The 141,862-nt window shown below is 41.1% G+C and overlaps 10 protein-coding genes across 13 annotated transcripts in view; 6 read left to right on the top strand and 4 right to left on the bottom strand.

Annotated features, from left to right (window-relative positions):
• Nucleotides 1–7,196, top strand: part of dyrk3 (dual specificity tyrosine phosphorylation regulated kinase 3) — a 10,422-nt gene extending 3,226 nt beyond the window's left edge. For both annotated transcript variants that reach the window (XM_069156776.1, XM_069156769.1), the window contains exons 3-6: nt 3,172–3,377; nt 3,459–3,762; nt 3,852–4,268; nt 4,364–7,196. In XM_069156776.1, the coding sequence (XP_069012877.1) occupies nt 3,172–3,377; nt 3,459–3,762; nt 3,852–4,268; nt 4,364–5,095 (1,659 nt within the window). In that variant the 3' untranslated portion in view covers nt 5,096–7,196. The remainder of the gene's footprint in view (nt 1–3,171; nt 3,378–3,458; nt 3,763–3,851; nt 4,269–4,363) is intronic.
• A 17,932-nt stretch (nt 7,197–25,128) lies between these two features.
• On the top strand, nt 25,129–49,519 carry mapkapk2a (MAPK activated protein kinase 2a). 2 transcript variants are annotated; one of them, XM_069156747.1, is made up of 11 exons: nt 25,129–25,206; nt 25,712–25,942; nt 38,960–39,099; nt 43,541–43,605; nt 43,759–43,838; nt 43,976–44,102; nt 44,223–44,298; nt 44,385–44,509; nt 46,480–46,565; nt 46,701–46,781; nt 47,668–49,519. In XM_069156747.1, exons 1-11 carry the CDS (start codon nt 25,144–25,146, stop codon nt 47,815–47,817), a joined length of 1,224 nt encoding a protein of 407 aa, XP_069012848.1. In that variant the 5' UTR covers nt 25,129–25,143; the 3' UTR covers nt 47,818–49,519. The 2 variants fall into 2 exon arrangements, with proteins under 2 accessions (XP_069012848.1, XP_069012857.1); XM_069156756.1 differs by having other exon boundaries at nt 25,151–25,217.
• A 5,770-nt stretch (nt 49,520–55,289) lies between these two features.
• On the bottom strand, nt 55,290–57,575 carry il10 (interleukin 10). Its single transcript, XM_069151317.1, has 5 exons — nt 57,119–57,575; nt 56,876–56,935; nt 56,556–56,720; nt 55,731–55,793; nt 55,290–55,605 (listed from the first exon to the last, which is right to left on the bottom strand). The coding sequence occupies exons 1-5, from the start codon at nt 57,281–57,283 to the stop codon at nt 55,495–55,497; spliced, it is 564 nt and encodes a 187-aa protein (XP_069007418.1). The 5' UTR covers nt 57,284–57,575; the 3' UTR covers nt 55,290–55,494.
• Nucleotides 57,576–69,041: 11,466 nt separating this feature from the next.
• il19l (interleukin 19 like) lies at nt 69,042–70,528 on the bottom strand. The gene is made up of 5 exons (XM_069151302.1): nt 70,367–70,528; nt 70,121–70,183; nt 69,809–69,961; nt 69,656–69,718; nt 69,042–69,192 (listed from the first exon to the last, which is right to left on the bottom strand). Exons 1-5 carry the CDS (start codon nt 70,526–70,528, stop codon nt 69,106–69,108), a joined length of 528 nt encoding a protein of 175 aa, XP_069007403.1. The 3' UTR covers nt 69,042–69,105.
• A 2,085-nt stretch (nt 70,529–72,613) lies between these two features.
• On the bottom strand, nt 72,614–79,520 carry prelp (proline/arginine-rich end leucine-rich repeat protein). The gene is made up of 7 exons (XM_069156735.1): nt 79,433–79,520; nt 75,752–76,187; nt 75,477–75,662; nt 75,210–75,367; nt 74,485–74,681; nt 73,490–73,565; nt 72,614–73,356 (listed from the first exon to the last, which is right to left on the bottom strand). Exons 2-7 carry the CDS (start codon nt 76,181–76,183, stop codon nt 73,266–73,268), a joined length of 1,140 nt encoding a protein of 379 aa, XP_069012836.1. The 5' UTR covers nt 76,184–76,187; nt 79,433–79,520; the 3' UTR covers nt 72,614–73,265.
• An 11,871-nt stretch (nt 79,521–91,391) lies between these two features.
• LOC138199304 (lumican) lies at nt 91,392–97,167 on the bottom strand. Of its 2 annotated transcripts, XM_069151287.1 has the most exons (6): nt 96,988–97,167; nt 96,199–96,304; nt 95,360–95,691; nt 94,579–94,903; nt 93,482–93,799; nt 91,392–92,296 (listed from the first exon to the last, which is right to left on the bottom strand). In XM_069151287.1, the coding sequence occupies exons 3-6, from the start codon at nt 95,663–95,665 to the stop codon at nt 92,145–92,147; spliced, it is 1,101 nt and encodes a 366-aa protein (XP_069007388.1). In that variant the 5' UTR covers nt 95,666–95,691; nt 96,199–96,304; nt 96,988–97,167; the 3' UTR covers nt 91,392–92,144. The 2 variants fall into 2 exon arrangements, with proteins under 2 accessions (XP_069007388.1, XP_069007378.1); XM_069151277.1 differs by lacking the exon at nt 96,199–96,304.
• A 7,863-nt stretch (nt 97,168–105,030) lies between these two features.
• Nucleotides 105,031–108,908, top strand: fmoda (fibromodulin a). The gene is made up of 6 exons (XM_069151263.1): nt 105,031–105,080; nt 105,743–106,138; nt 106,924–107,046; nt 107,146–107,286; nt 107,369–107,636; nt 107,965–108,908. Exons 2-6 carry the CDS (start codon nt 105,767–105,769, stop codon nt 108,114–108,116), a joined length of 1,056 nt encoding a protein of 351 aa, XP_069007364.1. The 5' UTR covers nt 105,031–105,080; nt 105,743–105,766; the 3' UTR covers nt 108,117–108,908.
• A 3,029-nt stretch (nt 108,909–111,937) lies between these two features.
• Nucleotides 111,938–118,934, top strand: slc6a14 (solute carrier family 6 member 14). The gene is made up of 15 exons (XM_069152632.1): nt 111,938–112,003; nt 112,339–112,483; nt 112,590–112,721; nt 113,196–113,356; nt 113,638–113,723; nt 113,816–113,948; nt 115,156–115,296; nt 115,405–115,540; nt 115,635–115,727; nt 115,813–115,938; nt 116,021–116,139; nt 116,264–116,363; nt 118,091–118,200; nt 118,456–118,623; nt 118,779–118,934. Exons 1-15 carry the CDS (start codon nt 111,938–111,940, stop codon nt 118,932–118,934), a joined length of 1,872 nt encoding a protein of 623 aa, XP_069008733.1.
• Nucleotides 118,935–121,051: 2,117 nt separating this feature from the next.
• Nucleotides 121,052–127,007, top strand: LOC138200138 (sodium- and chloride-dependent neutral and basic amino acid transporter B(0+)-like). The gene is given in 16 exon segments (XM_069152620.1): nt 121,052–121,056; nt 121,552–121,555; nt 122,224–122,368; nt 122,463–122,494; nt 122,496–122,595; nt 123,142–123,303; nt 123,509–123,623; nt 123,707–123,839; nt 124,061–124,201; nt 124,414–124,549; nt 124,824–124,916; nt 125,006–125,131; nt 125,373–125,491; nt 125,665–125,764; nt 126,137–126,246; nt 126,831–127,007. Coding segments are annotated over 16 exon segments (1,698 nt in total).
• Nucleotides 127,008–131,689: 4,682 nt separating this feature from the next.
• Nucleotides 131,690–141,606, top strand: lrrn2 (leucine rich repeat neuronal 2). The gene is made up of 2 exons (XM_069156721.1): nt 131,690–131,985; nt 138,149–141,606. Exon 2 carries the CDS (start codon nt 138,529–138,531, stop codon nt 140,902–140,904), a length of 2,376 nt encoding a protein of 791 aa, XP_069012822.1. The 5' UTR covers nt 131,690–131,985; nt 138,149–138,528; the 3' UTR covers nt 140,905–141,606.
• The last annotated feature ends 256 nt before the right edge of the window (nt 141,607–141,862 follow it).

Here is a 141,862-nt window from a genome sequence, read left to right as displayed (position 1 = left end):
GACATCCTGTTCCTCAGAGATCCTCCCCGGTCAGTCCTTTTCCTCTTCATCACATTTGTTGCTCTCACTGTACAGAGGACGGGGAGCTTATCTCTCGTCTTATCTCAAGCATTTCAAATTCAGTCCTTTTTTATAGCCTTCGATGAGAATAACGTGATCGTGTTTGTAATATTGACCGACATCCCGGAGGGCTTAAGAGCCGCTCGCTGTGACTGGCACATTTGCCGAACTGAAATAGCCGTTTTGTGTCCTTACTTGAAGTAAATCCAGAGATCCAACAGCAACCTCGTGAAGGGAACTTTGCAGATAAGTGCATTTTACAGGGTGCATATTTACCGCTATGCTGACGTGCCGTGTCGGCTCCACATGCACGATGCACAACTGTTCTCGTCTGCTTGGGATAAAAAAAGGCCTCACAAAAGAGCCAATCACAAATGTTTTCATCTGCAGGGCTGCATTTAGTCATGCATATTTATGAGGGTGCCACTAGCTTTCATTAGTGAGCTGCAGTTCTTTTGTCGACTGACCCATATGTATTTATAAGTTGCTTTTATTTGCGGATCAGAAGATCTATTTCAGATTGTGAACATCACTTTGAGATCTGGTAACAACTTGCGATGAGCATTTTTCTATTTGAACAAATTCTGATCATTAAAAAAAAAAAAAGGATTAATCGATTCATTAAAACATACACGTAATGATTTGCAGCGCTAGTGGAGAACGTCCTCACTCTGTTGGACTCTCTCAACGTTCCCTTTGGCAGAAAATGCACAAACACACACACACAATGATACTCCACGGTCTTCCACACCAGTAGAGGGGAAAAAAGGGCCAGTTTGATATATATTGTAAAGATTTATTGGGCTTGAAAATGTGACCCACAAAACAAACTCGCCAATCAAAATTCTCCCCCCTTCTCCCCTCTCCTCCCCTCCTCCCGGCTCGTGTAATCCTCCATCAGTGGGCTTGAACAGAGGTTAGGCCTAGTTTTCTATTCTAGTCCTGTCCTTCTTCCTTTTGTATTTTTCTGTCACGCTCACAGAGGTATCGTCCTCTGCTCAATGTGACTGACGGGAACTCGCCCCAGTTCACAGTGTTCACTTCTCGCAAAGTTGCCTTTTGCGTTAATAAAGTCATAAACTGATGTCATCCTCGCTCAATGTCAGCGCAGGGGAAGACATGTTACAACGATTTTTTTCCTTTTAAGTTCAGTTCTGCGTCGTGATACAGATTTAACGAGTTGGAGATGATGATGTTCAGATCTACCACGGACCCAAGTTTTGTTGTGAGTGTGTTGCCAATATTTGTGTCCTGTGTGTGTGTGTGTGTGTGTGTGTGTGTGTGTGTGTGTGTGTGTGTGTGTGTGTGTGTGTGTGTGTGTGGCCGCTACATGTGTTGAGCTGTGCAACCCTGTGTGCACTTGGGAGAAGGAGAAAAATATTACTTGGGTGTTTCTCTAACAGCAAAGAGATTAGCTCTTCTCCATCTGTTTCATCGTGCAGATTTGCACTCGGAGGACTCGGTAATACCTGTGAGAGAGGTTCCTTCCTTTCTGGCTCCTTTGGCCACTTTTTCTTTGAAATGTTTGTATTTCTAATATCACCTCCTGCCAGATCAATCAGCAATCTATCCCAGTCGATGCTCCACATGTAGGAAGCTTCGATTTTTACGTCAGGATTTGTGTATATACGTGTGTGTGGAGGGTGGTGGGTGGAGGGTGGAGGGGCTCGATCGATGACAGTCGGTGTGTTTGCAGTGCTGCTATGGGACAACAGCTTCATAGGACCCTGGGTCAGCAGCAGGGCTGTTGTAATGAGTTAAGACTATACGGTTACTGGTATGGAAACCCGTCCTGCATTCCTCCTCTATTTTAGGACTCCAACTTACAACACAAACACACCCTCGGCCGAGTCCTCCTTCAGGAACATGTCAGCAGCTACTTTTAATGTGCCCTTCCTTGTTGTGTTCTCTGTAAGAGCTGACATGGTTTCAGCTGCTTGGCCTTGAAGTTTGAACAAACAGCATAAAAACCAAACCTGCTCTTTAATAAAAGATAAGGAAATATTAAGACTAAAATCTCAGAAGTGTAAAAGTAAAAAAAAAAGCTAACATGCCTCTCCTGTGTCGCTCCGTGTAGGACGGCCGTGCTGAGTTTATGGCAGCATGTCTTAAAAGCCGCACTGCTTCTATAGTTTAGGAGTATAATCTAACTTTAATGACCGTCATTTTCCCTGCGCTCCGTAATCTTGTGGAGGATTCTTTTCCGCTGGTGAAGAGAGAGCGAGAGAAGAGAGGCAGAGACGGACAGTGAGGAGGAATGAATTCCTGGGGTCGCTGAAACGAAGCTGGCAGGAATCTTTCCTTAAACTCCTCCAACCTCACCGGTCCTCCCGAGCAAGAGTCGCTTTTTAAAGGATGCGGGCAGATACGATCGAAAAGAATTACAAAAATGTCCAGTGAATTGTTTCGTCCTTGTATAAATAGTCCCTGTTGTTAAATTTTTTTACTTTTATTTTGTGTTTTTGCACCAAGTTGCAACAGCAGAGTTGTAGGTTTCAGTGGCCAGCTGGACTTTACTACAACAGATTACTGCAGTGCTCAGCCAAAGATTGCGTCTACCTTTTACCTGATCAATAACAGCAAACACACAAACAAGTAAGCGGAGATGTAGGTCACTGCGTGGGTTTTGGTCACGAAGGGTTGCCCAGTCATTCCTCGGCATTTCCCTTGAGACTGGATTTAGATCCAGTCTCTAAATCCAGTTGTGCTGGTTCACCAACTACATGCTGAATATCTGCTGACTGCTCACCGCTCGTGGCTCGAGAGCCGGCTGCTGATATTCAGACTTCTAACGAACACAGTCTGAACCTGTTGGTGTGTAATGGTGATATGAAGTAAATAAAGTAGAAATATCAGGAGGGATCATTTCCCTGGAAAATGTATTGTGAATATCAATAATCTCTTTCTTATTAAATGTGAAATATTTAAAAGATTTAAGCGAAAAGAAGAAATATTTACTTTATTGTTCTGTTCCATGGCATTTTCAATGAGGTCAATTTGAAGGCTTGTGGCCTCTGTTGTTTTTATATTGATTAAAAAAAAGAGAGATCCTTTCCTCAATCGCAAACTTCATGTCTTCTCCGCTCTCTGTGTTTCCTCCTTCTTCTGCAGGTTGTCAGTAACAAGGCTGTGATGAGGGATCAGGTGACTGTGCGAGGTGGCCAGCTGAAGGTCAAGTACCTGTACGAAGACTCCACCAACAACCGAAAGATCAACGCCATCACCACAGCATCCACTCAGAGCAGCGGGCCCACCGGCCAGACGCCCAGTAAACCTGTCCCGGTGTCCAGCCTGGCCAAGGAGCACAGCGTGGACAGGTGAGAGAGATGAACACGTGAAGACACCGAAATAACTGAAAACATCTTGCAAAGTGCGCAAACACTGTACATCTGTCACAGCACTGAGTCCAGTAAGGGCTCCAGCGAATCCTCCGGCCCGCACGGAGCTGGAAATGGAGGGAACAGTGGCAAGCTGTGCGGCCCGCTGACTCCCGACCAGGCTCTGAGACTGTACCGGTCTCAGCTGACCACCCTGGAGCAGACGGAGATCCACTCCTACCCCGACATCTACTTCGTGGGACCCAATGCCAAGAAGAGGCCTGCCATCGCCGGGGGCAACAACAACTGCGGCTACGACGACGAGCAGGGTGGTTACATTCACGTCCCCCACGACCACCTGGCTTACCGCTACGAGTTCCTCAAGGTCAGACACTTTTTGTTGAATTAAAACGGCTATTAAAATAAAAGTATCTGGTCTTTAGCTAACGGCCAAACTCTTTGCTTCCTCTTCAGATCATTGGTAAGGGCAGTTTTGGCCAAGTGGCGAAAGTATATGACCACAAACTGCAGCAACACCTGGCTCTGAAAATGGTGCGCAACGAGAAGCGTTTCCACCGGCAGGCGCAGGAGGAGATCCGCATCCTGGAGCACCTGCGCAAGCAGGACCGCAACGGCACCATGAATGTCGTGCACATGCTCGAAAACTTCACCTTCCGCAACCACATCTGTATGACCTTCGAGCTGCTCAGCATGAACCTGTACGAGCTTATCAAACGCAACAAGTTCCAGGGCTTCAGTCTGCCGCTGGTCAGGAAGTTCGCCCACTCCATCCTGCAGTGCCTGGAGGCCCTGAGCCGGCACAGGATCATCCACTGTGATCTGAAGCCAGAGAACATCCTGCTGAAGCAGCAGGGACGCAGCGGCATCAAGGTAACACGCCTGACACGGACGTCTACTTCCTGCCCGTAGCAGGTCTTCTAAATTTGATGTTCACCCCTTCGTGTTTGTTCTCCTGTCTCTTCCAGGTGATTGACTTTGGCTCCAGCTGTTTTGAACACCAGCGGGTGTACACCTACATCCAGTCTCGGTTCTACCGGGCTCCGGAGGTGATTCTGGGTTCACGTTACGGCCTTCCCATCGACATGTGGAGCTTCGGCTGCATACTGGCCGAGCTGCTGACCGGCTACCCGTTGTTCCCCGGCGAGGACGAGGGCGACCAGCTGGCCTGCGTCATGGAGCTGCTGGGCATGCCTCCGCAGAAGGTGCTGGAGCAGGCCAAGAGAGGAAAGAACTTCATCAACTCCAAGGGCCACCCTCGTTACTGCGGAGCCAACACCCTGCCCACCGGGGCCACCGTGCTGACGGGGGCCCGCTCCCGCCGCGGCAAGATGAGAGGCCCCCCGGGCAGCAAGGAGTGGAGTGCCGCGCTCAAGGGCTGCGAGGACCCCACCTTTACTGACTTCATAAAGAAGTGTTTGGACTGGGACCCCTCATCCCGCCTCACCCCCGGCCAGGCCCTCAGACACCCGTGGCTGTACCGCCGGCTTCCCAAACCCTTACCTGGGACGGAGAAGAGCCCAGCGGCTACTGTGAAACGACTCCCCGAGCACCACAGCACCTCCTTCCCCTCTATCATGGCCAAGGGGGGGCCCGGGTTAGGCACCACGGCTGCCAACAACAAACTGAGGAGCAACATGATGGGAGATTCAGGGGAGGCCTTACCTCTTCGCACGGTCCTACCTAAACTCGTCTCCTAGAGAGAGAGAGAGTCCTCTGATCTCCTCTCTCTCCTCTTTCTCCTCTGCACTCCTCAGGAGGAGTCAGAGTCCAGAAGAAAGCGATATTCAAAACTCGTTTGGTTGTTCTTTATTTGTTTTCTACTGCGAGGTGTCGACACCCCAGTTTCCTGGTTTTTAATATTAGCTGAGCTGAGAGAGAGATGATAAAAGAAACGCTCTTAAAAAAAAAAAAAATTTTATACAGAGGATTTCCTTGAGCGGCTGTGGATTTTCTGTATGCAGCCAGTTGATGAGGTTTGATTTAGACGATGCTTTTTAAGGAGAAGAAGAAGAAAAAAAAAACCTTCCTCGCGTGAGTCGACAAACGAGAAAATGTTTTTAACCTGCGTGTGATCTCACATGAGTGTCGTGCTCTAGCAAACACGCACTCAAGCACGCCTGCACTGTCACTTGCCTAACTTCACACTCTTAAACACTCGTAGGACGCCAGCCTTTCTCTGGGGAAGTGTTGATACGAGTGAAACTTGAAAAAAAAAGGGCTACAGAGATTATCAGGGCGGAGGAAACATTTGTTCAGCTAATGTGATTCAGTAGAAGAAGAAAAAAAACAACAGAATCTAGTATTTGGGCCCCGCAAACACTGACACAGTTACCCTTCACGTATACAACAGAAATGCCTTTAAACAGGTGATACAGGATTGGCTTTACTTAGAAGATCAATAAGTCTTCGCCCTCTTTTTCCCCTGCCTCTGCTGATCCCTGGCGCTTTGCATGTCAGCTCAATATGTGGCGTTAATACGCACACGCTTTAGCACTGTGGTGCTGCTGTAGGAGACATCGAGAGGGCCACGAGAGAACCTATTTACAGCCCCCACGCCCGACCTTCCTCCTGACACATTTTCCCGTACGAGTGACAAAGAAAGGGGTTCAAACTCTGTCACAGGTGTCACCGTCACACTCGGTACTTCACAACTGCTTCGCAAGAGACTAAACTCTGTGAGGCCGGCTCACGTAAACCGACGTATATACAGTAAATCTAAATATATAGAGAGAGAGAAAGATGGAGAGCTGCAAGTCAGTGCACATGCACACCTGTGGGATGAGTTGTTGTTGTTGTTGTTGTTGTTGTTGGAAAGTTAGTGTTTATTTGAATGTCACCTGCCCGAGCGTGTGATCGGCTGCTGCGATTGTTGGCAGCGGTGATCACAACAGAAAGAATGAGCGAAGAGCGATCACGAGAAATACGGACGGCAGTGTGTTTTATTCACGAGCCGAGATCTTCACTTGTGCGAGGGGAGCTGCAGAAGAACGGCCAGTGACGAAGGAGGTGGGTTTTGTTTGTGTCGTTTTTTTTTTTTTTTAATGGTACGGAAGAAAAGGAGTGTTTCTCAGGGAGACATACTCGATACATCCCTTCATCTTCCATTCATCGTGTTCCACTTGCAGTCCCGGCCGTGGACGGCGGAACGTGCACGCCGGCTTCAGTCCGCTGAGAGCGAGAGATTGCTTTTGCGAGTGTGCGCCCACGAAGGGGGTCCGCATGCTCCACAATCTGACCTAGATTCTCTCCCCCGCCTCACCCGCCATCTCTTTTTCCTCGCCCCTTCTTTTTTTTCTTTTCTTTTTTTTTCCCTCCCACTCCGTCTCATGTAGGGCAGGGAACCTCTTAAACACTCACGCGTAACGTGAATTAATGGTGCTGTCCAAAACACACACACACACACACACACACACAGAAAGACGTCAGGTGCATGTTGGTATGGACCACACCGCTCAAAGAGTTCTTTCTCTTGTCCCTCGTTTTCTAAATGAAACTGTCAGAGATTTCTACTCTGTCTCCATTTTCTTTTCTTTTTTTTTCTTTTCTTTTTTTTATAGAAGTGGTTTCTATTGCTTTTCACTCCACAATATCAGAGGATGTAAAAGGCGGCGAGAAGGTCGTATCCTGTCATGTTGTACTAGTGGTGTGAGTTAGTAGGAGGGTGTTTGGTGTTCAGCATGAAATCACAACCTGTTATCAGACTGAGTGACTATGAGAAGAGAAACTGTACAGTAACCAAATGAAGTTGTGATAGTTTCTTTTTCTAAAAAAAACAATAAAAATGACTATTCAGTGAAATGTGCTGCTCTGGGGTGATTTCTGATGTCAAGCGTTTATATTTTATGACTGAGAAAAGTAGACCTACATCACAAAAATGAGTGCGTTTCATCTGTTTAACACTCGATGAAGCGAGCGTCTCTTTTTTTATTTATGTCAAGAGCTCCTAAATCTGACATGCAGTGTCAAGGGAGCCAGGCAGTGAACCCAAAGACTTTTTATGTGACGTTCAGCTCCGTTCTCGGGAGGTTTTGCAGAGACGGCGAGACAACAGATGAAACTTGGCTTCGAATGATCGTGCCTCATTCTGTCGTCTAACCTGAAGCTCCTCTCATCGCTGTTGTTTTTTTTTTTGCTACCCGACACCTGCGGCCCGTGTTATGAAACAAAATGGCCTCCAGGCTGAGCGGTGAATTGGATCTCGGTCGCTGATGCGGTTACAGATTCAGAGACGACTGGGACACGGATGAGTCGGTGGCCTGTGATAATGACACGCCCGTGTTATCACGCACCGCCATGAGTCAAAAAGTAAAGGGCAGACAGTAGGAACACGCGTGTGAAGATGATACACGCCAGACCAGAGGATTTTTTTTCTTTTTTTTTCTTCTAGATGGTGAAACATATGAAACGTAGCTGTGGTTAGACAACACCTGCAGCCAATAAAATGAATTATTGTTTGGTGAACTGATGAGCAATGGTCGGCAGTATTTGGCTGCAGGTCTGTCTACCCTGCTCCGACATGTGAAACGAGCTGGTTGGGTGTGTAGTGATGCCACTTCCTGTCGGTAAGTAAACTCAGGTGCTCAGTTTTTCTGTTGTTGGCGAGAGCTGGACATCTATTCTGATGAAGTTGTCGCAGTTAAGTAAATCTAATTAGCTGGAAAACTGGATCAAAACAACTCTTAACTCCTGATTCACATTTAGGAGGGTTTCCTTTCAAATTAAAACAGCTAAGTGTCTTTTTTTTTTTTTTTTTTTAACCATGATTTTTTTTTTTAAGATATTAATTCATGAGGTGCCAATGCTTTCCTCTCGTCCCAGTGTCGCCCTTCACAGCATGCGCCGTGTCCCGTATCTACATCATCACCACCAGAAGCTATAAAGATAAGGGTGGGAAAACAAAAAAAAAATGATTCAGTCATAATGACGGTAAACTGATTAATGACACTGATGACTCACGGATGTTTACACTCGCAGGCTGGTGCCCGGAGGGAAGAAAAAGTCAGCACACACGTAACAGGAGGAGGAGGAACCGGTCAAGCAACCTCACCTAAAGCGGTAAACAGGTGAGCTGGTGTGCGGTTAGTGGGTGGTTCGGTATCTGGAGGAGAATTGGAACCAGGTGTTTTATGCCAGCTGATCTAGAAAGAATGAAGGACGCTTATAGTGACGTGTGTATCCTTTTAGTTTTGTTTTTAATGTTGATGTGTCACACTTCCACCAGCTGCAAGTCAGCGTTCACTCATTTATTCAAATATGAAGGCAGACTGAACAAACAAGGAAGCAGACATGAGAGCAGAAAGGTGTTTTTCTTTTAAAGAGCTTAATGAAATTCAAATTTTAAAAAAAATTACAATAACATGACATTTTCCTTTTATATTCTAGTTTTAATTGAGCTTTTCTTTTTAAATTGTAATTATTGCATCTTTCTCTCAAATTCGTTGAAAGCAGTCAGTTGTTAGACTTTAAATCTGAAGGGTTCAGTCTTCTCCTTCTATCAATGTAAAAGCAGATTAGATCAATCCCATTAGACATCAACCCAGTCCCCTTCTGACCATATGATCCAAAGCTCCTCGGTCTCCACATCCACTGTGACACACTGATTGATTTCTATTCTGGGAACCGCACACATCAAAGGTTTTCTTCTTCTTCTTCTTCTTCTTCGTTCTCCACTTCCTCCATACGAGACCTGCCAGTGGGTCTGAGCAGACCTTGTGGAGCCCCCAGCAGGACCTGTGGTCCTGAGTGTGGACGACTTTCTGATTACCGTCCAGGTTAAGAAGTCTTGACCTACTTGTTTGGTTCCAAGTGCAAACATGTGTCCTTCTGTCCTCCTAATTCTCTTCCAGATCCCATTATGCAGATACTTGTGATTAGTTCAGTCTTGCTTAATGTGTTTTTCTGCCCTCTGTTTAGCTCATTCAGTAAACAAACTGATGGCTTCTGTCCAGCAGTCACGAAAGTAAACAACAACTGGTTGGGGTATTGGTCCAGCCGTCTGTCTCGTTCTCGTGAACGCCACGATAAGAACGACTTGAGGGAATTTCACGTCACAAATGTTGACTTGGACTCGTCGATGAACCGATTAGATTTCGGTGGTCAGAGGGAAATGCGAAGTTCGTGCCAAGATATATGTTCTAATGTTCTGCAAAAACACTTTGCTGGTCATTATTCAGCGCTTTATCTCGGCAACAGAAGGGAAGATTGTGACCATATTTTCATATTTGGTCAGATACTGAATTGGTGACACTGATCCTGGGTGTCCACCTTGCTGTCAATCAACTGTCTTCAAAGTCTTCACTACATATATCATATGAGAACAGACATGAATGTAAACGTTGATGAAACTTTTGCCCAAAGTTCTGGCTATAAATTTGGTATTTTAGATTTTTTGTGAGTAATCTGGACCGAACCTGCCAAAATGAGAAGTTTAAAAGGTTGGATTCAAGATCTCTTTTATTCATCTAGAGAGCCTCTACTAGTTTGCTGTCACTGTGTAGACTTCTTTTCTATGAGATGAAACCAAAGACAACCACAAAAGAAAAATCTTAAGGACGTGAACCTGAATGATTTATTTTTTTATTATTTTAAATATTTAAGACCTTAAAAGTGTTTGAAAAACTTGAATTGTGTGTGTTTTTCTTGGTTCTCCTTGTAAATTCTCTGTGACAGCAGAGTGACTGAAGGAGAGACTGATGTGCTTTGGTGAACCTGAAGGATTGCCCTCAGGGGGCCAGCAGTGTTTTGTTTTGTTTTTTTCTTTTAAAGCTTTGTTTGTTCACGTATTTGTATGTTATAAAAAAGAAAAAAAACGCGGCCTCTTTTGATGTTGCGGTAAGCGCTGTTGTGATGAACTCGTGTTTGTCTGGACTGAAGCTTTGACTAGAATAGTGACTCACCATAACAGCTCTCCAACGCAGGATCCTCTCTACTTAATTTCTCCAGTTACACAAGCCCTCTTTTTTTCTTTTTAACTTGATGTTGGAATGGACAATGCAATCTCTCTCTCTCTCTCACACACACACACACACACACACACACACACACACACACAGACACAGACACAGTCCCGGGTCACAGAGTGCAGACACACACCAGAGCTATGTGTGTCGTCTGGCTTCGACCCACTGGGACAGCTGAGGTACGAACCAAGCGATGGAAGCAGCAGGAGAATGCCACATTCGTCCCCCCTGTTGCACCAGCACACACACACACACACACACACACACACACACACACACACACACACACACACACACACACATATGTCCCCTCATGCACAAAAGCAGACTGCTGCCCACTGTTCCTTACTCATATTCACACAATGACACACTCACAGCTGAGCTCACACACAGCTGAGCGCATGTCGGTACAGGCTGAACAGATGCAGATCGTTGGGAGAGGTGGGGTAGAGCTCCGAGGACATTAAACCCACCGATCTACATTCCTCGCAGACTGCAGGGTAGCAGCGCTGTGCAAAGGGTGCACACTCTGTGTTTTTCAGCCGAGGCCTCCGTCTCCTACAGTTATCGTATTTGCTGCCAGCATATGCAGCCCCCATATTTAGGTTCTCAGTTTCCTCGTCTTCTTGTTTACGTGACCCGGCTGGGTCAGAGCTAGGACCGGAATAGGAGGATGACTCATCTAGGATGACTGTCTAGGGAAGATGAATCAGCCAGTGTGACAGTTTGTCTATATGTGCGTGTAAATTAGCGTATGGCTGCGTCTTTCTAGTTCTCTTATAGCCTGAAGGTAACAGGTCTGCATGGCAACACACAGAGGGAAGAAGAAGAAGAAGCTCCGAGGACACATCAAAGCAATCGTCTCGCATAAACACGCTGACTCAGAAGGTCTGCGGGTGATATTTCTCACCGTCTCGACTGTATACGCGAAGAGACAGATTGATATACATGTTTTTAGGTTTATTTCTATACTCTTAACAACAAATGCTCAGCATTGGACATATGAAAAGACGTAAGACAGGTAATGTAGTTTCAGAAATAGCGGCCAAAATAAAGGCTGTAAATTTTGATTTTCAAGACAGAAACCTGGATTATCTGGTGCTGTGTATGTGTGTTGTTGATTCATTCAGGCCCTGTTATGAAAGAAAGGTGGATACAGTATGTCCTTATAAGTACAACATTACTGCTCCATCACCAGACCAGCTACTATCTGCACAAGTTTTCATAAATAATACCTCCTCTTTTATAATAGATGTTATTCACCCTCGGCTCCACCACACACACACACACACACACACACACACACACACAGACAGACAGACGCTGCATACACACATCCAGAACTTTAGTATGTTCTGATAAGCATGGAGTGACCCGGGACTGTCTACTTTAAACATGTCATGTTTTCTGGCGAGCCACCAACAGTACTCTGTTGTCACATCCTTGCGGTTGCTGGGTAAATGGGGATATTTATGGTTGGTTTCAGGTTTCCTGGAAAAGACAGGACAACCTTTAGCAGGGAATCTTTGCAGTTTGGGAGACGGTTAACCTGCTGGTGGGAACCTTAGCCCTTTGGTGCTATTCTGTGTTCTGTTTTTCTGTCCTTCTTGAACTCAGATCAGTCCTGACATTTAGAGTACTTCACATGATTTGACCTAGTTTGGGTGCATTTGTAATGGAAAACGCAAAATGACGACTGAAATGACCATCCTCCCTCCAACTTTCTGCCCCCCCACCTCTGTGTGTGTGTGTGTGTGTGTGTGTGTGTGTGTGTGTGCGTGCGTGCGTGCGTGCGTGCGTGCGTGCGTGCGTGCGTGCGTGTGTGTATTTGACACAGGCTCATGTGCTGTGTCTGTGTTTGCATGAGTGAATGTACAAAGTAAACGCAGACACATCGGCCTCTGTCACATGCTTCATCTTGTTATCGCTGAAGCTGCTTTCCCAGTAAAAAAAAAAAAAATCAATGTACTTCAGTGTTATTTAGCAAGAATTCCGTGAAATTGGCATTTTGTGCCGCCGCTCGTCAACAAGAACAAGGATTCACTGTGTTTTAGTCGGACTCACTGTACTTTGAATGCTCTCATAACAGCCGGTGATTTTCTGTCGGCGGGTTCTGGGTAAGTCAATTCAACGCTGATTACTAAATCCAGTTTGAAGAGGACATACCGCATTACTTTGTGACAAGGGACCAAAGCTCCACCGAAATGTTCCCTGAAGGCATTAAACAGCAAGGAAAAAAAGCGAGGTTTGTGGGGCAGGGTGGTGTCCACACTAGATATATGTTTGTATGTTTGTGTGTGGTTATGGGAGGGAGGGGAAGCCCAGTTGGCCTCATTCTCTGCAATGTCCTCTTTCTCATATCCGTGCCTGTCTCCAACAGCTGCTGCATGACTTGTCGTCCTGAGAGTTTCTGAGAGCCAGTTTCCGTCTGTTTCTGACAGGAAACGCCTTCCTGGAGAGAGGAGAGTTTCCCCTCAGACAAAATGATGATCATACTTTGCATTAGTCTCTTTTTTTTCTTTTTTCTGTCTCACACAAACACCCACAAACACACTCGTACTGTTACACTCCATCAGCTGGGCATCAATAATTCAATCATTCAGAGCTGCGTTCATGTTTATGTTTCCCTGATGGCTGAACACAGACACCAGTTCTATATTAGGACCTGAAACATGCTGTTGAGAGGCAAACTAGCTACTTTGTAAAACATCACAAAAACCCTTACAGGCAAAAAAACATTTCCAAAGTGTGAAAACAGCAAGCACATTTTCAGGGCGCTGTGTTTTTTTTGGTCTGTTTCACATTCAGCCCTCCAGTGTTAAAGGAATAGTTAAAGACAGTTATTAAAGACACATGGAAAGAAGGGGTGACAACTAGCCTGGCTCAAATATCTGACCACAAGTGTCTGTAAACCTCACTAATTAACTCAATATTTGTTATTTAATTATTCTATACAAAAGCCAAAGTGTATAAATGACAATTTGCTATTTGATGGGAGGTTGTGCCCAATTGTTTTGGCTGTCACTTGTGACCGATTTACCAATTTTCCACCTGATCTCCATCTGAATTAGAGCTTCCATGTGAAAAACAACAGTTGTTGTTGTTGTGTCTCTGGGAACCCGCTACAAAATCTGTTGATCTTCCAGCACCGTGATTCGACGTGTCCAATCATATAGTTAGAGGCCTAGAAGAACACAAAGCTAACTGAGCTTTGATTTGTCGCCTCTGCGTAGCCGGAGGGCGAGCTCAACATGCAGCTCAGAAACAAAACCTCATTTGCTTCGCTTGTGCTGCAACTAGCTACAGAGAAAATGCCAGCCCACAGCATGTGCAGAGGATATTATGGATTATGATGTTATTGGCTGACTCATTTATTCAGCTGTATTCATTCAAGGCAGATTATACGTTAAAGATGTGCAGCAGCTGACAGAGTTTATGGTCAGCGGGGATCATTCAGAAACTGACCTGCGGAGAGCTAACCGATTCGTGGTGCCTTCTCTCCAATGCCAACAGAAACTGAATCATTCTGCTGCAATGCATTTCAGCATCAGCAGATTTTGTTGAAAGCTGTCACCATCCCCCGAGAGAGCCGTGTGTGTGTGTGTTACTGTGCAGGAAAGTTTTCTCCTCATTTGGACAGAGCTCTGCTGAAGACCTTCTTCAGGATACAGAAAATAAATGGGAAAAGACAACCAGAACCAGCGAGAGGGCGCACCACCAATGGGAGAGTAATTTTGTCACCTAACACTGTTTTGGCCAATAAAGAGGGTGAGGGTGGCGACACACGTCAACGTTGGACAAGCGGTTTTCTCAACACGTGTTGTTTGCATTTACAACAGCTGCTAAGGTTAGAGTAGGCCACACAATCTATACAAGTAGCTTCCTGATGAGTAACCACCTCCTTTCCTGTCTGACTGCTTGTTAAGTTGGTGCAATAAGTGGAGAGACTTTGCAAAGCGAGCCTTACCTGCCTGTGCCATACAGTGCCGCTGAGCCTAATATCCTCCCGTCATTGGTTAAGAAGGATTTGGAGATTGGGCGTCAGAAGCTTGCACCCAAAGGATCCTACTACATGTAGGCACTGCACTCACAGCTACTGGAGCAGGGAGACTCCGAAAAACTCAGCCTTCTCAATTAATGAAGCACGTAACGAGACATTTATAGCTTCAAGTGACATTTACCATCAGTATCAATTGGACATCCACACGAAAAGTGGTAAAACGTTTCTTTAATTGAGTCTCTGCCTGCCCAGAGCCAAGATACAGTCTGTCACATGACCTTCACGTTTTGTTCCCTTTGGACAGGTTAGCTTTTCCCAAAACTCGCTGTTCTTCTGCTGAGCTAAGCTAAGTAGCTCGCAGTGACCTCAACCCACAGTCATTCGCAGGGCGTCAAATGTTGTCGTTTTGTCTCACAGATACGCACAAGGTGTCGGCACCAAAAGCCACGTGATCAAGTTTAGGACAAACTCATAGTTTCGGTTAATTGTGTCGGGGTTGCAATTTGGTTTGGATTTGGTGCCAAAACTACTGTACTTAGTTAGGGCTAGGAAGAAACCATGGTTATTAAAACAGTAACAGTAACTAACCATCTAGTCAGAAGTCCATTTTGACTTTTGCTTTCTCTCTGACTCAAACAATGGTCTTCTGGGTAAAAGTCCTGTGTTTGTTCCATCCAGTCGCCCCAACCTTACGTGGCCTTTGTACCAACACCAAAGGGCACCTTGTGCATACCTCTCTGATGCTAACTGCTTTGACAAAACAACAGTTGCCTGTTTGACACCTCGGGAATGAGGACTAGTAGGTAGCTTCATTTTTAAAAAGCAGTGGCAACAGTCCTCTCACCAAACCTTACTGTAGAGTACATTAAGCGAACAAAAATAAAAGGACTGAATGCTGGTAGTACATTTGCCATGTTCTCTGGGTGCAAAATGCCAGAGTTCAAGAGTTCAGGGCTTAATGTTACTAATCCTGTCAGTTGGTGAAATACACACTGGAAACGTGAGGCAGGCTGTTCAGTATTATGTGCATACGGGTAGACTGCAGGTCCAAAAGGATCTTTATATGTCACATATGTGAAAATGACTTGTGTTCACTTCTTATAGCTAAGCAGGTGCGTGTGTGCTGCATGTCCACGTGGACATACTGAATACGTGTGACAGGAACAGGGCAGTAAGGCAGAGGGCATGACAAGATGGGATATTGACGAGGAGGATTTTGGGAGTGGACTGGAGTGGGAGTCTGCTGGTCTGTGGGTCATACAACCATACAAGGGCAGAGTGGAGGCAAAGGACCATCATACCAGCCCTGCACATACATCCATGTGGGTGTGTGCATCTGTGGTGGTGGTGGTGGTGGAGTGTGTGTGTGTGTGTGTGTGTGTGTGTGTGTGTGTGTGTGTGTGTGTGTGTGTGGAGGGGGGGCAGAGGGGGTGTGCCAGCTGGGCAGCTTAAAAATAGCACAGAGTGGAGGATTGCAGCTGCACGGGACTCTAGAAACCCTTGACCGGCAGTCCAGTAGTAATTCACAGCAGATTTCTCTCAGCTTTGTGATGACCGACGAGACAAAGACAGGACGATGATTAAACTGAGTTTTTCTCTGAGGGGCTGGATCCCAGCTGTCTTTCTTTAATTATGAGACACTAGAGGAAGCAGAGGGAGGGGCCCGTTTGAAGGTTAAAGCGACGCCGTGTGTCAGGCGGGGCCGTGTTACAGGTGTAGGTGTAGTAAGATGAAGAATAAGGAGTGGTCTGTGGTGAAGCCAGCCGAGCAGACATGCAGGGGCAGTGGGGCAGTAGGTTGAGAATGAGAGGTGAAATGTGATGGGGATCAGACTGGCAGGATTAAAGAGTACTAGACTGACCTCTGCTAATGCACAAAGCGCAGTGGAGGGATGAAGCATCGAAGGGAGGCTGCAGGAACAGCTGTTCATTAAAAGAAAAAGCACCGGCTCCGCCTCCAACTACAAACACATCAAACACGCAGGTACATTTGCACACACAAAAACATGGTCCTGTGACGCATATACATGCACGACGTAAACTACAAGACTGATTTCAATTGAGGGATAATCTCATGCACAAAGTGGCTCTTTCACCTCACGTAATCTCAGTTTGGATTAAGATGGATTATTGGATTACAATAGGCCTCTGCAGGGAGGCAGAGAGGCTGGCAGGCGGAGCCAAAAAGTGATAGATTGCTGAAACTTAGAGCCTATGTGGAGAACATGGGACACATCAATTATTATTATGTTTAAAAATGTTATTAATACATTTTGATGTTATTGATAATATGACCCTTCATTTTATTTAATTTCCTATTTTTACAGCATGCCTGTTGACATGTCTGTATGGCTGGTTTGCTCTTTGATTTGTGACTTCTGCTGTGGGAGCTGATATCATTTCCCCCTAAATGTCCTGTTTCTTTGCTCCCCTTGTATCCCCCGGTATCTTTATTGGAGCAGTTTTACAGTTGGAGTTGAGAAGATTGATGTCTCTGCCAGCAACCACCCAGATTACTGCACAAAGACTGGAAACAAAGGAGATAAGATAAGATGGTTTTGTTCCAAGGTAACAAAATCCATCAATCAACACCTCTAAAACGCCAATGTTCAAAAAAAGTATATATTGGTTTAACAACTTTTACAAACCACAAATACAACTTTTTTACTACTACTTTTGTTTGAGTTTTATATTGTTGTTGACCTTTGGTTTGGTATTAGTATCACTGCACGTACAAACCTGAACCCGTGTGGCTTACCTTTAGAGGGACTTGCCTTCGGAGGTCTCGCCCTCCGTGAACCATGTGGCTTACCCTTACAGGCATTTGCTCTCCGTGAGGCTTATTAAGGGGACTCGCCCTCTGTAAACCATGAACCATGTGTGATACCTGAGTGGGGTTCGAACCCGTGTCTTCATGAGGTCGTTTCCAGTCTGGCGTCAGCGTCGTAGACTACTGGACTATCTTCGGGTCTGGAGGATGGGGTGGGGCAGGACAAAGTGTTTCTGCAACATCCGCAGGAGGAGTTTGTTAAAGTACAGCATGTGTGAATCGCCAAAAATGGCGACTAAATTCACCGAGGTTGCTATTAATGGTTCAAATTCCACCTGTTGATGGTGATTCAACTTTTAGTGAAGTTGAAACGTTTGGAGAAATTGAATTTTTTTTTGCATACACTACACATTACAGGAAGATATTTAATATCACTGCAGACCCACTTGAAAACACGTATATCTACTATCCAAAGAATGTCTGCGGCAATTATGGTCGCATTTGAATGAATATTTGTGGACGGTGGAGTTATAGGTTACAGTGAGCTAAAGATTTGTCACAATGCAGACTATCACTGGGGAAGATTGGTGGTGCAGTGGTAAGCGCTGCTGCCTCTCAGTAAGAAGGTTGGGGGTTTGGTACCCCTCTTTGTTATGATTTAAAAAAAAAAAAAAAAAAATCATGCTATAGCATGTCATCCAAATTATGAAAAAAAAAGTCAAACTACAGCAAAAAGTGACCTAAAAGTCATTTTTGGACAACATCCTATAGTATGACTTTTGGGTCACTTTCTGACGACATACAGTATGATTTTTTTTTTTTATCACTTTTTGGAGTATGACCTTTTTCTGAACTGACATGCATGCCTCAAGTGGGGATCGAACCCAGTTACATCTCACTGAGGAAACTGCTCTCACCACTGCACCACTGTGTCATACCACAGCATGTCATCCAAAATATGAAAAAAAAAAAAAGTCTTACTATGTCGTCCAAATTATGGAACAAAATTCATACTATAGCATTAATATGTATTCATGGGATTTTGGGGGATAAAGTTTGTGGTAGTTTGGACAGAAATCCAAGAATCTTTATGCATCCTTTGTTTTTTGTTATTGATTTTTATTTGAGTTTTGTTTTGTATTGTTGTTGACCTTTGGTTTTAGTGTGACTGCATTTACAACGCAAACCCGCAACCTTGAGGCTTACCCTTAATGGGAATCACCCTCCGTGAACCATGTGGCTTACCCTTAGAGGGAATCGCTCTCAGTGAACCGTGTGGCTTAGTCGCTCTGCGTGCACCGTGTGGATTACCTTGAGCGGGGATCGATCCCACGTCCTCATGAGGTCGTTTCCAGCTCTGAAGCGGTGTTCGTAGACTGCGCTGATCCCATCAATATTATTTATTTACTATGCTGAGGCTGTTTTCTTTCTCCTTGACCAGTGGAGCTTTCCCTTCTTGTGCCAGACGTACTGCTGCTCCATGGGTGCAAACAGTTCCAGCTTTCATCACTCCATAAAACAGACTCATAACCTTCAGCTGTATCCAAATGTTTTCTTACATATTCAAGTCAGTTTGAAATTTACAAAACAGCAATATTAGACTAAGTTTCAGTGGCAATATTATAAAAAACTGCAACTTTGAAATATTCTGTTACATATTCTAATCACTCAGTTTATAAATGCAATTAATAAAGACATTAAAATGAAAAAGTCACAATGATCAGAAAATCTCTGCAAAGAGCTGAATAATTTGGTGATGCAACTGTTTGTTGGCCTTTTACTTGGTGTGGGCATTTTTTTCAAATCTGAAGCCAGGATTTTTCTGCTTTCTTTGTGGGTAAAAGAGGAGAGAAAGATGGGTGTTGTCATGGAGAAAATATTAATTTAACTGTCATAGAAAGTTAAATATTATGGACTACATAAGCATAGATATAGTGAGACCTTGGTGTTGATCTTTCAAGGACAAGTAGAGCTGCTCTAAATGTCAGACACAGTTAGAAAAGAAAGTCACATTATCCACTAAAGGCATCTTACAAGTTTAGACCGCGTCACATTGTAGGCCATCAAAGCAGCCCTCGAGCTCAGGCTCATGTGACTAAGTGAGCTCCAGTGCCCAAATAGGCATACACACAACTGTCTATATGACTTAACAAGTGTGAGAGTGCATCTCCTGTCCAGGACTGGGTCGGTGACCCCGGAGTGAATCACGGAGAGAACAAGCAGAACGACATTGGTGTGTCTGCTGAGGAAGCCCAGACTTGTGCCAAAGCACCAATAACTGCAGAACTGAGACTCTCTCTGTACAGGAGAAGTGGAGCATCCTGCAGCCGCACGCCAACGGGTCAGCAGAATCAGATCTGTGTGCAAATGTGAGCGAGAAACAAGAAGGAGGGTGAGTGTGTATGTTTTTGGTTGTTTGTTAGCGGGGCGGAAAATAAATTACGGCATTCTTTACAGCTGAGTAGGGCAAAAGAGGAGTTGGCAACAGAAGTAGGTTAAATCATCATCACCTATCATCAAACAGTCTCTTGTTTATTGGGGGACAAAAGGGGGGACAGGAATGTCCATGTGACTAAAACGTGAGAGCACACATAACTTAGCAAGTCCTTGTCCCACTAACCTTGAAAGAAAGGGCTTATGACTGAATGTTTCTCGTCTATTTAACCCATTTTCACTTCATTTTTCTACGTTTTTTGTTTCATAACGTTACTTCCTCATCCACACCCTTGTTTCTCTTTTACTCACCCGGAGCTTTCTCTCCTGAGCTCCACACAGAGAGCCGGGGTCGGTTTGAAAAGGGGCAGCACATGCGACCGCCGAGGGCCCTCATGCCTCTGCAGGGATCTGTGTGGTTCAGTCTGCGTTCACAGATGAAAGGGGGATTCCAGTGGTGGTCACATGCTCCCTGCAGGGCAATAGAAGAGGCCAACCATACATGGTCCTCCTTTGTGTGTGGATGCATGTGTAGATTTGTATGGCATTGTGCGGTTCGTCTGTCAAAGGCGACCTAAGCACGGTGCATGTACAGGTATATATATGTGTGTGTGTGTGTGTGTGTGTGTGAGAGAGAGAAAAGTGAAAATGGTGTTTGGTTTTTGTCCTTGAGCCTTTTAAGTAGAATGCAGGCAAGTGTGTTCCATGAGAATAATGTGAATGAACCACCATTTTACTTAGATATGTATGGGCTGCATTAATAAATGATGTTCAATTCCCGCAGCACACACATGCATTTACAAACACATGCATGCACACAAACCACCTCCATCTGCTGCAGGCCGTAACACACCTCCACCTCCAGAGGCCTGTGTTGTGTGGAAGAGCTGAGATTGGAAGTGGCTTTGCACACTCTGCATCGCTCCATCACGAGAACGGATCGCCTCGAAGCTGACGATGTCGTGACTCGTCGCCGGGGCTTTTACAACCTTGTGTGTGGGAAGATGGAGAAAGAGGGAGCTTTGTTAGTCCTTTAAGAGCTGCTGTTGTTTCTGAGGAACTGCACATCCATCACCAACGAAATCAGAACAAGGAAAGCACCTCTTTTGCTCCCAGAGAGTTTAATCATGCTTCACTGGGGTAAACCGGTCCAGGAGGAAAAGAACTGCACAAATAGACTTACAAGTAAACAAGGCAACAGAGAGACTGACTGATGGATAAAGTTTCTTGTTGTTTCTCCACATTTTGTTTTAAGGGTGCAGATCAAGAGTAAAGAAATGCATGCATTGGTTGAAGGATGCAGATACAGCCAGGTGAAAAGAGATCATTATGTAAATATAGGTTCTTGGAGGTCTGCAGCAATTGGAGAGAGAGAATAGAGCAAGAGTGAGCGAGAGATCAGAAGAGGGCTTCATGAGGTGTGTGTGTGTGTGTGTGTGTGTGTGTGTGTGTGTGTGTGTGTGTGTGTGTGTGTGTGTGTGTGTGTGTGTGTGTGTGTGTGTGTGCGCGCATCAGCGGGGTGAGCAGGTTCAACAGGTCCCATGTTGGCTGGGAGGCCCGCGAGTGTTCAGGTGCTAGAATCCTATATCAGAGCCAGTGCTGACCATGGGTCTATATCAAGAGCCGGCTAGGGTTTCAGCCCGGGGCTGAGGATTATTCCGAGAAAGACGAGTTCTGGCCAGCCTGAAATAACTGATCCAAACTTGCTCTGACTTCTGCGCACTAATGAAGAACAGAGGGCAGCAGAGGGAAATGCGAGCGGAGATGCACCTCCTGCCCCTGAGATTTCCTTCCAGTCAGGAAGTTAAAAGAAGCGCTGTGAAACAGTGGAGAGCGTCTGGGGAGCATTCTGGGAAAAAAGGAAAATGTCAGCGGGCCAATTTGTGCTGCTCTGTGCTCAGGCCATGCATTCCTGATCCTTGTATGCTTAGTTGGTGTGATCTAAGCCCTCTGGTCTCTGGGATAATGAATGATGCAGAGAGTAATGATCGAGGCCTGTAATATACACTGTAATGAACAGGTTGTCCCAAGTGCCTCCAGGGAGAAGCTATAAGTACACTAGGTGCTATGCAACGGAACCGTAACTCTGTGGCTTGTGTTAATTCATCAGCACAAAGCTGCCAAAAGCGCACTCCACAGTTTCAAGTTTCCGACCGCTCTTATACTCTATGTGTGTGTGTGTGTGTGTGTGTGTGTGTGTGTGTGTGTGTGTGTGTGTGTGTGTGTGTATGTGAGATTTATATGTGTAAGTATGTGATGTGCTTCTCTTACATTATTGGATAATAACAGGGAAATGTATCCGAATGGAAACCAGGCAAAAGGACAGTGTCTCTCCACCTGCAGAATGTTCTATAGGTTGGGAATTTAAAGAGCTTATGTAATATCTTTATTGCTCATTATTTGAATAAATAAATGCTTTAAATCAAGGAATTTACTATCCTTAATCTCACTAGTAGTTATCCTTATGTAAATAATTGAAAAGTTTGGGATCAGTTGATGGATTAAAAGTGTACCATATTGATTTTTGAAGATTGTGTAACTTAAGCGTACGACATGTTATCAGATCATGTCAAGCTATGTGCACATTATGAACCGTTTTGGCCCACATTAGTTCTGCAGTGCAAAGACACACTGTAACTGAGATATCTTAGTATATATCATTTGTTGTTCTCAGCCACATACAGTGTTTCATTGATATGTTTAATTACCCCTCTCACCCTCTGGCATCTTACGTACAGTGCAACTCATCAAGCTGCTGCTGAAGTGAAGTCTATGGGAAACTATTCTTGACAGTCCACTCAGCAATCATATGTCAGATCTTTGAAGTTCAAAGTTATGAAAGGTGCACCCCACCCATCTTACACATCGGTTTACTTGTACATGCAAACGCTTTTCAGTTCATAAAAAGAGTTGTGTAATGACTTCTGCTGTTTGGAGGAGCTTCATAAACTGTAAAGTTTCTGTTCAACACTGATGGCATCTTTTTATTTGACTGGAAAAAAAAGTCCCTGGTCTCATTAGCCAGAAAAGGTTAGCTAGTAGTAGTCACCTGAATGTCGGCTGAGATAAATTATAAGTAGTTTAATTAGATGATATGGCATATTTGCTGTGTAATTTATTTATGTTATATTTAAATTATAAAAACTAACAACTGAAACATTTTCTGTCAATAAATGTGATCTTGACCTGAGGACACATGTATTATCTCCATGGCACTGTGACTGTGTTGTTGTTGTTGTCTTTTAAAAGTACACCATTTAAGGTTTTGAATAATATTCCACAATTTTAAATGAACCTAAAAAAAAATAAATCTTAGAATCATGTATTAAAGAGATTTCAGCAATATTCTTTCTTATTTGGTGTCATTTTAAAAACATTTTATGAATGATGAAAGTCATGTCGTGGCTCCTCCGTATTCTGCATGGCACGAGACCAGTGTGTGTCAGAGCAACACAGGTTGGCCCATTACAATAGCATGAAAAATATTGTTTCTGTTTATACTGCAAATTCTGCAAACATATCTGTTTTTTATTTTATGGAACTTTTTTTAAAATCTGAATCCCTCTGAGAATGTGACATGGGACGATGTGATCGAGAACAACTGTGCAAACAAACACGGCTCGGCTGAGTGCGCTGCTTAGCAGACAAGAAAAGAAGCCAAAGCATATATTGCTGGGAAATGAAGTTCCAGACATTTTTCACATTGTTTTCAGATCTGACTGGGTAGAGGCTGACATACACAAGTGTGTTATTATCCTGCATACTGAGGCGTTGCAATGGTGGAGGCCTCGTTTGATCAACAGACGTCCTTCAGGCTTCAAATCACCGGCACCATTTTTATTAAGACTGAGGGGTTTGAAGTGTATTAAAAAAAAAAAAAATAAAAAAAAAAGGACAATTCAGTTTCAGCTCAGTGTTAAACTCATACGAATGTTCAACAATGCTGTCCTACCTTTTTGAAAAGCAAATTATTTTGAACAACATTTTAATTGTGTGACTCACTCTATTGTCCTGTGCGACAAAAACTATTCCGAGATTTATTCATGCACGTTTAAAAGACTTCCATTTGAAATAAAATATTGTATAAAGAAACGTTTGTTCAATAACAATTGAGGCTCTTCTGCCATCTAGTGATAAAAGGTGGTGCTGCATTTGAGTTCCAGTTTCACAGCCGTTGACTCAAAACAATGTTCATAATTGGTGGATATTAAAGTTGGAGAAAAAGACAAGCAAAAACACAAATAAAACAGCCTAAGATTACTGTGACTCTTGTGACCTCAGAGAACTGTGTTTCAGCTGATTTCCCTTAAAGACATTTGATTTTTGTGTTTTCCACTGTTCTTCCTATACTACTAAGCTAGCACACATAACTCACATGCAATGCTGATATTCAAATAAGTCTTTATTTTGTTTCTGTATTTTAGTTGTTATTTAGTTACAATTTCATTTCCGTGTTTACTTATATTCAGATTAATGATGAGGCTAATGTTAGAAGTCTATACTGACACTTTTAAAGTCAACAAATAGAAATACAAAGAATGCAGTGTGTTACACATAATTTTATCTGCAGGAGCATAATACTTTTTTTTTTTTTTTTTTTTTTAACCCTTTGCATACAGCCATATATATATTTATGTTTGGAGGTAAAATGTAAACATATTTTTGTTTTCATTTGTTTTTCTGATCTTTTATTTAAACAGGTAGCGTCATTGAAATCGGGATCTCTTTTTTAAGAGAGATCCTCAAACAAACAATAAAAATATACAGTTTAAGCAGACGTACAAATAATTCACAGTCTGACATACATTATGTTTTTATAAACCACATATCTTTAAAAAGTCAAGAAGCTCAGAGAAACAATGCAATTTCCAAGTGGGTTTAACATAGTTGTTTGGCTGTAAAAGTTGGAGAATTTTCTCAACCCATAGATGGAGATCTAAATCTTTCAGCTTAAAAAGAAAATTTAAATTAAAAAAAATCACCAAATTTGATAAACAACACTTTTACTTCACAGAAAGGGTATGAAAACCACCTGTACCTTTAAAAGTAACAAGTTACTAAAGTTGTCAGAAGAATGTAGTAAAGTAAAAAGTACAATATTTGCCTCTGAGATTTAATGGGGAAGAAGTATAAAGCTGCATAAAATGGAAATGCTCAAGTACAAATACTTAAGTACAGTACTTGGTAAATGTACTCAGTTACATTGCAGCACTGATTTTTTTTTTTTTTTTTTTTTTTTTTTTTTTAAGAACAGCAGACTGAAAAACACAAAAGCTCTGACCTTGAGGTGACCCACAGGACTTCGGTCTGAGATTAGATGGTCTATTTGTGTCCCTCTCTGTTACTATCAAGACACAGGACGAGGGTCTCGTCCTCCACAGGCTGAAATGAAACTAAGGCCAACGAATAAACACCAGGATGTAAACATTTTAAATATAAATGTTGGTTCCTTTTTACGGCTGCCTGGCGGTATTTACGTGTTCACATCCTAAATGCCTGAATCAGTCCGAGGCTGATGGTCGTTACGTAAACCCGGACGTTTCCTGTGTCGCACTTCTGCTTTAAGGCTGAAAAAACCCCGGCGATGACGTCAGTGCGACCCGCTCCCTCCCGCTGTGTCTGTCCGTTGGAAAGTGAAGTGTGTTTGGTGCGCCGCTGGTATCCGAGTTTTTGTTTTTACTCTGTTTGTCTCGTCTTTCGTTGTGTTTTTGTCGTGTTTTTAACTTCACTCGCGAGCTTTTACGTTAGCAGTTGAACAACAACAAAAAAAACCCAAGCAACCCAAACCCGGCGCAGTAGCCGACTTGGAGGATGTTTTAGAAAAGTTCCCGAAGCGCTCTTTGAGGAACCGGTGGACGGCGGACACCGCCGGAGATGGATAAGCTAACTGATAGCTGGGTTGTTAGCCGAGAGTCGCATACCATAGAATAGGCTCGAGCTAGCATGCTAACAACGAGCTAGTTTAGCATTTAATCGGCTAACCGAGTGACTTTGTTAACCTGTACCGTCCGACCTGCCGCCTGCTGCTCCGCGGGCCGGGTCGCAGTTTTGTCCGAGGCCAGCTAACTCAGAGAGACTCCGTGTTTGTGAAAGAAAGAAAAGGGAAACGTCAGAACAGTACTGAGAGGTGGCTGTTGTTCGTCTCGTCCCAGACTGTGAGCATGCTGTCCAACGCACAGAACCAACCACTATTCCCCAACTCGGCGGGGCAGCAGAACCTCGCGGGCCAGTTCCCCTCCTTCCACGCCAGACCCACCTTACAGATCAAGAAGAACGCCATAACGGACGAGTACAAGGTGACGAGCCAGGTGTTGGGGCTCGGCATCAATGGCAAGGTCCTCGAGCTCTTCCAGAAGAAGACGGGGGACAAGTACGCGCTGAAGGTAGGCTACACATGAACGCCTGACACCTGGAAGGAAATGGGGCAAGTGGTGCTAAATTCAGCGGGTGAGCTGGACCTCTGGACCTCTGGACCTCTGGACCTCTGGCAGGGTCGAGGTCAGGATCAGGATTTTTAAATAAGACTTCATCTACGATGTCCAGCTGTGGGAATCTGCAGCTGAATAGGCAGTCTACACTTCCTTAATTCAGGCTACATTTCCTTTTGAGGCTCACACATATTAATAAACAAAGCTGATGTGATTAATCGATAAGCCCGAGCATTTTGATAATGATTAATCGCTTTAGTTAATTTCAGCAAATATGCCACAAATTCTTAAATGTCAATGTTTTGTTCTACATGATATTCAGTTGAATATATTTCAATATATTCCCAAACAAAACAGATGTACTTTATTCCCAAACAAAATCATTTTCTCACATTTCTAACCGCTTTTTTTTTTTTTAAATGTGTATTTATATTGTCTTGTGTTGGCGACAGTCTGTCTCCCTCGATTTTTGTAATCAGTGGATCTCATTTCTAACCCTAGAAAAAAAAAATAACCATAAGTTATATATAACAGGGTTATCAGTGATTAAAACACCTCTTAAAAAAAAAGAAGATGTTTCTCATATTTTTGGTTGAGACAAAAACACTGACACTTGGTAATACTTATGTGCAAACCATGACTTAATTGACTAAAGGTACCCGACCCTCTCACCTGTGATGTGCTGCTTGTTGTCTCAGCTGCTGTGCATTGTTGTGAACAGAGCATTTTGCGGGACAAGTATTTTGCAATATTGTCACTGTTTCTCAGTTGGCCAAAGGTTTTTTTTTCATCTGGGAAATGTATTTTAATTGTTTTAGATATGATTCATCGAGCACTCAGACAAATATTGGTTGATGGTTTCAGCTCTGGATTTAAATTTATCCCCTGTAACCTGGAAAATAGAAAAACCTCAAGGCAGGCTGTAAAGGGACACTACTGTATCAGGAACTACTTCTAGAGAGCACTTTCTGTGTTGGGTCAATGATTGATCATGGACAAATGTCACAACAGCTATCCACACAGGTGACTTCAACATGACCCAGTGAAGTCATATATTATTTGTCTTTATAGAAGGGATTGCAATGAGAAGTTTGTTCAAATAGCTATAAATTACTTTGAAATCTTTCCCAAGGGAATCACAGTCTGGGAAAATCCTGGGTGGTGACTGAAGCAAAAGATTCTGTGGAAATATCCAGGTCACAGCTTTCTGTGTGTGTGTGTGTGTGTGTGTGTGTGTGTGTGTGTGTGTGTGTGTGTATATATATATATATGTGTGTGTGTGTGCGCGCGTATTAAACATAGAGTGAATTGACGCATGCTTTTACTCTTGCCTGCTTGGTGTTGCATGCCAGACAACCCGATGTTTGTTTGCTGGTAAACCATGTTTTACTAGTATAAACATAGAAAGTCATGGTACACCGTGTATGAAATTGTCATTGTGACAGCTCGTGATATTCTATGCAATTTGTTTGACGATATTAATGCTAAAAACCTATAAGTTGTGGTGTAACATGATTTTACAATCAGATAGACGTGGAATTTGCAGATAAGGGCCCGGACTAAAATTTGACACTGGTGACACTGCTTTGTTTTTTGGTGGCGTAACATAATAGGACACAAAATTCACCACAAATTATTGTAGATCATTGAGCAAAAGGCAGATCATAACATCGCAAAGCAATTCATTAGGAACCTGTACATCAACCAACTCAAGCTGTTGGCCAATCAGCTAATCATGTTGCAACAACACATCAATTCATGTAGATAAAGGTCAGAATTTTAATTGCTGAGTTTGTGAAGAGCTCATATTATTTGATAGCATCTTAAGTGATGTGATAAGCAGTATGAAGTGTTGTAAAGTCTTGCGTGTTGTGCTGAAAGTTTTGTTGAGGCTGTTGCAAGCTTTGTGTTGCCATTACCAGCTCCTTTAGCCTGGGGTACCAGACCCAAAGACACTATAAATGCATGCCCCCTCCAGTATAGGGAGTTGGTTCCAGTTGTTGTCTTCTGCTGGGTGTAAACCTCATGTAAATTTTTAAAACTATTTAAGCAGCCTTTAACAAATAAGCAAAGGACTCTATATCTACCACCACTGCAACTTAATTTAAGAAAAATGCTTAATTTCAAGGTCATCGCATTTAGCCACTCCCACTAGTTGCTGATTGGTTCGTGATTCGGACTGGCAGAGCTCACAGACTAATCACAGCAAAAGAAATAAACGTGAAACTGTGAGCAATAGTCTGGTAACACCAGGCTATTGCAACAACATATTTTGCACAATTTATACAGAGAATCTAGTTATTCTCTTAATCCGGCGAAATACATGTTTTTCATCGCTGCCATCTTTGTGTGACCGTGGGTACAGACATTTTAGATGTTTAAAGTAAGACTCGCTGGTACGTTTCATCACAGCCCACGTTACAGTCACACCAATGTGACCTTTAAAAAGAAATGAGTCACAATTTGAATAAAAGTGGCTGCAAAATGTAACCAAACAGTTGCAGTTAAAGTGTACACAAAGACCAAAAGACAGTCTAGTCGCTGATTATTGTAGGCTCCTCACAAAAATGTAATGATGCAACGTTTTGACCTTCCAAGTCTTCATCAGGCATGGAATTTATTTAACTGATATCCAATGTGGGAGAGCATGAAAGAGAAATGAAAAAGATAACACGGAGAAAGAGAAGAAAAGATGTGTCCAGCTGTAGGTGATGGAGAGAGCGTGAGTAAGCATATGCAAAGGGCAGCTCCAATCTAACATGTACGAAAACATCTGAAATTTTCTAGTTAAGCCGTGCCAGGGGTCTGTAGATAAATCTGTGTAACATTGTTTTGTCTCACTGATTGAGAGAAATTGGTGTTGATGTGTGGAAAGAAGAATATTCCTCATGTCAATCGAGCTTTTTTAAATTTTTTCTCAGGAATGTGGCAGCTTGTTTTGGCAAAGTCTAAAACTTATTTAGGAATATTTTCCAGATTTAAATGTTGACAGGGACTTTTTTTGTGTTTTAAAAAAAACAACAAACCCAAAACTGTTATAAAACTCTCTCATCCAGTTTCCTTGCTGCGTGTATGTTTTGTCACATCGCTTCATACGGTTGGCATGGCGTGTGTGTGTGTGTGTGTGTGTGTGTGTGTGTGTGTGTGTGTGCGTGCGTGTGCCTGTCACTCCTGCTCAACATCCTGATCATGCTGATACTGTCAGCAGAGTTATCAGGTATAGCTAAAAAAAACAAAAAAAACCCACAAATATAGTGTGTACACGTGCGCGCACACACACACACACACACACACACACACACACACACTGCTGTATGTTGACTGCTGAGGTGATGCGATTGTGATCACCGCATTCGCACAAACCAGCTAACGATAACCTCTGAGAACTTTGTGTGGAGCATTGCTACAACAGCTGTCGCAATTTAACAGTAGTAGTAACATGTGATGACAACATATTATTTCTATTAAGGCAACAAATACAACTCGCCCAGGTTAGAGATCTGTCTGTCTGTCTGTCTGTGAGCTGCTCAGATGAGTTTCAGGTGACTCTTCCATTGCGTCCAAATGCTAAATGTTTTATCTTCATCTATAGCTTGTTGCTAATCTTCGACTTGAACACACAAAGTTTCCGTACACAAATCAGTGTTTATTTTCCACAAGTCGCAGCAGACCTGTTGCTGCACTTGCTGCTGCCGTTCTGCATGTTGTTTGATTGCAGAATATTTCCACTACCTGCAGCATTTATGTTAACCTTCTGTATCATAGAAAAGAAGCAGTGTCATGTTCTCACAATCTGAGTATCCACCAAGTCTCTGAACAATATGTCTGCTAACTGCCTATATGTAGAAATACACGCATACACAATTTAAAAAAAACAACCTAATTGATGTTATTGTAAAAGGCTCCTAAACTGTATATGTCCATCACAACCCCTCCAATTGTTGCATTTTGTAGCATCCATGTAAGATGATAGCTTCACTGTTAGCGTCTCATGCTGTCTTAAGACCTACTGTACCAAAAAGATTGATGTCTTTTCTGAATGAACTGATGTCCTTGCTGTTCCCTTCAATGACGTCAGCTGAGTCACCCGTGTCTCACCTATTGTATTTATTAGGTTCACATTAGACGTCAGGAACAGAAATCTGCTGACGCGGCCCAAGGTGACATCACCTTGTGAAACATCTTGAATGAGGGTTTTTTTTTTGCTAACAGTGCAGCTGAATAATTTGATTATGTGCTGGTGTTTGTTGGAGAGAGACTGTGGGGAAGTGGAGCGATATTAAAGTCCTTAAGATTAATATTTTACGACCTTGTAATGTATTATGCTTAACATATCCTGTCAAACAGAATCAATAGCTTTTACTTTGTGGCTTATGTCAGAGACGGAAACAAAGCTATACTTCCTTCTGTGTTGATTGATCTGCCTTTTAAGTCGTCCTGCCACGGGCACACTCTCAAACGGTGTGAAGCAATGTAGGTGTCGTCTTACAGTGACTTCATTCATGAGGAAGGCAGGTTGGAGCAATCGGCTTAAGGCCACATTCTCACTGAAAATAGCTCTGCGTTTAAAAAAAACAAAACGACGGTTGACATTTTGTGTGGGTCTGTTGTCATATAAGAGGGTAAAAACAAATTCCTTTGTAATGATTAGTTCACCAGATGCCAAAACAATACACTGCAAAATGTTACAACTTGGGAATTTATAATTCTATATGAATCTTTTTTTTTGTCTGGGCGTATTGTAATAACAGGTGTTTAATTTCCTGCGTATTCATCTTGCATTCAATTGCAACAAACTGATGGCACATAACGCTTCATTACGCTACAGCAAAAAGTAGGAGTGTGTGTTGTCAACTTTGTTTTGACTGACAGCACTGCATTTGTTTTGTGAAAACCCCCTGGCGGCATTTCTTTTTTATTGAAACACTTGTTGCTCTGAACATTGTTGAAAGCGCTGTAGTCCAATGGTGCTTCATGTGTTGCGCGTCAACATCTGCATGGACAGGATGCGCCGCGCAAAACAAAATGATGAATACGTTCCTTTTTGACCTTGTAATAAAGGCGTTGTGGGCCGTAGCGATTGGGATATTTCTCGACTACTAGTCCATGAGAAATGGCCATTATTGGGTATTTATTTCACGCATGGGCCTGCGTTTCATTATGTGTGCGTCTAATATGTATTACTGTTTCCAGATTTCCCTCCTGAGAAAGTAAATATAACTCATAAGAAGACCATTTACCATAAAGATTACTTTCTAAATACAATGGCTGCTGGGATTCAGGTCTCAGTTTCAAGTCCTGCATCACCTGCAGTGAGCGTCGTTTTTAGGAGTTCTACTCTAATTTGAGTCTGAATTGTATAAACATCTGTTGTTCAGCTTTTATTTTGATTTGTATGTTTCCGTTGGGCTTTGAAATAAATTCATTTGGATTTTATTAGCCAAATTTCAGTTACATCAGTTGAGGAACTTTTTATTTTTGTTTATAACACATGGAAGATATCTGGTAACTGCAAAAAGATGACAATAACTGGTTTACTATATCTGAAGACTTTCAATAGATGAAAAGGTTTCAGTGATGTGGGCTCACAAGCCCACACAAATGATACCAACAAAGAGTTTGAAAAACAAACTATAGTATCTGTTGATAGTAGAGGTGCACCACCGACTCCTGAGGTTTTGCTTCATCTGGAAAGTAGCTCAGTGAAGTGTTCATCATTCAGGTGATGTAATAAAAAAAAACACTGAATGACTAAATACTTGGTCACATTTTGTAAACGGTTCAGTTGTGCTTCCTGAAATTTGGAAAGATATCTAAGTCACTATAGTGAAGTAAACACACCTGCCAGTGGCCAGCCAAGAAAAGAGGAACTGGAACCATTGCACAGTTTAAATTAATGGGTGGTTTTTTTTGGTTTATTTGTAGGGTGTGGCTTTCTAAAATATCCTTTCAGACCGTACAACAACAAAAATGGTGCAATGAAAGTTTTCTTTAATTTTTTTGTGACAACTAACATAGACGCGACGTAAATCCTTCTGAATTCACACTCGTTCTGTGCCGTGTCTGAGCAAATGTTCACCCTGACACAGAGGAGGAACTCGGTCTGTGCTTCAGTCACGAGCTGGAGAGAAAAAAGGAAGGAAAAGGAGGGAGGGAGAGGAAGGAAGAGGTTCTCCGTTTGCCCTCTTTCACTTTTATTTTTACTCACTCTAAATGTACCCTTATGAGTGTGGCAGCCTTTTTATTGTTGGATAATCATGTATTTATTCCACTATTTCTCTGATTACCTGCTTGAGCAACAGTGATATCTCCCCGCTGTCAGCCACATTTTTTTTTTTTTTACTCATCATCAGTAGTTTGTTATGGAAAATTAATTTTTGTCTTGGCAATGTCCGTTTGTGGCTTCGTGTCTTCTTGAGTTACTGGTCATCTCAGCGGCACTTGTGGTTACACTCTTACAAGAAATGCTGAGTCAGAGAATGTTTTCCCTCAATATTTTATTGCATTGTTCCTTTAAATTACAAGCATTTTGCCATCAGATGTACTATCCATTTATGATGGGAGTGATATTTTTTTTAGCTCGCCATGGGATAAAAATTGTTTTCACTCTTTTCTGATGTTTTACAGACAAAATTATAAATATGAAAGAATTGACCGGCTCCTTACTGAAAAAAATTGAATATTTAAGTTTACAATTTGAATCTGATACTGCAGATTGAACCACCATTTTGGATGTTTGAGATTGTAAATCAGGTGACAGTCCCTTTAGACGACAGTTTCCATTCATGAAAGTCTGGACTGAGACACACAAATTGACTGACGAGGTGTTGAAGAACAGCGTGTGTTTGTGTGTGTACTTATTACTTGGCCTTTAGCTACAGCGATACAGAACATATATGAGGGGCTGAGAATAAGCTGTTATTACTGATTAATGAGAGACATATCGTCTGTCGTCTGTTGTAAGGTTTCAGCGCTGATGGCGAGCAGTCTGGCTAAAGCTCAGTGATTAGTGGGAGCTCGTTTACAACCTGAGCTATTTAAATCAATGTTGCTCGTAAACATTATGGCAAAGCTGTGACAGATCACTTTGGGGGGGAAAATACCGTCTTATTCCATTAAGATGCTGCGAAAATATTTGTTTGATATTCGTCACAAACAAAGAGATTAACTGGAGCAAAAGCTCCTCTGGTGAACGGTTATCTCACTGTCGTAAGCTCCTTTGACATTATACGGTTTACCCTCTTGCATTTGATATCGTCTGTGATTGGAGGCAGTTGCCACACACACACACACACACACACACACACACACACACACACACACACACACACACACACACACACACACACACACACACACACACACACACACACACACACACACACACACACACACACACACACACACACACACACACACACGTCTTTCTCTGTTGCATCTAATTCTGGTGAGGGAAGTGCGTTTGGAAGGATGTGGTCTTATGGTTTCGATAGATGGACCATGCGAGAGCTCACAAACTCTAAATGTGACACCGAGTGATTTCCAAGCCGATGCAGCACTCTGTCATACTGAAATAGCTCCTGTTTATAAATGTCTACCAGTCTTTACTTGATGAGCTTTTTACTTTTAATGCATAAATTTATGTATGTATTCTCTCCCAGCCTGATGCTACTTTCTGCTCTGGTCTTGTGATTATTTCCCAGCAAGGAAGTAATGTGGTTAAATAGTGCTGACTGCTGTTAACGACAAAGGGAAGTGAATGAATTTCTCTCTTCCAGAGTTCATTCATCAAACATGTGATGTGTGAATGTTAGACAAAAGGACTTCATAGAGGCTCCAATCTGAAGCCCCATTTGGTGATGGATGGAAGTATAAACAAGTGTTCAATTTGTCAACATTTCTACTTAAGAACGCAAAAGTGAATTTAATAAATGTAATTAGTTTTAACACTGATGTGTATAACTCCAACTTGGTTGTACAGACAATGGATATTTTTATTAATTACAGTAAGAGAGTAGAGAACAATTATTTGATGATACTTTAAAGTGGACTACATTTACATTTTGAATTCTGGGTGTGTAAATTCATCTACTTCATTATGCACACAAAAATGAAATGATTAAGGACACATTTGAAAGCATTTGATTACCTTTGGCCTGTTTGTGTATACACAGCAAAGCCACAAGTATCTGTTGCATCAGGCCCAGAAGGGGATTCACACCATGATTCATAAAGAGCCTAAAGGGAGGCGCTAACGAGGCCAGCTCAAAGGCAGGGTCGGAGATAATGTCAAAATAATGCCAAATGCCCTGTTGTCTCTATTTCTCTTGTATTGCACTACTTTGTTAATTAGCACTTTGTTGTTCCTCTTAAAAGAGGCTTCTCTGTCTCCTCCTCTCTGTTTCCATGAAGGCTTTCCAATCTGTCAGGAAGTGAGACATCTGCTTGTGTCTTATACAGATATAGTCCTCTCTCAATTCCTCCTCTTTGCCAGGCGCTCCTTTTTCTTTTTTATGAATGTGTATTGTATATTAGGATGCTGTTGTCTGTCTCGAGAGGTTTGTTGTCATCATTACCGACAGAACGGTGCTTTATTGCGACTGGAGAGGTCATTTAATGTGAGGATATATATTTTTCCCGGGTTTTGACCTTGTATTAGTGCCACAGTTGATGGCTTGAGTGTTTTTCCACTGTATTGTTTGGGCTCTGCTGATTATACAGATGTTAGTTTAATTTTGCTTGGAACTTAAATGTATTGGTACGTGTTCATTAGCTCAGACTACGACTGACCACCGAAGTCACATGAACTCCAGTTCTTTGTTATTTCCCTCCCCTACGAGCCCGTTTCCCTCTTGACTTTGTAAATTTGTGAAGTAGAATAATTCAGGAAGCAAAAAAAAAAAACACACAAATATTTCTTTCAAGTTGAAACAATGTCCACTCGCGTGTCCTAATTCGGGTGAATTTGGGTCACTTCAAATTCGGTGGTAAAAATACATTTGTTTTTGCACCAACTGTAAACATTGTGTTCTTTTGTTGTCACACAAAACTGTGCTAGTAAAGAGGCTTGATTGACAGACACAGTTTCCACGGCAGCTCAGGCCAGTCTGACATTAAATTGTCAGTAATCAAACTCGTCACAAATTCATCAGTCATAATACAGAAGTATTACTCGTATGCTTTGACACATATGCATACACACAATATGATTAATTTAAGGTACACACATGTTTTGGTTCTGTGAGGCTCAGCAGATGTCTCTAATCATATCATGTCCTAACGACACACAAACATGTTTGCTGCTGAATTGAGGGGAAAATGAAAGTCCAACGCTCACAGACGGACACCTCCTCTGGTAGGTTGTTGTCTATCCTTTCATGTGGTGTCAAGAGGCTTTTCTGATTGACCTAAGCTTCACCTGCCACGCCTCTGTAATCTCCATCCTCCACTGAATTTCACTTCCCCGTCACCCTCAGTGTGATATTTTTTCCGCTTTCCCCATGGTCAACTCTGAGCTTTTCCTTGGCTCACAGGTGGCAGGTGGAGGATGGGTGCTTCGTCAGCTTAACCCCGTCCCACCTCCCACTGTCCTGCCCAGGGCTCACAAGCTTTTGTGTTGGCTAGAGGAAGTGTATTGTGTGCCCATCTGCCTCCCTCACATCCCTCCTTCTCCACCAGCTTCACTGTTTAGCCTCAAAGGGCCAGCAGCAGATTGGAGGGGGGGAGGGAGTGTTGTTATGCTGTCACACAAACACCAGCAGAGAGGTGACAGGGGTGGGTTCTCTTGTGCATATACGCATGCATTATAAGGACAGTGTGAACTTTGTTTGTGGAGGGAAGTCTGCTGCCTTTAATTTGTTTTTGCCCATTTATGCATGCACACATCATCATTTTACTTCCCGTGACAGTTGGATATCAGTGTGTCAAAATTTATATCTAAATTTCTCAAACTGCCCTCTGCATAACTGAGCAAATCCCACATTTGTACAGTTATTACAGTTATATTAGTCAGCCATGTACATTTAGAGAATATTGCAGTTAGTGCAAATAGCGTGATATTTATTGTGTTGATTTTTGGGCTTAAATTTATAATACAATTCAAAGAATCCTAGTAAAAAGACATTTGAACATTTGGTTTCGAAGTACATTACACAAAAAGTAGAAATGTATAACATTGGTTTTTTTTATAATTTATTTTGAAAACTAAACATTCAGTAGTGGCTCATACAGTTAATTTTATAGTAGCAGTTAAGGCAGTTATACAGGTGGTTAAGTAGCTACAGAATAAACAGTCCTTCAAGCCAAGGGCTGTATAAAGATAATTAACAAAAATTATGGCAAAAAGCAAGCAGTGTGATTTTTATCTTAAGAATTGCACAACGTATTGCTGCTTTCCTCCACTTTTTGTCAACATTGAGCTCACAGCCATCTTCGGAGAAATAATTGCTTTTGGAGTGGATGGTTGTTTGTCAGTGGTCATTTAAAACACTATACACAATTCATTAAAAAAAAAAAAAAAAATTGCATCCCAGTCATAACTGCTAAATAACAACTGGTGCACGGCCAAAAGGTTTTTCAATGGAACTCATGCTCTCGAATTTCTATTCAGGGAGTGTGAATACATCGACATAAATAGCCTTTTTGGCGAGGAATTGTTTGTATCACAGCATGTGCTGACGCAAAGAAGTCTTATACCAAACCAGTCTGTACCAAACGGATTGGGGCGACTGCACATACTGTTACATCTCTATTTGTTACATCCACACACACACACACACACACACACACACACACACACACACACACACACACACACACACACACACACACACACTTTTCCATCACTTAACTGAACTGATCACCTTTTGAAGCTGGTCTTCATATTTTCAATAGTGAGAAAAGCTGTGTTCAAGACAAATAGTGGCTAAGTTGAGGATTTCCAATATGAAACATTTTCCTTTGTTTTCACATAGATAATAACATTTTGGCACGCTTTTTGACATCTTCAGTTTTGATCTATAGTGTAAGGAATTGTATGAAAAACAACATCTTTCAATTAGTAGGTGTGTCTAAACATTTGTCAAAAGACAGTATTAAAGATAATGTATAACATAAATGTCACCACAGTATGCTATCACTGAGAGTAAAACAAACAATGTGATGTTGTCTCATGTTTCTGATGTTTTGTTTTTTCTGTCTGTCCACCTTTGATTCTTCTCTGATAGTTCCTTTCCTTTTTCTGTGAATTTCCTTCTTTCTTCCTTTCTTTGGCTGTTTTCTTCAAAATGACCCAAATTAGAAGTGACATTTTTATGTTCCATATGCTGCTTTCTATTACAAAAATCTTGGTGGGTTCACGAGGTCACATGGCAGAAGGTGGATATAGTTTCATCTTCACGTTTCGGTGTTACTAACAGACACGTTGTTAGAATACCAAGTCAGAAAAATAAAACCAAGTAAGACGCATAGATTTTTTTTGTGTAACCTGGTTTCTCTGAGTGACTGGGTTTCTTAAGGGCACGTAAACGTGCTGACAATTTTGTGCGGCAGACCAAACAGCCGCCTGGATACTCGTTGCCCGCTGGAACGAAGCCCACTGTTGTGCCGAGACCGTGGGCAGCGTTGGAATGTAATACACAACAAAACGGACAGACGATGGCTCATTGTCAAAGCTTCAGGGCTGAAGTCTTTCCACTGACTGACAAGGATATTTTAAGGTTTTACTTTTTGCATTATGTGTGGCATAATTAAATCTTGAAACAAACACGACTGCTTATTATCTTAACATTCAGTCTCAACTTAGCGTTTTATATTTCTATCATCTGCGCAACAAGTAAGAAGAAAATACGTCTGTAGTTTAAAACCTTTTCAAATCTACCATGAATCACTTTTTAAAATTGTTTTTTTATGTGAAATCAAAATAATTTATTGTTTAATCATTTTTGGTTGGATTTTTGTTTTTAGGGAAAAGAAAACTGTTTTGTGGCCATTGATTATTGCTGGATAAATAACACCTTAAAATAAATTTAGTCTCTATTATTAAGACAATTTCAGGCACATTACAAAGAATTTGTTTGAATATAAATTATATTTTGTTGTTTCTCAATTCATATACATTTTCATTATGGCCTTTCATTTTAAGGTGTAACTGTGTAGTCAAGACTTATTCCTGTTTGGCAGACTTAAAAATGATTCTCTTATACTCTTGTATTGCTCTTTGAGACGGGCAGCAGCTCATGGTTCAGAAGTTCAGGCCTATATTTGACCAAGCAACTGTTTTTACTACTAAGGGAGTCAGCTAGTTTCCTGTGACTATCGTAATGGCATTTGGTGTTATTTAAAACTGCCAAGGTCATATAATACATAACGTGTCCATAGTAAGTTCTTCTGCTGACTAAAAGCAGTTTTAAAAATTTATTGAGGGATTTACTGACTGGTTTTACTTATTTTGCTTTTCCTGCATGAACATTACTGGGTGTCTGAGTTTTATAAGGGGATTTCTAAAATGTTCAGTTGAAATAAAAGATCAAGTTTATTACATGGGTTTCTCACAACAAACAATCAGAACACAACAAAGAGTTGGGATGTGGCAAAGAAGATGTAAGATAAACGATTCATTTTAAATGACATGTGCTGTGGTGCACCGACCTGGTGTCAAACGCAGAGGGCGCTACAGTCACACAAGACTGAACTGGGAAAAACTCGCATCTTTCAACATTCTGCCATCTGATGGCAGCGTTGCTCTTCTGTCGTTATTGTTTGCTGTTGTTGTGAATCAGTGTGTCATCCTGTGTTGTGTAATTGGTTCACTGTAGTCTTGTACAAAACACCGGTCGAGGACACCCCTGGGGATCCCACCATGAAACGGATGATTACCTGAGCTCCAGTTCTTCCCTATTGCCAATTAATTCCTTATTATTATTATTATTATTATTATTATTGATTTGACTTACCCTTCCCGTCTCTGCCCAGATTCTGCAGGACTGCTCCAAGGCTCGCAGGGAAGTGGATCTCCATTGGAGGGCGTCACCTTGTTCTAACATTGTCCGCATCGTTGATGTTTATGAGAACCTCTATCAGGGCAGGAAATGTCTGCTGATTGTCATGGAGTGGTGAGTACACGAATACAAACACGCACGCACATACACTCCAAACTAAAATCTATTCATATGTAGCTGGGGGGGGGGGGGGATGACTATAAATATATACAGCTCAAAAACTTTGCCGAAACATTGTTGGGGATCATGAGAGACAGTGAAGGCAGATATGTTTGTGTCAGCTCAAGTCAAAGCAAACAAGTCGGTTTCAGTTTTCTCGGATTGTGAGAAAGTCTGAAGCCTAACGACGGGAGAAAATCCAAAATGTTTGTAATATCTTTTCCGTCTTTAAGATATCTATTTGTTGTACATGTAAGATATGCTGCATTTGTCTCTGAAGCTTGATTATATGCTTATTATAGGGTCATAGGTCATTTGTAAAACAGGTTTTGGCTGGATATGGACTCCATACTTTATATTTTCCCTGCAGCGTCGTCAGCTGCTTTGGCTGCATGTTTAGGGATTGTTCTGAATGATTTTGCTGAACGATGAAATGTCATCCGGTGGGTTTCAATGCTTTTATCTGAATGTGAGCATACAAACTCGACATGCTCCTGTATACCTCTGCATCCATCCTGTTGCATTTATCTGTAGGAAAATGATCAATACGTTCCAGTGTCCATAAAAAGCACAACAATTGACCAGGACACAGTCCCGCTGTTAGCAAGTGACTTGCATGCAAAAGTGAGGATTTTGTAGAGATGACGTAAAGTCATTTCAATTTAATCAAGCAGGGGTTGATGGATTCCATCCCAGTTTTGGTGATTTGCTGGTGAAGAGATGCCCTGATGTGAAAATAGATTTTGATTATCGCCCAATTTAAATGATATTTCTATTATTATATTCTTGATATGCAAGAGGATCTTGACATATTTCTCTACAGACACAGTAAAGGGGTACAATGCTTCACATCTTGTTGCTCAGGTCTGATAGTGATACGCTACCACAGTTACAACGGCTTGTTTACACCATTTCACTCCGAAAGTGTGCCGACCTGCCAGAACTACGGCCAGTTTTGTACTTTTAAATATCACATTCAGTACAGTTTACATGCATTCATTGGCATATTCTAATTTCAGTCTCTAGTTGTCTGGAAGGCAGGTATCAGAAAGCCTTAAATACTCTCAGCAAAAGTGAAGTGCTGAGTATTTCGTCATTTCCTTTGTTCTAAGCACATTTCAGCCAGGTAACTTATTGTAAATCGTGCATGACCTCAGAAGAAAATGACCCATTTCTTCTAAATGAGTTTAGCATATTTTCTTCTTCTTTCTCTTTCTGCCTTTGAGCATTTTAAACCACTAACTTCCATCCACCTGTCACACGTGCCCTCATTAGGCTTGTGGTTACCTTTGTAGTGAGGCGGTCATGGACCCATCTGCCTACACAATCACATGCAGACACTGATGAGTAATTTCCTTGAGAAATTGAGCTCGGCATGAAATGCTGATTTCTTTTTTTCTTAAGTTTTTCTTCTGGTGAAACTAAAACATTTCTTCGTATATCACACTAGGATAGATAAAGCATTCACATCTCACTCTTCTACCTGCCATGAGTCACTGACTCAGTCTCATGACCTATATTCTGCTGTGAAATGTGTCCCATGTTGTGTGGAAGGGTCACTATGTCAGGTCACCGTCATAGTTACGGGAATTCAGTGCCGATCTGGTCTGTCTAATATATAACTTGATTAATTGATTTGTATTTTCTCAGTCTTGGATACAGAAGCAGATGTGGAGCACTGGGTACAAATATATTTGTTGTGATGAGCCTCGAGTCCAGTAGAGGATTAACTCCTTGGTTTGAACATTATGGCATTGTGGTAACATTACTTTGAATTTCAGATGTGCAAACCACAGTTAATGTCTTATGTTGTGCTGGGGGAAAAAAAGCATGGATGTTTGCTAAATGTTTTCATATCTCTATCTTATCATCTAACGAGGTTTCTCCACACTGTGCACTAGAAGTGAAAGAAAACTTGCAAGGGAGTTACAATTTTCTGCTGTGATGGTGCAAGATGTCAGCTCTCATTACGCCCGTCTTCATCAAAGCCATCAAGTATCTCCTCTGCTGAGAAATCACACTTCTCGACATTTTCTGAAATGCAGTGGAAAAGGGCAGGGCTGGGAGACCTCAAGCTTATTTCCCACTTTGATCACATGAGAAAAGACCAGCATTACATGTTTCTCTTTTGCTGCGGGAGGGTTTCAGCATTATTTATGCATCAAAATATGCTCAATCAAACTCCTGCCCCGTTTCTCAGAATGCAAAATGTGAATGCGGATGATTGATTTAGAGAAGTGTGCTGTGGTTTATCAGGGCTGTCCCACGGCTCAGTCTGCCTGTCCTGCTCTACCGTTAACACATCCATATGCATGAAGATTCGGCCTGTGCTGCCGTGCACCTTTCAACACGCATGTACAAAATTGCCACTGATGATTGGAACCTGAAACTCGCACAGTCATACTGAGCAAAATGATTAAATGAAACTTATCATCATGCAAGTGAAGCTCCAGATTGTCATACTCAATTGACTTCTTGATGAAAAACCATTATTTTAGCATTTGATAGTATTTGCTCACACCGGTTACTTTTTCTCTGAGTCTTATTCTTTGATGTGCTGGCACCACCTCTGTAACTTACTGTGTGGTTGGTTTTGTTTTATGGTCATGGTGTTATAAACATTAGCCATCCTGGTCCCAGTAGTAATTTATGAAATCTAACTAATATATACATGTAGTTGCATTTAACATTTTGCTCATACAGCCGGCTATTTTAAAAACATATTAACAATGCAACTTGTGTAGTTTCTTTTGGTCAGTTAAAACAAACCAAGCATGAAAGCTTTGCAGGACCATGGTGCATGTTTAAGACCGGGACTACTGGGACGGCTGCCATAGGAGGCCCAGGTCACCGCTTTTAAAAAATAAGTCACGCTTTTTATGTGGTTTTGGTTATACAAGCTCCAACATGTTGTTAATTCAAGTCCTTTGACTAGCTGACTATTTCGATACTTAATCTGAAATGGCTTTACCAAGTATTTTCCTCATCGTATCAATGCCACCTGATGCCATTTGGTTTTAACAGTCTTACACCGGTCGAGTACAAACATACTTTTTTGTTTTGTTTTTAAATTAACTGTTTAAAGTGAGTAACGTATAAGATGTTAGGACTGTTTTTCACCAAAGTAACTGAGGAAGAGGAGGAAATCAGACTCTGGTTAAACGGCTGTACAGCGCTGGAAATTGTTTTTCCATTTCCTCCTGTACTTTCAAAGAATTGTTGCTCCCTCTAAAACACACAATGAGCATTAAATGTCAAATTCTTCAAGTTTCATCACACATTTAAGTTTTGGCGGTGTTGAATAAATTGTCAGTTTTTTTTTTTTTTTTTTTAATCATTTAACCATAGAAACTGTTCATATTTTTCTAATGTGAAATAAAGAAGATGTGATGCGTTTTTGCCTCTGCTGAAACGATGAAATGCTGAACACTGACATCTTCAAGAATCTGCTCTTCTAAGAAGAATTTACACACCTCAACATTTTCAGAAACGGAGAGGAAGAGGATGTTGACATATTTCAGGCTTATCTTTTATGTTTGACCTCAGACTTGTGGGAAACGCATGTACAGTAGAGGGATTGCCTCACAGCTGAGGGTTTCTCACATTACAATTCTATTTCTGTTCAATGTATCGAGCTATTGTCCTTTTCTCATTGTAGTATTAATTAGACTACAGGTGTGTATTGAACTACAACAGTGTACTTTTTAATGCTTTTCATAGTCCCTAACTGGACCAGATCGATTAACAGTAAAAAACATAGTCACGATTTTGTCATTAATGGCCTTTAGTAACCAACAAAATTACTTTTATTAGGTTACTTTAATTTTTGTTTGTTTTCTTTTTAGTAATATTTACTCTGACTTAGTTACTATCCGTTTAAATGCAATAGGTTAATGTCATTTCTATTAGCTTTGTGTTTCAGTATACATCCACTCAGTCTATGTCAGTCAATTACAGAATTAAAAAAGCATTATCAAGTTGAAGATTTTTGAAATTACTTTTTCAGCATTTGTCAGCTTAATAGTTTTAAATCCCCTACAGATGGTCGACCTTGTGTCTGACACACACGTGTTACTATGCAAAAGGTGGGAACCAGTTTTTCTATTGGTTTCACACAGAAGTGACTTGTGTTGGTGAACCAACAGACCACCTCTACCCAGCAGAGGAAGGGAGAAAAAGCTGGTTCACATCCTATCTGCTTTGAAACCGCTGGCAGGGTCGACTACTATTTGCTGGAGCTCTTCGCTGTTGATTTAAGTTCACGACTCAGAAATAATGCTGCTGAGGTCCGTTTCCCCTCTGGTAAATATTAATCAATGCAGAGAAAGACAGTAGGTGAAATGTGTATGAACAAACGGAAGTCAGCTCTTACTATTTTTTTCTTTTTCTGTTCCAGCATGGATGGCGGTGAGCTTTTTAGTCGAATCCAGGACAGAGGAGACCAGGCCTTCACAGAGAGAGGTAACAAGTTGACAGCTGCTAAATATAAAGGTCACTTTTAAGGTTTAAAACACACTGTCATCGTCACATTTTGTGCTCCCAGCATTGGATTGACATGTAAACCCTTTTCAATCCAACACTTTGTTAAACGAGCTTGTCGTTTCTCAACTTCAGAGGCGTCTGACATAATGAAAAACATCGGCGAGGCTATACAATTTTTACATGCAATCAACATTGCCCACCGAGACGTCAAGGTTTGTGTCATAAACTATAAATAATAATGTTTTATTCTTTCTGGAGAAATTAAAGCACTCTAAAATTAGTTTTTAAAGGATAGCTAACTTCATAATCTTCATTTTCTTTTTGCTGGATTTCTGAATACCCGCTGCAGCCAGAGAATTTACTGTATTCCACCAAGAGGCCCAACGCCCTGCTCAAACTCACAGACTTCGGCTTTGCCAAGGAAACCACCTCGCACAACTCTTTAGCTACTCCCTGCTACACACCCTACTATGTTGGTAAGAATCTGTCATGCTCTCTCCACTTCTGATTATTAATAAACAGTTAAAATGACACGTCACATTCGTTTCACCCTCTCTTCCTTCGTTTTTCCTTCACTCCTCCCTCACTGTCTGCAGCTCCAGAGGTTCTGGGCCCAGAGAAATATGACAAGTCATGTGACATGTGGTCATTGGGTGTCATTATGTATATCCTGTAAGTCAGACCTATCATAACATCTCTGATCCCTCCATCATGTGTCATTCTTTATTTAATGCGATATCATTTTAAACCTTCATCAGGTTGTGTGGGTATCCTCCATTTTACTCTAACCACGGTCTGGCCATCTCTCCTGGGATGAAGAGGAGGATCAGGATGGGCCAGTATGAGTTTCCAAACCCTGAATGGTCTGATGTATCGGAGGAAGGTGAGACTATAAATCTAAAGAACCACAATGTAAAGTGGGAACACATTTATTGAGATGCATCACAGCTGAAGGAAATGAGTTCAAATGTGGTTAACTGTTGAGAGTTTACCGTCTTCCAAAAACTTTGATAAGCAAATTATGTGATCTACTTTTTTTGTTAGTTGACGTGTCACAATTCATATTTCGAAGGTTCGAAATAACATTTCATGACAGTATTATTGTTTCATAAACTCGTGCAGGCTCGCTTTATAAAACCTAAACATGACAAACTGGTGTGTCTTCACCTTCTGATCAAGAAATTGAAACTGTCACTCACATTCATTTCAATCGAAAGCGATGTCCTATTTTCTGACTGATATGCTGGTTTTAAAGAGAAAAAAAAAAGCTGCTACCTCAGCTAATTCTTTCTAACAGGGTGATAAACTCAGTGCAGTCTCAAATCTTCAATACTTTTCTTTCCCAGTTGACAAAACTTAATGTCGAAAATATTTGTTCTTGTACAAGGATGAACTGTATGACCTTTGGCTGTTTTCAAGATTATTTCACTACTTTCACTTTGAAGTTCCTGGTGCCATGCTATATCTTGTCTTTTTCAGATTTGCCATCATTTAATATGAAAATACTTGCAGATTGTTTTATATTAGTCTTTCTATCAAAGAAAATGATTTAATCTGGTGAAATTGTTGTTGTATCTCACTATAAAATGCTGTCAGCAGAGATATCGTTTTATGATTGTGTTGGGAAGATTGTCTCGAATTTGGCAATCACAGAACAACGATGGTGACTTTGCAATTTAAAAAACATGTTTGCTTAGTTCCTAATGGAAATAATAGCATTGTTTTATTCCCTGAAATCTTGCACGTCTTTTGATCGCAACTTCTGAATCATTGCTATGAAAAATAAATGCACTGTTTATCTTTTAAAAGATAAATTTGATGGGCTTTCATGCCTTTATTTAACAGTAGTGGAGATTGTAAATGAGGGTGAAGAGATCTGGGGAATGACATCCAATGACAGCCTGGCAGGCTGGGACTCAAACCAGGGACTCTGCTTAGGACAGGCTGTATTTTCTGATATGATATATGTACTAATAACTTTGATATTAGTTTGTCCTGCAGTGAGGTAATGTCATCCCTCTGCTAGAGGCCATGCAGGAACGTGCTAATTTCAAAACTATAAAGGTTGACAAGGCTTTGTTGCACAGAAAAGTTAGTAAAAACTAGTTTCATCAGAATGGAAATGTTGATTATTTAAGTGCTGATTATTTTGATGTCTCGTACTTCATGGAGGGATGAGGACTTTTTTGCCTGATAAGCAAGGATTGGATAATCAGTGAAGAAACTTCATTTTGACTTTGTCATGCTATTATGTGACTATCATCATTATAAAGGTCTGGTTTTGATCTTGTGTTCAATATCTTTGCAATGAGGAGTTCATGAGTCATTTAAAGAAAAAGAGGATGGACACATTGTTACTCTGATTATGTCTGATGTGTTTTCAGAAGTACTTGTTGGAAAGGTCAAGTGTTTTTTCTCTTGGTATGCGCTGCACCTCGCTGTGAGGAACGTTTCCTGAACCATTAAATCAGGGAAAAGATGTGAAATTGGGATGAACTGTGTCTGTCAGGCTCCGAGGGAGCAATCAATTCTAACATTATAACATAAGGACATAAGGCAGTTTATTGTCATTGTAAGAGCATAACGAAATTAAGTTGGCAACTTGTACTTATAAAAGTGCAATAACAGTATTTTTTGTGACCATCATGCAGGATTAAAGGTTTCTACCTGTGATGGTTAATCTGTCCGTCTGTAATATTTATGCACGGTGTTGTTAGTTTCTGTCTTTTTTCAATTTCAGTGTTAAATTTTCCTCCTTGAGCCTGAATATCATCGTATGATTGAAGATGTCTGAAAAGTAGTTCTACTAGATGAACATTTATTTTTCTTCTAAATGATGTATCGTGTTTACAGCTAAACAACTGATTAGGACCCTCCTAAAGACTGAGCCCACCCAAAGGATGACCATTACAGAGTTCATGAATCATCCATGGATCAATGTAAGTACATACTCGACGAAAAGCCGCATGTGTTTTTGTTTTTTTTAATTTCGTACCTTTTGTCATATTTGTTTTCCGGTCAACATCACGACAGTGAAGTCAGATTTCGATGTGTTTCTTTGTGTCCTCCTGAAGCAATCGATGGAGGTTCCTCAGACTCCACTTCACACCAGCCGAGTTCTGAAGGAGGAGAAGGACGCGTGGGAGGATGTCAAGGTTAGACAGCTGGTCCTGTTTGTGCTGCAGAAAAATGACCTCATCTGCATGTGATTTTAAAAAGTTTGCACCTTTCAACCATCATGACCTCAGTTTCTGTTGTTTGATGAGAATATAGCCACTTAGATAAGGGAGAAAACACATTGGCTGTCTTATTTGCATCTTAGACCTCATGCAAGTTAACTTCTTTACTCTGTGTATTTGTTACACAAAGTGATCTCGGTAGATGTTTTGAATCTGTGTATCATTCCTTCTTTTCAAAATGAAATATGTCCAAAATCAGAAAATGGAAAACTAATTGTTCTTTTATTATTTATTTACGAATGAGAAATGCAAAAATCGCAACAGGCCGAACTTAAATTGCATATTTAATTTGTTGGATTTGTGTGACCAGGAATTTATTGCCTTTTTTGGTGTGTGGTACTTTTCAGCTTGCAGCAAATACTCTGGAGCGATGGCGCTACCTCATTCAACCAAATTAATGAGCTTGAACATAAGTGTGTTTTTTGTGTCGAATGATCAAACTTTTGTGGGAAAATGACACGTTAAAGGATTCAGTTGTGTAAACAAATATAAACCTGTACAAGAAACAAAGTATAATGTTGCCATGGATACAGTGAGTTGGACAGTAGGCAGCAACATAAGCTCCGTTTTATATTTGTTTACATTCTGGAAAATGAAGTATGCTAAATTAAGCTATTGATAGCTTTTTTTTTATGCAATTATGCAAAAAGAAACGTCCCAAATTTGGTTTAAACTGTAAAGCAGTGACGGTTGGGATTCTTTCTCACTAAAAAGCAACGTACTCTCTCGGTTTACCACAAACCATTAGACTTTCGGTCGGTTAAACAAGCAGCCTAATGACCTTCTTCTCTTCAATTCTCAGGAGGAAATGACCAGTGCCTTGGCAACAATGAGGGTTGACTATGAGCAAATCAAAATCAAGACCATTGAGGACTCAACCAATCCACTGTTAACGAAAAGGAGGAAGAAAGCCACCAATGCCGTGGCAGAGCCAAACTGCACTGCCCACTGAAAGATGCACGCACGCATGCACATACAGACACAGGTTGTGAAAAGGAAGCAATAATTTGTCGACACATAAGTCACATCGCATGGATTTTCTCAGTGTTTTATTTTTCATGGCAAATTCTAATGTTTTGTAAGAGTGTTTGTTTTTATTACTCTACCATTTTAACAAACTCATCACTCTGTTCCGGCAGACGGGATGTTGATCTGTGTTTTTACACCAGTGAAGAGATTATAAATTCTAGAAAAGGGGAGCAGAGGGAATCGCTGAGATCTCTCTCCTCTTCTTTCCCAAATATCAGGTTGTGTACTCAAAGGGGCTCGAGTGTCGGAATGGGACATGAAGCCTTAGCGTTAGCAGTAGTTCTTTCCCATCCCGCAGCCCTACTCTTGCTCCGGCCCCAAACCTGTGAATGTTAAATCAAAAGGCTAAATCCCCCCCCCCAAAAAAAAAACGAAACAAAAAAAAAACAAGGGAAGGTTTCTTTTTACGTACATGCAAAGTAAGCAGATGTATTTTTGAACTGACAAGTGGAATGTAAGGACACTGTCCCTGACTGTCGGAATTAGCTGGAAATAGTCGCTAATTTCTGTGACTCGGACTTGAGAGTGTCAGTCGGGTTCAGTTCGTCTTTGTGAATGTTGAGCAGAGGCCTATGCACTCACACGAGGGCCGTGTGCCGTTCTGACAGAGCACCTCACTCGTGGCCCCTCTCTCCTACCTTGACGTGCGCTTGTTTTTTCAGGTACACGGTTTTAAGGCAGAGAAAGACGCCACTTTTAAGAACAGAAACTGGCCCATCTTTCCTCTGCATGTAGCTCACAGGAGAGTTGGAGGCAACTGATACTGTATTTTTTCATGGATTTTATGAACGTTCTAGCATAGGCCTTACTGAGTATTGCTCTATCAGCAAATGGCTTTTAACCCCCTACCTACCTTTTGGTTCAAGCTTTTACCAATGTTCTGCTTGACAATTTAAAACATTGCCAGATTATATTTCAGGTTGATGCTATGCAGATGTGTTTGTCAGCTTGAAGTACTGCTTGAACCTTTTTTTTTTTTTTTTTTTTTCCGTTTGTGATTTCTGTTTGCAAACGTGTCGGAGAGATATCGAGCAACGGTAAGGAGTATATGTGTTTGTTTATGTAAACAGTAGCATCCCCTGCGGAGTACGCACAGCAGAGCGGTCTTTTAGAGTTCCTGTTTGTTGCACCAGGTCGACTGTCAGGAGTTTGACTTATTTGGAGCAATCCTAGTGTCCTCTGCACTTCCTGGAGGTCTGTTAAGACGTAGAAAGTACTTATGAGCTCTTCCTCATCTCGGAGCACAGTCTCACACGCCACCAGCAAGCTGTCATCACATTCGGAGAGGGTGTAACGGTTTGATCCTCCTTCGTGTTCTGTTAAAGACGCTTCCCAACTCACTCGGCATTATGGGAAATGATTTATTATATTTTTTTAGTTTGGTACACTTCACTTTGTAAATCCCCATTACCTGTTGACTCGCACCTAGAAATCTCTCACGGTAAAAAGATGTTCATTCAATGTTTTCGTTCTTTTCTTTTTCTTTTTTTTTTTGGTCCTCCACAAGATTTCGTAGTGGAAGTACCGAGGTGTCTGTCTTAATTCCTGTCATCGAGTCGGTTCAGCTCCACTTGCCGTACTTTTGTCTGCTTCAGCTTTGGATTAAAAAACACATAAAACGCGTACTTGTTCTTTTATATTCTTTTCTCTCTACGAAATATCTCTTGAAAGAAATTAAGTGTTCCAGACACAACATGCTTTACAAGAATATTTAAAAGGAACAAAGTTATGTCCCTCAACAGGGAGATTTATATGGCTGTCAAACATGTTGTATTTCTATATAATAGTTATTTTTTTAACGTCACATTTGGAGGAGAAATATGATTTTGATTGTTGTGTATTGCCTGTCAGTCAAGTTGTCCACTAATTGAACAAATCCCTACAAAACGGTTTGGTAAAGTAACTGAGAAACGGTGTTTTCCCCCATGTTTCCCGCATTTCAAGAATTGTTCAAATCTATCACGTCTCCGCTCGTGACTCAAGTTGTTGGGTCGGTTTGGGATTTGTGGCTTTGACACAAGAGCGCACAGACTCAACTCGTGACAAACTTTTATCATCCTGACTATCATGAGTGACTCCGGGAATATACGCATTTGCGTAGCAAGACGGCACGGCGGCATTGAGTCAACACAGACATTTGCCAACACTGGGGTGTTGAGAGCAATTTCCCACCAGTGCACATTGTATTTCTCTTCAGGTGCAAGGCAACCGGCGGTTCTGAGCTTCCAGCTCTGAGTGTGATGAAACCCACAGTCATCTCTGTCAGCCATGTGTCTGCCAGGTAAGTAAGAAAGGGGGGTGGATTGGGCTTCAGGGGAGTTCCTCACGATAGGAGTCCTGTGGGCGCTTAAACCCCTTAGTATACATGCAAAAACCCTCAGGACGCACACACACACACACACACACACACACACACACCACAGTCTGCTTTTCTGAAAGGTTTGAGGGCTCTGTTTTATTCCTGCCGCGACAGGTGGGGGGACCAAGCTTCAGGTATAAAACTCAGAGGCCTAATGGACGTAGAATTTTTCGAGGCACATGCTGTTTGTTTTCTGTTGTAACTTCTTAACAGTTAACATCATTGGAGGATTTTTATTATCAAAGAAATGTTAATTATAAAAAAAAATTCTTAAACCTGAAACACAAGTGTTCAATCAGTTTTTCTCATGTGGAAACTGTCAGCAGGTTGGGCCCTGATATGTCACAGTGTGCACCCTGTTAGATGTGTGAGAAGAAATCTGGAGGATGGAGACTTCTTAGCTGAGGTGAAGACACACGGCTCACAGTTCTTTGAAGTGGCGTGCCATCCTGACTCTCACAAACACATCCTCTCAAGACTGCGGCGTCAGCTGACCCAGCCCAGACGAGGTAGCGATACAGAGATGCTACACATTACATCAGCAAGAAGCCCGCAGCTCAGAGTTCACGGCTTCTCATACCTCTAATGGAAAACCTTTTGCTTGTAACATCGGTTTTATGCCCTTTCACATGTGCTGGAAATTCAACTGGTTGTTACTGTCAAGTACAGCTCTCTGGGCGCATGTTGCGGTTTGCGTGGTTGCTTTTGATTTTTTTTGTTTGTTTATGTTTTGGCTGATCATTTTTAATGAATGCCTCTTGTAGGAACACAGTTTCACACTTTCAAGAAAAGTTGCAGGGGGAAATGTAGACATACATATAGCACTGTGCCAGTTTTGGGCACAATAATAATATGAATTTAAAGGGAAGATACGACTCCTTCTGGTCATTTAATACCGTCACACACTGCATGAATACCCATATGTAAAAACCCAAAATAGATCACTTGTATGATCAGTGCCACATTGTAACAGTAAGAGGCTTTTTGTTTCAGCCACTTTAGTCAAATGTGCTTGTTTAAAAATGCAACTTAATATGGTCTTTTCTACATGTCTGTTTTCAGGAAGTACCCAGCATTCCACTTGTTGCACAATAATGTAGTTGCCTTATATTGAGCAGTTATATTGTTGGTATTGAGAAGTTCAACAGAGCTTTTTCCAGTGAAAGACGCATGAACGGCGTGAGTATCTGTGGAAAGCATAAGTTGGCTTGTGTATCATGGCAGTGTAGACTGATGCAGAGTTTGTTACTTTGCATCAGCATATTTGGATATCTTTAGCACCATCATATTAGATGTCTAACCACGTTTGCCATCTTTTCTTCTTGTGGCTGTTTTTGATGGCTCGCATGGCGCTGAACTATTTCCAAATAGCCACTTCTAAATCATATGTGGCCAAAACTGTTCAAATGCATTGCATCCGGAAAGTATTCACAGCGCTTCACTTTTTCCACATTTTGTTGTTACAGCCTTATTCCAAAATGGATTAAATTCATTTTTTTCCTCAAAATTCTACACACAATACCCCACAATGATAATGTGAAAAAAGTTATTTTGAAATTTTTGCAAATCTATTAAAAATTTAAAAAAAAAAACGAACAAGTCACATGTACATAAGTATTCACAGCCTTTGCCATGACACTCAAAATTGAGCTCAGGTGCATCCTGTTTCCACTGATCATCCTTGAGATGTTTCTACAACTTGATTGGAGTCCACAAGCTCTGTTGTACTTCCCAATACCAACAATATAACTGCTCAAATATAAGGCAACTACATTATTGTGCAACAAGTTGATTGGACATGATTTGGAAAGGCACACATCGTCTATATAAGGTCCCACAGTTGACAGTGCATGTCAGAGCACAAACCAAGCCATGAAGTCCAAGGAATTGTCTATAGACCTCCGAGACAGGATTGTATGGAGGCACAGATCTGGGGAAGGTTAGAGAAAAATTTCTGCAGCATTGAAGGTCCCAATGAGCACAGTGGCCTCCATCATCTGTAAATGGAAGAAGTTTGGAACCACCAGGACTCTTCCTAGAGTCGGCCGCCCGGCCAAACTGAGCGAACGGGGGAGAAGGGCCTTAGTCAGGGAGGTGACCAAAGAACCCGATGGTCACTCTGACAGAGCTCCAACGTTGCTCTGTGAAGAGAGGAAAACCTTCCAGAAGGACAACCATCTCTGCAGCACTCCACCAAGCAGGCCTGTATGGTAGAGTGGCCAGACGGAAGACACTCCTCAGTAAAAGGCACATGACAGCCTACCTGGAGTTTACCAAAAGGCACCTGAAGGACTCTCAGACCATGAGAAACTAAATTCTCTGGTCTGATGAAACAAAGATTGAACTCTTTGGCCTGAATGCCAAGTGTCATGTCTGGAGGAAACCAGGCAGCGCTCATCACCTGGCTAATACCATCTCTACGGTGAAGCATGGTGGTGGCAGCATCATGCTGTGGGGATGTTTTTCAGCAGCAGGAACTGGGAGACTAGTCAGGATGGAGGGAAAGATGAATGCAGCAATGTACAGAGACATCCTTGATGAAAACCTCTGGACCTCAGACTGGGGCGAAGGTTAATCTTCCAACAGGACAACGACCCGAAGCACACAGCCAAGATAACAAAGGAATGGCCAACTCTGTGAATGTCTTTGAGAGGCCCAGCCAGAGCCCAGACTTGAACCTGATTGAACATCTCTGGAGAGATCTGAAAATGGCTGTGCACCAACACTCCCCATCCAACCTGATGGAGCTTGAGAGGTCCTGCAAAAAAGAATGGGAGAAACTGCCCAAAAATAGGTGCCAAGCTTGTAGCATCATACTCAAAAAGACTTGAGGCTGTAATTTCTGCCAAAGGTGCTTCAACAAAGTATTGAGCAAAGGCTGTGAATACTTATGTGCGTGTTATATATTCATTAGAGTTGCAAACATTCTAAACAAAAACTTTTTTCACTTTGTCATTATGGGGTATTGTGTGTAGAATTTTGAGGATTTTTTTTTATTTTTTATTTAATCCATTTTGGAATAAGGCTGTAATATAACAAACTGTGTAAAAAGTGAAGCGCTGTGAATACTTTCCGGATTCACTATAGGTCACCACGATATCAACACAAGCACAACCCCATTTCAAGAAATAGTGGGAAGCTGTGTAAAATATAAATGAAAACAGTATGTGGTTATTTGCTAATCATCTAAACCCATATTTACTAAAAAAAATAGAACAAAAACAACATATTAAATGTTGACCTTTTATTGTTATTTGGAAAATGTATGCTCATTTTGAATCTTTTTTATTTATGGTATTTTCTTTTCATGATACAATTACCTACATTTGTGTATGCAGCAATGAACTTTGTTCACAGATGGTTTTCGGAAGTGTTTCTGAGCCCACGCAACGATTTTCTCTACAGAATTGTGTCTATGTTTATTGCAGTGCTACCTGAGGGACTGAAGATCTTGGCCACCCGTTATTGGTTGAACATTATTCTTAGATTTTTGTACTATTTGCCACCGCAGTCTTTCAGAGTGGTGAACCAGCTCCCCATCTTCACTGATGCGTCACGCAGCGTACAAACTATTTTGGAAACGAGGTTGCAAAAAGAAACCACTTTTAAATATTGTCATGTTCACTCTTTCGTAGAATTAGCACAGTTTACTTTTTCAGTGTTTTTTTCAGTGTTTCCTCGGGACTTTCTGTCAGAAAGAAGTAAGAGATTCCTGTGGCCAATCTTCTCCTGTTTGATGGTTGAGTCTAAACTCTACGAAACACTTTGTTAAATCAAGACAAGTCAAAAAGCTTGTTTGTTTTTTTAAATGAGAAAGTAGCTGTCCAATTTACTCAAATTTCCATCTGCCAAAGAGTGAAACATTTAAATTGTCCATCTAAAGCCAAACTTGAATTTGTACTTTTTACTTTGGAGGAAATCCTATCTTCATTGCTGCTTATTGTTTGACCTTTATGGTGATCTGTTTTTGATGAATGCATCTTCCCAACAGTGAAAGATATTGTTTTTTGTTTATATCATTGTGCCTCACATTTTATTAGTGGATGTGGTTATTTTGTAACTCTTGTATAACAGTAATTCTCATGATGTTTTTCTCACCCGGTCCTGAAACCATTGTTGTGTGAACAAAAGTATACACTCATAACAGCCAGACAAGCTGATAATCATTTCACAGACAAGCCATTCAAAACGTAAACACCAGCTTTGGTGCTTTTGGTCTGAATCAACACTTGTATTGAACACAACGCTGATAAACACGATTCATCCGTAAGGAAACTGCTATTCACACTGTTCAAATAAAAGAATAGAAGAAAAATAGTTATGCTCCATTAGACAAATGATTATGAACGATATCTTTTTATTAAGGTTACTGTCATTGCTGGAATGATACTATTCAAATCATCCCACGCTGATTAAGCAAATGACTGATGAACTGTCTTGGAGTAGTTTCAGTGCAAAGTCCTGAGTCAAGTCAGGAATCAGCTGAGTCAGGGCGTTACACGCACTTTTGCTGTCAGTGATGCACACGTACGCACATTCAAATGCTACTACACGATGCACGACCCATTTTTTTTTTTTTTTTTTTTTTTGTGATTTCAATGCAGTTGAGTTGCTTAAATTATCCTGTGTGTTAGTTCTGTTCTTCATATCTGTCTGTGTGTGACTAAGTGAGATTGATTTTGCAGGCTTGTGTGAGTGTGCGTATGCCATGAGGGTGAGGCTGGCTGGTTAACAGTTACGGTAAGTTAAGATACAGCAGGGTTGCTGCTGGTAAGTGATGTATATGGGTTTGAGGTTAGTGCAACAGCCTGTTGAATTTACACTGTTTCCCCACACACACTGCAGGGCTGCAGCATGTAACGTACTCAGTCCTCTATGTTTACCCATAAAGGCACATGATAGCAGCTATCTCATCATGTGAAAGAAAGGGTAAAGGCAAATTAGTTACCAACAAGTTATTTATTCACATTTAAAGATACAAAACCAGTCATAATAAATACAAAAATATGACATATTATATTAGAAAAAATAAATATCACAGCTTCATAGGTGATAGTTTTGATACCTTCATATGTAGGACACAATATGGTCTTCAACAATAACTTGTCCTCAGGACAAAAAAGTAAACCCTTGTCTCAGTACAACAAAATAATAATAATGGATGGAGTGAATATCAGACAATCTTTTTTTTTTTTTTGCAGAGATGAACAAGTTCATATTTCGATGATTGTCTTCAAGTCCTCAAACACGGCTCACTGGGTTTCTCTGGCGTTTAGAAGCCAGATATGTCTCAATGTAGTTAAACAGCAGATCCAGCTCTCCCATGGCCTTATAAAGACCTTTACTCTCCATCTGCAGACAAACACATGGTGCACTCGTTTAATCATCTGTCCAAGTACAAGCATGCACAAAAACATTTGACAAATAGAATAACATGTATTTTTTTGTATTATTAATTATGTTACATTGTTGCTCACCTGTATGTAAGTAGAGTTTAGGTTTTGGATGTCAAACGGTTTCTGGCAGGAGAAGTATTTTTTCTGTAAAAAGAGCAGTAGAAAGAGGAGGTTAACACGGGGTTTCTGTGGCTTTTGTTTCACTCCTCTCCTGAATTCATCCTCCCAGACAGCTTCTTCCACAACCGAGTCAGTACAGTGCTTCTTTTTAACAGGCATAAGGCCTTTAATCGAAAGAGAAGAAGGGTTTCTTCTTAAATCAGAAACTGCATGAAGACAGGGGACTCCTTCTCTTCCCTTTTTTTTTTGTTTTGTTGCAAGAACTGGTTGATGCAGTTATGCTGCACTTCAGGAATCATTGACTAATGCAGTATCATGACCTGAGCAGCCACTGATCTCTTCCTCTTTCTGTCCAGGCAAAAAGTTGGCTGATGTCAAAAAGAGATGGAAATATTTGGACAGTTTTTATAGTATTTCGAACCCAGACGGTGGTTTCCCTGGTTTGATTGTGACAATATTGACTCACAAATAATTACATAAAGATTTAACATTTTATTTTATTTGAATCTTATGACCCTAAAATCGCCCTGGCGGCCAAATGTAACCTTTCACCTCATGATTACTTTTTAGTTTTTAAACTATACTCAGTGCCACTGTGTTACAAGCCTACACGAGCATTATACTATGAGACATTTTTAATTGCGGTTCTTTCTTAGTAGTCTGTCAAACCATATCTGTGTGATGTTTTGCAGCTGATGCGCCATCTGATCTCACAGCAGCGCGCCGTCGATCCATATTTACATCTTTAGTTTCCATGCAAGATTAGCACGTGCCACAGGTACTCACACATTTGGTGACATCACTCTTGAGCTCGTCGAAAATCTGTTTTATAGACTCCATGTGAGGTTGTAAGTTCCTGGTGTGCGCGGTCACTCCGGCCAGGGCTGTCGGCAGCACCGTGGTCAGATAAAAGTCCAAGATGCTGTCCATGGTGTGGCAGGCAAACGGGCTCTGAGGTGGGGGAGCAGAAGCACAACTTTGTTTTTAGACGGCGTTTGATTCTTAACCGGTGTGCATAATGCGCGACTTGTTGGTACGATCCCCGTGCTTTCTAATTCAATTTAAGAAGCGCTGCATATATATTTGTTTGAATCGGAGAAACTTACCCTGAAAGAGTCCTCGACGCTCTGATCTAGCAGCGCCATGTCCAAGTCGTCATTCGCTTCCTGCAGAAACCAGAAAAACAAAACGTGTTCAGTGAGACGGCGGCTGCACCCGCCGACGCAGCAGACGGTGGTGAGAAGATAGCATCACTTGGAGACTCTCCCTACATACTGTAGCTGCAAGGGCCAAATGATGCTGCTTGAACTTTAAGTCAGAGCACTTGCAGAGAAAAAGCATCTACTCACATAGAAGTCTCTGATCTGTAAATAGTCCTCTCTGAGCTTCTTGAGCCGGACAGGGAAGCTCTCCACGAAACGGCAACACCTGTTGTTGCACATCGGACTGGAGCAGGCAGTGGTGAGGAGAGATGCCAGAACCAAGGCGGACAGGAGGAGAGACTGAGGAGTCATGCTGCTGCTGGACAGTAGAGTAGAGTAGAGTAGAGCAGGCCCTGAGGAGTGGAGATGCTGCTGGCTCACTGGACGCACAGTCGACGAGGTTCTCCGACTTCTGAGAGGAGAAATATTCTCTATAGGATATTTCTGGAGAGCTCAGAAGAGACATAGTAGGGCTTGTTACGCATCTTAATTTATAGGCAAAATTGAGGGCGGAGACTTGACTGGAAGAGAGAACATGCTTAAGACATGCTGTGGAAATTCTTTTCTTTCTCTTGAATCATGTAGCGGATACTTTTGGTCTACTCATCTAATGACAGGCTAGATGTCAAGACTTTCAAGGGAAAAAAACACCTGACTTAGGAAATTTGATATGACCTAATTTTCTGTTATCAATATTTCATTCCATATTTTATGTTTTAATATTTATTATAATGCTATTCCATAACACAGATAATGATAACAACAAAAACAGCAATTTAATATTATGATTATTATTATGAAAAAATGTCCCCTCGGAGATTAATAAAGTATATACCTACCTACCTACCTACCTGATTACTGCTATTAGTTATTTTAATCACTGTTACTAAGGTGGTATTAATGACTACACATATCATTCCTACTCAGTCTTTAACTTGCACAGATATGTAACTTAGAACTGATGATTAAAAGAAAAAAGTAAGTGTAATGCCATTAAATTCAGTAATTTACATTCTATTATTCAATGCATTATTCACAGTAGCAAAGGAAACCATGCCACTGAGATGGAAATGGCATTAAGTTGTGGTTTGTGATGACGCTGTGGAGTCTCTCAGACATGCGTAATATTACTGACGAGCAAAAATGGGTAACACAGTCCAATCTTTTTGCTATGAGTCGTTCAGCGGTGTCGGGGTGTATTTTCTTAAGATTCCATTATTCTTCCTCTGCAGGTTGTTGAGATGTACATATCTGCACGAACACAAAACAGGGTTTGTAAAAGGAATAGAGAAGTGGTTTGGTACTCTCTGGTGGCAGCGTGAGGGGTATTTTCCATGCAGTACTTTTTTCTTGTATGGAATGTCCAATCACTTGTCGTATGTCTGACTTTTCGCCTCAGACTTTGGCCCATTTATGTTAGGCAACATTGGTATTTTATTGAAAATCATTCCTCAGCTTCACATTCCCTGACTGAACAAACTCCTGGATCATTTCTGAAGGTCATGTACCTGAGGAAGCGTGTGTCATACTGAAGGAAACGCTGTGTTTTTTCACTTAATTAATAAACAGAAAGGCCCCACAGTGAGTACACCCCAGCGTGGACAAGTGTGCAAAAAGAGACTGCACCTATTTGAAAAACACATCAAACAAACAAAATATGCAACACTTTTGAAATAAAATGGCATATTCAATTCGAAAATGTGAAACAGTCTCTCGATGGTGTTTATTGTCGCTGATGGTAGCCTTGAACGACAACCTTTCACATTAAAACAGCTACCTGTTGGTTAACCTGCCAGAGGAACATTAGTTACGTACTTTTAGTTAACTACGAGGTAACTAACTGATCAGCAACTCGTGAGTCGCACGTTAATAACAAAATTAGGACGTCACGTTTTTGAAGCTCGGTTGTGATTTTTCTGAACGTCGCCATCTGGGCAGTGCCTGACTCAGTCAGACTCCCGGTTCATCCAAAAATTTGGTGGTGCGTGGGTGAAACTAAAGCGGACCCATTGAGGCCGAAATTGAATGGCAGTTCACCAACTTGTGACCCCGCCCCTAATCATGCATTCATTTAAGCCTTTATACAAATTAAACGGGTGAGTTAATTTAATATTCGCCCCTGTAAAGTTGTCATGAACGGGGCAATTAGCTATCGCAACCAAAACTGTGCTACCGTGCTTGTTTCTGCTGTAAAGTTATTCATTTTAATACGGTTGGTCTACAGGGATTGACTTGCTTTCGGAAGCCAGCTTCAAGTGGCCGTTTGAGGAACTGCAGTTTTGAGCACCTCTGTGTTGGCTTTACTTTTCAGCCCTGCAGTTTGCTGGTTTGTTTTTTTTTTAGTGCAGGGGAATCAAGATAAAGTGGAGCTGCAAAATTTCAATTACAAAACGAATTAAGTCACTAATAAAGCCACATCGAACTCAAATTTACTGATTGGTGTTAGCTTATAGTTTGAACAGTGTTATGTGGTTACTTTCAAATTGTGTTCCTGCATCACAGACAGTACAGTTTCCAGTTTGTTACAAATATAAATACATAATCAGGTTAATTATGACAGCTGTCATGGACAACAAAATTGTGTACACACTGAAGGCAAAGAGTAATGTTGACAGTTTAGGATCATGAGAAGAAAAAAGTCAAAAAGATTAAATTACCTCCCACAGAATTTTTTAAACTCTAAAATCCAATGATTCAGAGAAGGCTTGGGAGAAGGTGATGTAGTCAGAGGAGACCAAAATCCAGCTCTTTGGCATCAACTGGACTCGCCGTGTTTGGAGGAAGAGAAATGCTGACTATAACCCCAAGAACACCGTCCCCACCGTCCAGCATGGAGGTGGAGACATTATGCTTTGGGGGTGTTTCTCTGCTGAGGGGACAGGATGACTTCACCGCATCGAGGGGAGGATGGACGGGGCACGTACCGTGAAATCTTGGGCGACAACCTTCTTCCCTCAGCCAGGACACTGAAGATGGGTCGTGGATGGGTCTTCCATCACTATAATGACCCAAAACATACGGCCGAGGCAACAAAGGAGCGGCTCAAGAAGAAGCACATTAAGGTCATGGAGTGACCTCGCCAGTTTCCAGACCTTAATCCCATAGAACATCTGTGGAGGGAGCTGAAGCTTTGAGTTGCCAAGCAACAGCCTCAAACCTGAAGGATTTGGAGAGGATCTCCAAAGAGGAGTGGACCAAAATCCCTCCTGAGATGTGTTCAAACCTGGAGACCAACTACAAGAAACGTCTGACCTCTGTGCTCACCAACAATGGTTTCTCCACCAAGTACTGAGTCATGTTTTGCTATGGGATCAAATACTTATTTCACAGAATCAAATGCAAATCACTTTATAACTTTTATATGATGTGATTTTCTGGATTTTTTTTTTTTTTTAATATATTCTGTCTCCGTTACATTACATTACATGTAGCTGACACTTTTATCCAAAGCGACTTACAATAAGTGTATTTCAACCATGAGGGTACAAAACCCAGAACAACAGGAATCAAGTAAATACAATTTCTTCAAGAAAGCCAAACTACAAAGTGCTATGAGTAAGTGTCATTTTAAGTGCTACTAAAGTTCTACTGTTCAAGGTGAAGTCTGAAGAGGTGTGTTTTTAGTTCGCGGCGGAAGATGTACAGAGTTTCTGCTGTCCTGATGTCGGTGGGGAGCTCATTCCACCATTTAGGAGCCAGGACAGCAAACAGTCGTGATTTTGTAGAGTGTTTAGCTCGCAGCGAGGGAGCGACAAGCCGATTGGTAGAAGCAGAGCGGAGGGAGCGGGCTGGGATGTAAGGTTTGACCATGTCCTGGATGTAGACTGGACCCGACCTGTTCGCAGCGGGCGTACTTGCGGGCAGCTACTGGTAACTAGTGAAGGGAGCGGAGGAGGAGGAGGAGCGGAGCAGTGTGAGTGAATTTCGGGAGGTTAGAGACCAGTCGAGCTGCGGTATTCTGGATGAGCTGTAGAGGTCGGATGGCGCTAACAGGTAGACCTGCCAGGAGGGAGTTACAGTTGTCCAGACGTGAGATGACCAGAGTCTGGACCAGAACCTGGACCAGAACCTGCGCCGCCTTCTGAGTGAGAAGAGGACGTATTCTCCTGATGTTGTGCAGCATGTATCTACAGGAACGTGTCGTTGCAGTGATGTTGGCGGTAAGAGAGAGTTGACTGTCGAGTGTCACGCCGAGGTTCCTAGCAGTCAGGGTCGGGGATAACACAGAGTTGTCGAAGGTAGTAGTCAGGTCGAGGGTGGGAGAGTCTTTCCCTGGAAGGAAGAGCAGTTCGGTCTTGTCGAGGTTGATTTTCAGGTGGTGTGAGGACATCCACTGAGAGATGTCAGTCAGACAGGCAGAGATTCGTGCTGCTACCTGTGTTTCAGATCGGGGAAAAGAGAGGATGAGTTGGGTGTCATCAGCATAGCTGTGGTAGGAAGATAGCTCGTTTGAGAGTTTTGGAAAGAAAGGGAAGAAGAGAGACGGGTCTGTAGTTGTTTACTTCAGCTGGGTTGAGGGTGGGTTTCTTCAGGAGAGGGTTCACTCTTGCCTCCTTCAGCGAGTTCGGGAAGCAGCCAGTTGACAGAGAAGTGTTGATGAGATGGGTGAGAAAAGGAAGAAGGTCAGGAGCAATAGACTGGAGAATGTGAGATGGGATGGGGTCAAGGGGGTAGGTGGTTGGGTGGGCAGAGGTTACCAAGGTGAGAACTTGATTGGGAGACGGGGGTGAAAGAGGAAAGCGAAGGGGATGAAGATGAAGATGATGGAAATGTAGTTATAGATGCTGGGTTTGAAAATGAGGAGCATATGTCATCTATCTTTTAGTAAAGTAGTTGACAAAGTGGCTTGGTAGAAGGATGGAGGGGGGATGGAGGCCAAAGAGGTTGGAGAAGATAGAGAATAGCTTTTGGGGGTTGGAAGATGAGGATTGAATTCTGGTTAGGTAGAAGGAGCTTTTGGCTGCAGAGAAAGAGGAGAGGAGAGATTGATAGGTGAGCAGGTCGTCAGGGTGGTTAGATTTTCTCCATTTCCTTTCTGCCGCTCTCATAGTGGCTCTCTGGGAGCACCGAGTCAGACAACCACAGAGCTGGGGAGGACTTGCGGGCCTGTCGTAATGTAAGAGGACAGAGAGAATCAAGAGAGGAAGACAGAGTAGAAAGGACAGTGTCTGTGGCTGAGTTAGGATGCATGAGTGAGAAAGAGTCAGTTGAAGGGAGGGCAGATAAAACAGAGGAGGTCAGAGAGGAGGGAGAGGGGGAGGGAGGGAGCGAATGTTGCGACGGACAAGTACAGAGTCTGTTGATGTGGGAGGGTTGTTGGTTTGAGAGAGTGGGAGAGACATGAATTGGAGTTACAGTGAAGTTAGATGTGGAGCAGTTTCTGGTGAAATATAGTCCAGATGGTTACCAGCTTTGTGAGTAGGAGAGGAAGGACTGAGTGAGAGAGCAAAGGAAGACAGTAAGAGCAAAAGGTCAGATGACTTCTCAGTCTGGATGTTAAAGTCACCCAGAAGAACAAGTGGAGGGCCATTTTCTGGGAAATTTGACAGGAGGACATCTAATTTGTCCAAGAAATCTCCCAAAGGACCTGGAGGACGGTAGAGAACAACAATGTTTAATTGTACCGGATGAGTAACTGTCACAGCATGAAACTCAAAAGACAGTGAGGTAGGAAGTGGACGTGGGTACAGAGAAAAACTCCATTTGGGGGAGATGAGTAAACCTGTACCACCACCCCTACCAGTGGGTCTGGGTGTGTGGCTGAAGGAGAAGGCAGAGGAGAGAAGGTGGATGTGTTGTCCGGTGTGATCCAGGTCTCAGTGAGAGCAAGGAAGTCAAGCGATTGCTGGATAGCAAAGCCGGAGATGAAGTCTGTCTTGCGGGTAGCTGACTGGCAGTTCCAGAGTCCTCCTGTGACGAGGTGTTGGGTATGAGTGGAACGGGTGGGATAGATAACAGAGGAAAGGTTACGGTATTGGTGTGAACGAGTGTGAGGCCTATAGTATCTACGAGTAGATATACGCACAGGTATGGAAAGTGCACACATACTCACTCAGATGGCAGTAGTTCTACTCAGCCTCCCCCTGTGGCTCCAACGAAAGACTCCTCTGTCTTTATCCTCCGAGTCGCTTCAACTGACACTTCAAACACTTCCTGGGTTTATAACAGGGTTGACTACAGCTGGTCAGACCACACCCCCTGCTCGTTAGACCTCCCGTCACCGGGTGTTACAAATGGGTGGCAGTCGAAACTCACCACTGATTACTAAACAAAGAAAAAAAGAAAACAAAGAAAACTTTCACACAGTCCCTAGATGTTGTCCCTACTTCTCTTGGAGAGAGTCTTTTTACCTTAAACTGGTGGAAAGTCAAATACAACTTAGGCCTTTGTAGAATTGGAAATAAAAGACCAGCAGTTTAACTCTAAACTTGTTCTCAAAGACTCACAGTTACTCGAGTGAAAACAAGAACCTAATCACAAACATTTCCAGCTACCAAAAAACAGACAAGCTTTAGCATTCAAGATAGCATAAAACAGCAGTTGCAATAGTAAACTTTAGCAGAGAAGCGTATTTAAATATTATACTTTGCAAGTGATCCGGCTGTATGTTGTCCTCCAAAAGTCAAAAATGCACACAGTTAAAATAAACCTCCATTACAATTATAGACCGTTCATTTCTTTGTCAGTGGGCAAACTTACAAAATCGGCAAGGGATGAAATAATTATTTCCTTCACTATGTTTCCATTACATAACTAACTTGATGTCGTTCTCAACTCAACAGAAGCTACCAGGAAAAGTGCTGTGTGATGAAACCGACGTCACACGCGATAAATGAGGTCTTTAGACAGCTGTTCACAGAACTGGGGTGACATCGAAGTCTGATTATGACTTCATGAGTTAAAAGTCTCAAGTATGACCAATCCTGTCCGTTATGAGGCGTTTGCTTGAAAAAATGTGATCCCTGGTTTCAGAACCGTCTCAAAAAAAGAAAACCACATGACGGTTTGATATAGCTGCATTTCTTAATTTAAATTTGGCTTTTTCATTTCAACACCAACGACTAAGAAGAGAGCATTGGCACAGAAATTAACGAGTTTCATTGAATTGCTCCACAACTTTACAAAATGTAGGATTCTGTGAATAATTATTTTATTCTATTTTTAGGCTTTATTTTCTGATAAAACAGCATTACTGGGAAACATTTTCATGTCTAACCCTGAGACTTAGAAAACATGTTTGTCAAATAGAAACTTCAAATCAGCCCGTTGGAGTTCATTGTAAATGTAGAAGTGATGAAGAAGTGATAATTTTCACAGTTTCCTTCTGCTGGCTCCTTGAAACAGAAGCTGAATCAGTCAAATCTTATCTCCCATGTGTTTCTCTGCTGTCGCTCTCTGCTGCTGTTTGTCTCTTTGTTCTTCATGGTCTTAACCCTTCACCTCTTCTACTCAGTTTCTAATGTTGTCAGCCAGTTTCAGCTCATTAGCTGCAAACAGACTGCTGATGTCACACAGATGATTCAGTCCGCCTGTTGGGAGCATGAATCTCAACTGAACACTGTTTTGCATTCATTTGCTGTTTGCATTGATCGTTTTGATTGTGAATCCTGGTGCTTTGCAGACCTGATGGAGAACACGGTGTGCTGTTGTTGTGCCTTTACATTTCCTTGATCGTGTGCGTCACATTTTGTGTGTTTGTGCAGATTTTATGTCTGCAGAGTGAGTTTGCAGCTATCACCTTTAGGGGAAATCTACCGGTCGTTGCAAACCGACTCACCACATTCCTCTTTCACTTTCACACCGGCTGTCCGTCTCTGTGTGTGTGTGTGTGTGTGTGTGTGTGTGTGTGTTTTTGTGAGTGTAGCATTGAATACTTGCACTTGTTTTATTGTTTTCCACAATAAGGCTTCAAATAAAAAAGGAAACTGTGGGAAATTTCATGTGCCGTGCATTGCAACATGGTGACTGACAAAGCTGACTGGTGTGGTAACACCTTGCATTACAGCTGATCGGACAGCTGGGCGGAAGCTCACTTTCAGGATTGTACAGAACGGAAAAACAACATCCGTGGAGTTTCACATGTGAATGACCCCCAGAGACCTCTCCGGACTTCCAATTAGTTCTCATTTAGATTTCCTCTCACTTCACATCATAAAGGTGAACGAGAGCTGTCCTCTGATTGGTGAAATTGCCCACCTCGCCCTCGAAATCTACACTAACACATCTGATGGAGATCTTTCAACGTAATTATGGTGGAAGAAGTTAAATTTAAGATGTGAGATGCAAATGTGACCTCTAATACTTCCTCAGGAACCTTATCGTTTATGCACTGCTGAGCAAGCGGCTTTATCAGAATGTATTGCTGTAACCTGAAACTGAACCAGCCCTGTTCTTCTGTTGAGCAAGCATCCATTGAATGGAGATGACACTTAGAAATTCCCTCTGCACACAATGTTCAATTGACCTGCACATCATCGGTGACACAAGAATAAAGTTTTCTGATTTTATTTGTGATTAATACGCTCCAATATGATGCTATTAATCGGATATTTCGTCCTCCACTTTTTCATATTTAGTGCATTTGGGTGTAAGTACGTAAGCACAAGCATGTATATGGACGTTTGCATACGCGCCTCAGATGGTGTTAACCGCATTTATGTAAGCACTGCTCATTGTGACAGCTCATACTTTCCCGTGCTTTTTAAACAATGCTGAATTAGTGAAAGTAAAAAATAACTCAGTTTCTTAATGTAATTTAACTGATGACTCACAGTTTCATCGATTTAAAAAAGAAAAGAAAAAAGTATTATTAATCATTAATTTGGTTCTTGCTTTGCGTTGTCTGATGTCTATGTGGAAATAAAATGTGCAGATACAGCAGAGTGTAAAAGTCCGAAACCTCCAGTGAAGATACCTTCATTTTGCATTTGTTTCAAATTTAAAAAGAAAGAAAGAAAGAAATTATATTAACTTAACAATTTAAGTGAAAAGCTGAGTCAGAAAAATGTACGAGTTTGAGAATGTATTCAGTATTTTAATTGAACTAAAATGTCTTTACGCATTAAAACTTTCCAGTGAAATAAATATGACGCAGGTAAACGGACTAATTTAACCCTGTGAATCTGCAACACGGCTGGAACACCTCACACTCTCTGAACACAAAGGAGGAAGGAAGTACAGTAAAGGTTATATTGAAAGTGAAAAACTGTTTTACTTCAAGAAATAATTTGGTTTTAATGTTTGCCATTTTGTTCGTCAAACCTCAACAACATTCTGTTTGATTTTTTTTTTTTTAAACAACAACATATACATTGTGATAGTACGTGGACATTCATTACAGTGCTGCATGTTGGGAGGTTTGCTTGAATTCCGAGCCCATTACATGATTAATTGATAATAACATGCACATTTATTTATATCATTGCAGGATTAACGTGTTGGGGAGCCCCAGGAATATTTCGACGTGTATCCCGAAGCCATGTTGTCCTCTGAGCCCCTCATAGTCTGGTGTTTTGGGTTAGTTGCACATTTTGCCCTCTCTGTAAGCCTCGATATTTGTCTCCTCCTGCTAAGACCAAAAAAATGTTGGCCGGAGAACTGGATGAGTGTTGCAGCAGGAAGAGGTGTATCTGCTGAACTCCCTCTCAATGAATTGTTGGAGATTCAAGAAGCAGCTGAGACGCACAAAAAAGTCAGACAACAACAGCTCTTACACATTACTATCTGTTAGCACAGCCTCCTTAAGTCCAGGGAAGTAATCAAAACTCAAACAGTGATGATAGAAAGCAGATCATTTAAAGTTTCACTGATAGCTGTCATGTAACAAACACAAAAAACGACTTCCTGCCAGAGTGCACCCACTTCATTGTGTCATAAACGGCAAACATGGCACTTTATTTCCATTGATTATCTATCAGATTAATGCTTCCTGTAATGTAGAGTGGAAGGATCATTGGTAGGTGGGAACATGCCGTGTTGTAAGCAAGAAGTTAGATTTAAGCTCCAAATTGTTCTGTCATTATTCCGTAAGTATAAAAAGGGGACATTACCACCTCCAACTTTTATATATGACGTTAAGAGAACCACACATTTTAAAAGGCTGGTTCCGTCTCCTTCCTCATACTGCCACATGCTGCAGCAGTTTAACAATCTTTGACCTCATGATTGTGCATCCGTCTCTGAACACTTCCCCTTTTCTGCCTGAAAGTGGACAATATTTTGATTCATTGTTGGATGTCGTCCAAACCATGAATGTCGATTTTTGTGACGCTTTGCCTTGTGTGTATCACGCTGTTTGAACTTGGTATCAAATGATCACATGTATTGTATGTACAGAAACCAAGCGACACAAGTGTTTTATAAGCAACATTGGACATGTGGTCGTTTGTTACTTAGCGCTCTAATAGTCCAACAGGTCCAACTTTAACCTTAAATAATAGTTCAGAAATAACTTGGAAATGATCCTGAGTTTCTAAACTGGTGTATCCAGTGCGTTTTTCGCTCAGTATGTCACTTTTTCATTTTACATTTTTTAATTTAAATTTTTTTTTTTTTTTATTATATCTTCACTTCATACTCGTAACTGTTTTTGATAACTCATTAAATGGCTCATATATCAAATTACACTCCATCCCATAAACAGATCACTGCTGATTGAGTGTCAACCTGCAGCTATTCATGAATCCCGCATCCCATTTTAGGATGAACTGGGTTAACAATACACGTAAATATTACCTGAAAAGAAGTCTGTAGTCTGTAGAAAAGTCCTCCTGAAGTTTCTTGAGTCTGTCATGGAGGCCCTCTGGACAATGCAGCTGTCGTAGTTACAATCCAAAAACAGATGACAGAAGCAGCACAGAGAGGAGCAGAGACCGAGGAGTCGTGCTGGACGGAAGATTTCTGACTGGAGAAATATTCTCAGTATGATCTTGATGAAGAGCTCAGAGGGAGACAAGTGCGTATGTGAAGGCTCGTGTTATGGGATTTAATTTATAGCCAATCTGGGAAGAGAAACGGTTAAACATACCACCACACTCTGTGGTTTTTTGTTTCTCCAATAAGATGGCACCAGAGGAAAGACTTCTGTTTTTTTGTTTCTATTGTTCCATTAGTGAGTAGTAGTGGATGCCTGCTGTATGCGTGAAACCCTCCCAATTAATGTCAAACAACATTTGGTGGTCTAATCTAAGCTAAGATAGATTTTGAGTCACTTTTACATCACAAGTTAACAAGAAGTTGGCAGTACCAGTAGCAATACGTAGAAGTTACATTTTTTTGTGTTTTCTACTTTAAATACTTGTTATATTATCCACTTTGTCAGATCTTCATCTTAAAATCTGTTTAATAAATGTAGTGAAGTGGAAAGTGTAATAATTTCCTTCTGAAATGTAGAGGAAATATAAAGTAAAGTACAAGTTCATCAAATTTGTACCTAAGATGCTTCCCCCCCCCCCCCCCACACACACACACAGTAGGACTATACCAAGTTTTTAATTGTAAATTAAGATATCTACTGTACAAGCTGGTCAACAGCAGGATTTGAACCTCTATTGATTTTATGATATATTAATCTCATCAGTCTCAGTAAGATTTTTATGTGAACCAACTTTAGAGATTTGGCCATAACTTTGTATCATCTGAACATGAATAAATGGCTCAATATTCCTGCTGAATCCGTCACATCGACATCTTTATGTCTGTTAATTATTGCCTGGACTGATGAGGAGCAGCAGAGTAGGCTATGGTGAGCTATGGGATACACTCTGAATACTTCATTGATCACCACTAGATGGTAGTATGAAGCGGACATCACCGAAATAACCCTCAAAGTTACAATGTGCAACATTTTCTTTATTGATGTTGAAATTAAAGCATTGCAATTTCTGCTTTACAGTAGAAGCACACAAACCAAACTGGAACAGCTCTCTATTTCAGATGAATATAGATACCTCTACAATATGTTGTGCTAATTATAAATATTGAATAAAAAACTCTGACCACATTTTAGTGGATACAAAAACATATGAAGTTAATTCAAGTACAAATAGAGAAATGCAAAATGGGCCACAATGTGAAATTGATACATTCCCAATCTTCAGGTGAAAACTGGGTCTCGAGGGGCGCTGGAGTTCGGTTCATGTTTTCTGTCCGACTCCCTCCAGCCACTCCAGCACAGTGTCCAGTTCTCCCACGGCCTTCTGGGATGCCTGGTTTATCTGCAGCTGCTCAGCAGGAAGAGAAACAAATTGAGAAAACACCAAGAGAAAAGTGGAAAAGTAGATTTAGTAGGAAGCATAAATATATGAAAATAACACAATTTGCTAGGAGTAGTTTTATAATTCTGCCCTCTGCCCATTGTCAAAAAGTTAATTCATATTATGTTCTTTGTGTGTGTGTGTGTGTGTGTGTGTGTGTGTGTGTGTGTGTGTGTGTGTGAGAATCCATGTTCGATGAAAACAGATCAATTCTGTTTATTTACACTGTTGCATTTTGGGAGAGAGAGGTTTGTAATTCAAAAAAATCTTGAGAGAGTTGGATGTTTTGGTTTTTGCAAGTCACTAATAATTTAACAAAAAAAGTGACTTGAATAGATCCTGGAGCCTCCTCCTCAGCACCCTCTGCTGTCCGTCATAAGAGACATGAAAACATGTTGAACATATGTACTGCGAGTATTGTGTCGTCTACCTTGTTAAACTCAGCATGCACGGAGTCAATCTGTCTCTGGGTTTCTTCTCCACAGAGGCAGTGCTGCACAGAGGAGAGCGCACACATCAGTACAAGTCATGGCCGTGTTTAAATAAAGCACGTTTCATTGTGATATTGTTGAAATAAACATACACATTTATGTATGTCTCTTCTTATGCTGACGAAAGCGTTGGCCAGAGCGCTGGAGCAGCGCTGCTGCTGCGGCTCAGAGGAGGCGTGGTTACTGAAAACTCTCTCGACGTAGAAACGCAGCAGGAGACGCATGAAGCAGCACCTCTGACCCTCCTGATGGAGACACGCGAAGGTCAGATGATGTCACCTTTCACACACTCATACTGATGCTCAGATACTGCAGATATGCTCTCGACATGTATTTGGATTAGGGCAGACAAATATGGAAATTGTGATGCAAAAGTGATGATAGGAAGCACAAAAATGCCTCACCTGAACTTTTTTCATCAGTGATTTATCCAGAAGTTTCACTCCGATCTCACCGTCTGCTGACACCTGGCGTTTAAATAAAACAGTTCGAATCACTTTCTGACAGTTTCAATCCGCTTAAAGGGCTCTTCAGCGGTATTTGTTGTGAACACTTCCTGTTATTTCCTGTGTAATTGTGTGAAGTAAAGCACTTTTGTCTGTGTTTATTTAGAGTCGGAGGTTTTGAAAGTATGTCTGTATTAAACTCACCGCATCTGATCGCATGCCAGAGTAATATTTGCGCAGTTCGTGTGTGTGAACGTTGACGGAGCAGCTGTCCAGATGCAGCGTTCGGCTCTCTACTGCTTCCCTCAGGCAGCTGAGCAGGAGGAGCAGGCACACAGAGCAGCTGAGCAGCATCCTCATCACCATGGTTACCTGGTGGAAAAGCAGACAGGCTTATTTTGTTTGTCGAAATCTCCTTAAAAAAACGAGAATCTTTCGTCATGTAGATTATAACTACCAATATGTTTAATATGTATTATGTTATTGAATAGATTCTTGATCAATTGAGGAATTGTCTGTGAAGTTGTGAAATAGTGCAAAAATGTTAATACAAATTTCTGACAATATCCAAACTATACACAAGCAGCAACTCATTAAATTATTTGGCATTTTCGTGTTGATAAACTAATATTTCATCACTAGTAAAGTGACATTAAATCATTTATAAAATCATCCTGAACACATTTAAAAACATGAAACATACTTAAAAAAAAAAAACAATTCTCCATTTAAACATGTTCTCTAATCTTTTCTCATCTCGTTTCAGAATCAAAGATAACATTAAGTTGAATCCATTCAACAGGCAAGCAGATGGCCAAAGCAGCGTTCAGGTACCATCACCATCACCCGGAGCAACACCTGTGTCTCGACTCACCTGTGTGTGTGTTAGTCGGAGGACGAGTCCTGGAAACGATGTGCCTCTGTGTCTCCATGCTGTCTCTCTTATAGTGGCGTGATGGGGATTTTTCCAGATATTGAACAGGTTACACATACACATACACATGTATGTACCTGCACTGCACACTAATGGGTTTACAGGAGGAGGAAGTGTGTCACAATTAAAGGAACTTTTTGGCTGAACGCATTACTTGTTTGGAAGAAAAGGAAAAGGAATGATGGAAGATTTCCTCCTCTCTGATGTGTAGTGTGATTATAGTAGAGAGACACAGTGACGTGTAGTTATATAATCAGTCATTCATCAGCTTTAAGTGTCATCATTCCTGCTGCAGCTACATGTTCCTCATTGATAAGTACTCACTGAATCATCAGCTTTATGAACCGTGTGATATTTTAGGGCAAAAGAGGTTTTCTTTTTTTTCAATTTCTATCTGTTCACACAGGTTGTATAACTGTTTGTATATCGGCTATATTCTGAAAATCAACTCTCTTCCTTTCTGAGACATTACCCAGTTCTTGCTTTTTCTCCTTCCAGAAGTGCCATCACTGACACTGACTTTGCTACTGTCAGACAAGCACTGATCGGAAATACCTACCAGACCTGCTCACCTGCTTGTCTGGCCAGGGAATAACTTTTGATTGACGGCTGAAAATTCAGGGCAGTAGGAAAGTTCAGCAGAAACGGGAATAACCTGCATTCATGGAATAATAGTCAACCAGTGGCAATAGGTAGCAAAATAACTGTAAATAGGGGAAGTGCAAAATTTCCGCATTTCCCTCCAGGAAGTACATGTTAGAATCTGTCGAGAGCACTTAACAGCTCAGGAATGCTTAATGCTCAATGCTCATTGTGTTGTGCTTGTTAACCACTAGAGGGCATCGGGAAGCTTTTTGAACATGGTGGAAACCTTTTATGATCCAACTCAAGAGTCTGATTCTGTGGATGTTTATGGTCATAAATTACAGCTACTTTAATGTTTACATGTTTGTGGCCAAGTTGCATTTTTCTGACTCTCAAAATGTCTGAACAAAAAAGAAGCAGAAAATTCCTCCAAAATGGTAGTGAATATAATAACAGAAACACCAACACAGTAGAACAATCCTGCTGCCAGTTCGGTAAAGCTGGTGTCTCCTTACCTTTTCATTTTATGAGAAACATCGCTGATAAATTTTTGTTAATATTGTTCAGAGTTGTTTCAACTTTGTGGAGATTTCTTGGGCCCGTGTAGTAAATATTTGTTTATGTGTAATTACCTTTATGCTTGTTAATGTCTTTTTCCTGCTCCCGTCATGTCATAATTGTGCAGCCCTAGATTTTGTTTTGTTCTTTAGTCGATTTTTAGATAGAGACCACAGTCTCTATTTGTGAGAATACATTTGAACACAAAGCAGATAATAGTCGTGAACGAAGCCAGATACTCACCATCTAAAATATATCAGTATGAGTCGCAGCAAATCTAAAAACAAATTTTACTAAACGGTTTTCACTGCAGGTGGAGGGGTGATGAGAAATAAAATGCCAAAAGAAATATCGAAATTAATTATGCATAAAAAAATGATCAAGAAAACATTTTATTTTCCATTATTTGTACAAAGCTTCTTTATACAGAAGAATACTATACAGAGGATTTAAAATAGAAAGAATAAAATGTCATTTTTACATGGAGCACCTTGAAAATCGCAGGCACATTTGGGACCGTTCCAACTACATGGTAGTTATGTTTTTAAAATCCACTTCAGGTTTGTCCTTTGTCCTCTCCACTCGAATCGCATCTTCTAGCAAACATAACTACCCTCTGTATCTGTAGCATGTCTGTCAATGTACCTGTATTTTCAGACTTTCCTCAAACTATAGTTTTTTTTTCTTTTTATAAACAGAAAATGACTGATAATCTCCTACAAAAACATAACCTAGATATTGACACATCCACTTTTGGATTTTCTGGAATCTGGCAACAATGAAACATATCATTAAACTTAAAAACTTGACTTATCAAAGCTTTACAGGTTTTTGGAGTTCCTCAGCTCCACAGCGTGTTCGGCTGGATAAACCTCAGGCTTCACTGAGCATGTGTCGTCTTGAATTCACTCAGTGACGCTGCATTTGTGCATATGTGTGCATGTGTGTGCGTGTGTGTGTGTGTGTGTGTGTGTGTGTGGTTTGTGTGTGTGCGTGCATGCCCCCGGGCCTTTAGGCGTGCTTCTCCTAAATGACAATTGAGTGAAGGTGTCTGAAGCACATGATGACATCCAGAGGGACGGGAGGACTCAGGTGATTTCCATCCAAGCGCAGGTACCTGAGGCAACACAACAGGTACTTAAATTATATTATAATGACTTTTCAAAACTCTCTGTTTCCTAACATCATTTTTTGGTTCCTGTTTACTTCCTGTTACTGTACCAGTTCTACCGAGACGTACTGTGACGTACCTTAGCCTGGGCACCAGGCTGTGATCACTCGGGTCGACCTGCAGACTGTACGGGCAGATCTGGGTGCCGTTGATGCCTGTTAGTAAAAACACAGTCATGAACATCTAAAACTCAAGTGTTCACACAAGGATACAATCAAAAATGTCTACAATTTTAGAGGTAAATATTTTACCTAAATTAGTGCAAATGATTGAATCCTAGTAATTAAGTTAGCCCTTTTTAAAACAGAGTCAATATTCATTTAAAGGCCTGTGATATGGAACTTTTGAAATTGGGGGAAAAAACATAAATGACATAAATCAGGTAAGCCAACAAACAGGGTTCAAAACAGGGATAAAACAAATAGAGTAAATTATTACAGAGAAGATAACCAGGAATAATGGCTAAAAGGCAATTATTATGGAAACATCTCATATTTCTTAATTTAAAGGTCCTATCATGTCAATGAGAAGATATTTTTGTGACTTAAAGTCATCAAAACCCTCTCTATTTAGTTTAATATGTCTTCTCTTCTGCTTTTCTCTGGAGGTCTGACATAAATCGTCTGTTTTGTGTCTGTGTCTTTTAGGCCGATTGATATCAATGTCGTTCTCTTCTGATTGACTGTATTTTTCCTAAGTGACATGGACCCCGGCCAACCACAGTTTTTCTTTAGTCTTGTAACTTGCTACCTTTGTAACTGAATGACCGTATTGAGTTTTTTCCCCACATAAAAGTCTGGACATTGAGCCATGCAGGGGGTGGACATATGAAACCGATTAAACCAGACTGCAGTTAGACCTACTTGGACTTATGGAAACACTCGAACATTATGAGTTCACTTCACTACAAGAAAATTTTGCTGATGTGATGAGTCACAAAAATATATCTCTGAAGGCTTATGATCGAGAATTTATGATTTGCATGAAGCCGGAAAAGCTCATAATACCTAATAAATTAGATGTTTCCAAAAGCACAATGCAGACCACCTGATGAGGTAAAAATGAATTACTGACTTTCAATGCTGTTGTGGTTGAGATGCAGGTGCTCCAGGTGGCCGTTGAAGAGGGGAACTGAGGACAGCTGGTTGTGGGCCAGCTGAAGGTCCAGCAGGGTGGACACGTTGAACACAGCCTTGGGAACTCCTTTATCACTCAGCTGGTTGTGGTTCAGCCTGACAAACGCCAGGTGATTGAAGCCTTCGAAGTAGTCTCTGAACGGCACGAGAAGAACGATGGTAGAAGTTCATATCCAACCAGTGTCATGGATAATGCGAGCAGTGTGAGTTTGCTCATGTTCATCAACTGTGACACCAATCTTGTATCACGGCTACACGTGAAATAGACACGCTGGTCCACAACAACAAAACGTGAAATAGCCACGCTTTGGCCTGTCTGGATGTGACGGTTTTCCTGTAGTGGACGAAAATGAAACCTGCTGCATGCGTAGAGTCATGTGATTTACAGGAACATTTTTGTAATAGCTAAAACACGTGGTTGGGGTTCAGAAAAAAAAGGAAAAAAATGTTCTTTGTTGCCTCTGTTGCGGGACCTTGGTGACATGATCCCACATCACATGACATTTACCTGCATGTAAGTTTCACATTGTCAAAATGTGTAACTGACACCCTTACATAGGCCAAAGCGTGGCTATCTCACGTTTTGCTGTAGTGGATTGGCGTGTCTATTTCACGCTTTGCGGTGATAATGGGTTGCTGGCAAAGTGTGCGCTGTATACTTGCTTTGGGATGTCGTCTATGCGGTTCCTGTCTAGGAAAAGCTGAATGAGGGTACTCGGCACGCCAGCAGGCATCTTCCTCAGGGTGTTGTGAGCCAGGTTGAGCTGCATGAGGCTCTTCAGGTCCTTAAAGATGTTCTTCCCCAGGTCACTGTCACTCAGCTGATAGAAAAGACATGACACACTCTTATTTTCTCCAGAAATGTTTGAGATTGTTGATGCTGCTTGCGCCTGAGTAGCACAGTGTAGTAGGTGTAGTAGTGAGGTTCACCTGGTTGTGGTACAGGTCCAGCAGAGTCAGGTTCCCCATCTTGCTGAGGGCACCAGAAGGGATCTTAGAAATACGATTCCTACCAAGACGGAGCTGTTCGAGACTCGCTGGGAGGCCTGAAGGGACTTCATTGAGCTGGTTTCGCTGTATGTAGAGATACAGCAGTGCCGGGATCTTCTCAAACACCTGCACGAGAGATGGATGCAGAACAACTACAATAAAATGTTTCTGTGGTGTTTTTAAATCATGAATATCGACAGAGGAAACTCTCTGACCTGTTTGTCTATCCGGTGAATGCGGTTGTTCGCCAGGTTGACCCAGCGGACCTCAGTGGCATTGAGGAACGGCTCCGCTGTCACCTCTGAGATGTAGTTGTTCTGCAGGTACAGGTAGTGAGTCCTGGGTGGGATGACAGGGATCACGCGGATGTTCCGGTTCTCACAGTTGAGAGCGTTGGGATAGCTCGGGGAGCAGAAACACTCTCGGGGGCAGTCGGGGTAGCTGGAGGGCGGGCCCATGATGGGCGGGGGGAAGTCTGTCGGCTCCAGGGGCTCTGGCTGCGCCGGTACAGCGGGCTTGCGGGGCGGGGGCTTCCTGGTGGTGGCCGGGCGCCTGGTGGGCTTCTTTGGCCGAAGTCTCTGGGTGAACACTGCCCCCATGAGGAGGAACAGAGCCAATGCTGAGAAGAGTCCCACACCAGCCTTCATTGTGCTTCAACAGTGAATGAAAAGGAAGATTTTGATTTTTAATTAACATTAAATGCTACAAAGCTCCGTGTAGTCCAAGACAATCAATCATATCATCTTTGATTTTACTGACATTTTTAGACAGCAGATGTTTTTGTTTGCCTCTGGACTGTTTCTATTTTGAGAGGATCATGGGAATATTTCCAGCACAAGTCAAAATCCCTTTTTTTTTTTTTTTTTTTTCAACCTGTGTTGAGAGACAGTTTTCAGGTTTGATATTTTATTTTAGCCTTAAATCTATGAAACATTTTGCAATGTATGACTCCAGTGTCACGTTGAGCTGAAAATAATTGCAGTGTAAACTAAATAAGCTCTCATAATCTTTCCAGTGAGTTTTTATCTTCAAAATTTGTTTTGACAAAATCAGAAAATACTAGCATTCTTTTCCAGTTTAAACAAATGGAAATTGTAGTTTGGTAATAGAAGCAGAATAGGAGGGATAGTCTGAGGAGCAGTCACGTTTTTCTTGGTGAGATTAAATTCAAGAGGAGAGGGGGCAGATACCAATACAGGAAATTAGCTCTTATGAAGGAGAGGAAAGGAAAGGTTGAGGAATAAAGGCTCTATTGTCAGCACTGGTCCAGAGGGAGAAAACTGCAGGTCTGGAAGGTTAAAGCACTTTGACCCAGCAGAGGCCCAATGGAAACTGCACCAAATCCCAAAGAAACTCTGATGGATTGCATATGTATTTTTGTTTTTGTTTTTATGTTTTGAGTTTGCACGCTTTTTTCAACAGGAATGTGTTTTTGTGTTATTTCAGGTCGTTAAAGTTTGTCTGAAATCTTTCCAGAGTTGCAGAGTTTAGAGAATTTCTACTTTGCACATTATTTTATTTTAGCACATTGATAGTCTACAGACTCACCTGAGACACACCCGGTTACTCCGACCAGGAGAGCAGAGGGGAGGTGATTTTAGGTGTGTACTGCAACTGATGACTGATGAAACGTAACCACAGATGTGAGTGTTTTAACTTGGCCTCCCTGTGTGTACAGTGCAAGGACCTCCGTGCCCTCGGAGACACACATGATGCAGCTGTTTGACTTCCTATCTCAAGCTTTTAGCCTTCAGCTGAGATGAATTCTCTTTTTAAAGTGGAAAGATCCTTTTTGGCCGTGCTTTAGTTTGAGGTGTGTGTGCATTTCATCCAGCTGTGCATGATTGTGCCTCGTCAGTGATGACCTGCTGTAAATATTTACCACACAGCTTTCAGAATACACAATCCTTCGGCACTGTTAATTTCTGATCGCTTCGCTTCAGTTCGGAAAGCCTCTGACCGGTTTGATAAACATTCGTTATAAATCATGAGGCAGGAATGAAGCTCGGTGCCAGAGTCTGTCATACCTGAAAAAAACAATTTGAACTTTTCTCTGACAGTGTTCCTTGGCACTGCCCTCCCTTTTCTCTCTTTTGAGCCTCATTCAACACCACAACCAGCCCTCCTTATCCTTGTTCCTCTGTGGTCATGACTAGAAGTCTGGCAAACAATTAAAGACTCACTGTTATAGATGGCTGACTCATTGGTTTGATATTTGTGACCTCAAAAAGTAAATCTGGTGAATATCAGCATGAGAAAATCACTTATGAAAACAGGTCACGGATCCAAGAAACCATTTTATCTGAATGGAATCAGATTACAAATGAATTCAATTATCCTCAATTAAAAGTGTTTAATCACAATTTGACTTTAAAACAGAAGATGCATTTTGAAATTTAATTGGATCCTCATTTTGTCCTCATGAAACCACGTGATAAGACTAAAGGGATTATGTTCTTAACTTCTGTTTATCAGGCCAACAATACAATTTGAACCAATGATGCCATCTGAAATTAAGATTAGCCAAAACTAAAATTCAACATATTGTGACTTTTTTGTTATTAAAGATGTCTTCTTTGTGGTTTTTTTTTACATCAAAAATCAAGATATGACTTAGTCACAGAGCAACTAATGATATTTAGCTATTAAAATATAATTTAGATGTAATACATTTTAGACCTATTCAAGTACTGGTGGGCCTGCTGGTTTAAAGTTAGTGATTATTATTATTATTATTAGAGCTGTATGTACACTACTGGACTACCTTGTTTCAGTTTCATGAGACTCTTTGTTGTCACAGAGTCCTTAAAGATGAGCTCTTTCCAGTCCTTTGTGTGGTGTTGTGATGTTTTGGCAGCGCAGACGCTGTCATTCCTTTAACCAAAAGTCATCACCAGTGTTTCGTAAAACGACTTTAAAAGCCTTGAATGAGATCACGACATGCGCAACAGGATTCACTCATCTGAATCGGATATCTGACGGTTGGATCACAGATTGCATCTACTGTAAATCAGTGGTGACTTCATATAGATGAACAGGAAAGAAGTTACAAAACAAAAATAAATTATTAGTGGATAAATCAAAAAACAACAACCATGAATTAAGAGTAGAAGAACTGGAAGTCTGCTCTGTTTTGCAGATTCCAGGCAGTCTGTACTCCTGACTGTCTCACTGGACTCTCTGTAATCTTTGCTTCTTTTTATTGATCATCAGCCAACTCAGCTGAGTTCAGTTGTTGTTTTTTCTTTTTACATTCTTCACAAACCACAAATTCATCCAGTTTACAAAAAGTGCACCAGCACAGCATCTGCAGATACACGAAAAAAAACGTTCATCCCTGATATGTTTTTAATACGTTTCTAGAAGAGATATTTATATCTCTGTTTTATTTTGCCACCCGTGAATGAACAGCATCCATCTGACTTCAATGCAAAATACGTCAAATTAATCCAAGCAGAGAATCTGTCCATGTACCACCTTGAAGCTCCATCTGATTGAAGCAGCCAAAGCATTTGTTTAAATCAAAACCGAAGCTCCACCGTCACATAGTTTCTCTTTATTGTGGTGGGAGCTCTCCTCACTGGCTGATAGACAAATCTGAAATCAAGGTGAGCAGAAAAAAAGCAGAGTAGCGTCCCGATGTGTGGCGGGTCCCCAGAGGACAGAGTACCACTTTGTCTGGCAAAGCATTTCTATAGAAACACATCAGGCATGGCTCAGCTCAGCTCTGCCTGTGCCAGGATCCCCCCTCAGTCCTCCAACACTTCCCTCACTCTGCCTCCCGCTGCATCTCTGCTGGACTCACAAACACTCTCCTGCCTGCATTCTTATCTTATTCATCATATCTCATCAAAAACAGACCCTCTGGAAACAAATAAACAAAGAGTGTCTCTTACCTGCCTCTGGTACCTGCCCTCTTTTGTCAAGTCACAAGTTTTGTGTCTTTTCTTCTCTCTGCCCTCTCCCACTCTTTTCCTACCCCTCCCTCTCTTCCTCTCTCTCTCTCTCCCTAACCCTCCCCTCCCTCCCTCCCTCCCTCTCTCCTCTTCCTCTCTCCCTCTCCTCTGGTGGACAAGGCTGCCTGTTGGGTTTGTTCCCTGGCTGCTTTCCCTCCGAAGGTTACGGTGGTTCGTTCTCCCCCTTTGCTCGGCTCGGGTCCAGAGAGATTTAATCTTAATCCCTGCTGGAAGACCACGGGCTCTTTCATGTGTCTGAACTGGTTAGTTTGTTATTATTTTGTTTTTGCCTCACCATACGATGAGATTGTTTATCTCAGAAAAGACTGAAAAAACAGAAACAAAGGGTACAAAAGCATGTTTGGATATTTGTGCACAAACATGTGTTTCTATATGAGAAGTGTTTGAGAGCTGCTGTGAGCGCTCTACCTCTGTTAAGGAAAGCTCGACTAAAACTGCATCTCTTCTCTGTCTCCCACCCACTCCGCCATTGTTTAGATGACTGCACACAGATCCCGTCATGTGCTTTTCATTAGCAGCATCTCTCCACTAACTCCATGGCATCTTTTCTGAGTCAGTTTGATGTCCAAGAAGATTTTATTTTTTCCTCCCTCTAAGTAAACTGAAGAAGTTTGATCACTGAGGTCCAGTTGAGGCGTGGGGTGTTGTGGTGGGCCTTTCAGGAAGTGGGGCTGGGTAGCACTGTGATTAACAGAGAGAGAGAGAGAGAGAGAGAGAGAGAGTGTGTGTGTGTGTGTGTGTGTGTGTGTGTGTGTGTGTGTGTGTGTGTGTGTGTGTGTGTGTGTGTGTGTGTGTGTGTGTGCGCGCTTATATGTCACTGGGGGTTAGGGGGTGGACATGTGTTTGCTGCCCTGCATTCCTGCTGCGTGAGCTGCAGCCCAACGATAATGAGGCGAACATATGTGGGGATCCGTCTCTAACACACATGTACACACACATGTCTCCGTCTCCATGCACTTTCCTCACTTTCCCACTGCACTCCTGTCTCCAGCTCAGTCATCAGGTTTGGGATACGGAGCTCAGCTGGCCCAAACATCTGGACCAGACTGAACCATCGCACACACACACAGAAAGAAAGAAAGAAAGAAAGAAAGAAAGAAAGAAAGAGGAGTGTATGTAATCCTCACTTTTTGGGTGGGTGCTTTTCTCTCCGAGCTTCTCTACTACCATTTTAAAACGGGTGCAAGAAAGTTATTTAATGACTCAGACTCTTCTGATCAACTGCAGAAGCCTCCTGTGTACATGTTTTTCTGTGCCGCCTTCAGGGGTGATATCATTGGAAATAATTGGTCATTAGCAGCAATGCTTCATGAGTTTTTTGAAATATCATCAGAAATGAATTTAAAATGGTGTGCTAACAGTTTAAATTGAACAACCTGGAAATTAAAATGAGTCTATCCTCTGAATGAGGTGGTCTGCCACAAATTGTAAGAATCCTGCTACTGTTTGGCTCTGAGCGGACTGGTCTGTGGCAGCAGTGCTCTTATACAGAGGTGGTAACTATTAAAGGGAGCCCACACATCAGGGAGGCCATGCTGACAATAAAGTTTGTGCCAGTGTCATATTACAGACTGACAAACAATCATCACTTTTACTTTTACGTTTAAATTATTATGAGGACTTACAACTGCAATACTGGTAATGCACTTCACCTTCCAGCAGTCCAACATGTGGTGGAAACACAACATAAGAGAATTAGCCAAACTGATAAACAGAGTTAAGTCACCAAAGCTGGTTTCTTCTTTGAGGACTACGTCAGAGAAGATCATATTTCCTTCACCTCACTGCGTGGATGGAGGAAAAGTAGGCAGCTGAAACTAGTAACAGAGTTAAACTGCAGAGGCTTTTAGTTTGGTTTAGAGTTGTAACTTAGTTTACAACAGTCTAATATGATAAAATACAATTATATATAATAATAAAATAACAGAGATTCAAAAAATGGATGACTAGCCGAAAATGTCCAGAAAGTGCAAATGTAAGGAGCCTGGATGGATTACCATCTTCAATCCATCCATTTCTTATTGCACTCTAAAACCAGAGATATAAAGTGACTGTTACTAAGATTGAACTTGGACAGAAATGAGGAAGAAACAGTTTGTCAGTCCAACACACACAGACTAAATAGAAAACATAGATATTTAAAACCTTATCTAACATTTTCCTGAGCTACCCGAGTGTTATGTAAGACATGAAAGACACAGTGTTCAACTTCTGTCATGACAGTGAGCCCTTGAATTTGGCTGCTGTACTTGCATTGACGTTTGTCTAAAAATGCAACTAATGCTTTACCTCTTTATAGAGTTTTTATTAATATGAACAGCTCATCCATGATCACCTGTTCTGTCAGATGTCCAGTAACCTGTGTTGAGAAGATGTAACGTGGTGCCTCTCATGCCTATCATTTCATAATCTGCCCTAGCTAAAGTATGCAGTTTTATATTGGTATAATACTTATCAGAGCTTCAGCAGCAAACATTTGGGGATGAAACTGTGTGGTTTGGTTTTGCATGTGGAAACTGAGTCACATGGTCTGTGGAATGTAACTGCCTGGCCTGCAGTGTTCAAATACACGCAGAGTTTGTACAGAGATGGTCGGATGTTCGCGCTGTCTTTTCTTTAAGGCTGAATTCAACCTGTTGATTCAAGAAGACAGATATTTATAGGGCCCAAAACCTGCTTTTACTGCAGGAAATCTTTAAGCAGCGGCCCTCGTCGGTGCTTTTACATACCGCAGCAGCTGTTTTCCAGGCAGATGGAGAGAGCGAGGCAGGCTCAGGCTCTGGCCCAAAATGACTTAGTGTGAATAATAATTTGAGAACATTCCAAGAACGGCCTGTTCTGTCATCCACGGCGTCATTTTGGATGATTGAAATGTTTGGTTTAAAAGAGTCCTACATAAGCTGCAGTCAGAAGTGTTCCCAGAAGAATTACAGCCGGAGGAATATTAATATTCACCCAAACTTTTACAGACAAGTCACTGCAGCAACGGGATCATACCGCATGCAGTAAACAGTGTGAATACATATCTAAGTTCTGCAGACCGCACCCACTTTTTCCAAAATCTAGAGCTGTGGACACCCACTCTGGCTAATGTTTGGAGTTTTTCATGAAGCCAAGTTGTTACAGTATTCTCATTGTGTTTGTCCTTGAAAGTTTTCATACCAATACAAACTTATTATCACAAACATCCTTTTATGATTACGCAAACTGCATTACGATTGAATTAATCGTGAAAAACTCTGTTATTCATTTGAAACAATGCAGTATTTGCAGGACTATGACAGACAGATTTGGTGTGTAAACACTGATGAAATGTGAATACAAACTCTGACAGGCTTCCCCCTGTGCTTGTTTTTTCTGCCGAAGATAAAAAACAACAACTGAGGTATGCTTCTGTTTTCATGCTTTTACTGCAACCAACAACATCCTGCACCAACAACCCTCCTCAGTGTCTGATTGTGTTCGTCAGAGGAGACAGATAGCTGGAGGAGCTTTTGTTTATCTATGAAGTAAGATTAAAAATATTAATGTTGTTGTAATATTGGTAAAAAAATCATATCTTTATGTGTTTTTTTGCAGGGTGACTGGATCCAAAGGGCAGCTGGAGAGACTGTACACTGTTAAGCAAGTGAAAGAAGCCACTTGCACAGAGGACACTTCCAGATCAAAGCTCAGCCATCACAAAGGAAATCAAGCATTGTTCAGGCCAGACAGGCTTCAGTTTATACAATTTACACCCAGTCTAATGAGCTTCAGTCATGCAGAGACTTCTTGGAATACGTTAGTCAATATTTTATCACTAACACAACCTCTCAATGATTTTTGAGCTTCACTGCGCAGAATGAAATGTGTTTCGATTTTGACACAATACCATAGAAATGATTCTGCTGAAGGTGGAAAGTTTCTCTGAGTTCACCTCAAATCTGATTTTAAGGCAGTGATCTGCAAGCAGGACTTGTGACATCACAACTAGTTTAGAAGCCAATATCAATTTCTTCAAATGTGGAATTGAAGGTTTGTATTGCACATTTCATGAGAAATGGACATTCAGCTACACCAAAGGCATTCAATGGTTAATTTACAGAATACAAAAATATTTGCATATTAATAGATTTTGTTTTAAAGGGGAGGAGGCCTACATGTCATTATTTGTAATCATATTTATAAGTGCAACAAAGAAGCAATTTTGTTATTCAAACTATTTTGATACATCTTTGTACGAGCCGAGAAGTAATCTTTAATTTTTATTATTTTCTTTGGACGTGACAGAAGTTTAATCCACAGCTTACTGTGATCAGATGACTGTGTATTGTTGATGAAAGATGTTGTTTATACAGTCATGTCCTGTTTTAACTCCACAAACTACACGGGCTTCACATGCCACTCAGTAAAAACAACCAATACTTTTTCAATTGTCATCTGGCATCTTGATCAGTTTGTTTTTTCTTATTCCTCCTTCCACAGTTTATTTTTGGAATTGAATTAGTGCCTTGTAAATAATTACAGAAGTTTTAGAGAGAGTATACTGTTTTATTAAGGAAATCCCAATAATTGTTACATAAATTATTATAATAGTTAGGAAATTTTTTATTTTTTTATTTTTTTTTAGCAAGTATAACATTATATGCGTGTGGTAAATCTCGTGAGAGTGTGTCAGAGGTCAGGGGTCGGGGGTCACATTGGGAGGTGGTGAATTTGGTTAATGTGGCTACCCAGCATGCTTAAGTGGAACATAGATGAAAATTAGAGACGTATTTCAGAGGCGATGTCAGCGTGAACACCTGCAAACCTCTGCTAGGAGGATGAGGATACCAGCGCAACGAGAAACACTACAATAGGATCAGCTGGCCTTGACCTTCAGCTGTAGGGAGTCTTGTGCTGCCGTCCTCTGCTCTGTATCTGATATTCACCCAGTGATGGAGAAGGCGCCATAAAGACCTTCAGGAGAGAGAGAGAGCAGGACATTGCAGACGCTTTTGCCATGACCCACAACAGCAGACGATTTGTCCTGCTCTGACAGATGTGACATCCATCAGTGAGCAGACTCATATTAAATTCATGCCTGATTTGTTGATCTTATATGGATCTCCTTCATGATGTTTGGAATTGAAGTCCCTTTAGTTTGTGTTGCTGAGCTAAGCTTCTCATATTGATTGACACATGCAGTTTACATTGACAACGATGGCAGATGTACTTCTTACGTCTTTGGTAAGTTTTGAAACATTAAGCCCTCGATATCAGACAGAGGTATAAGCAGATTTCCTTTTCTGACTATTGGTCGATTTTATCAGCTGAAACCAGCAAGCTAATTAAACTGATGTTAGCATACCATCAGTTAAATGTTTCCAGCTGACTTGTTTTGAAGCAAGAACCCTACAAAAGACACTCCTGATAGTATCCAGCACTAGATTTCACACTGACAGCACAATGCACACTGCCTCAACATGCTGAGAAGTTTGACAAACCTGCCATGCCTTTACCTGAACTCAGATTCTCCTTGTGCTTCAGGAGGGGCATCACTTCACTCCTTATCTTGCATCAGCATGAATTTCATTGTTTTCACTGCATCTTGATGTGGAGGAAGGACAGAAGGTGTTTGCACAGATGGATTCTTTTAGATAGAAAGGAAATAAAAGCTAACGCCGCCTATGTGCTGTTATGGACTGATACTGATGTGGTGAAGCCGTCTGTGTGTGTGTGTCCACATTGTGTTGGTTAAGCTATATATGTTTCACATATGAGGCTTCGTCAGTGATGGTTAAATAAGGAATGTATAATACAGATTCCATAAGAGGTCAAAATTTTCTCTCGCACACAACGCACATAGTTCACGCATATAACGTTCAACCTGGACGCCAAAATTCATATCTCACACCTTTAACTACTCTGACACAGTTACCTCCTTTAACTACTCTGACACAGTTACCTCCACTTCACCTGTCTGCTGCCCTGATGTTTTGTCTGGAAGAAAATAAAAGGGTTGCTTGGGTAAATAAAACAGGAAAACCACAAGTCACGTCTGATTTTTAATGCATTGTCAGCTACATAAACACAGTCCTGGGAAAAGCTCACAGTGGTGCACAGTACAGGGACTGTGGGAAAACCTCAGGAAGTCAAGTTGTAAACAGAACTTTTCGGTATTATCAAACTCTGCTGACGCAAGACGAATTAAAAATAAGCTCAACCATTGATGTCCGATATCAATCTTACTGAAAAAACTATGATGAAGACAAATTTAGCAAAATTCTGACTTATTTCTTTGGCTGAAGCTACAGTCTCAACAACAGAAAATCTTGAGAAGATTAGTCTATATTTGATATTTCTTCCCATATTTCTGAGGCTCATAACCGTAAGCAATCATTGCCATTTTTGAAGTTGTGATCAAATCAAATTCTGCAATAAGTCAAGAAATGAGGATTTGTTACTGTGCTTCATGTTGAGGCCTCCATAAACTAGAAGAAGCTTTCCTTAGACTTCAAAAGAAAGGAAAGACAGGACAATCAGGATCTGTGTGTGTGTTTTTATAAGTGTATATCTAATGAGGGTTTTGGAGGTCTGAGTCCTGCTTGTAAACAGGCCTGTAAATGTAACTCACTGCTTCCTCTGTCATGTAGCCAAAACCACACGAGCCATACAAGTCTGCATTGGATTTAGAGATCATTTCTTTGCCTTGTAACAACATAGCTGGGAGGTCCAAGCACCATATATTATTCATCTGTTAGACAATCCGTTGGATTTGTTTGAGGCTTCACTGCTTAACAGGACTGACTTCGTGGCACAGTCAGAGCAGTGACACAGTTTATCCAGTACGATGTCTGGTAACTACTGGAGCACTTGATCTGCCAGCCAAACCTGAAGTCAATAATGAGATCAGTACAGCGACAGAAAACACAAGTAGCAGAGGAACCTAAAATCCCACAATGTTCCCTGTGCTGCCACAGGCACACGGGCGGCACAGTGGTGCAGTGGTTAGCATTGTCGCCTCACAGCAAAAAGGTTCCGGGTTCAAATCTGGTCCTGGGCCTTTCAGTGCGGAGTTTGCATGTTCTCCCTGTGCTTGCGTGGGTTCTCTCCGGGTGCTCCGGCTTCCTCCCAACATCCAAAAACACGCACCTCAGGTTAATTGGTGGTTCTAGAAGTTGCCCTTAGGTGTGAATGAGAGTGTGAATGGTCTTTGTTTCCGTCAGTCTCTCTGTGGCCCTGGGAGGGAGGCTGGAGCTCAGTCAGTAGACTGGGTTGCACACTAATCAGAAGGTTGGTGGCTCAGTCCCCAACTCCCCCTGCCCACATGCCCAAGCGTCCTTGAGCAAGACACCGAACCCTAAATTGATCCCGATGGTGTACCATCGGTATGTTGTAAGTCGCTTTAGATAAAAGCATCAGCTAAATGAAATGTAATGCTGCCAATATTCTACCTTAAAGGTGAATGTTTAAGAGAGAGCTGCTATAATTTGGTAATGAGCTGGCTAATTTACTGTAGAGCTCCAGTAACAGTTTAGGGTTTCCCGCTAGCCCGGGTTGGCCTGCTTTAGCTCGGCTCTGCTCTGCTCTGCTGCTGGTAACTGTGATGTACTTATAAAACTGTAGCCTCACAGTAGGAGATTGCCAACCTGTGCCGGTCTCCTCTCCTGGCACTGACTATGTCGGCACCCTTTGTAAGAATTTGCTTCTTCTTTTTTTTATTTCAGACTTCCTAATAATATTTGCTTTTCTTGTGAAATCGCCTTCAGTTTCCAAGAATTCAAATTTTCAAATTTCGGCATTCACTAAATGTGATATCGTTACTGCTGCCTCCTGGTGCGCTTTGGTGTCGTTTCAACTTGTTGTTCACCTCTCACACTTCGTAACCAGGGGCACCTTGCACGGCTGGCGCATATGGAGAACGGATGAGCGGGAGGCAGGAGTGTGTGAGCAGGACCATCTCTACAGGTGTCTTTACAATCCGTCATTGTCGGGGCGTATACTTCCCAGATGGAGCCCAATTTATAAAGTGAGATTGCTGCATCAGTTGGAGAAGACATGAGGCAGAAAACTGTTGGAAAACCTCTGTGGCTGCTTTGTGGCCCAGAGACGGGCACAAAGTGTTGTGTTTATGTTTGATTGACGTTCATTACATCATCTTATTGCTACTGTAGCAGTGTAAAATTGACTTTTCTCAGCAGTGACACTCAGTGTTGCTGAGAAGACTAAATGTTGAGGTTGCATGTTCAGTGACCAACACTACAAGAATAACACCTTCATGCTGGCGTTTCATTGCTACCCACTCATAATGCTGGAAATAGATTTATTGATAGGTTCAAAGCCCAGCTGCAACATTAAAGTGATTTTTGTCCAGTAACTCTAACAAAACTACTGATAGCCTGCATTAATTGATTTTTTTTTTTTTTTTTTTTTTTTTTTTGGCTACTTGGGGGCAACATAAAAAATATTATAAAACATTGAAACATTATCTCAAAAAGCTTGAACACATACCAGTTGCCCATTTAAACCTCCAGCAGACATGAAGCTACATTGTCATGAATTTTAAATTATGGTTTCTGCACCTTTTGACTGAATCCCAATTTTCACTCTCTTTTATCAACTCACCAAGGAAAAATCTGGACTTTAGATGATTATTGCTTCATTTGCTCCACAGCGGCCAAACATGTTCAACGATTGAGGTGATAATAAATTAAAACAATAAAGTTTCTCACCATAAAATCTAAACAATGAGCTGAAAGATGCTAAAATGCATCATAGAACTGTTGGGACCTGCAGAGCCAGTTCTCTCCTGATCCCGGACCTCCGAGGCTCTGCCCACATGAACATGTTTTTCAGCAGTTTAAATTCTGATTTCCTAGAAAGAAATGGAGGACAAATCAAGAAGCAACCGAGAGTCTTCTGGAAATATTAACAGTGGTAAAAAAACGATTATTGACGGGTGAATGAAAGTAATGAAATTCAGATTCGTTCCAATGTGTTTTTGCTGGTTGGAGCTGTTTATATCTTTTACCTGAGACGATAGTTTCAAACAGATGGAAAGTGTCTGTAGGCGAAGGGATGTGATATGTGAGGAGCCCTGAGCTCGGCAGCTCCTCATGTTGCTGTTATGACACCGCAGGGAGCTTCATGGCAGATTGTTTTGACTGGTGGTTTCCAGTGAAGTAAAGGGGAGAGGAATGGTCCGAGCTTTAATGACTCCACCAGTCAGACTTTTACTCTGTTTTTAAAAGGCTGTGATGACAATCCCCCTGACTATGAAAAAACTCAAATGTATTATCAATTACAACATTAACTTATGTCTGTCTTACACTGTAACGGAAAATAACTCATAACATCCAAGTTCGAAACCCCAAAATCTAATAAACGATGCTGTATGTTGCTGCTTTTTTGACAAAAACATAAACATTATTTCCCCCTTCATTTAGATCCTCTCATCTGAGTAAATCAGCGAGTCTGGTAGCAGTGATGGAAAAGAACAATAACTTCATCAATAGCTTGCAGTTAATGCGATAAATAAAGCACCTTCAGTCAGCGGTTTGTGCCAGGAAGCCTTTCATGCGTCATCTGGCTCCACAGAGCCTCCAACCTGCAGTGGAAACGCCAGCCAGCTGGCAATCCTTAAAGATGTACATCAGCATCTTCTCACTTGGCTTGGAGACACTAGTGAGCGTTCCTTAATGCAAATGATGCACCAAAAATTCAAATATGGTTACCCTTAAGATGCTGGGTATAAATCTGTGCTTCATTTTGGGTAATCGTGCTTCGTGGTTCTTAAAATGAGGAATGCAGTCGAGGTCTGGTTTAATAGTGACGGGTTTACAGGCCAAATAGTCTGCAGAGAACAAAACAGATGGATAGATACTTTATCGATCCCAAAGGAACTAAAGACATCTAGTAGCTCATTATAACACAATTAAGTGCACGCAATAAAAATTAAGCAACATACACACACGCAATAAAAATGAGCATGCACGAAGTTAATTGCACTCTATGCTTTACAGTGCAAACATGACAATAAATAAAGTGACTTGAAGTGCACAATAAGCAGAACTAAAACCTATCTGCCTTTGGAAGTGGCTGTGTTGTTTTCCGGCTGTCGTTGGAGAAGATGCTTGTTATTGAACCAGATGTGACGCAGCGTGTCAGCAGCATCCAAAAAGCATCTTCTATTTCAGACAGAAGTTGGTGTCAAACTGTGTCAAGTTGCACCACGCAGATCGGTCAGGCAGGAAGTCAGACGGAGGAATCCAGTCAATTTCAATTGTGCAGACTTCTGATCATCCCACTACATCAACGTCTACTCCTCTGGTGTTTCCAGTAGGACAAGAAACGTGTTGTCCTCCTGCTACAAGTAATTTATACAGGCTCTGTTTGTTATTAAATAATAATGAAGAGGGATTGTGTTTATAACCTCTCAGCAGCAACATGGAACCAGTGAACGTTTTCCTCCAGCTTGTGTCCTCGCACCATGACATCATACATCCCCGAGTCCGCCGGCTGGTCGTCACGGGAACAAACTTACACACACTTTCATGGTTAACGCTCGGGAAAGTGGTAAAAGTGGGTCCAGACAGAGCACCAGTCTGATCCGACCATCAAACACACTCACTGCATTCGTAAGACATGGTGTCACCTGGAAAATATGGCAGTGGATTCAGTAATGCCAAAGAGAGAGAGAGACACACACACGCACATGCACACATGCACACGCACACGCACACGTACTTTGAAAACAGTATTTATTGATGTTTAGTGTCCAAGTGTTGTGTATTTCACCAACAGTAAAACAGATTTCAGGAAAACATATCTTTGGATTCTTTAAAGGTTTGGAAGTTAATAAGTTATGAAATCTCTAGTTTGTTATTTTGAACAGATAATTAGAGGCATGTTGTGATTCACATCCTTTGGTGTTAAAAGGATCACAAGATGATTAACAAGAACAAATTAATATAAGGTTATGCAAAACAAGGAGGGGCAGACGGAGGGTTGACTGCGTCATCATTTTTTTTGTTAACAAATGAGGAGTTTTATCAAAACCATCATATTTCAGGTTTCCAAAGGGAGTCAGATAGGATGTTGGTTTTTTTCACTTTTTTTTTTTTTTTTACACTTTTCATTTGCTGAACTGAACTTGCTCACTCTTATCTCATAATTGAAACTTTGCTATCTCAAAAGTGAATGATTTCTAACTTATAATGATGGGAAAACAAAAGTAATTGAAATTCGAAGAGTGCTACATCATTATTATTATTAGGAGATACTGTCATTATGAGAAAAGCAACATAAGATTATAAGATTCTTCATTTGAGTAGCATGACTCTACCTTCTTTTTACTGATAGTTCCTTCATCCTTTCTGGTTGATGAAGTAAACGGTATTATTGTCAGTATGTCAGATTGTCAGGCTTTTTATAATGCACTGGGGTTTTGTAGATAAAAGTAAACTCTGAGGCTCTCGCAGTTATAAATGCATCTCTCAGCTCCAAATCAATCATGATTAGATGCAGAGTAAATGAGGATATATGGGTGTCTTATTAATGAGATGCTGAAGTCACACTTCTACTTTTGCCATCTGTCTATCTTTAAAAACACATTTCTAAATCAAGCTCCCCCACGAGTCTGAGACTGGCTGAAAACGTAGACAAATAATTCATGTTTGCTACTATTTTTTATGTCCGTCAGCAGTTTGTATTTCTTTGACACTGAGATCCGAATCTCTCTGCAGTGTAAGAGCATCACCAGCAGCTCTTCTCTGAAATAATAAACTGATATATCATGACACGACGCAGGCTCAAGAAACAGAGTGTAGAAATGTTACACACTACTGGAAGCCAATGCCTAAGGTACTAATCATTTAATGCAACAATAAAGGCCAAATATCGAGATATCAATAAACAATACGTTACTAAAGTCTCCTCCACTTACTTATATTTATCTCATAATATTTAACACGTTAAATTGTACAAAGTGGGTTCTTTTTACAGTTTTTCTGTTGCTGTTCTAACCAGATTTTATTTTTAGGATCACAGACTTCAGTTTAAAGTAAACATTTTAATAAAAAGGTTTACATAATTTTCATTTTCCACCTGGCTCCACGTGAGGACTGGTGTGGCTGTTTAACTATGTCCAGCTAATGAGTCACTCTCTCATGGGGAAGCTACTGAAGTCTCCTGTTCCTACATGCCTCTATTTGCCCTTAAACAGCTCATTTGAATCAGAGCACATGATTCAGTAAAGTCAGACATGAGAGGGTTTGTCACTGTTCCTATTCAGTAACAACAAACAGATGTAAAACCCTGAACTTGGAAAAATGAAAAGCCTATTGGACTGCACTGATGGTAGAAGAAAAGTTTGGATCACAACTTTTTGCATCTCTATAAAATAGCCCTGGTGTAGTGTTAAGTTCAAGCTGTTGGCATCTTTTGAAGATCAGTTTTCCTGTGAGCACCTTTGTATGTGTATGAAGACCTAACGAATCAGTCTTCTTCTGTGGTTTCAAGCCTTAAAGCGGAGTTATATAAGTTCACAAATGATGAGCTAGATAACAAAACAAAAGACCTAAGTTGTGTCGTTTTGTTTTATTTTTTTTGTAGCACCAGATGATGTTGATCAAGTCACATGCTGTACTTCGGTATTTGACCGAGGTTGGAATCAAATGTAAATACTTTGGATCACTCGCAGGCAGTAGACCCAATCAGGTGGCAGCTGATGGTAGGACATTTTGTTTCCATCCAATCGTAGGACCTTAATCCTGGAGTAGGACAGAGGTCCCACCTGTCTGCACAAACTGGTCACGTTGAACTCTGTGGGGAGAAAACAGGATTTAAAAAAAAAAGTGTTTTAAAGCATACACAGATATTTATTTCGTGAAGCCGTCTGATTGTTGCTGCCTTGTTATGTCAGATGATAAACCACTCTGAGGAGTTTTGATTTCACATCCTGTACCTTGTGTTCACCACATGTGAATGATTAAGATGAAAAATTTAATTTACATTGAGATTTATCAAATCAAAGCAGCTGTGTAGTCTGCAGATGTCCCTCTTCTGCACTTTATTTTCCATTCGATGTCCTTCAGGTGCTGTGGGGAAAACTGAGGAAATAACGACACCCTTTTTCTGCTTCCCCTCAGTCATCTCAAAAGCTTCTCTGAGCCCAGACTGTAGCTTTTGGCAGACGTGGACCTGCGGTAGCTGTCAGGGCTGCTAGCTAGACGATGAGGTGTGTGTTGTTGTGGAAGTGTTTTGCTGTCTGTCTGTCTGTCTCATTAGTACACAGCCCCGTTAGATGGAGAAACAAGACCGCACTGTCACGCTGCCAAAGCTGCACACCGGGTCACTGCTGCTGGACAGTCGTGTGAGTCACAGTTTGGCTGCTGGGAACGAGGCTGCCGCTGCACGATGATATAAGTTAAAGGGTTGGGGTGCAGACAGAGAGACAGGAAAGGGGAGACTGAAGATGGGAACAGTGTGTGCTTCTGGCTCATCTGGCACTCTTACCTCTGAATCCATCACAGATGTTCTCATACCACTCGCCTCGCTTTTTCGCCATCCCACTTTCCTTGCATCCAACCAACCAATATTCCCTCTCCTATTCTCTCCTCCACCCTCCTCTCACTTTTTCTCTTTCCATGTCTCTCTCCCCTGCCTCTCATTCTCTCTTGTCCTCCATCTGTGATTTGCAGGACCAACCCGAGTCCCTCCCACGTCCTTATACAGCGATGTGGGCCGGGTCCAGAGAGGCTGGGACTGTAAAAGTTTCCCGTTACATTTTCCACATTTCTTCTTCTCCATCACAGCAGGGTTTGACTTCCACAGGTGTTCAGCCACATTAAAAAAAAAACGCTCTGGTAAAACGCATGTGTGGGAAATTAGCACTTCACAGCCATGACATCAGTAACACATAAATTCACAATGAGAAAGCTGTCATTTGTGTGTGTGCGCATGCACTTGTTTTTTTTGTTTTTTTTTCTCCGTGATTATACACCTCACCTTGTATTTCGTTGGCCTCCAGGTAGAGGTGGAGCAGGGTGGTGGGGACGGTGGGAATGCTGGTGAGTTTGTTATAAGAGAGATCCAGCTCCACCAAGCTGGAGGAGTTAAAGACCTGCGGTTGAATGCCGAAGTTCTTCAGGCCACAGCGGCTGAGACGAAGATACTTGAGGTTGAGAAATCCCTCAAAGCTGTCCTCATCGAGCCCAGAGAAAGAGTTGTTGGACAGATAGAGCTGCTGGAGCGAGGGAGGTAAATGCCTGGGCACTGCTGGAAACAAATTTCCACTGAGGTCCAACAGGTTCAGACTGACCAAACCTGTAAGAAGACAGAGAGACATTCACTCGAATAGAATGAGTGGAAACATTTTCATTTTTAATTGTCGGTATGTTGTCGTAGTCCCAGTGTTTTATTGCAGTGATGCAGCAACTTTAACAGGGCAAACAGGAGCGGATCAAAATGAGGCTTCGAGGTTGACGCTGAATACATCTTAAAAGACCATTCCATGTTTTTTTATTGGCTCTCTTGTATGACCGACGCTTTAGAGATGATTGGATCCAAAAAATGCAAATAAGTTTCAACCAAATCAAAATAACTGTAATAATTTTTTTCAAAATTTTTTTTTTTTTATCTCACTTGAAGATATGAAGGTAGCGGACTATCTTTGAGGCGCGCTCTGGTAGCACTCCACCCATAATTACAGTGCAATAATTGGAAATTTTGAAGTCAGTCCTATTGATGAGTTTAGTGAAATACTCATTCTGACTTATACTTTTAGTGGAAACCTCACTGCACTACAGGCCTGTCAATCAAACAGACATCCCCCAAAAAAACGAATTAAGAAGGAGTGACCTTTACGTAAAAAAATGATTGACTTTGTATTTCATGAGAGAAGTTGAATGGGAGTTTAAGGATCCGGAGCTGTTTTGGAGCCAACCTCTAGTGGCACTCGGTGGTATTGCAGCACTTCTGCCTCTGCCTCATTTTAAAGACCCAGACGCTACATCCACTTTTAAAAACAGTCTATGATTCCATCCCAAGTGCTCAAAGTCAATTCTGCCTGCAGAAAGAAAAATAAAAACGTCACTTCACCCTACCTTTGAGGTCTCCCTCTGTGAGGGTCTGCAGTTTGTTTCCCTGCAGCAGCAGCAGTGTCAGGTTACGCAGGTTCTGGAAAGCTCCTGGGCGGATGCTGCTGATTTGATTGTGGGCCAGTCGCAGCTGTTTGAGTCCAGCAGGTAGATCGCTGGGCACCGAACTAAGGTGGTTGTGATTAGCAAAAAAGTAGCGCAGCTGGGTCTGGTTCTGCAGCGAGGCCCGCTCCAGCTCGTCACTCTGGAGCAGGTTGTTGTCCAGGATGAGCCAACGTAGACCGGTAACGTTGGCAAGGACAGAGGAAGACAGGGATGAGATGTTGTTACCCTGGCAACAACAGAAAACAAGGCTTCGTTCATTTTTCTTTAACATTGAAAAAAATATCCAGTTTACACAGTTAAATGGTCTGTACTTGTATAGCGCTTTATCACCTTTCAGTCTCAAAGCACTTTAACATGTTTTTTCCATTCATGAGACAGATCACCATGCAGGGTGCTGCCATCAGGAGCACATTCACACACTGATGGTACTCCATCGGGAGCAACTTAGGGTTCAGTGTCTTGCTCAAGGACACTTAGGCATGTGGACAGGAGGAGCTGGGGATTGAACCACCAACCTTCTGATTAGTGTGGAACCCACTCTACCGTCTGAGCCACAGCCTCCCTAGTTTAGTGCTACTGTGAGAAATGTACCATGTGAACAGGAAATTAAAACGCACCGTGGGTTAGTGGCACAACTGTACAGAAAACACACGCTCAGGGCCCGTGTCAGTGTTTTTCCTACCTGTAGAAACAGGTACTGAGTTCTGTTCAGGAGCTGGTCAGGGACGTGCTCCAGACCTCTGTGGTCACAGTAGAGCGCCGTGGGCCACTGGATAGGACAATCGCACTGTTGAGGGCAGGCCGTGGGGTTGTTAGCTCGAAACCAGACCGGGTCCATCCGTCCCTGCAGACTCAGCACACTGGGCTCCCCCAGCAGGCGGTTAATCCACAGAGGAATGCCTCCGTAGTCCGTGTCGGCTCCAACGGTGGCCGAGGCAGAATTAAAACCGCACAGGAGCACCAGCATGCCACAGAACAGGAGAGCCATGGAGACGGCTGGAGAGATCCGTAACCCTGCAAAGCAAACATTGAGACGAATTGGAGCCGCACAGTTCTGACAATACAAGCCCTTTTATCCGTCATGATAATTATAAATTTGTGAAAGTTGTATAGTGTCTTCTGTGGCTCTTCAGGAGCTTGGTGGAGTCTTTGAGATATCACAGGGTTGACTTGGCTTTAGCACTGGAGCTATACATTTGTACTTGAACCCTGGATTCATAAAGTTTGGAGTCTACATTGACCAGGAGGTGAGTGGAACCAAACATGTTATGGAGCTGCATCATAGAAGGTGTTTTGGAGCACGACCTGTACAACCTCTACAGCATCAGTTTTAGCCCTGCTAGCTGCATATCGGTCCGCCCTTTTGATCCATACGGACTCTCAACAACTATGGATTGAAATGAAATGTTGTACAGATACTCCACTGACAATGACCCCTGCTGGCTTCGGTCATGCCAAGACTTTACACTTAATATCACAAGCAGGTCAAGTTTTTCTGTGGTAAAATATCTTGAAATCTACCTGATAGTTTGCCATGAAATCCAGTGCAGAATTCCTCAGTCTTTGGTGATGCCTTAACAGCACAAAGTTTTCCAATACTTTGTCGTTTTAACAAATACCTGCAAAACTAATGACATTTCCATCAGTTTAATTTGTACCTGGTAATCACTGCTAAGTAGCACACGTTAAAATGCTAACATCCCACATTACAATGGGGATTGTGGTAAACATCACCTGCTAGACAGCATGTAACTTCAAGCACTGCAGTTTTTATGTACACTTGTCTTGTTTAATCTGTGTTTCGCAAATTCCCAATTCTACTGTAAATTTATGGAGTACCTCCTCAAGAAGAAACTTTGGGAACTATTGAACGAATGAATGTAAAAACTTTTAATAAGATTTAATCTCTTTTCCAGGAATTAATAAATTAAAATGAAATGAGTGGAGACTATTTGGCACTTTTAAATATTTTCAAACTTATGAATATAAGAGACATGCACATATAAATATGGGAACACCCACAAGGCTGACATGTATAACAGTAAATTCACAAACAAACTCCAAGTTACAGCATAACAAATCATTTGTAAGAGAGGTTTACATCATCAGGAAGTTTGAGTGATCAGCATCTTTTGCAACGCTGCATTTTGCCTTCCTCACTCACAGTAGTCTCACTGTTCAGCACATGCTCAGAACGATGCCAAGAGATTACGCTAATTAAACAAGCACACTTTGCAGTTTTGATCAGTTCCAGTTTTTGCAGAGAGGAGCTGAAGGAAGGCAAGAAACAAACAGTGAACTGACGCTTACCTGTTTTTTCAGGAGCAGGAAAACAGAGACAAGTTGTCTTAAATTCCCAATGAAACCCTCGGGAGCTGCATGGAAATGTATGTCAAGGTGTCCACGTGTGTGTGTGTGTGTGTGTGTGTGTGTGTGTGTGTGTGTGTGTGTGTGTGTGTGTGTGTGTGTGTGTGTGTGTGTTTAAGCTGCTGTAATGTTTGCCTACTGTCTGATACATTCCTCTTTCTTTAAACGCAGCCCACATCCCAGACCCCAGACCTCCTCCATAATCTTCCCGCACTCATTTCTTCCTTTCCTCTTCTCTCAGCCTCTGGAAACAGTAGAACTCACAACATTTGGTGGAAACATGTTTGCTTGCATTGTGGAGAGAGATTCACAAAATATGCGCAAAAAAAGACTGAGAAGCACTGGTGAAGTAGGAAAGAAGAAATCAGGGACAACTGGTTTGAATTCACGTGGAGCTTTCAATGAATATGATACATTTTTTGATTAGCATTAAAGTTTGTCTTCTTCTGTGTGTGTGTGTGTGTGTGTGTGTGTGTGTGGCACTGGATCTACAGTATGCGTTGTGCCTGGAGGCATTGAAAGCCACAAAGTACCTGGGGAGCCAAAGAGACCATTCTGTGTGTATGTGTGTCAGTCTGGGTGAGTGTGAGTGTGTGTGTGTGTTTAGGAAATTCTTGTAAGCATCAGAGGAGTGGAAAACGATTCCAGATTTCTCTCTTCCCAAAAGCTAGAGGAGCGCTGTGAGAAAAGAGGCAAAGTGGAGAACAAGAGAGGGAAATGGGGAACATGTATTTCCTGATTAGAGCTCCCTCTATGTGAACCACACAGAATCACACCTATCATTTCTAAATTACACTTATTTTTTTTAGATCTTTTCTTCACCATAAACCACGACAAGACCTCGTGCTTTACTGTGAAAGCCACTTCCACCCTTTCTGCATATGGTAGATATTATTATTATCTCATTATTGTTATCTCACATGTAGTAAATATAACATGTGATATATAACACTACACATATATATATATATATATAAAACACTACAATTTTATTGTTTTTATGATTTAACTGTAGTATACATTTCCTTCTTTTAATTCCTTTACACTGAATATGTGATGGCAAAGACTCCAACTGAGACACACGAGGTAACAATCCAAATATACATCTCAGTGCTTACAAGCACTGTATCAGTTCAATTGTATGATGCGATTTTAATAACAAAGAAAAGCTAGTGTAACTTAAAGAGTATGGTCTTAATAAAAATATGTTCAATAACTTAAAAACCTTTTATGTGATCACATGTAAGCAATGTTAAAATATTTCAAACAGCTGTTTACAGTTGGATCAGTATGAACAGGAAGATCCTTCACACTAAACATCGACATCTATTCTGATGTAACTTCTGAGAAACCGTAATATGTCGCTGTACAAAGATCAATCATCCAGTTTGATATGATTTCTTGTTTGATAAGTTTGTTAATGAGTCAGCACCTTTTGAAAAGGATTACATTTATCAGAAGGCTGCCGTCCCTGCCAGCTCTCAACCTGTTTGGTGAGCAGATCCTCAAACTGCTTGTAAGAATCTGTTGTGCCGCCAGAAGTTACCTTTTCCTCCAAACTCATTTCACCTGACGAGTTTTAAAGTTCTCCACCTTGGAAACAGAAGGTGACAAAACAATCTCACCTCAAAGTGCACACAAGTAGCTGCTCTGAACCTTTCAATGATATCACACAATCTTCTTGGTTGAATATGTGTTTGAAGCATTCGGGTTTTAGAGTTTGTAGCTTCTTTGCAGCAACATTTATATTTAAATCATTGTCTGCAGTGATGATACAACTTTGTGTTTTATCAGAATCAGCTTTATTGGCCAAGCAGGTGAACACATCAGGTTTCCCTCAAAGTATTCACGACATATATCACATGAGTCTGGACAGACATGGATGTAAACTACAAATTTAAATGGTGAGAGGAGGCTAATAACTGTGAGTTGGTCATTTCTAATCCTGCATTGCCTTTTTTTTCTTTCTTGTTGGACTTTTTTCTCTTTTTGCTTAAAGTTGCAGATTTTCACATTTGAATTTGTTTTTATTTCGATCTGATAAATTAGAATTTAATAGTCAGCTTGGTTTTGATTTCTACCAGCTCCTGAGTGAAATTTCTATTTGCTAAATGGACTGTTCGCTGACTTCATTTGTCTGCTGTTTGTTGCTGGGCAGATAGTGCACAGCAGGGGTGTCAAACATACGGCCCGCGGGCCGGATCCGGCCCACCAGGGGGTCCAGCTCAGCCCGCCAGGGGGTCCAGCTCGGCCCACCGGATGACTTTGCTAAGTGTGAAAATTACAGAAAGACATAAATTGCATTTCTATGAGAATATGGAGGTTCATGAGTATAAACATTTTGTAATTTTTTTTAAATCGATCCAGTAATTGCTTCAAAAACAGTGTAAATGCGACGTCTGCTCCGGAGGCAGAAGCGCTCGCTGCTCACTTTGTGACGCGTTTCACGTCAAACACGTCACAAAGCGAGGGGATCTGCAGAGGAGAGCCCAGGCAGATAAACAGTGGGCTGATGTCTGAGTTTTTGGTCTTTATGTTTCTAGTTTATTGTAGAAATACCTTAAAATAGGGTTTATCATCCAAAAACCTTCACCAATGATTTAAACATGGAGAAATATTGTCGTTATGCATGCGTTATTATGCTATGATTTTACTGGTCTAGCCCACTTGAGATTAAAGTGGGCAGTATGTGGCCCCTTAACTAAAATGAGTTTGACACCCCTGGTGTACAGGGATCTCCTAAACGTCAGCAGATCCCCCTAAATCCTACACGCTGGTCCTTTAGCTATTGTGTTCCTAAACCGCAACTGATCAGACGTTGAAGCGAGATTGTTACTCAAAGTTAATTGTCCAAACTTACAGATACCCAGATTAACATTGTTTAACATTGATTGTTTAACGTGTTTCTTTTGGAGTTGGTTTTCCACAGCATCGGTTCAGCTTGAGTTATTCTGCTTTTTCTTCCATATCCTCTTATGAAATCCTCCACCATCCTCTGCTTAAATCCACCTCTCATGATCCCCTGTCACTAACACTAGAGGGCTCTATTTCCTCACTAATCAACAGCACACAGGCCCAGTGACAGTTGGGATGCAATAATACCCAACAAATGATGTTTTTATTTTTAATACACTGAAAAAATGATCATTGCAAAGACTGAAGTAGAAAAATTGAGAGGAGAAACCTTCCTTTTTTTTTTTTTTTTTTCTTTTTTTTTTATCAATATACGACATATTTTTGTCAGCATCCCCAGCACCATGCTGGGATGTTACAGTTGCCTTAATCTCAGTCCACTGGGTCACAGTCAGTGTCGGTTTGAGACCTCCCTTTCGGTGTGGTACATGACATTTAAAAGGGGTCAAATCATACAGATGATCATAAGACTGTGCCAAGACAATGCCAAAATTCAGATCAGACCCATAATCAAAACATACTTGCATAAAAAGCTGTTGCTTTTATCCATATGAGAAAAAGATGTGAAGCTTGAAGTGGTGTAATCTTGACCATCTGTGAGTGATTTATATGTGTGTGTGTGTGTGTGTGTGTGTGTGTGTGTGTGTGTGTGTGTGTGTGTGTGTGTGTGTGTGTGTGTGTGTGTGTGTGTGTGTGTGTGTGTGTGTGTGTGTGTGTGTGTGTGTGTGCGCGTGTATGTGTGCGTCTCTGCATACATCTGCTTTCTATCGCATGGTTTTGCTGTCCCTGTGCCCCAGGGTGCCACGGTTCAAGTTACCTCGAGGAGCCACATTTTCCCAGGACCACTAAGAACCCCATTCCTACAATTTCATTTGTTTAATTCCTCTGCATTTTTATGTGAGCATCTTCTTTGACAGTTGACGTTTTATTTATTCAATTTATCGTAGGACAGGTCAGAATTTGATATAGTTTGTGTGGCATAGAGTGAGCAGGCTGCTCAGGCATCCTTCAAAAGGACCGTTGAGGTAGTTGCAGTGTGTGTGTGTCTGTGTCACACTCACCAGTGTGCAATAAATCAGTAGAGGAAAAAGTCGACCATAGTTTACCATTAGTCTTTGGCAAAGGTTGCGTTGAAAGTTGGGGCAAGGTATGACAAGGCATCATGAACTTGTGATAATGTCCAACAAAGTGTGTCAGATTTAATTTGTTGTTTCTGTGATTTATTTTGTTGTCGTGTAGCAACAAGAGGAAAACATCTAACCTAACTCACAAGCAGAAACACAGTATGTTTTTACAACAAGTTTATGGGGCCATATGAATCTGCATGGCAGCCAGATGAGAGAACATCTGTTTGCCATACATAGATAATAAAACAGTTTAGTTAATCTCAAGCACGTCGCTGTCTTCCAAACAAGGTAGAGCTCTTCCACCTGATTTCATGCTGGTAATAAAAACATAACATGAGGCTGTATGCTCTGTATAGTTTGTGATCTCTCTGTTGTTGTTTCTGCAGGTCTTTTTTTTGTCATTTTCTGCAGGTGAGTGATTAAAGAGGTGATTCTCAGGATGACATTTTTCGATGACATTCCTGTGAAGATTTCACAGCCGCAGCTGAAAGGGTTAGGTCGTCTGGTCTCGTGATCCATGCCCAGCGCTGCTCACAACCCAGACAGGAGATGGAGCGGGAAGGACGTGAGTGGGGGTTGGATGTGTTTGCAGATACACAAAGTCCACTTTGGACCTTTACTTTGAAGTTCTAAAATCAGTTTCTCTCACTCTAAATAGTAACTGCTGTTACCTGTTTCTCACTCTTTAACATTGATTTCACTATGTTTGTTTACGTAGATAAGATAGTTTATCTACTTGACCATCTCATATAAATAGATCTTTGATGTCATATTGGAAAATAATTTAACCTACTTAAGGCTCGTAAAGGGTCAGAGTTCACCCCGATTCAGTTCACAGGAAACGCTGATCTATGAGAGAGAAATAAAGCTGTACTGAGAAATACATCCTAAAATTGCATTTAAATAATGAATATGGCTGCTGTGTTGATTCACAAGTCTGGGCTGAGCACTGACAGATCTTACCTGCTGCATATGGTGTCCACAGATGCCTGCAGACACACAAAAATAAAAAAGTCCAACCCACAGTCTCCAGGCTCAGCTGCAATTCAATGTGGACATCTGCTTGTTCTTTTCTTCTACTTTTTGGTCTATAAATCTGTTCGCTGTCAGACGTCGGAAACAATGTCTACAGTAAGAAACAACCAACTTAAATAACACATGTAAGGCACAAAGCCAGTTTACGCAGCGGACTCACTCAGGTTTTAACTTCAGAGATACTTCAGTGATGCCAAGTGTTGACAGGGCGGCTCTTTGATCACTGACCAAGACTATGCAGCAGTTGGATAAGTGCTCTAAAACAATGTCAATGACTTGAAGGAATGTGTCGGTCTTTGTGGGAATATGGTTTGTTGTAAATACTTGCCAAGAGTTGGAAGAAAAGATTATAACACTTAGATTATCTTCATGAAATATAAAGCTACAGCCAGAAGACAGTTAGCCTAGCTTAGCTTAGCTTAGCGTAAACAGTACATTTCAGGGAGTCACTGAGCTCTGATATTTATTTTTAAATTTAACTTAGTAAATTGCAATGTGTGTTTTTGCACTTTGGGTTTTATTAATCAAAACAATTTAATATATCACGTTGCTCTCTGTCTGCTCTTTAAAGTTACTTTTGTAATCATTTTCAAGAAATGTGACGATATTGTAATTTTCTTTTAGCCAAAAGTGTCATGATCTGGCTTTTATTTATTTTTTCTTCCTTAATATACATTTTATTTATGCTGCCTTTTCTAATAGAATGAATACTTGCATAAATCTTTGCATCAAAAAGACAGCTTTCACTTCCACAATGGTCCATAGATTTATACTTGCCATAAATTGAGGGCAACGGCTCTGTCATCAGGGTTTTATTCATATGTACTGATGCTGCACATTCCTCGAGTTGCTCTGATTTAAATGGGTTTGCATGAGCAGACAAGCTGTACTTCTTTCATATTATTCCTACAAGTCAAAAGGAGAAATGGCTTTTGAACCTCTTCTCTTACTTTTGGTACGAAAACAGTCAGGTGAGGGTCTACAAGCCACAGCTCTTCCCTTTGCTACAGTTTTTTTTTTTTTTATCACAGGTATGAGTTGATGCAGACGTGAGACATACACAACATGCTGACAATGACAATCAACTGAATGTGGATCTCTGGCCAGTGGGTTTGCACACAAATTAGCAAAGCCAAATACTTTTTTGTAGTTTTTGTTTAACCATCAGAGCATGTTTTTATCGCAAAGATGTGTTTTATATTTAATTTTCACATTCACAGCATTTTAATTCCGTACAAGTAAAGGCCAGATACTTCATCACACCATGTTTATTTAGCAAACAATCACACATCTCATCTCTTCCTTTGTTACATTACAGGAGGATGTCACAAGAGAACAAAATATAGACAAGGAGGACAGGACATAAAAACTAATAAAATAGTTCTTGAGAAATGAAAGATATTAATAAGTAGAAAACACTGGTTTAAAAGAAGCTCGAGTTGGAGAGAGGATGCAAAGGCAGGAAGAGGCCCATATTAAGACCAGACAGACAACATGAGAAGACTGTCGCACATGTTTTCATTTAACCCTTTACAAGATTTAAGTTTGTTGGAGACGGACGGAGAGAGTTAAATGCTCCCCTACTACAAAACTTTGTCTCTGGCTAAGAAGGCTGAAGGGCATCTGAATACTATACCAGGTTATGTTATCCATTATTAGATTTTCTATACAAATAGATTTTATTTTGTGACTCAGGTATCAGTAAAATAGTTATTTGTTCCTACATGCAAAAGCAAACCAGGCAAATGATTGGGGCGTCCAAATATTATTTAGGAAAAGGGACCCAGATGGCCACTCGTACCGGCACATGTTGCAATGACAACTTCACACTACCTTAAACCTCCCACTCTACAGTAGACAGCCGCTGGCCCAAAAAACCCGGAATGGGGCCCCTTTCAGCTACCATATTATGAGGTAGCTGAAAGGGGCCCCTCTCCAGAGTACAAATCACGTGCAAAGAAATCCAGCTGTTTTAAAATGAGAGTGTGTTACAGAGCTTTAATAAGTAAAATAAAGGAGATGTTACATAATTACATGTTGCTGTTCCTTTGTCGTTCAAACACTCACTTGTGTGTGTGTGTGCATAATGTTTATTATTATTTTCTTATAAATGATTATGATGTTTGATAAAGCACAATTTACCAAAAGCATCATTTGACTGAATGCATTTGTATGTGAAGGGCCTTGTTGGGCTTCTTTTCCTCACTACCCACAAGTAGGTCCTACGTATAGGTACAAAAGAATGACTTTATTATGTTATCATTTTTTTTCCACCTCAGATCACAATAGAAACGCCCCACAACTGTGTGCTGACAAAGATATACATTTTCTACTTCAGTATAATTTGTACGAGCACCTGCAGCACTGCACAAACATGCCAATAAAAAAACAAAAAATTTCAGTAGAATAGCCCCAACTTCTCTTTTTTCAAAATCATACAATAAAGAAGAAAACATTGGCCTTTTTGATGTTGTATTTTCTCCTACAAACAGCAATGAAGTTTGGGGCCAAATCTGACACCACTGTCTTTTTGTCAGGTGCCTTAATAACAACTGTGGGTGTTGCATTGTTTAAAAAAAAAAAAGTATCCAGAGAGCCAAAGAACTGGACATCAAAGGTGCAAAGGTGTATTTGTTGTGAGGAAAGAGTCGGGTTCGGTGCTAGACACACATGGGAACAATCCCTCACAGCCACTGCATCTCACATCAGTCATACTGGTGGAAAAAAAGAGGCTCCAGAGTGGGGTGTTCCTGGAAACACAATGGGGTGCAGGCGATTGGACGAGGGGGTGAAGTAATCAAAAGCGCAGCAACAGAACGAGGGGTGGAGAGGGGGTTGGCAGAACTGAACGGAGGGCAGGGAGGGGGAAAATTTTTTTACAAACTGTTTGTCTGAGTCACTCCAGTTGTGAGCGCACACTGATACAGAGGGGGGACAAGGAGGGCCAGTCTCTCTCGTCAGGTAGGTGTGTTTGTGTGTACATGCATGCATGAGAACAAATGTCTGTGTTTCTATCAAGCCTAATAGAAGATGATTGAAAGACATGATGAGAGTCAGAGGTTTTTTTTTTTTTTTTTTTGAAGATGTAAAAGTAATTTTTTTTAAAGATTTCCTGGCACCAGTGGGAACCATTTACAAAACTGGTATTCAGGCCAGATTTTCTGACCCCCACGGATTAAGACCCCTAAGAATGTGCCGTCCAGCAGGCAGTTACATTTCCAAAACAAAGTCAGTATCTGCACTGCACCTTGGACTGTTCGTTTAACCTCAACAGGAAAACGGTGAAGTTGGATTTCGAAAGATATTCTTGAATATTAGCAGATTCTTTCTAAAGTTCCAAGAGAAGTTGTGCTCTTTGCAGAATTTCTTTTTTTGACCATTTGGTGGCTTAATCAACATTTTATCAAATCATTTTTGGCAAATAATTGACCTCTACATCAATGGATGCAAAACATAAACTTATTTTTTTAGAGTAAAAAGCACAGCTTTTACCATTAGTTTAATCTGAGTGATAGCTGTTTCAAAATGCTTTGAAATATCTGTCATTATAATTTTGTTGATTTGTGAATGACTTTTTTTCGTCTAACTTCCAACACTGTGTCTCTGTGTTCTCCTTGTGTTAGATTGCAGGGAAGATTTGTGTGACGATGATGATGCGTCTGGTGATTGTCCTTCTCTCCTCTGCCCTGCTTCCACTCTGTCTCTCTCATCCTCCGGACCCCTTGGCCTGGCTGTATGGCCAGCAGAGCCAAAGATACGCTTTTGCCTCCCTGCAGGCGGGCAGTGCAGGAGGGGAGTGTCCCGATGAGTGCGACTGCCCGCCCTCCTTCCCTGTTGCCATGTACTGCGATGGGCGGGGCCTGACTGCCATGCCAACCGTTCCCTCCCGAGTCAAGTACTTGTACCTCCAAAACAATGCCATCACAGATGTGCCTGACGCAGCTCTGGTCAATGCAACCAATTTGGTGTGGCTCATGATGCATCACAACCAGCTGACATCAGAGGCCATTGGCAAGAAGGTAAACCTACATCTGGTCACAGGACTCAGTGAGCTCAGATGCAGTGATGCTGGTCTCTAAATGGCTCTCAGATTGCTGGCAGGTGTCTAACTTGTTGTGTCATATTAGTTTTATTGCTGCATTCGTTGGTGAAAAAAGGTGATTTTTACACATTTGGAAAAACCTTTCTCAATCTGTAAATCCAGCTGTCAATACTTTGCTTTTTTTCATCTACTGCAGCTCATATCTGCAGAGAAAATCACTTTTCTTCTGTTCTACTTTGAGAAAAGAAAATAAGAAACCATTATCGGGAAATCAATATTTAATATTTCTTGTTTTCTTTAGCCTCAGTTTTCTATCTACATATAATCAGCTCCCTTCATTTTTAAATGTGTCTTAACAGTGATGACATCATAAGCAGAGCAGACAATCCCGCTGAGTCACACAGCAGCTTACTTTGCCAGAGCCACAGACTTTGTTGTCCACAGTGATTAAGCCTGCCTCTTATCTAATTAACAAGCACCTTGAGGACCACTGTTAATAACCAATGTGGCAAATGTACAAGTTATCTCAGTTTGTCTCTGTTTTCCTGCTGCAGCTCAACCTGCCATCTGCTGTCAATCAAAGACAGACACTGGCTGAGAGGAAAAGTATTTCCCAAAAGCACATGCCCTAATTTTAATAATAAATAAAGTATCCGTAAAAAATAACTGCACAAATAAATAATTCAATGTCATTGTATAGTTGGATTTCATCCTTTGGTTTTACTGTTATGCACAAGTGGGTTTTCCACATTGGTTTTTTAGGTATTTCTGAAGTTGGAGGGGCTGCAGCGTTTATATCTGCAACACAACAATTTGACCAGCATTCCTTCAGACCTCCCTCGCTCCCTGCGAGACCTGAGAATCAACCACAACAGCATTGCAAAGGTAATGTTTCCCACAGTTTAATATTCAGCATAGCCCCTCTGTGTTGTCTCTGTTTTGGCCGCACGTTGGGACTTCAAAATTATCACCACTGTTGCCTAGGTAACACCTGTAGATCTGGAGGGAATGGACAACCTCACCATCCTGTATCTCCATGATAATGCTATCACAGACTTGGGCACATCACTGAAGGCTCTGAAATCTCTCACGCTGCTGGACATCAGTGGCAACAAGCTGACAAAGGTAATTGTGTTTCTGTGTGTATGCAAACAGCAGGTGATCTCGAAGGGAAAATGTTGTATATTTTATTAATGAACTGTCCCAGTTCCCAGAAAGTCTGCCTGAACAACTGCACCAGCTCTACCTGGAGTCCAACTCCATTGACTCTCTGCCGGACGGCTTCCTGGGCCGCTTCAGTCAGCTGCAGTATGTCAGAATGGCTCACAACCAGCTCACAGACAAGGGCATCCCCCCGAACACGTTCAATGTGACTGGGCTGGTGGAACTGGACCTGAGCTTCAACAAACTGGAGAGAATCCCGATAGTCAGCACCACACTGCAGCATCTTTACCTGCAAGCCAATCAGATCAAAGGTAAGCAGCCTACAAAAGTGATTTTCATTTGTGCACAAAATTCACTTAAAAAGTGTTATTAAAGTCATGAAAAAGACCATTTGGTGCCAAAGTTAGAACAGTTTTAGTTATTTCCCATGAGATCATTCTGTTTTTGTATGCACATGAAGATTTAGCAACATTTGAAACCTAAACAACTACTGTGGACCTGTTTGCTGGATTTAAGCAAGAATACTGAAGGATTTTCTGCAGAAGTGTCATTTTCCTCACTGATGTGTGGTTCAGGTGCTACTGTACATGTATAGATAAATAAATTCATGACCGCGTCTCCTCTGACTTCCGGCGGCAGAGTTCACTATGGGCAGTTTCTGCAGCGTTGTGGATGTCTCAAATTTCTCCAAACTGCGGACGCTGAGGCTGGACGGGAACGAGATCAATCATGGGGACATCCCTCCAGAGTCGGCCCTTTGCCTTCGCCAGGCTTCCAGCATCGAGGTATAACTGTGTGCACAACACAGTTCGTGGCATCCACGGTGTGAAATTTTTGTGACACGTGCGTAAACCAAATCACAGCTTGTGGGATGATATAATTTGATATTGGCTGCAGGTGGCAACAGTTCCCAATATAACACCCACTATTTACACTGTAGTGAGAGCAAAGAGTTTCATATGTGAAGAGGCTTCACCAGATGTTTCTTATTAAAAAAAAATAGTCTCTTTTGCAAATTAGATTCTTAACCTCAGTTAGATTTATCAGGTAAATCAAATTAGCTTTTATCCACAAAAACAACAACAATATATAAGCTCAATAAGATGTATGAGCCACATGTGACGTTCCTTTGACCCTGATCTTCCTTATATTGGGCTGTAAGGATCAATGACCTTTATATTCAATGTTTTTTATTGTTATTATTTTATTTCATGTTTTCTCTCTGTCATCCTCCATGCCTTTCATTGCTTTGTCTGATGAAGTCATGACAAACATTTTGCAACATGTATAGTGAATTGTATGATTTCTAAATAAAATCTGTCGTAAACACTATAACACCTTATTATAATTTCTACTGCAGTTATTTACATTATTTTATCTTGAAAAGCTGTTACTGCTTGATTCTGTTTAATATCCTCTTTTTGCACAGTGAAATCCATTTTACTTAGAGCCCTTTAAAATATCCATGTACCATGTGAAAAATATATCCATCCTGTACTGTAGTGAATCAAACACACGGAGGACTTGTTTGAATTATGATTTTGGAGTTACTGTAGGCATTGCATGGATTGTTTTTGTTTATGAGCCCATTCCAGAATAAATAAAGGTTGGAATTGTTAAAATATAGAGTGTGACGAATTCTACTTTTGAAGAAATGCACTTAACGGATACAATAAATGTGCTTCCTTTTGAATTAAAGCTCAAGGTCATACTATCTCTTATTGTTAGATTCTTATGAATACACTTGTTATCTCACAGGTTAATGGGAAACGAAGAATTTTATTATTCATGCTTTTAAAATACATTCTAGCATGATTCTTTAAAGTATGTGCCTAATGGAGAGGATGAAGTAGTCTTTCACTTCACTTCATTCATGCAATGAACCTGAGGTGCACAGAGAGTTCAGATCCACCGAGAGAGGCAACAGAGGGTCAACACTTTATAAATGATGTCGTGTTTGTACAGTAAACCGAGGGAGGAAAGCTTTCTGTCAACATACTGGACTCCTTTAAAACTCAGTATATGGCTGGAAAACCTTTCTTTTTCTTCTTTTCTTCCTCCGTCATCCTTCATCTTCCCCCAAACCACCATGTATCATCTGTAAGAAGCAGCCAAATGCCCATTATTTTTTGACTGAGATGATTGCGTAATACTACAAGAATCTTCAGGCTGACTGGCTTTACTGGACAGCAACTTACAGTTCCTGCATCATTTGTTCTCCTTTTTTTTTTTTAGCTCTTTCTGAATGTTTTTTTTTTTTTCAGAAGAATTCACTTTGTATGTCATAGCAATGCACCTCTTTCAACTCTGTGCATACAATGCTGTAAACCAAAGTATTCTGGGATGGATTTGTGCGTGTGTCTGACTCTGACCATGTGGATGGTGATGCACTGTTGCATCAGGGCCAAACTCTCTGTGTCAGCTAGCCAGCGGTGGGATGGTCAGAGGACGCAATATATTGTTTTAGACTCTTTGGTCATTACAGATTATCTATACGATGTGTTCTCAGGGGTTATATTAGGGTCAAATGTCACAGACAACATGAAGTAGAGGCCATTGCTCACAGGTCTGGGTCACTGCTAGGAGATGATAACACTTTTTATTCTCTGCCTGAAACTAACAAGCTCAGAAATCAATAAAAGCAGTAATGATGTATACATTTTGACAGTGAGAATATATGACTCACTTCCTCTTCCTTTACTTTATCCTCATTGTGAAATCCATCACAGTTTTGAGCAGCAAAAATTATTTCAGGGGATTTTGGGGGACACATTATTACTTTATTATATTGAAAAAGTTAAGACATGGGATGTTGCGGTTCAGATACTTTAATAATGCAAAGAGGAAATTGCATTGTTAAAGAGGCTAGAAATCAGTCAAGAAATGAGGTCATGTGCAGCTCAACAGTAAAAATTATGTTTATAAGCCTGTAAAAAGAGATTTTTTTTAATTTTTTTTTTTTTATCACATATAGAAATGACTCCTCTGCCCAAGCAGTAAAATGTTTTCTTCTGGAAAACATCCATCCAGCACCCAAACAAGTCAGGCATTAACCTGGTGTCATCTTTGAAGTCCTATTGACCAATAAAACCTGTGTAAAAAGAGTCTTCCAGTGCAGAACTGCAGCTAAACTGTGTCAGCACAGAGGAGTATTGGGAGTGTTACTCCACTATTATTGATATCCATCTCCAACATAGCGGAGATTTATGCATGATAACGAATACAAAATGATTACACACTATTATATTTCACACAAAGGAAGTGGCACTAGAAATCTCATCTATTAACATATCTAACATTAGCATGTGAAGACGAACCGGTGACACTCTACGATAAGGGTACATGAATTATCATGACTTCATGCATGACTTAAGCAATAAGCATTACTTCTAGGAAGTAACATGAGTTCATAGTCTTTCATTCATGATCTCATGCATTAACAACACATTAATTTTAGCATTAGTTACTCATGAGTTCATCACGTTTGTGGCGCCTGAAGTCAGGTAGTGAAAATTTGATCTTCACTATCCAATGTGGGTAAAACTGCTAGAATGTGCTCGAACATTTAATGTGAGAACAAATATTTTTCAATTATTATGATGTCTGAGTTATTATGTTCATGTCTCATTCATATTAATCTGCATATAGATTAACAGAGCCACAAATTGGCCAATCACAGTACATAATGATGACTTCAGATGTGCTCTGTGCTGCAGGGTTTGGTTGAGTGGTCCAAATTTGTTTGAAAATAATTCATCATGATCATACTTAATAAATCACAATTATTGATTATGTACTCAATGTTTTAATGAATGTGTTGTTAGACTTATTTAACTTCCTGGTGATTTCATGAGGTATTAATATATGAGATATATACAGTATAAGCTTATAAGAATATTTTTAGTTCAACGTGAGTTTTGGGATGTGTTTCAATGGCTGTCGTAATATTTTGGAATAAACCTAAACCAGTCATCTGACAGGGTTGTGGTCACATCAGTACGCTGCAATTACATGTGACACAGACGCATGCATGTTAGCAGTGTGGTCATTAGGTTGAGATGTCATTGACCAAAATGAGCTTTGTCCACAGTAGTGGCAGTGGCTTTGGGGAGTGGTGGTGAAGACAAGGCCACCTGACTCTCACACACACACACACACACACACACACACACACACACACACACACACACACACACACACACACACACACTACTATCACACATTACTGCACTGCAAAACATGATATTACTCTTGCAAGAAACTAAAGGGAGGAATTCCTGTATCCGTGTAGGTTTATTTTAGCTACTTGATTTTGTGCAGTGGACATACTTGTATGGGGAATTAATAATCCTGATATTGCAAAGCAACCTTAAACAGCACACACTTTGGTTACTCAGTAATTTAACACCCTTCACTAACATGCACTATGTTCTAGTTTAAAACGAGTTATCATAGAAATAGACAACCACCTCAGGGGGAGGGTGCAGGCAGGTGATTGGTTGGAAAACATCCCTCACCTGTCATGGAGGGGAGAGGGGCGGGGGCTTTAAAACAAGCATAAAGGACTGATTTGAGTCTTTCATGTAGACCTTTAACAAGAAGCTGAAAAGACATGAGGAAATACGTCTGGGACCATTTCAGGGATATCATTTCCAGAAATCCTTCTGTGGTCAAACAGGTAGGACAGACCAGACTTACTTAAGAACACAAAAAAAAACTTTCTTGGCTTTACCTTTAATTGAAGAAATTCAAAAATGTTCTGCAAGTTAATTATGATGGAGCCAGTGTCACTTTAGCCTCCTCAGGGAATGAACTGATGGCTCTGCTTCTCTGTGCTGACAACACCAAGAGTGGAAATAATTAAAACATTTCTCTGCCATTGTTGTAAAACAGACTGTTATCACGAACTTGTTGTTTTTTTCCAAAACGTCCTGTTACATCAAATGATTGGTGACACATTTCAAAACAGATTAAAACTTTTTTTTTTTTTTTTTTTTACTTATCAATGAATAGGACCCACATGTGGACAATGGGGATGAGAACCCTGAGCGTGGGAACTGGGCCAGCAAGAGGGAGTACATCCTGTCTATGGTTGGCTATGCTGTTGGACTGGGAAATATCTGGAGATTTCCATATTTGGCCTACAAGAATGGAGGGGGTCTGACATTATTTGCCATCTAATCCAGTTTGGGGCTTCTATTAGGTGACACTGTTAGTATCATGATAATTATTTGATGCATATTTCCAAATCCATCACTTTGCAGGTGCCTTTCTCATTCCTTATTTTACGATGCTGGTATTGGCGGGAATCCCTCTGTTCTTTATGGAGAGTGCCCTCGGTCAGTTCTGCAGCCAAGGTCCAGTCAACGCGTGGAGAGCGGTGCCTCTGCTACAGGGTAACAACCACCATTCAAGTTCTGTGACACGTCATCTGGTTGCATTCAAAGACCAACAGTTAGAGATGACTGATTTAATGAGGCTCGTGGTTAATGGTCAACTGTGTAACCAAAAATTAACCCTAACCTACTTTCTTTCTTACTTTACTGCTAGTGTATAAGGTACCAATGCAACTGTACTTATCATAAAGCATCGGTTTTAATTTCCGCAGTAAAGACGGCTGTGGGATGAGCTTAGACTTTAATGGTACGGAGTTAATGCACACTAGAATCAGGAGACAAAAACAATGAAGTCAGACCTCAGGGGACCTTTTGCAGGGCTGCAGCTCGAGACACAGGAAACCTTTTTCTTGACAAGGGGACTTTTAGTTTTTAGGCACCTACAAGCGAACTGATACAACTCACTTAAACAGAGTAAACTAAATTTTACTGAGGTTTCTCATTAGATTTTCTTTTCAACTCTTTCTACCTCAGGTGTTGGTGTTGCTATGGTGATGGTGACTCTAATAGTCTCCATTTACTATAACGTGATCATCGCCTACAGCCTGTACTACATGTTTGCCTCCATGCAGTCTCCTCTGCCGTGGTCCAGTTGCTTCAGCTGGGCTGACACCAACTGCAGCAGCATGCCTATAGGTGCTCGCTTTATTCCTTGTTATTTAAGAGTTGTTTGTTAAATGAGCTGTTTGATGGCAGCTTCATTGCTATTCTCACCAGATTGGATGACATAATTAGATATAAATCAAAGATGAGAAAGTACATTTGAAAGTTTTGATTCACTCACTGTTTGGTCGTTCTGGAAGTGGCACCCATTTTGGAACAAATCTAGAACAGTTGTGTTCTATAAGGCTTGTAGAGTGATTTACTGCCCCTCTGTCTTTGTCCAGTGTATTGTAATGTAAGTGGTGTTTTGATGGCCAACTGGACTCAGGGAAACAACACTTGCTCTTCAAACAACACGATCAAGGTTGCAGTGCAGAGCCCGAGTGAACAGTACTGGGAGTAAGAATCACACACTCATGCAAACAAGCACAAATACATATACTTGTCGCACTGCTCTGGCTGTACAGATTGATGTTTCTCCTCCTTCTCAGTCGTGTGGCTCTGCAGAGATCCGGTGGTCTCGATGAAACAGGACCAGTAGTTTGGCACTTGGCCCTCTGTCTGCTGCTGAGCTCTACGATTGTTGCTGCGGCGCTCATCAGAGGCATCAAGTCATCAGGAAAAGTAAGTCAGCATCCACCTCACATCAGGTCCTTGTTACAGTTTGTCCTACATAATGGATAATGCGTGTAATAGGTCAAGTTAAAAACACAGAGTTTAGAATATATCTGTCACTTAGACAGTAACAAGACAGTTTACAAGACAGTAAAGGAAGTTCACTGTTTACCGTGTCAAAGTAACAGACAGACATTTTGGGGAAATTGACTTTCTTTTAATGAGATAGATGAGTGTTGGAGCAGCTTTATGTGGGGCTGCATGCTGGACGATTTCTCGACCGAGACCATTTACTAAATTAAATTAACTTTTAAACACATTAATAGCACATTATGTGTTTTTACTCTGGTTTAAGATATAGGGTATTAAGATGGATAATTTTACTTTGACCTGAGACATGTTTAGGAGATTTTTCCTTGTGTGCTCGTCTGTGTGAACTTTTCTTTGTGTGCTCACCTACATAAGCTTTTCTTGATATATACTTATCTATATCTCTATAATCCAGTTTGATTGAATATTAATCTTTGAATGTTCGTTTTGATTTTGTGGGTTGTGTATGTCAAGTCACAGGTCAGTCACAAGGTCAGCGTGATGTCAGTGGGTCACTCAAACATGCCAAGACCTTTTGTGCCACTACATAGGAAAACAGCAGTTGATGAGCAGAAGCATGTATTTTCAATTATAGTGAATAGGGTTCATGCATGGGATTTATGACAAACGTGTGTTAGGTTAATAGGACTCATGATAGCAGAGTAACTTCCCGGGGAACTCAACAATAAGAATAAAGACAGTGCCTAACAATTTCACTTCAGTTGCTGTCATGAGATCACCTGGTTTGTTGAGACCCTTGATTTTCAATAAACACCATCGCATCAGACTCCGAAGACTCTGTTTGATTATGACGACTGCAAGTGGTGTGAAGGGACCCGGCCAGTTAGGCCCCGGTGAAGAATTTCTGTTTCCCCTTTTTCACAGTCTTTAACTAAAGACTAAACCAACCAGATGCTTCCTTCAGCTTTATATTAATACAATGTGCAGTTTACTTTAGTCTTTTCATCTGACTCTTGGAAAGAAAGTGCATACACATAAAAGCACAACGTATACGTTTTTGTCATGAGGTAAAACTAGCTTCAAACTGGAAATCTGTGTGATAAACAGAGAGAGGAAATCCTTGCATTCGTATTGTTTGATAGGTTTTACTATTTTGTCTCTCTAGGTTGTGTATTTCACAGCTACATTTCCATATGTGGTGATTTTGATCCTGCTGATTAGAGGTGTGACACTAGAGGGAGCTAAAGACGGGATCGAGTTCTACATCGGTTCCCAGTCCAACTTAACTAAACTGACTGAAGCACAGGTAGGCACCTGTCAATCCATGTTTAAGTACAACACATTACACTCACAAGACTATTATTCTAAAAAACAATAACTCCATTTTGATCCAAATCATTACTGTGTGTTTTAGGTGTGGAAAGATGCTGCAACTCAGACCTTCTACTCTCTCTCTATTGGCTGGGGCGGACTCATGACTCTTGCTTCCTATAACAGCTTTAACAACAATGTTTTCAAGGACTCATTTGTTGTAACACTTACTAATGCTGGTAGGAGCCTGGCTAACAACTCTGTTCACTGAAAGATGAAAAATAATGTCAATATTTATCTCAATGAATCTACTGTTTTTATATCTTCCTACAGGGACCAGTGTGTTTGCAGGCTTTGCCATATTTTCAATCTTGGGTCATATGGCTCACGTCTATAAAATACCTGTTGAAGAGGTGGTGAAGGAAGGTCAGACAGACAAACCATGGGAATTGGAAGAAATGTGGCAGCCTAGCAAGTGGTTCTGATGTTTTTTTGTTTTGTCTTTTTGAAGGATTTGGCCTCGCTTTCATCGCATATCCAGATGCTCTCTCTAAGCTTCCCATCTCCCCGCTGTGGTCCATTTTGTTCTTCTTCATGCTTCTGATGGTCGGTCTGGACTCTCAGTTTGCAGGAATAGGTGAGCCCTTAAACTTCCACTGAATGTTGCAGATGTTAGCTGTTAGTTTGTAGCATCCTGAAATCTCTCTTCTTGTCATTAGAGGTGCTCACCACCTGCCTGCTGGATGCCTTCCCGAAAATCTTCAAATCCAAACGTGCCTTATTGACAATAGCAATAAGTTGCATCCTCTACCTCCTCGGTCTGCCATGTGTCACAAGGGTGAGTCGGCCTCTCTGCAACTTTGTGTTACTGTCGTCTGAGATAGATCTATTTAACTTCTGTGTGTGTGTGTGTGTGTGTGTGTGTGTGTGTGTGTGTGTGTGTGTGTGTGTGTGTGTCATAGGCAGGAATATACTGGGTGACTCTCATGGACCAGTTTGTTGCCAGCTGGGTGCTGCTAGTTTTGGCTCTCTTGGAGGTCGCTGCCGTCGCCTACATTTACGGTAAATATGATAACTGGATATACCGTGCATCCGGAAAGTATTCACAGCGCTTCACTTTTTCCACATTTTGTTATATTACAGCCTTATTCCAAAATGGATTAAATTCATTTTTCCCTCAAAATTCTACACATAATACCCCATAATCACAACGTGAAATAAAAAATGTTGAAATTTTTGCAAATCTATTAAAAATCAAAAACAAAAAAATCACATGTACATAAGTATTCACAGCCTTTGCCATTACACTCAACATTGAGCTCAGGTGCATCCTGTTTCCACTGATCATCCTTGAGATGTTTCTACAACTTGATTGGAGTCCACCTGTGGTAAATTCAGTTGATTGGACATGATTTGGAAAGACACACACCGTCTATATAAGGTCCCACAGTTGACAGTGCATGTCAGAGCACAAATCAAGCCATGAAGTCCAAGGAATTGTCTGTAGACCTCCGAGACAGGATTGTATGGAGGCACAGATCTGGGGAAGGTTAGAGAAAAATTTCTGCAGCATTGAAGGTTCCAATGAGCACAGTGGCCTCCATCATCCGTAAATGGAAGAAGTTTGGAACCACCAGGACTCTTCCTAGAGTCGGCCGCCCGGCCAAACTGAGCGAACGGGGGAGAAGGGCCTTAGTCAGGGAGGTGACCAAGAACCCGATGGTCACTCTGACAGAGCTCCAACGTTGCTCTGTGAAGAGAGGAGAACCTTCCAGAAGGACAACCATCTCTGCAGCACTCCACCAAGCAGGCCTGTATGGTAGAGTGCCCAGACGGAAGCCACTCTTCAGTAAAAGGCACATGACAGCCTACCTGGAGTTTACCAAAAGGCACCTGAAGGACTCTCAGACCATGAGAAACTAAATTCTCTGGTCTGATGAAACAAAGATTGAACTCTTTGCCCTGAATGCCAAGCGTCATGTTTGGAGGAAACCAGGCACCGCTCATCACCTGGCCAATACCATCTCTATGGTGAAGCATGGTGGTGGCAGCATCATGCTGTGGGGATGTTTTTCAGCGGCAGGAACTGGGAGACTAGTCAGGATGGAGGGAAAGATGAATGCAGCAATGTACAGAGACATCCTTGATGAAAACCTTCTCCAGAGCGCTCTGGACCTCAGACTGGGGCGAAGGTTCATCTTCCAACAGGACAACGACCCGAAGCACACAGCCAAGATAACAAAGGAATGGCTTCAGGACAACTCTGTGAATGTCTTTGAGAGGCCCAGGCAGAGCCCAGACTTGAACCTGATTGAACATCTCTGGAGAGATCTGAAAATGGCTGTGCACCAACACTCCCCATCCAACCTGATGGAGCTTGAGAGGTCCTGCAAAGAAGAATGGGAGAAACTGCCCAAAAATAGGTGCCAAGCTTGTAGCATCATACTCAAAAAGACTTGAGGCTGTAATTTCTGCCAAAGGTGCTTCAACAAAGTATTGAGCAAAGGCTGTGAATACTTATGTGCGTGTTATATTTTCGTTCTTTATTTTTAATAGATTTGCAAAAATTTTAAACAAACTATTTTCACTTTGTCATTATGGGATATTGTGTGTAGAATTTTGAGGGGAAAAATGAATTTAATCCATTTTGGAATAAGGCTGTGACATAACAAAATGTGTAAAAAGTGAAGCGCTGTGAATACTTTCCGGATGCACTGTATATGCTTTCAAAATTTTGAGACAATTTTTAAAAGACACCAACATGTGTATGTTCTTCTAACACTTCACAGGAGGAAACCGTTTCATTAAAGATATTGAGATGATGCTGGGAAATAAGTCGTCGGCTTTCTGGTTGTGGTGGAGAGCGTGTTGGTTCTTTTTCAGCCCCTGCATCATAGCAGTGAGTCCAACATCACAGTGTTTCTGTTTCTTTATCTTTATTTTTGTGGAAATACAATCTGCATGCACAAAACCTCATACAAAAAATACTGTGGATGTAAATGCGTATGTGCTCAGTACCATTACGAGAGTTGAATCAATAATTCTTAATTCCATCAAAAGGCACATCAATTCATGGAAAACTGTCGTGCTCCTTGTATATTGTATCTCTTTGTCTGCAGACATTGAATTTGTAGTTGATGTTACTGTTTTCTAGTTGATCTTGGGCTGGTCTCTGGTGACCTTCGTTCCCCCTACCTATGGAAAAGTCCCATACCCAGACTGGGGTATAGCTCTGGGCTGGTGCATGGTTGCCTTCATCCTCATCTGGATCCCAGTTGTTGCTGTTTATAACATGATAAAAGCAAAAGGAAACCCCTGGAAGGTGCGTGCGTCTGTGGTGGATCAAAACACTCTTCTTGTTTTTTTGCATTCCAGTGATGTGCAGCTTGGATTTTTTTTTTTTTTTTTCTACTTCAAGAAGGGATTTCCATGAAAAAGGAAATCGTCACTTAAATTCTTGCTGTTCACTCTCTGCAGCGTCTGAAGTCGCTGTGCTCTCCAGCTGAAGAGTGGCATCCCTACTTGGACGTACATCGAGGTGAGCGCTACTCAGAGGAATGCTGCCACCGAAGGAAGAACCATAAAAAAAAAACAGAAGTTGACATGGATGTGATCTGGAGCACAAGTTTCTAATGTTACTTTCTATGTGTCTACCTATTGTTGTGTTTTCTTTTGTCAAACTCTGTAATCTATGAATACCTTGTTCTAAAAGCATTTTTTTTTTACCTCAAGGGGGCAGAGTGTCCCAAATATATATATATATTTAAGCAGATTACACCTGTTGAAATTGATTATTCCAGCAGAAAGATTAACATGAGCATCCCATGCAGTCTTCCTCCTATCATGTGCCAATCCAAAATTCGGTAATTGCATTTCCTGCAAGTCCTTCAATCCATATAGGTTTTTTCTTTCAAAACGATCCACAGAAGTTTTTTCTGAAATTAGCGCCCCGAATAGATTTAGGGACTAAAAAACACTTTGTTAGTGTCAGGGAAAGATAATGGTTTCAGTTTAAATGATCACTTAAGCTGATTTTTTTTCTTTAAAGTTACTACTTATTTAAAGTTATGCACCCTGCAGCCAATTCACCTCCTTCTGACAAAGACAATCGCACATTATATAGACGTCATCTGACCTGCGTAACTTCTCCGGGACACCAGCTTGGCTGGGGCTTCTTACACCCTTTAGAGGTCGCTCAGCTGTCAAATGTAGCTGTGGGTCATAATAAGGTTCTTGCACAAAAGATCTAGTGGATTGTATTTTGGAGGAGGACAGTTTCTGTGTTTTAGTTTTTGATCAGTCCATCAAAAAAGTGTCAGCGACTAGTCATGTCTGTCTTCATCACCTTCACATGTGTCCTGTTCTGTGAGGTTTTGTGTAATGTCACCCGTTTACAGAAAAAGAGAGGGAGCTGTTAAGGTTTTGACCAGACAGACAAATAAACCAAACAATGAGTAAAACGAGCCTGATAGCTACTAGTAATATTTAATATATGTATCAAAAACATTGCTTGCTGGGACATTAAGATCACCTTTTATCCACTCTACCATCATTCATCCAAAATTATATTTGTTTTGTTTCTGTTTCAGTAATTAAGCTTTTCTTTCAATGTCAAGTAAAGCAAAGGTTTCTATATATTCTCATGCAATAAATAACTTATTTTGTACATCTCTTATATGTGATCAAATTGTTTACTTGACTGACAAGAAAGTTTGAAAGTATGAAACTCCACTGTTTGGGGGAGAGTCTGAAATTCATTGTGATCCAGAAAATGTGTCTCTTTTATTGACACATAAGTATAAGATAAGGTTTTTATTTAATTGACCTGCTGGTAGTATTTTTCCTGGGCTCCTCCATTTATATTCTTTCACCACCAAAGACCACGAAAGTAATTAGTCTGTATTAGGTGTATGTTTGTGAATTACTGTAACGTCTCCCTCCTCATGATGCCAGCGAAACTAAACAAAACCTATAACCTTCAACCTCCGCGGCATCAACTTTGTTCACTGCTGCAGAGGGAGGGGCGTCAGTTCCAGCAGAAGCGGTAAAACCAGATAAACTGTTGGTTTCCGGGTGTGTGTGTGTGTGTGTGTGTGTGTGTGTGTGTGTGTACATGTGTATGTTTACCATTGTGACATATTTACAAAAGTTTGTGTGAACAACAAAATAGAATTTGATTAAGCTGTGGGGCTCGTTTTAGCTGTCAAAAAAAAAAGACTGTGTGTGTGTGTGTGTGTGTGTGTGTGTGTGTGTGTGTGTGTGTGTGTGTGTGTGTGTGTGTGTGTGTGTGTGTGTGTGTGTGTGTGTGACCATAATAAGAGCTATGGTATTGTAATGAGCTGTTGATAAATGCTCTGTGCTGTGGTTTAACAGTTACCTCTCGGTGTCACCGGTTGTGTGGAGCGTCGCGGTCGTCACACATCATCACACTGTTCATTACAGCTGCTTCACTTAATTCTTTCAGCGCTTCAGTGGGTGTCTGACGTTAGTGAGCAAACCGAGGTCTGTTCATGTCTCTTTGCTTTTAACCAGATGTGCTTAGAGCATATTATAAGATACTGCAGTGTAGAAGACAGGACAACCAGCATACAATCAGACACCACGAGGACTTCACGGGCTGCAGCACAGGTGTGTGATGAGTGATGCACCGGTGGGACACTGCTTGTTATGAAATGAGAATGCAGAAGGTTTCGTTGTATTGTATGTTTTTGTGGTGTATCTTCTCAATCCTTCTTTAACCACAACTTATCATGAGGTAAAAATAGAGGATGTCCTGAAACTGTTGACCATATTTTAAAGTTTGTTAGTAGCCACAGTCACTCATACCAAAGCTCTTTGTTTGGTACCTGTGAGCACATTTGTTGCTTTGTACAGTTTATTTTAATAGTTTATTGATTTATTATTGATTGATTATTCTTGATATTCCTAAGCTTTTGGGCTACAAAGATGTGTCTATTATTTTTCTAGTTTATCACTGTGGTAATGCACAAAACACACCAAATTTAATGTAGCTTTGTGTTATTTGATATCATTTCATGAACTTTTTTTTAATAATTCAAGGCTGGTCTTTTTTTTTAACCATATGGTCGGCTCAGCTACAGGCAGAACACCTGTCTCTGAAAGTATTCACTGACAGAAAACCAGCTGTGAGTTCGGACAGTCTTTTCCAACAACAGACCATCAGAAGCCGATGAAACAAAATGTGAAAAAATGACTTAAATATCTCCAAGGATCCTCCTGTCCGTGCTAGTCAGGTAGGAATACTGACATCTTTTAGTGAAAATAAATGTTATTTTTACCATTTTCCTTCATACAAGTGATATAAAAGTTTTTTTTTTAATTTCTTTCCACAACAAATCATTAAATTTACAACAAATATAGAAACAACAACAAAAGTAAACAAAGTGAAAAATATCTAAAATACAGTTGACTTTATGGACTTCTTTTTAAAGTGTTTGTAGCCTGCCACCAACATTAATATAAAAAAAATGTGGAGCCTTTAGAAACCTCAGAAAGTCCAACGTGTCTTCATTCTTTGGTATTTGAAAAAATGTCATCTTAATGTTCGGAGACATTTTTTGCCTTTAAGGAGTAAATTCACCTGTCAAATGTTTGCTGAATACACTGAGCTTCATCGCCCTCTCTGTATGTAACACAAAGTCTGACATTAGTGACGGGAGCTGAAAGTTAGCTATCATTTAAAGGATTAAATGGCTGAACCCACCATGAATTCCCCTGCAGTCACACAGAGCTGTGAGTGCCAGCTGTGCAGATGATACACCATGTGTGTGTCTTCATGCTGTTTTTTGGTGGATGTTTATTAGTGAAATCAACTGTTCCGTAAATCTGTAAATGGTGGATTAGACTTAAAAACAGTGATAACATATTGCACTTACAAGTTTAAAAACTCTGTTTTCACCAGGACTTTCATGTGGATGATGGTGATGAGAATCCTGACCATGGAAATTGGACAAATAAAACAGAATACATCCTCTCTATGATCGGCTATGCTGTCGGTCTGGGAAACATCTGGAGATTTCCATATGTAGCCTATAAGAATGGAGGGGGTAATTATTCAGCATTGGTGTTCAGAAATCAACTTTTGATGACACTGTTGTCTTATGATTATCATAAATATATACTTTTTTTCCCCGTGAGCAGGTGCCTTTCTCATTCCTTATTTCTTGATGTTGTTTTTTTTGTGGAATGCCCCTTTTCTTCTTGGAAAGTGCCATCGGTCAGTTCTGCAGCCAAGGCCCCGTGAACATGTGGAGAGCAGTGCCAACACTGCAGGGTAAGCCTGAGAGCATTCATTCTCCAGTCCCCCATAATAAATACAAATATGTTCAATGTGGCTGAAGGTTTCTCAGAACTTTTTATGTTGTGTTATTATTGCTGTAAAAAAAAAAGGTGTTAATTAATGATACGAGAAAATATTCATTCGATGGACTAATTGGTTATTTATTTTTTTGCTTCAGCTCTAAGTGTAAGAATGTACAGCATCATTACAGTCAATGATTTCATATAGTTGACTGTCAAATCAAGATTTTAACTTTTACTAAACGATCGGTGACATAAGTGAAGGAATTATTTGAAGTTATTCACATTAGGCATTGAACTAAAGTTTGAAAGATAAAGTATTATTTTTATAGTAGTTAATGAAAACAATTGAGACTCTTTCCATTTGCCCAGCTGGGAATAAAGTGAAGAGAATTGTATGTGGTTTGAGGACTCAGTTGGGCTTCTGTATTTAGAAAATATAAACTATTATATTTATTCAAACATTTTATATTGCGATGGAATTTATGATAAGTGAAATATTACCTTTTATCTTCTCCAGGTGTTGGCTTGTCAATGGTCATGGTGAGCTCACTGGTGTCAGTTTATTATAACGTCATCATCGCCTACAGCCTGTACTACATGTTCGCCTCCATGCAGTCTCCTCTGCCGTGGTCCAGCTGCTTCAGCTGGGCTGACAGTAAATGCAGCAGCACGCCAAAAGGTACTTTTCCGCTCCATCACTTTTATTTGTGAAGATGTGATACTCAAATTGCCTTTAAATATTAATTAAACTCAACTGAAGTGAATCTAAAGAACATAATTTGGAAATCTGGTCAAATTTGACTGATTGTGCAAAGTAGTCAGCATCAGAAACCAACATGATGTAACCCCACCACACCATTCACTGCCCCTCTCTCCTTGTCCAGTGTATTGTAATGTAAGTGGTGTTCTGGTGGCCAACTGGACTCAGGGAAACAACACTTGCTCTTCAACCAACAAGATCACGGTTCCAATGCAGAGCCCGAGTGAACAGTACTGGGAGTAAGAATCACACACTCATGCAAACAAGTATAAAATGTCATAGTGCTTTGGCTGTACAGATTGATGTTTCTCCTCCTTCTCGGTCGTGTGGCTCTGCAGAGATCCGGTGGTCTCGATGAAACAGGACCAGTAGTTTGGCACTTGGCCCTCTGTCTGCTGCTGAGCTCCATGCTTGTTGCTGCAGCGCTCCTCAGAGGCATCAAGTCATCAGGAAAAGTAAGTCAGTCAGCATCCATCTCACATCAGGTCCTTATTCCAAGTTCGTCATTTCAGTGAATGAAAACAAAAAATTGGTGCTTCTGGTGTTTCCTTATTTTGTGTACGAATTGAAGGTGGTACACCTACTGCACTAAGTGATAAATCTGCATCTGTTTTAAATGTTGGCATGTGCATTGCTCTGAAGTTTAGTCAACAAATGTATGACCTTTGTATTGCAGGTTGTGTATTTTACAGCTACATTTCCTTATGTGGTGATTCTGATCCTGCTGATCAGAGGTGTGACACTGGAAGGAGCTAAAGACGGGATCGATTTCTACATCGGTTCTCAATCCAATTTGACGAAGCTAACTGAAGGACAGGTAGGAACTCAACTATTTCGCATTACAACAATATGGCGGTGGCAAAAAAAACTTCACCAAATAGCATTTAATTGTAATATCTGCCTAATATCTATAATATATACTTTACCGCGCTAGTTTTTAGCTACTCTCGTGACTAAAACCTTTAAATGAGGTCTGTAAAATATATTTTCTCCTATCTCACTCTTTTAAAACATGTTGGTTTGTTTTAGGTCTGGAGGGATGCAGCTACTCGAACCTTTTTTTCCTTGTCCATTGCTTGGGGTGGAGTCCCGACTCTTGCGTCCTACAGCAACTTCCACAACAACATGTTCCTGGACTCAGTTATAGTAACCCTCATTAACGATGGTACGAGAGCAAATTTTCAGTTAAACAATTATTTCTTATGAAAAGTCTTTATTTTTGCATAAGGCTTAATTCAATAAATCAAAGCCACTATGTGCAAATTTTGCTAAATATGCCGTAGACAACTGTCAAATGGTGGAATTGCCATCCTTTTATATAGAGAGTCTTGTTAGATTTGCATTGCTTTATCCTGGCTACATAAAAATCTCTGATATGTGTGAAATAGACAACTGTGTCTCTAAATTGATTAGTCAATGTGAATATTTCCATCTCCTAGGCACAAGTGTGTTTGCAGGCTTTGCAATCTTTTCAATTTTGGGACATATGGCCCTCATCTATGGAAAGCCTGTTGGAAAAGTGATGAAGGAAGGTCGGAAACTTTTTTATATATGTATATACTGTATATAAAAAAGCTTCTTTATGTTTTCTGCTTCTAAATTTGACCCATTCTCTGTGCAGGTTTTGGCCTGGCATTTATTGCGTATCCAGAGGCTTTGGCCAAGCTTCCCATCTCTCCGCTGGGGTCAATTTTGTTCTTTTTCATGCTTTTGAGCGTTGGTCTGGACTCTCAGTTTGCAGCAATAGGTTAGATCAGAAGCTGACATTGAATGTTGCCTTTGCCTCCTGTTCTCTTTAATGCTTTTAATAGTTGGCTTGTCCTCAAGAAACTGTCATTTACCAGTGGCTGTGTTGTCTTACCTTGCTAATCGGTATTAATGTATCTCCAACTATATTCCAAAGAATGCACTTGATCACTGTTAAAGCAATAAGTCAGATTATCAGTCACAGTTGGCTCATTTAATCTCATCTCTCTTCTTCTCATTAGAGGTGATCACCACCTGCCTGTTGGATGCTTTCCCTAAAATCTTCAAATCCAAACGTGCCATCTTGACCATAGTGATATGCATCACAGTCTTTCTTTTGGGTCTTCCATGTGTGACAAGGGTACAGTAGGTCTGCTGAAAGTGACGAAAATACTGCTGTCTATTAATATCCTGCTTACCTGTAGTGTGTGTGTGTGTGTGTGTGTGTGTGTGTGTGTGTGTGTGTGTGTGTGTGTGTGTGTGTGTGTGTGTGTGTGTGTGTGTGTGTGTGTGTGTATTTTATGTCTAAGATAGGCAGGAGTATACTGGGTAACTCTAATAGACCAGTTTGTTGCCAGCTGGGTGATGCTAGTTTTGGCTCTGATGGAGATCATTGGCTTCTGCTACATATTTGGTAAATATAAATGCTAGCCATAAGGTGGCACCTAACATTCGATATACCAAACTTTGCAAGCTATCTCATTGGTTTGGCTCGATTGACTGCGTGTTTATGTATGTGTGTAAATATCATGGTCATTGTCAACAATGTTTCTAAAGCCTTGGCTATTTAGTACCCAGGCAAATCACAGACCATTATCAAACATAAGAAATCAATAAACCACACATTAATTTACCTTTTATCACTTTTTATCAGTTTTACAAAAATTGTGTTGCTGACACCTTGGCTTGCAGTTGAGTGATGGCTTCACTGATAAAGGCATTAGCATAAGAAATATGACTGCTGTCTGTTGCCTCAAGTTATACAAGTTCTTCTGATGCATTACAGGTGCAAACCGCTTTATTAAAGACATTGAGATGATGATTGGAAAAAAGACCTCCTGCTTCTGGCTGTGGTGGAGAGTTTGTTGGTTCGTCCTCACCCCCTCCATCATAGTGGTGAATACAATCCCATGTTTTAAATGTTGTTGCAGAAATGCCACCCGAGACACCTACTTTGTTTTAACATTTAACTCACATTGCTTTTTATAGGCTTTAACCTGTGGGATTTAATTATTTTGTAGAATGTAACAAAGATAAAACAGGGAACTACAGTTTAGAAAAAGTATGTAACATTCAGAGCTGCAGTAAATTGGCCAACCGATGACATAATCCCCTCCTAATGAGACAGAAGTGTAATTTAATTTGCTTCATTAAGACAACATTGTGTTTTGCTGTAACCAAAAATGAAGGGACAGATTGATAAGTTGTTTTCCCTTGACCTTTACTTTAAATGGAAGATGTTGCAAAAAACAAACTGTTAACTTTGCTTCATTTTGTCATGACAGTCAAAGAGATGCTGATCAAGATTCATCTCTGAGTTAACTTACAAAATTCTGCAAAGCTTTGTCAGTCTCATTCATGCTCGCCCCCCCCCACCCCCTTTTTTTTTTAAACTTAAAGCCATTGCCAGTCTCGTCTCTTTTTTGCACTTCCATGTACTGTACATGGATGCTACGTTTAACACTGACTCTGCTGTCTAGGTGATCTTGGCATGGTCTCTAATAACCTTTGTCCCTCCGGCCTATGGAAAAGTCCAGTACCCAAGCTGGGGTTTGGCTCTGGGCTGGTGCATGGTTGGGTTTGTCCTCATCTGGATCCCTGTCGTCGCTGTGTACAAGTTCATTAAAGCAGAGGGAAACCTCTGGAAGGAAAAGTGATAAAAAAAAAAAAAATGTCATACTATAGCATGTCGTCCAAAATATGCAACAAAAAAAAGTCATACATACATAGCATGTCGTCCAAAAAGTGATAAAAAAAAAAAAGTCATACTATAGCATATTGTTCAAAATTTTATAAAAAAGTCATACTATAGAATTTTTAAACAGAAATGCTCACGACTGCTTTGTGAAAACACGAGCAGAGTATGAGATGTAACACCAAATCTCACCACCAGAGAGAGTCCATACGCTGTGTAGAGTATAGGTCCATTTCGTAAGAGATGTTTTAAAAAAGCAAACTATTTATTAATGAGTCAATTTAGTTCCCCCTACAGTGATGTCATTTGTTTTTTTTTAAATAATCACATTTTTCAGGACGCTTCAGGCAACACAAGTTTTAACCTCTGACACATTATATCTTGTTCTTTTTTGCTGTAGAGATAAATTACATCGAACTTCTTGAACCACAAGGCAAACTCCCTCCTCTCCGTCTCTCTCACCATGGCAACCATGCACAGGGAGCCAGCAGATGAACACAAACCTGTTGCCATCTCCCACGCAATACACACAGCTGCATAATGCACACACACTGTCGTGCACACACAGTGGAAGAAGTGTGACATAAAAATCTTTATAAACTATAATGAATAATGTTGTCTCGTAGGGGCCTGTTCTATTGGAGAGACCGGATGAAGCCACTGGTGTACAAAATGAAATAGAATAATAGTGAAGGTCTGCAATTATAATACATTCATTTATAATTTGAGGTCTTTCCCAGCAGTGAAGGTGTGATTTAGTTGTACAATTATCAGTTGTTAATTCCAGGATGTGTAATTTTTCTTAAACCTGTGAACTTGATAAGAGTGTATTATTAAAACATGGGAACAAATAGTGAGAACAGGACTCCATCTGTGATTTTCATTTTAAGTTTAAGTCTGGAGGAATGTTATTAAGCATGAAAAGTGGATGCATATATTGTAAAAAAAAGAAAAAAAAGAAGAGCACTCAGTGCTCAGCTCTATCTATCTATCTCTGTCCCGCTTCTCTCCCTCGCCTCCTCACTGGCCTCCCCACCCGCATAATTCTGGCTTCTCAGCAGCCCGTTGCCATTAGATACTGCTGGGCTTGTCACCATGGCAGCAAATGCTCAATCATTTTAGCTCTGCCATGTTTCTATCCGCACACACTCGTGCAGGCAAAGCCCTCCCACATCTCGGGGGGGCTGCGATGTGGTGGTGTTGTTCTCGGGTTCTTGAGTATTCCCTTGTCCAGCTGGGAAACAGCCCACCTGTGAACACAAATCAAATGTTGTGACAGGGAAGAGATGCTTTGCCTCGCATTAGCATATCACATTTTTTTACATTGTCACATGCAACCTCTCAGGATACATCACATGCCACTGAAACTGAGTGCTTTCTTGCATTGTGTGTCAGATAAGTGTTTGCGTGTGCTGGCTTTTTCTGATAAATTGTTCTCATTCCTAAACTTGACATGAAAGCGGCGGTTTGCTAATGATATAAGTGGATATGATTCAGGATTTTGACTCAGTGCTGGAAGCACATCTTCAAATATTATCACACAATGTCAGAATGCTGTCACTATTACTGCAAGATGAATCTACTTCCTATCCTTCAAATATGAGATGCAGATATTTGCATTTGTCTGCACATAAATACTTGATCCTAAAATCGTTTTGTCCGTGCACCAGAACTATTTAAAAAACATTTTGGGTGCTGTATCATTCATGTGCTAAAAAGGAAAAGGTTGTATTGTGCCAACATTAAAAGACTGTAACGACAGACGTGACTTGAATGTTCAGGTGGGGGTGGAGATGTTCCGGGAAGCTGATGTCAGCTCGCGGAAGATAAAATGAACATACAGAGAAAAAGGAAAGGTGAGACACAGAAGGCAAACTGAGAGAGTGAGAAGAGAGAAATACAGGGATAGGCAGAGCTGATTTTCTTTCTCCAATAAAAGCGACCCCACCACCACCACCACCCTCCAGTGTTGCTATGGCGACCTCCTCTCTCTCCCTTCCTTTCAGCGAGCTACCACTTATCCTTGCTGCCTTTCAGTCAGCAGGGCATGTGGGTGTGTGTGCTTTTGTGTGTTGGCTCTTGAATGAATCAAGCAAACGCAGGAGAGGAGCCATTAAAAACACAAGTCTGACTATTTTCATGTCCATAAACATACATGCAAGCACGCACACATATGCATTCGTACGCACACATATACCCTCTAGATCCGCACAAATACTTGAGACAGTTAAGTTTGCTGGATGTCTGTTTTTTTCACTATGTTCTGTCGTAGCTCCACTCTATCCTCTTTCTATCTTCTTTCACAACCATCCGGATCATTTTCAGTTAACACACACCCACTCAAATAGACGTCCTCTCTACCATTCTTTAAATGTGCACAGAAACACAATGAAGATAAACATGAAGCATTATGTAAATATATGTCTTCTTTTTTTTTCCGGATTATCCGAAAATGATAGTAAAATCTAAAAGTTAAAAATGTACATAACATGAAACAGAAACCTCAAAACTGTAACAAGACTCAGGATATCACAGTTACAAACTGAATTCAAATGATATAACTTACTGGATCGAAAATGTCCAGTTCAAGTATCAGATTACATCGGAGAGAACAACACTATTCTTTACATTTTCTCAAGCTAAACTACACGACTGCATGCTGACATGTTGTTAGACATCCTGTGTTTGTCTGTTTTCAGGGCTGCTTAAAGTATCAGTGTGTCAAACTCAGCACTGGTGTGTTTTTCATGGCTGACTAGAGGCTGGTTTTCTATACCCTTCTCTTCACTTTTCACATACACTTCATTTCATAACCTCTCTAAAAAATGCATGTCTTCATGCAATTTTGTGGCAGCCGGCAGCCCCATTTCATCCCAGTGAAGACTTTAGATGTCATGTCATTTCAAAGTCAGAATTTTGAATAATATTTTAAGTACACGTCAAATGAAATGTTTATTGAATTTACATGATTATTTTAACATTATTGGATATATGTGCACCAATCATCAGTAGGAACTGGGCAAAAAAAAAAAAGGCAACAAGACTGAAAGAATAAATTTAGCATTCAAGCATACTTTGTGTTTTTATAGCCTTCATCAAATTAATTGTGTTTATGACTGATGTATAACTCCTATAATATTATACTGCATTGTAGTATTGACCCTGTAATAAAAAATGTTGGTTGGCAAAATCTCATTCTTGCTTAAGAAAATATGTATCCGCATTAGTTATATGATCCATAAATGTGATCTGATAAACGGTATGTCATCTCAGAATCCACTGATGGATTGTCAAAAATATATTTTCAGATATTCTGGTATTACAGGAAGTCATGGCAGCTCTGATCATACAGATAGAATATTTGCATTAGTTGTGTTTGGAGGTGTTAGCACGGTCATACAGGGCAAAGTGGGTACTGCGCCTATTTAAGCATCCAGACATGGAAAAGTATATATTTTATTTAAAGTCCTGTTGATGAATGTAAAACTATAACTTTCTGTTTATCTCTATTTTTTTTTTGCCAACCAACATGTCTTTTGTTGTTTTTCAGTGACAACAGCTGCCTGCTGAGACGGGAAACAAAGCTGAAACTATCAGAACCAAAAGTTATTTGCCATAAAACCAAAAGAAAAACATTGAATGGCAAGTTATTTAGTTCTATAGTAATCATCCAATCAAAGTTTTACTTCCAAAAAACTTTTTTTTTTCCAAGTCCTCTAGAAAGACATATTGGTTTTCTGATTTAGCACCTCTATTAGCAAGACAACATCATTTGTTTGTGCCCGGTTTAAAACAATTAAACATCCAATTTATAAATTTTTAACATGAATCATATCATATTTTTGTCTGTTGATCTCTCGTTTTAAAAATGTTTTGTGGGCCTCTCCGTCCACCCTGATCTCCTCCCCGATTGGACTCATCCCACTTCTTCAAATGTGTCCTAATCACAGTAGCCACCGGAGGGCTTTGTTACCTGTCTCAGGATGGGCAACACAACATTTACCTGCAGTCGAGCCAAAGTTATTCTGTGTTGCGATGCGATTTATGGACCTCAATCATGCTATTTGAGCTGCATTCCTCAGTCATCATTTCACTCCATTAATTTGACAGTCAGATCAGGTTTTCAAGTCACATTTAATTCAAACACACTTCACTGCAGTAGCTGCAGGTGCTATTGGCAACAACCTTCACTCAAGTCTTCTCATGCTATATTACTGAAGCCTGAAAATCCCACAGATGTACTTAAATTACTCTACTACTTGGTAATGGTGTGATGTATATTCCTTATATAAATATCTGTTTGATGAAGCAATGAGACACAACTTCAGCTCTGAAAAATTAGTTCAAAAATAGATTTTGCCACATTTTGAGAATCAGCAATGTAAAAATATTGCAGCAGAGATACTGAAAAATGTAAATGCCTGTAAGTAACCTCCTTTGTATGACATGATAATTAAAGTAAATCTTTAATGTGCAGACGATGAGAGAAAACTAAAATGCCCCCAGGAGTTAAAAGAAAACAAAACAACAACTAACTTGTCATCCACCTAAAATAACACGTTGCACGTTGGTTTTCTATCAGCTCGTGGAACTGGAAAACAGATAGAGGGAGAGAGTGAGGCAGGCAATAGAAAGAGAGGAGGAGAGATGAGAGGGACAGAAGCGCTGCTGCAGAACACACCTCATCTCCTCTTTAGCTGGGGGGAGAAAGAGAGAGAGAGATTCAGTCTGTGCCAATTTTCTCTTCAGCTCCAGTGACAGAGAGGGAGAGCGAGTGAAGTGATATTTTAAGAATCTTGAGCAATCAACAAACGTGTGACTGCGAAGGAAAAGAAGAAAAAAGCATCCCGGCATGTGAAGAATTTGCAGAGAAAAACTGACAATCAATGGAGAAAAGAAGAAACGACAGAGAGAGAGATGTAGTCGGGGCTTCTGTCGTGGTAAGATAAAGATACGTGAAATATGTTGGTTGAATCTTCAAAGCAGACCGGACGTTGCGGCTCAAACAGAAACATGTAGTCACTCGTGCACTCATGCAGCTGTGGATGCATCACTAAGTAAAAGCAGCATTGATTCGAAGGTGATGGTAGCAGGTGTGTGTGTTTGAAACGGAGAAGCTTGGTGTCTGTTGGCAGAGCAGGAATATAAACTAGGAGTTTGTGTATATGTGTGTGCATGCTGGAACAGATTCAGCTGCAGAGTAATGCGTCTTTTTTCTTCTTTTTTTTTGTATCTGCATCCAGCACCTCTATCTCTGTCATACCATCCTTCTCTACTGCTCTCTAAAGCCTCCCACTCTCTATTCCGCCCTGTTGCAGTGCCTCTGTGTTGTAGAGCTGCACAGCCCAAACAAACATTTTCCAAGCATGTGGCTTTTCTTCATGCAATGTTCAGTTTTTTCCCCTGTCTCTGTTTGTCTCTCTTTCTGTCAAATTGGAAACTCAAAAGGAGCCAAAGGCTGTTTGTCTTGTGTTTTTCATTCACCTCCAAACAGGTTCTGAAAACTTTCAATTCACTGACTTCTTGTTAGTTGCCTGTTTGAGGACGGATAACAGTGTAATCAATTATCTCACACCTGAGCTGAGTCTAGAATTGAATGACAAGCGAAATTACAAAATATTTAGACACTAGATTGTCTTATCAAAAGGTTCTTTCTTTCTTTCTTTCTTTCTTTCTTTCTTTCTTTCTTTCTTTCTTTCTTTCTTTCTTTCTTTCTGTAAAACAATGGTTTCTGAGTTTGTACATTTGTGGAAGTGTCTGTTTTTAAGCCTTATTCCTTAAGATAAAGTATTACAGAATTGAGGGGTTTTTTTGTATTTCTTCCCTTAGTCATTGAAATACTAGACATGCAAGTATTTGATTGCAAAGATAAACTTGGAGGCTGGTTTTGTTGTATATGTGTCAAGTGCAGTAAAGTGCTCCCATAAAACCTGCAAGGAATAATGTAGTTACAATGAGTTGTAGAGGTTTAGCAGACAGGCTTAAGTTTTGCATGTGCATGTTTGAGAATAATGTTGAAAAATGTGTGAAAAGCAAACAAAAAAAAAACCTTTTCAGCAGGAACATGGATTCAGATATTTGCTCTTTGCAACTGTTGCTTACAGGATCAATTTGAAAACCAAACAATCCACAAAAATACACAAGAATTTGGTATTCTGTGTGCAGCTTCTTTTGAGAGACAGGCTTGAGAAACTGATGCATTATAAATCCACATTATGCACATAAGGGCTTCACCTAGACATGAAAAGCAATTTTTTTCTTGGACAGGTTTTGTGGGAAGGAACTATACGACATGAAGTATCTGCCCCGGTGTTTAGGTAATGGTAGAGATGACCAGTAAGGGAGTGGCTCTCAACCTTTTTGTGGCAATGTGTACTTGTGACAAATGGTTATTAAAAAAAAAGGAATCAATGTTTTTATCATTTTAATTTTGTAATCCCTCATATTTATCTTTGAACACTCGAGTGCTCCCAGTCAAGCCCAGTATCACGGCAAAGCATGCAATACACCCACCAGGCCACTAGAGGGTAGCGTGTCTCTATGATGACTTTTATTGCTGCTGCGTGAAAAATATATAGGTGCATCAAATGAGAAGAAGCCATGTGATGGAAATCATGTGATGAATGGAGGAGCGAGGGGACTGTCCCCCAGGAGCCCAGGGTTTGACTGAGAGAATTAAAGGGATGTGAATTTAGGTGCGTTACCTTTACCACGTGATTTGTTTTTGCGCATTACATGATTATTCACATGGATTTATTTTCCTAAACCACGCCCTGATTTTGGACGCCGTGGCTAAGCAAAGCCAAGACACTGATGTGCTGTTGTCTAGTGGACCGGTAGGAGTATTACTTTGGCATGATTTCGTGTTTTTTAGTCCTCGGGTTTGGAAATCACTGACAAGCTATTTTTCAATTGTTGGTGTGGTTAAAGCCGAACTCTATTAACTTTACAAATGAGAGTCTGTCACCAGGTATTGGAGAGTTTTACTGCATATGTGTAAAAAGTTGTCAAGCCTCGTGTAGATGACATCTGATAGAACTGTAGCTGAAGACCACACATCTGAAAATGGTGTGGAGCCAGGAAGAAGTGAGCTTCCAAGATTTTGTAGTTTGATCCTCATCTCTTCTTGAGAATTGCAGCTCAAGGCTACACTTACCACGACTGGCATAAGGCCACACATCTCAAAGAGGAAGAATAAAAAAGATGATATCTTTCGTCCTGCATAATTGATTTTGAGCATTTTTTTGTTCATTCTTTTCATTTCAAGTCTGATCAGAAATCTGCAATGCAGGATTGCAGGAGTAATATTAAGACTTTTCTAGAAGTGGATGGACTGGATAAACTCAGATAAAGTTTATGTTAACTTGGTGCATGTACATGTTGACCAATAGGTGAAACTATTAGTTACAGTTAGTCACAATTCTTGTTTTGATCAATGCTTTTCTTATAAAACACACAATCCTGCAACCATTTACAAATATTTAATAAAAAAAAAACGTCTTCTTCCTTAACATTGACTCAAAGGCCATTTTAGATTTTTACAAAATTTGTACTCATCTTCGTACAGTCGGAGCACTGCTGTGGATAAAATGTGAGCTGTTTTGCTGTCAAATGTGAAACTTTCAAGAACTTCTGAGTCAGATGAGTCTGCAGAGTAATAATGGCCACTGACAACAAAAACGCACTCCATTTTCCCACTTTGAAAATATAATCGAGTGTTAGGTGGAGATAGTTATGAAAGTAGCCACTGAGTCATGCAGATTGATCTGTGTTTTACACTCATTTTATGAAGAATTCAAATGCACACAAGTCAAGTCCTTTGCGTGCAGACATTAGCACATAGTTATGCTTTCCTGAAACTGCCCAAAGTGCTGTGAGCTTTTCAGAACAAATGACAAAAATGGAGAACATCAAAATTAAATGATGAATCCATTATTGAGCAGGTTGCATGAGAACAGATGAGAGTGGAGATGAAAGTGAATGGCTGATTGGAGACTTATAAAGAGCCCCAGTGGGTGGATACCGCTCCAGTGTTTTTATAGTCACAGCTCAGACATTAAATTGACTCACACAATGCTCATTTTTTGCTGCGAATACATTTAAACTGCTGTTTCAATGTTAATAGGTTTTCTGGTCTTCCACATTAACGTTCCAAACATAATCGGTCAATTATTTTTTTTTCTCCTCTGCAGCAATCAGTCACAGGAGTGCCATAAAAAAAAGAATAAATCTGTTAAAGAATACGAAAATAAATGTGGAAATGTATATGAAAAATTTTTCAAAAAAATAATTGTAGTATTTCCATTTATTTTCACATGTTCATTTGTTTATTTATCTCTGTCTATATCTTAAAAAATATGATTTATTCATTTTGCATATAGAAATATATAAACAAATATAGAAATAAATGTACAAATAAATGAGAATGCAAAAAAATATTTTATTATATTATGTCTATATCTATCATTATATTATGTCTCCATATTTTTTTGTATTCTTTTATTGATTTCCCTTTCTGTCCACATTTATTTATTATATTTCTACATATATTTTCTTACTTTTACATAACACTTCAATGACTTCATACAAGTATCTCTCCACAGTGTCTCCTCATCCCCTAACCATGCTGACCAGCTGACTTCAAAGCCTGCAGTTGCACATTACTTCCTATTAGTCGCGTAGACTGCAGACCTGAGAAGTTTCAGCACACCAGCTGGCAGGATGGGAAGAGTTTGCAAGTGTCAGGAAAGGTTCTAAGTTCCTCCAATAAGAACTTTATTTATAATGATACAGAACTTTATTATAGAAATTGAACAGATGGCAGTTCAGTTCTTGCACAGCTTTCTAAACAACAAAAGGAGATTTTGCGAGGGGGATTTAAGTTCTCCTGTCTTTGAAATATGTGAAAGTTTTATGCATCTTTTGCAGGGGAAGATGCCTTCAAAGATAATCTCATGAGTAGTTTGCATTTATCAGTTAACTTTTTAAGTGCAGTAAAGAGAAAATAAACCCTGAATCAAATCCATTTCTGGTGTGACCACCTATAACTTTTTAACAGCAACAGTTTTCCCAGTCAGACTGGTGAACAGGTGGCTGCTTGGTTCTTCCAAACATGTCATAGAACTCGCCACAGTTCCTCTGTGGATTAAGACAAAGGCAGTAGTTGCTTCCGTCTCTTCTTGGAGACTGAATCTATAATGTTAAAATCAGTGCTCGGTGGAGCTCATTCCATCTGTTGCAGGACATGTTGTTACTCTTGTGACTGAGTCTGGCTGTATGTTTGGGGCTGTTGTCACGAAGCAGAATAAATTTGCGGCCAGACGTACGGCTCCCTGATGGTACTGCGTGATTTACACAAATCTAAACATCTAAAACGACTCAAGCTTCCTCGGTCCAGTCAGTTTCTCATCACCTGATGCACAGGCTGGATCAAAACGAAACCCAAAGTAAATCTCAAAACACTGAGACCGAGTGAGACTGGGAGATTTGTTTCCATGGCAACTATGCAGCAAGCCTGTGTTTGTGTCTCCGAATATGCAGTTAAATGTTTACACAACTAATTCCACTATTATTAATAAAACTATGTTTTGTTTATTAGCTCTTAATTATGCAGAATTTCATATCAGAATAATATCTGGAAGAAAATTTGGAAGGCTGTAAAACTTCACTCTCCCAAAATCTGCTCATGTAAACTTCAATCATTATACAATAATAAATATAGTTTTATCACAATGAGCTCTTTTATGACCAGTATTCTCGTACCAAATCAGTTTAGTTGTTGTCAATGTCACAATGATAATACAATTCAACCCATTAAAAATACATGGTCTCGGTCTCTTCTGAAAATAAACTTTTTGGAGTTAATTCTTAAAAAGTCAGACTTATTAAAATAATAGTGCAGTAGATTTAGAAAAGCAAACACATTGCAAACATATATCAAGGTTTTTTTGGTCTTTTGTTTTGTATTTTACAAAATACATTACAACATTTACAATGTTGTTCTGATGAAACAAGAACATGCTGCTGTTTTAAATAATTTGATGCAAAAGCATGCAACACTTATTTCTAGTCACACTTTATTAAGAGAAGTAGATCCTGACTTTCATGACCTAACCCAATTAAATGTAGTTGTTGAGAAATTAAAAACAGGTTAACGTTTGCACAGCACGTATAGAGTATTTCCACAGTGGGGTGTTTGCATTATTGGTCAGCTAATTACTGAAATGATCTGATGGCTGCCAAAAGTCTACAGTCTGTTAAGTGTGATGGTTTTGAACCCTGAATACTGAGCAGTAAGTTGCTCTGGATCTGAGAGTCTGCCAAATGTTATAAATGCTGATGTAACACGTGTGTGTGTGTGTGTGTGTGTGTGTGTGTGTGTGTGTGTGTGTGTGTGTGTGTGTGTGTGTGTGTGTGTGTGTGTGTGTCTGTGTGTCTATTTGTTCCAACAGCAGCTACATTCACACAGCCTCTCCCATTATAGCCTTAAGTACAGCAGGCCGATAACATAAAAGATCCTAGGGGTCTTTTTAACTGTTACAAAATGAATAACATTTGTGCGATGATATGCTCTAAAACGTACCGACTGTGAAGCGCTGACATGAAATATTTACATACATGTTACATGATTTGCATTTTCTCCTTTTGGATGAAAGTAACACTTAAGAACACAGCGGGGTATAATTTCCTCTCATTATTCTTGCGATATATTTCAAAATTTTCTTTCTCTAAATTTGTATCTTTATTTGTCATTTTTCTGTCCATGTGTAAATTTTCTGTAATCTTTCTGGAAACAGACTTTCCAATCCAACTGTAATTTTTCCAGGCTTTTTCTCCTCTCCACCTTTTCCTTTATTACCGTTGGCTGCAGAGAATTTCTGCTTTTATAGGTATGCACAATACAGCTTTGAAAACTCCCATGACCTTGCGAGAGCATCCATCGTAACGGCCAAATGTATTAGGAATTCACAGTCGCTTGGTTTTGGATCTAATGAAATATAACTTTCAAAGATGTGTTTGTTTTTATGTGACACTTTTAGTTCATTTTTCTCTTTTCCTCTCTGAATTTTGTATATTTCTTCTCTTGTGTTTCTGACTGAACAGTGAGCCGCCGCACGCCCGAGCCGTGAATCCTCCACCCGTGGTCAGGATGTGAGATCGATGGTGTGACAACAAAGGCCTCATCAAGCTGCAGCCATCTTGTACTTCCTGTTCCACCACTACAATCAAAATCACACACTCCTGCTGTTGTGCAGCATTCACAAGCTGAGGAACTGGCAGATATACATTTCAGGTTTTCATTTCAAAGGCTGTCAAAAATATATTCCCGCTATAATCGGTTACCACATTATGAATGATGACACAAAACCATCTTCAAACTGTTAATACCACAACTTTACACACATCTCTGGCCCGAATGATTCCTCTCGCATCTCCATAACAAACTCTTCTTCACTTTGTCTGAATCCGATCCTGTGAGGATTATGAGGCCGGCTTTAGTGCTTCTACAGTCACATTGTCTGTTGTGTGTGTTCGGTGGTGTGTGTGTGTCCGTTGTTGCGGGCTCACTACCTCCCGCGCTCCCATGGCGCGTGTCCTGCCCGGTGAGGTGCTTGTGTCAGATCAAGCCGTGGTTCTCCCCCGATTCGGTCTACCACGAAGCTCCCACGGTGGACTGCAACGACATGCTGTTGACCAAGCTCCCCGTGCCCATTCCCCCGGACACACACACCCTGCGCCTGCAGAGTAACCTCCTGTCAGTGCTGGACGCTGCAGCGCTGCATGCACTGCCCAACCTCACAGACCTTGACCTTTCCCAGAATCGCTTCAGTCGCGTCAGGACGATAACTCAGAGCTCCTCCCTGCTCTCTCTGCTGTCCCTGCACCTGGAGGAAAACCTTCTCAGTCACCTCCCTGAGGCTTCCTTCTCGTCACTGCCAGCTTTGCAGGAACTCTTCCTCAGCCACAACAGCTTGTATTCAATAGCACCTGGAGCCTTCACTGGTCTGGACTCCCTACTCCGTCTTCACATCAACAACAACAGACTGACCACAGTCGACCCTCGATGGTTCAGGGCTTTGCCTCGCTTAGAAGTTCTCATGCTTGGAGGCAACCCTGTGGAGGCCCTGCCTGAGCGGGGCTTCATGGCTCTAACGTCCCTCAGGAGTCTTGTCCTCGGAGGTATGGGTCTGCGAGGCTTGGCTGAAAAAGCACTGGAAGGGCTAGAGGGTCTCGAGAGCCTTTCCTTCTACGATAACCTCCTGACCAAAGTCCCGACTCAGGCTCTACGGAGAGTGCCAGGACTGAAGTTCCTCGACCTCAACAAGAACCGCATCAAACTGATTGAGACAGGCGACTTCCAAGACATGGTCCACCTGAAGGAGCTCGGTCTGAACAACATGGAAGAGCTCGTGTCCATCGAGAGAGCCGCCTTGGAGAACCTTCCTGAGCTCACCAAGCTCGAGATAACCAACAACCCACGTCTGTCCTACATACATCCGCAAGCGTTCCTCCAACTGAGCAGGTTGGAGAGTCTCATGCTCAACTCCAACTCTCTCAGCGCTCTTCACCAGCACGTCATGGTGTCCCTGCCGCGTCTTCAGGAGGTCAGCTTACACTCCAACCCGCTGCGATGCGACTGCCTCTTTCACTGGGCCGCCAAGGAGGCCAGACATCCTCACATTGAGAGAGACAAGCGAACAGATGCGCAGACAGCCCGCGTGGTGCGTTTCATCCAACCCCAGGCAACCTTGTGTTCTGAACCTCCAGAGCTGAGAGCTCGCAGGGTGCGAGAGGTGTCCTCAGGGGAGATGTCGGCCTCGTGCCTCCCCATGATTCCTGCCAGCTCCCTGCCCTCCTACGTAGGGGTGCGAGAAGGAGGGAAACTAGTTTTGCACTGCCGAGCTCTTGCAGATCCACAACCTGAACTGTACTGGGTGATCCCCTCTGGCCTGAAACTGGGTCCCGCACCGAGCCATGCATCCAAAGGTTCGCCAGCCTCCACCCTCTGCAAGAGGACGACAACTTCTGAGAGAATCAACCACACGTCTGCCTCCGGTGTCCCTCATCAGCAGGCTCAAGACGATCCTCCCTGTGAACACTTCAAGCACTACCGGGTACTGCCAGAGGGCAGTTTAGAGATAAGCAAGATCACCCCCAGAGAGGCCGGGTTATATACCTGCGTGGCGGAGAACGCCCTCGGAGCAGATACACGCAGTGTTACTGTGGGTGTGCACAACAGAGACAAGAAGAGAAAGAGGGGCGCGGCTGCTAACCTGAAGAAAATTCTATTGTTCAGAGGGGATGCCCAGTTTGAGGTGAGAGAGGTCGGCGAGCACTATGCTATCTTGTCCTGGCAGAGCGGACACAACCTCCCCTCGACCCGCCTATCCTGGCAGCCCATATACTCAAACGTCCACACGCCCACGTACACCACGCGCGTCCTCGCCGGCACGCAGAGCTTCAACCTGACTCACCTACAGGCGGAGACGTTTTACAGAGTGTGTTTGCATTTAGGGATCAGTGAGGGCGCCAAGCACGCCAGCAGGAGATTAAGAGAGAGCAGAAAGCCTCAGTGTGTTTCATTCAGGACAAAAGATGTCCCAGAGCCTCAGCCCAGCCTCCAGCTCAACCCGCAGCTGACCTCCACTGCAGTCACTCTGCTGCTCCTCGCACTCATCCTGCTGCTGGCGGGCCAGGGTTGGGACACCGAGCCCGGAGAAGGGACGGGAAAGCACCACACAACCCTCCATCGGGACATCAAGAGTCCCGAGGCTCTCATCGTCAATCAAAAGACAAAAGAAAACGACAAACATCCGACAAATCAGAGTGAGAAACCGCTGCTACATCTGGACTGCTGAAATAATCATTCAAATGCGGACAAGAAACACAGACACACACACATTAACTGTATATAAAAAAATGTGGAATATACACTTTGTTCATCACAACAAGGAGAGAGGGATCATAGATGACAGCAGCGGTGGAGAAAGAGATTTGTATTTATTTTATATACAGTATAAAGTATATATTGACACGGCTCATTGTGTTGTACAGAATGCCTAAGCCCCTAACTGGGGAAATAAAACTGGACAATCATGCTCCTGCTGCACAGCGAGTGAACACAGGAGAAACAAATGAGTCTGAGCTGCCGATGACTCGACTGAAACTAAAGAGAGCCTGAATCCATCCGGGGACAGATATCAGGAGGCAGGCAGCTCAGACCTACAAACTTTTGCCATGTTTGTCGTCTACGTGTTCCACAGACTGAACCACACTTTTTCCAAGCGGATTAAAAATCAGCTGCAAGACTGACACTGGATGAAAATCCTGCTCATTTGGACTCTGTAAGTAAAAGCGATCGATGTTAACAACCCCTTTGCGAAGTTTCAGTATCACCGACAGGGTGGTCCATCGTCCATCGTGCGTACACAGTATACTCATCCTGATCCCCCACCTGACGTCCCGCATTCTGTTTCAAAATAAAAGTGATCTAAAAGTGATTGTGTTAAATTCTATTTTGAGCTATATACAATACAATAAAATCTTTTTATTCACTCAAATGTGCTGTTTATTTCCATTTTTCTCTCCACAAACTGAGTTTGGATATACTGAAAATATGGTAATTACCTGACAGGGAATCAAACCAATAAACAGTGGCACAAACACAATATAAGAGACGAGAGACCTTGAACCAAATAGTCTGCATAAAAATCACATATTATTGATTATTCTGTAGCTACAACTCCTTCCTTATCTGCATGCACCCCAACAAACTCATTAAACACAAGATGCAGTGTGTCCCCTGCTGGATGAGAC

The sequence above is a fragment of the Embiotoca jacksoni genome, unplaced genomic scaffold, assembly GCF_022577435.1.
Source record: "Embiotoca jacksoni isolate LCO1_2020_lvr unplaced genomic scaffold, fEmbJac1.0.p SCAF_1, whole genome shotgun sequence".
Taxonomy (NCBI): Eukaryota; Metazoa; Chordata; class Actinopteri; family Embiotocidae; genus Embiotoca; species Embiotoca jacksoni.
This window is presented reverse-complemented; position numbering and strand designations above follow the sequence as displayed.

What these genes read in the sequence shown, in the direction of transcription:
- fmoda (XM_069151263.1), top strand. Translation starts at nt 105,767, where the DNA reads ATGATGATGCGTCTGGTGATTGTCCTTCTCTCCTCTGCCCTGCTTCCA. An exon ending in GTGGCAACAAGCTGACAAAG is followed by an intron (nt 107,287 to 107,368) that starts GTAATTGTGTTT and finishes GAACTGTCCCAG; the next exon opens with TTCCCAGAAAGTCTGCCTGA. An exon ending in GCAAGCCAATCAGATCAAAG is followed by an intron (nt 107,637 to 107,964) that starts GTAAGCAGCCTA and finishes TTCCGGCGGCAG; the next exon opens with AGTTCACTATGGGCAGTTTC.
- prelp (XM_069156735.1), bottom strand. Translation starts at nt 76,183, where the DNA reads ATGAAGGCTGGTGTGGGACTCTTCTCAGCATTGGCTCTGTTCCTCCTC. An exon ending in TTCACCGGATAGACAAACAG is followed by an intron (nt 75,663 to 75,751) that starts GTCAGAGAGTTT and finishes TCTCTCGTGCAG; the next exon opens with GTGTTTGAGAAGATCCCGGC. An exon ending in CAACCACAACAGCATTGAAA is followed by an intron (nt 73,566 to 74,484) that starts GTCAGTAATTCA and finishes TTTTACTAACAG; the next exon opens with GCATCAACGGCACCCAGATC.
- lrrn2 (XM_069156721.1), top strand. Translation starts at nt 138,529, where the DNA reads ATGAGGCCGGCTTTAGTGCTTCTACAGTCACATTGTCTGTTGTGTGTG.
- slc6a14 (XM_069152632.1), top strand. Translation starts at nt 111,938, where the DNA reads ATGAGGAAATACGTCTGGGACCATTTCAGGGATATCATTTCCAGAAAT. An exon ending in TCAGCCCCTGCATCATAGCA is followed by an intron (nt 118,201 to 118,455) that starts GTGAGTCCAACA and finishes ACTGTTTTCTAG; the next exon opens with TTGATCTTGGGCTGGTCTCT. An exon ending in CAAAAGGAAACCCCTGGAAG is followed by an intron (nt 118,624 to 118,778) that starts GTGCGTGCGTCT and finishes CACTCTCTGCAG; the next exon opens with CGTCTGAAGTCGCTGTGCTC.
- mapkapk2a (XM_069156747.1), top strand. Translation starts at nt 25,144, where the DNA reads ATGACGTCAGTGCGACCCGCTCCCTCCCGCTGTGTCTGTCCGTTGGAA. An exon ending in GGGACAAGTACGCGCTGAAG is followed by an intron (nt 25,943 to 38,959) that starts GTAGGCTACACA and finishes GTCTCTGCCCAG; the next exon opens with ATTCTGCAGGACTGCTCCAA. An exon ending in CTACACACCCTACTATGTTG is followed by an intron (nt 44,103 to 44,222) that starts GTAAGAATCTGT and finishes CACTGTCTGCAG; the next exon opens with CTCCAGAGGTTCTGGGCCCA.
- il10 (XM_069151317.1), bottom strand. Translation starts at nt 57,283, where the DNA reads ATGACTCCTCAGTCTCTCCTCCTGTCCGCCTTGGTTCTGGCATCTCTC. An exon ending in TACAGATCAGAGACTTCTAT is followed by an intron (nt 56,936 to 57,118) that starts GTGAGTAGATGC and finishes TGGTTTCTGCAG; the next exon opens with GAAGCGAATGACGACTTGGA. An exon ending in TAAACTCTACTTACATACAG is followed by an intron (nt 55,606 to 55,730) that starts GTGAGCAACAAT and finishes GTTTGTCTGCAG; the next exon opens with ATGGAGAGTAAAGGTCTTTA.
- LOC138199304 (XM_069151287.1), bottom strand. Translation starts at nt 95,665, where the DNA reads ATGGCTCTCCTGTTCTGTGGCATGCTGGTGCTCCTGTGCGGTTTTAAT. An exon ending in CTCAGTACCTGTTTCTACAG is followed by an intron (nt 94,904 to 95,359) that starts GTAGGAAAAACA and finishes TGTTGTTGCCAG; the next exon opens with GGTAACAACATCTCATCCCT. An exon ending in CACAGAGGGAGACCTCAAAG is followed by an intron (nt 93,800 to 94,578) that starts GTAGGGTGAAGT and finishes GTCTTCTTACAG; the next exon opens with GTTTGGTCAGTCTGAACCTG.
- il19l (XM_069151302.1), bottom strand. Translation starts at nt 70,528, where the DNA reads ATGGTGATGAGGATGCTGCTCAGCTGCTCTGTGTGCCTGCTCCTCCTG. An exon ending in CACTGATGAAAAAAGTTCAG is followed by an intron (nt 69,962 to 70,120) that starts GTGAGGCATTTT and finishes TGTCTCCATCAG; the next exon opens with GAGGGTCAGAGGTGCTGCTT. An exon ending in TGCATGCTGAGTTTAACAAG is followed by an intron (nt 69,193 to 69,655) that starts GTAGACGACACA and finishes CCTGCTGAGCAG; the next exon opens with CTGCAGATAAACCAGGCATC.